Source organism: Sinohyriopsis cumingii, chromosome 7, assembly GCF_028554795.1.
Source record: "Sinohyriopsis cumingii isolate HCF-2022 chromosome 7, ASM2855479v2, whole genome shotgun sequence".
Classification (NCBI taxonomy): domain Eukaryota; kingdom Metazoa; phylum Mollusca; class Bivalvia; order Unionida; family Unionidae; genus Sinohyriopsis; species Sinohyriopsis cumingii.
In genome coordinates this window covers 111,363,961-111,508,139 of record NC_142967.1, presented here as the reverse complement: position 1 = coordinate 111,508,139, position 144,179 = coordinate 111,363,961, and the positions used below count along the sequence as shown (strand labels likewise).

General features: G+C 36.0%; 1 protein-coding gene and 2 long non-coding RNA genes across 8 annotated transcripts; 1 reads left to right on the top strand and 2 right to left on the bottom strand.

The window, feature by feature from the left end:
- Positions 1-34,785: 34,785 nt before the first annotated feature.
- On the bottom strand, positions 34,786-129,024 carry LOC149795933 (uncharacterized). Of its 4 annotated transcripts, none has more exons than XM_089965856.1 (8): positions 128,834-128,933; positions 124,335-124,441; positions 96,042-96,116; positions 93,196-93,501; positions 72,259-72,291; positions 54,743-54,841; positions 43,841-43,881; positions 34,786-40,559 (listed from the first exon to the last, which is right to left on the bottom strand). In XM_089965856.1, the coding sequence occupies exons 2-8, from the start codon at positions 124,432-124,434 to the stop codon at positions 40,383-40,385; spliced, it is 831 nt and encodes a 276-aa protein (XP_089821982.1). In that variant the 5' UTR covers positions 124,435-124,441; positions 128,834-128,933; the 3' UTR covers positions 34,786-40,382. The 4 variants fall into 4 exon arrangements, with proteins under 4 accessions (XP_089821982.1, XP_089821986.1, XP_089821984.1 ...); XM_089965860.1 differs by lacking the exon at positions 124,335-124,441 and adding an exon at positions 97,831-97,999 and having other exon boundaries at positions 128,834-128,865; XM_089965858.1 differs by lacking the exon at positions 128,834-128,933 and adding an exon at positions 128,352-128,417.
- On the bottom strand, positions 107,264-114,731 carry LOC149795934 (uncharacterized). 2 transcript variants are annotated; one of them, XR_016422454.1, is made up of 4 exons: positions 111,685-114,731; positions 109,873-110,001; positions 109,087-109,118; positions 107,264-107,416 (listed from the first exon to the last, which is right to left on the bottom strand). It is a non-coding gene; the product is annotated as an uncharacterized LOC149795934 (long non-coding RNA). The 2 variants fall into 2 exon arrangements; XR_016422453.1 differs by having other exon boundaries at positions 109,087-110,001.
- Positions 129,025-129,270: 246 nt separating the features above from the next.
- Positions 129,271-139,306, top strand: LOC149795932 (uncharacterized). Of its 2 annotated transcripts, XR_016422452.1 has the most exons (5): positions 129,271-131,221; positions 132,264-132,692; positions 136,195-136,298; positions 137,853-137,929; positions 138,173-139,306. It is a non-coding gene; the product is annotated as an uncharacterized LOC149795932 (long non-coding RNA). The 2 variants fall into 2 exon arrangements; XR_016422451.1 differs by lacking the exon at positions 137,853-137,929.
- Positions 139,307-144,179: the final 4,873 nt, after the last annotated feature.

Sequence of the window (144,179 nt, the reverse complement as noted above, 5' to 3'; positions counted from 1 at the left end):
AGTCAAACGTAAAGAACAGTTGCATCCGTTACGTCACCAGATCTTTAACCACTGGTACCTGAATGGTATAAGAGAACTGATTCGTCAGAAATTGTTTCAGTGGTCAGACCTTGTTCAATACTTCCAGACCCCCGATGATCCACGTCTTGATCATTTTGGTTACTTCGAGATTCACCTAGTACAACACATTGAGGAAGACAAGGTAAAGGATTACCGACATATTTTACGTGGAATCTACTTAGCGGAAGAGGAAACTTCTAAACGAAGTCTGACGTTTCGGTTACAGTATGCAACATTTAAATTCCCCACTGGAGAACGAAGATCTCTGGCTAGAAAGTACGTGTATTGTTTCCGAAACAAAGAGACTATAAAAACAGGCTGCCATGCCACGACTTTTATCGCATGTAATCCAACAGATTCCGTGGAAGGAACTCAATGACCATATTCAAACCGTGGATCATTGCCATCGATTATTACAAGAACTGTATCCATTCAATTTGGGTCGACAAGTGGTGTGTGTCTTAGTGACTTGTTTTCTGGGATTTCGTTTACCAGCCCATTCCTTGTGGACTCTTTACGAACAGTATTTACCACCCATTCAACATGAAAGTGGTGCCTTTAAATGTTCACGAGAGACTCCTTTTGCTCAAAGCCTTGCGGTTTCATCTGGATACTTCTCGACCTCTACGGGAAAAAAAGATTCGTCAACTTTTAGCTACCCAAGACGTGTATGACGATGTGTGTGTAGCTTGTGACTTACATCCCCATTGGACAGATGTCCGTGCCTGGAAAGAATGTGATTTTGAGGCTTGGACCCAAGAAGTGGCCCAGTATGCACGAGAGTTGTTCAAGGAAAAAAGTCACTTTTCAACCTGTGTTAGTGACGGTACCAGAAGAACCCGTTACCCAGGACAGGACTGTCGTGGACAGGCCTGAAAGACCCTTTCGGGAGGACACTTGTGTGACCTTACCCCCTATAGAACTGGTCAGAACTTTACCCAAAACATGTTGTACAGACACTTGTTTTTATTCCACGTTAATGGTTATCATGTGCCTTTTATCCTTGTACTTAAGCCTTTGGCTTTTATGTATTTTTGTCTTTCGTATTCATGTTTAAAACATTCAATAAACGTGTTCTGAAAAAAAGTATATAAACTCTCGTCTTGTTTGTTTTCGTGTCACAAGTGACATTCCTGACACTATGGCTACCTCTGCTGTCTCTGCTCCCTCTTCCTCTACTGTCAAAGCCATCCACGAACCAGTTCGTGCCAGTTGGGAGGCTTTGTATCCTCGCCATCCCCTTAACATGCTCATTGCAGGACCTAGCAGTTCAGGCAAAACCGAATTCGTCAAACGTTTGATCGAACATAAACATCATTTGATCGATCGGCCACCTCAACGGATCGTGTGGTGTTACAAAGAGTGGCAATCGACGTACAGCCTCTTGCGAGAAAGTCAAGGCGATTCCATCGTGTTTGTGGAAGGCATTCCTAAAGAAGACGACGGCATCGTCTCTGATTCCCGTCAAACCCATTTGGTCATTTTTGACGACATGTTAGGAGAAGACGAAGAAGAAATTAAACTGTGGTTCACGCGCAAAGGGCATCACCGTAATGCCAGTGTCGTTTACATCGCCCAAAATTTGTTTCAACAAAGTAAAGCCCATCGCACCATCAGTCTCAATGCGCATTACGTGGTCTTGTTTAAAAGCCCTCGAGATAAGTCGCAAGTGTAAGTCTTAGCCAAACAGTTAGGAACGCCTTGGCTGACTCAGGCGTATGACGATGCCACTCAAAAGCCACACGCCTATTTACTCGTCGATTTGAAACCTACGACCCCCGAGGATTTGCGATTTCGTACCCACTTGTTTCACCACTGGTGCCAAGACGGAGGGCCTGTCCTGTACACGTCTCCGTCCTCGACTTAACTTCATTCCACAAAAAAATCTATAAAAACCTCAGACACTTTTCGTCTGTTTCACACACATTTTGAACATGACGTCCCTTCAGTCGCATCTTCCCGTCAAATTGATTCGTGCCTTGTATGGCATCAGTCGAGAAAAAAATCCACAAATACGAGCTCGTGTCTTAGAAGCTAGTCTCAAAGAAGTCTTACGATGGTTCACGGTGACGGCACGTCAATTAATCCAAGGGATCATTCAGATTCCTCATCAAACCAAACGCTTTTTTGATCGAAACAAAGTCGCTTTGACCCAACTGGCCGATCCCCGCATCGACACTCAAACCAAAAAACAAATCATTTTGAAACCTGGAGGGAGCGGTACTCTAGGAGGGGTCATCATTCACTCTCTCTTAAGATGGGATCCTAATGCCCCCAAACTTCTCCCCAAGAGAAAAGTCAAACGAAGCCCCAAGAAGAAGAAAAAGACCAGGTCCCCAAGGAGAACTTCTCCAGTGGCGGGACACTCCTCTGACCAGACACCACCCCGGAAAAGGAAAAGAAGCCCCCGGAAAAGGAAACAGAGAAAAAGTCCCCAGAAAAAGAAAAGTCCACAGAAGAAAACTAGTCGCAAGAGAGGCACTTCTTCTGCCAGGACGCAACCTTACACTCGCAAACCACGACCTGCCACGGCGGTGACTGCGTCTCCGGCAGCCTCACGTTCATCCACTTCTCCGTTGATGACACCAAGAACTGAAGAGTACTTGGAGACGTTGATCACACCAAGAACTTCTCCGTTGATGACCCCAAGAACTTCCCCAGTGGCAGGACCCTCCAATTTAGTGGCAGTGGCTGCTGCTCACAAAGTACCTTCTCCCAAAATCAAAGTCCAAGAAAGATCGGGCATGTTACAAAGTTTACTGGATTTGTCCAAGCAAGAACTGGCTCGATTTAGTCCGTTGCGTACCCCTGCACGACGTGTCATGTCTGTCCTCAAACTGATACGACGTAAAGACAATCAGTGGAGACGCGTTCCAGTATAAAAAAGGCCTGTGACCAAGTCGGGGTATCAGTGTTTTTGGTGCTGAAGACTCAAAGATGTCACCCTCCAGAAAACATCCATCTTCTAAACAGCGCCAAGGAAAGAAAAGAAAAGGACTGCCTCCACGTTTAGTCAAACATGGGGACATGTTATCTGTCCTGTCCAAAGCTTCTCCACCTCTACGAAAAAAACTCATTCAATCAGCCTCCAAAGAGGTCATCGATACCGTGTGCGAATGTTGTTTGAACGTCTTGAAAGGCACGATCCCTTTGTCCAAAGGAAAAGTCACGGTGAAACTCCATTTTCGAAAACGGTTCTCTCACGACTCGTAAGTCATGTATCCAGAGTACCGAGGGGTTGCTCGAAAGCGAGGACACGGTTTAGGAGATATGTTGAAATCGGCCTTTCGTTCGGTGGCTCCGGTGTTGAAACCGATGGTGACACGCGGATTGCTCGCCTTGAAAGATGCGGCACTGACACAAGGCAAAGAATTTCTCCAAAATGTCATCATCGACAAACAAAACCCCAAAGAAGCTTTCATGAGGGCAGGCAAAAATGTCTTGCTGCAAATGGGTAAAGACCTTTGGGCCGACGACAAACACCTATAAATGCCCTGCACGCTACCGAGTCAGGCATTCAGCAAGGACAAGGCAGAAAGAGACGACGAAGAAAACACCCTTTCACCAGACTTCACACGTCTAAAGCTAGAAAGACAAAGAAAAGAAAAACCGTTCGAGACTGAGACGTTTTCGATTATTGAGACACAGAAAAAAATGATGCACCGAGAGTCTTGCGCCTGTTCCAGGTCGGAAGTGGATCTGTTTGCCATGCCACCTACCATGATGACGATGCAAGAATCCCAATGGGTGGAATTTCACCCCGTCTCCTCATTGACAGATTCCGCTCCCATCGAGTTTGAAATCAAAGGACAGCCCGAAGATTACATCGATCTGAATAGCAGTTACTTGTAGTTGAAAGTCAAAGTTCTAGATAAGGATGATGGTGGAATAGAAGACACTGAGAATATAGCTCCCGTCAACAATTTCATGCATTCCTTGTTCAGCTCAGTGGACTTGTACTTGAATAACAAACTGGTCAGCAGCAGCATGGATACTTACCCTTACCGTCCCTACCTGGAAAATCTCTTGACGTACGGAATAGATGCCAAGAATACTCATCTCAATGCCTGTGTGCTATGGGAACCTGACGAAGCGAAGGAGTTTAACACATTAAATAAAAGCAATGACGGCTTTGTGGAAAGACGAAGCAAAATCTTAAATAAGAGGAGTTTAGAACTGATGGATCGTTTGCATTTGGACATGTGGTTGCAAGAGAAATATTTGCTGAACGGGGTAAATGTTCGCTTGAGACTGAATCGTAGCAGTACCGCTTTCCATTTGTTAGCTGATAGTACTGTCAAAAGCAAAATCGAGGAGGACAAACTCTACGTACGACGCGTGGAAGTGTTACCTAAAGTGGGAAACGACGTCAGTCAAACGTTGAGCAGAACGACCGCCAAGTATCCCATCCGACGCGTGGAAGTGAAAACGTTCACCATTCCCCGTAACCATCATTCCATGATCGAAGATCATCTGTTTCAAGGACAGTTACCGAAGCGTTTAATCCTTGGTATGGTCTTGAATTCAGCCTTCAACGGAGCCTTCGCTGAAAATCCTTTCTACTTTCAACACTTCGACGTCAAGAAAATCGAAGTCAGTCGCGATGGCAAGACCTTGTGTACCCGTCCTTTCGAACCTGACTTTGGTGACACAAAGATGAATTACTTGAGATCGTACTTGTCCCTGTACGAAGCCACCGGACAATTAGGGACCTACACCAGTCACGACATTACGTACGACGATTGCGCAGGAGGCTATGCTTTGTGGGCTTACGATTTCACTCCAGACCAAGGCAGCGACGAGGGATATTTCCACCCTATAAAATCTGGCCAGATTCGTGTGGAACTTCAGTTTGCAAAGCCACTGGACGAGACAGTGAACGTCATCCTGTATGCAGAATTCGATAATACCATAGAAATCAACAGTTTGAGAGAAGTCATTCTAGACTATTAGAAGCTATGGAAGACTGTTATCCCTCTTTACCTAGTGAGAAACTTTGGAGATGGAATGTGAGGAGACCGTGGAAAAAGAATCTCAAGACAAAGACGACGAAGTTATGGTGAAGTTTAGATGGTCAGAACAAGAATCACATTTAGTCTCCTGTTTTGCCAAACACTTGGTGGAAAAAATGACGGAATTGATCAAAAAAGAGTGCTATGGATGTCAAAACGATCATCCCAGTCAAATTCAACACGACAAATGCCTGATGCTGAGTCAAGAAGAAAAATTGGACGAGTATCTGGACGAAGCTTGGAGTCTCATCTCGGACGAAGTAGTGTTGCATCAGTGGTATAAAGACTTGCGTGAACATTCTTGTCCACCATTAACCACTCAAGAGATCCATCGTATCGAAGCTCTCCTGAATCAGAGTGAGGAGACGAAACGAAGAAACGGTTATTTGTCAGACATTTTCAAGCAAAAAGTCAGAATCGAATTGATGACTTATTATTACCTGTGAAGAAGAAAAAAACCACACAAAAAATGGAAACTTGGGAACTTTATTACCTTTTGAACCACAGTTCGTATACGGCTTTTTGGAATCCTGTCGTCTGTGCTAAAGATGAACTCCCTCATCGCAAACCTCAAGACCATCTAGCTTATGTGATCAACACGGACGACAGTCATCTCCCAGGAACCCATTGGGTAGCCGTTTACTTTCCTCAAGAAGGATGTGTGGAATATTTCGATTCGTACGGATTGCCCCCTTTGGAAGACGATATCATCGACTTTATGAGAAGAAATGCTCAGACCACCCGATTCAATAATGTGAAATTACAAGGCACAGATTCTTTGGTGTGTGGACAATATTTTGTGTATTTTCTGCATCATCGCAGCCTGGGCTATTCCTTAGAACATTTAGTGACTCATTTTGATCCTCGTTCTTCTTCTAGAAATGATGTGAAAGTAGATCGATGGTTTTGTGACCATTATGCTTATCTTTTGTCTCAAGCTAGGAAACGTAGTGTCCATCAATGGCCTAATGACTTCCAACAGTGGAAATCACAATTTCATTCACAACGTTGTCAGCCCTATTTAAAGTAGAGTATGAATTGAAAAAAATGTTTGTGATTTGAAAAAAATGTTTGATGTTATATTGTTGGATTATTGTTAAAAAATGTTAGAGTTGTTGGTTAGTGTTAAGTGATTTTTGAATAAAAAAATGTTGTGTTTTGAAAAAAATGCCTTTGTCTTTTGTTTGGCTATAAGAATGTTGATTCATGCTCTTTGACTTCTCTCTATATCTCTCATGACACTCATTGAACGTTCCGGCTCGAAAACCGTAGAGGGATGTTTTCCTTCACGTCCGCGCTTTGACTTTAAGAACCGGGGCAGTTTCCAGTCAAACCATCCATTGTCGACTCATCCTCCTACGAAGATGTGCTCCAAACTAGCTAAGCTAAACGAAGCCTACGTGAATTTGCATAGGGTCAGACACAGTCTGATACCGAAAGCTGAAGAGATAGAGAATGTGAGAATGTTAAAAGACCTGATAGAAGAGCTCTTCAGAGAAGAAGTGAACAGGGAGAAAGAAGAATGGACAGAGAAGTACAGACTTCAGAGACAGCAGCAACAGCAACAACAACAGCAGCAGCAGCAGCAGCAACCTGAACCTGACAGAGGCTTTGTCGATTGTCGTATCGATACCAAAGAGTTCTTCTTCTCTTTCCGAAGAAGCAGACCTATCGTCAGAAAGTCTATCCTCAGAGGACGTCGCATTCTTAGAACCTAAAAGATTGCCATACCAGACTAGCAAAACTGCTTGAACTTCATGCACACCTGAAATATGCAGGCGTGTAGTGAATGAGCTGGCTGCAGAGGCCCTAGTAGAAGAGGGAAGGATGAAAGAGGAGGAGAGAAGAAACAAAGAAGAGGGAGAGAGAAGAAACGAAGAGGAGAGAGGAAATTTCAGAATCCCAGAGACAGAAAATTGGGATTCTGAAGCCACTTATCCCGCCTCTGCTCTTCCCCCAAAACGAGTGAAAAGAGACTGGGGAAGAAGATGTGTGTGTGGTGCCAGGCCTGGAAGGTGCCATCATTAACCAGGTGTCATGGAGTTCAAAAACAAACAGCCCTTTTCAGGGCTACCCAATACTCTAGAAAAGAAATAACAATCGATTTGCCAATGTGTGTATGTAGAGTAGTGTGAATATAAACACTGACTCTTTTTTTCTAGTGTGAGGGTATGTGTTTGTGTTTGTGTTTGTAAGCGCTCACGTACGTTTTTGTGAATAGTAGATTATGGATTTCGTTTTAATGATTTGCGTGTGTAAATAGTAGATTTGGGTTTGTTTATTGCTGGTTCACGTATGTGGATAGTAGATCATATGAAATGAGAAAAGTAGGGGATGTTTTCCTTCACGTCCGCGCGTTGTTTGGTCATGATCTAGGTAATATCAATTTTATGTCTTAGGGGGATGTTTTCCATCACGTCCGCGCTTTCACTATAAGAACCCACAGTATTCGTCGTTGAAACCATTCTATAAAGAATAAATAAAGAAGATGGAAGTGTCCCAACTGTTCAATGATTTAAGGCATGTTTATTTTTGGATGGTGGATGGTGAATATGGAGTTGAAAGGATTGAAAGAGATTGGAGGTTAAGAACCAGTGTGCACTATGTGAACGAACTAAAATTAGCCAGGGAGATGATATAAGGATTAATTGAAGAAGAAGTGAAGAGACTGAGAGGGCTAATAAATCCCCCTTATGTCAGAGTGTGAACATTAAAAGAGGCCCTGGAGAAGGTAGAAGAAGTAAGAAGGTTTTTGGAAGAGATAGAAAAAAGGTCAGAGTGGCCCTTTGTCAAAAGGAGTGTTGAAAGATTGAAAAAAGGGGAAGAAAAGATGAGAAAGGTGATACATGAAGAAGTGGAGAAAATAAAGGACAGGTGGGCAAAAGATAGAAAAGAAGAAGAAAATAGAAAGAAAAAGGAAGAACTAGAGAAACTGAACGCTAACTGGATAAAAATCCAACAGAAGTTCCGAGCCATGGGTCATCCGGACTGGATACCGGAAACAGAAAAGAAGAAGAAAGGAATGATGGAAAAAATAAGAGGATGGATAAAGAAGTTGAGGAGTTAGAAGAAGAAGAAGAAGAAGAAACCCAAAGGCCCTTTTCAGGGCCACTCATAGGTCTCGAAAAGAGATTGACTTTCAATTGCAAACCCTCTTTTTAAAAAAAAAAACAAAAAAAAAAAAACATATCCCATGTTAATTTCCCCTTGTACCTGGAATAGATATTTTTTCTCCCATGTTCAATTCCCCTTGTCCCTAGAATGGATATTTTTTCTCCCATGTTCAATTCCACTTGTCCCTAGAATGGATATTTTATTCTCCCATGTTAAATTCCCTTGTCCCCAGAGTGGATATTTTTTCTCCCATGTTAAATTTTCCATAGTCCCCAGAGTGGATATTGCCTTTTTAACATGGAACTCCCCTAGTCCCTAGGGTGTCCCCATTCACTACTTCTATCTATCTATCTATCTATCTATCTATCTATCTATCTATCTATCTATATATATATATATATATATATATATATATATATATATATATATATATATATATATATATATATATATATATATATATATTTATATACCTGCCTTTAGAGACCTTCATAGACCTGACGAAGGCGTTTGACATGGTTAGTCGGAGTGGACTCTTCAGACTTCTGCAGAAGATCGGCTGCCCCCCACGTCTGCTTGCTGTCATTATGTCGTTCCACGAGAACATGCACAGCACAGTGTGCTTCAGTGGCGCAACATCTGAAGCATTCCCAGTCGTTAGCGGAGTCAAACAAGGCTGTGTCCTTGCACCGACGCTCTTTGCCATCTTCTTCTCCATGCTTCTCCAGTACGCATTCAAGGACTGCAGCGAGCGAGTGTACATCCATACCAGGGCTGACGGCAAGCTGTTCAACATCGCCCGTCTCCGTGCTAAGACTAAAGTCACAGAGGTACTCATCCGTGAATTGCTCTTTGCCGACGATGCAGCCTTGACATCACACACGGAAGATGGACTTCAGCAGCTGGTATGCTGCCTCTCCCATGCATGTACGGAATTTGGACTGACCATCAGTTTGAAGAAAACAAATGTCATGGCACAGGACACAGACTCCCCTCCCTCTGTCTCCATCGATGGGTACAATTTGGAAGTTGTCGAGAACTTCACATACCTCGGGTCTAACATCTCCAGCTCACTCTCCATTGATTCTGAGGTGGGCGGCAGGATTGCCAAGGCAGCAGCAGTGATGGCCAGACTTAACCAGATGGTCTGGAACAACCCCAACCTCACAGAGAAGACCAAACTGCGTGTCTACCAAGCGTGCGTGCTCAGCTCACTTCTCTACAGCAGCGAAACATGGACCACCTATGCAAGACACGAGAGGAAACTCAACAGCTTCCACCTGAGATGTCTGCGGCGCATTCTGCACATCCAGTGGTAGGACAAAGTACCCAACACAGAGGTTCTAGAACGCGCCAACATGAACAGCATGTTCTCCATACTCAGCGAGAGGCGCCTTCGCTGGCTCGGCCATGTCAAGAGAATGGACCCAGGTCGCATTCCCAAGGACCTGTTATATGGGGAGTTAGCAGAAGGTGCACGACCAACTGGACGACCACATCTGCGCTACAAAGATGTTTGCAAGAAGGATATGAAGACAGCAAACATCAATGTCAACGACTGGGAGAGCTGTGCAAACAACCGTTCCAGCTGGCGTCTAGCTGTCAGGCAGGGAGTTCAAAACGCAGAGGAAAAGAGAAGAATAAAGCAAGCTGAAAAGAGAGCTAAAAAGAAGGATAAGCAAAAGCGTACTTTGGAGCTATGCCATCGTCTCTCGTAGACGGACGGATGCCAAGAAGAAGAAGAAGATATATATATATATATATATATATATATATATATATATATATATATATATATATATATATATACCAGCAGTTTTCTTTTCTAATGCAGTGCGAACGTTCGACTGCAGTGTCCTTTGCTGATATGGGTTGATTTTTAGAAGAAAGAGAGTGGAGTCGGGGTGGGGGTAATGGCTGAATATCACAACATGTGTCACATGTTTACATTAGTACTTTATGAATAACTAGAAATAAGCCATGTCCTTTTCCATATAGTGTTAGCCAAAATTCTGATGAATTATTTTCTAATAAGCTGCCTAATACTCACAATTACCATTATTATAGAAGTTAATGACTAGGCAAAAGTAATGATAGGAATTATATTCAGTCTATTTCGACCTCTAGACAAACATATTGTTGTCATCCAATTGTGTCTTTCTTCAAATCAGTCAGTGCGAATCATATAATGTTATATTGGCAGTGGTCATACATACATACATGCATAATTACAAGTCAAGCTGTTACGTGGTTGTTATTTGTCGACTATACATTATTCGGATCTCTTGCACTAAAACGTGGAAAGCGTGCAAACGATGCTGAAGAGGATGAAGGGGCTGTGCACATGTTTAGGGAAATAACATCTAGTGTCATTTGATCCAGCTGCAATTAAGTAACGTTAGAAAGCATGAATAAGTCCCTTTAGAGTAGGCATGGACAACTTTCTTCGGGGAACTTGTTGGATAAGGTCTCGGGCAAGATCGGGTCCTCGGGCCCTAATTTGCACCTCCCCTCCCCCTTTGCTTTAGACTAGATGAGCCATAAAATCCTCTTCTAGCGGTCGACGTGTGCATTCATTTTATTGTTTAGTAGGGGCATTAAATAATGCAACTAACGATGGTTCGGCGTGTAAAATGGTAAAGTTCTTATCAGACTTCAGCTCAAGTTCTGGTATTCTATGAGAATATATTAGCATCAAGAAGTGGTGGGTTATGGCGTTGAAAGGCATGACTTATAAGAATAAAAGAAAAGGGGATATGAGGAAGAGCAACATAAAAAGGAGGAGAAAAGATATTAACAATGAGAAAGATGATGATTGTTTTTATACTAATATGGTGATGGTAATAATAAGTATGGTGAAGTGAAAGATTGATTCTAGTGATTTAGAGTAATTAATTATAACTACCGCACAAAGGCAGTAGTTTTACATTCACAAGTATGCACTTGTGTAGTCATGTATCATTTCAATGTAGAAACTAACAGAATTCCAAGTACTCTGCTTATAGTATATCAACGGAAACGGGATGTCCTTTATTATAAGTAAATCCTCTTAAGAGATATTTATTTTGTCACTCTATTGTTATACGTGACCTTGCAAAACTGTTAATTGCATGTAGTTTGTGTCATTGGTAACACATACTCAGTGCATAAATAATAAGAGATTGTTTGTGTTAGGTAAACATGAATTCTAAATTTATTCCAGAAACATAAAATGTATGTTACAGAGAGGTAACAAGCTCACCTAATCAGCCGCAAGATTGCATCCTTGATATGCGTGATTTTCGACCATCGAACCCATTCAAGATCTTGAAGATAGGAGCCTATATGAAAGTTTGAAACAACTGGTTCTGAAATATGGCCTTCGTATTCGCAATTATCTCAGCCAATCAGATGGAAGATCATCTCATTCTGATTATCAAACTGGTTTAAGTTCAACAAATGTTATATAAATTTCATCAGAACTACAGCTTCCAGAGTGGCAACAACCACAGCAAATCGGATACAAGATCACCATATTAGTATAACTGGATTTAGCTCATGTTCGGGATCTTGAGGAAATAAGCATATATTCCAAGTTTCGTTATAATAAGTTCATATTTCAAGTTTGTTCAAAGTTAAGCAGGGACACGGCTTCCAAAGTAGTAACATTTAATCCAATCAGGTTCACAATGATTAGCATGTCAAAATCTCGCTCATTATTGAAATTGTCAATGATTTAATGATAAATGTGTATTGTCCAAGTAAGATCAATATCAGATTAGAATTACAGCCTCTTGAGTGGTCACACGTTCACCCATTCAGGTGCAAGATCACCGTTATGGTATGTTAGTAGCGAAAGGGGACGATATACGGACAATGGGACTTTAATGTTGCAAAGAATGTCTGGAATATACGGACAAGTGAAATTAACATGGGGAGGGGGGGACAAGGGAAACTTAACATGGGTGTAAAGATATGCGGACAAGGGAAATATAACATGGGTGTGACTATATACGAACAATAGGAATTGAACAAGGGTAACGACACGGTACTGGACACCGGGGAAACAATGGCAACAATGTTGCAAGTGGCCGACCTAAATCGGGCGGAACATTGTGGCAAGGGGTTGACCTGAATACGCGCTACACTAGGGACAAATAGAGACATATAATAGACAGGGCTAGAGACAGGTTTAGAGATATAGACATACATAGATTGATGGACATAAATCTATCACACAAACAACTTTAAAAAAAATTAGGCAAGAGAAAATATGCATCTTTTCGAGACAATGGAGGGGTCCTGAAAAAGGTCTTTGGGTTTTATTGCTAACACCATTAAGTTAATATAGAGTGCATCGTACGGATCTTTTACTCTTCTTCAAACCTAGTCTGACCCCTGGACCGTAAATTAAGACTCTCTTCAGACAACCTTGCCTCTCCACATAGATTCTTCGTTTCCAAAGGACTGTATCAGTCATCTTGGTAATTTGACATACATTGGAGAGTCCGGGTGGAACAGCATCGACGATTGGAGGGTAGACCATTCTACGTTAGTCCACATCTTGTGACGAGAACAGGTGAACGGAGTGAGGTGAACCGCGGTTATTTATAGTGGAAGAGTGGATCGAAATGGATTGAATTCTTTCACCAATCCTAACATGCGTTACAAAATTCAGTCCAATCCGAAGAGAGCGACCTGTGAGATTCCCTAAATAGATGCGCTAGTGTCTGTGTGCAGTGCATCAATGCGACAGAGTTAAAACATGACGTAAACTACAAAGACAATGCCTTGGGATGGACCGGTCGTGGAGACGAGGGGTGATTGCATATTAGCGGCTACTAAAACAACCACAGTTCTACTTCCAGAAAAGAGCGATTTTAATTTTAATTGGGATTTAGCGGATTTTCTCTCTTCACAAGAATTTTTTTCCGGTACAAGTACCTTCTCTGTTGTCTTCTTCCTTACCGTACGTCAAAGATTTCAAACAGAGGCAGAAAGAAGAATTGTAGAAAATTGTACAACAGCAGAAAGAAACAGAACAAGCTTTTAAATTCAACATCAATAGAAGAAGAAGAGGCGAGAAGAAAACGACAAGTAGAAGAAGAAGCAGAGGGAAACCAAGGGCTAGGAGAGAAGGAGGACAGTGAAAGTCAAAAGGTGAAGGTGCTCTTAATTTGGCAGAGTTAAGGAATCTGAAACAAATTTATCAGATCTGAAACAAATTTATCAGACTTCTTTAATACGACCCAAGAGTAAAAGACCTTCCCGAGTCAAACAGTCCAACCCCGTCAACACACCTACTAAGCCTGAGATACCAACACTAGTGATTTCTACTACATCATCGACAGTAGCAGGCCCAGAAGTATGCCTTGGCCGTGGCAGGCAAAGGCATAAGGCAGGTAAAGCTCATTGCTTCCCGTTCCTGAGTTTTTATTTTAATAAAAAAATCAAGACACAAAAACACCATCCAACTGTCCTTTTATGCCACGCATATCTCTCGAAAAGAGACTATTCAGTGTTTATCAAAATCAAATAAAACTCAAATACCTTTTTTCCCCATGATGTACGTTTGTGAGTGCGTGAGTGTAGGTCCGTATGATTATGAAATCAAAACCAAGAGACACATTTTTCTTTCTGGTATGTTCTCTGGTACAAACTACAATAAGATTTCACAACACATTACTTTAAAAAGTTAATTTCTCTTCTTCTTTGTTTTTTCACTCTCTCCAATTTTTTTTTCTCACTTCTTCACTTTCAGCTTTTTTCATCTTCTCCCTCACTTTCTTCTCGTCTTCTTTTCTTCTCTTTCTGGACGTGTCTGGGTTGTTCCTTTTCGGAGAGTACCACTTCTTCTTGTTCAGAACCCCTCTCCCCCTGTTCCTGTTGCTTCATAGGGCAGTCGTAAGATCAATGTCCTTTCTCTTGACAATGATAGCAGGTATCTTTACCAATATTTATTTTAATGCCTATCTTAGCTGTGGACATTCAAAAGACCAACGCTCTGTCAGATATAGCAAGTATCTTGACTTTTATCTCGCAGGGGAGGTAGTCCGTCGGCTTCTCTACTGAGAACCTTCGTATGACACCTCGCATAAGCTCTGATTAGACGTTCCATCTGTGTTAGCTCTTCCATTTTTCTGCATGGATTGATAGTGAAATTAATACTTTGAGGGAAGACATTGACTCTTTATGTATGGAAGACACTGACCTTTCATTGATATATACGGGACCATGGCGTTTAAAATGTAGTCATTTCACATTTTGCAATTTAGATGAAAAGATATCCTCATTTCGCGAAGAGAGGAAAAGAAAGTAAGAGGCAGAAACGTGATCTATCACCTCGCACAGTAGCTGAAGTCTTGGCTCAAATCCATGCCAGCAATTTCGAAGATGACATGACTGAACTAGAATCCAGACCTAGATATTCTATATCAAACCAAAGTCCAACAACAGTAACAACTCAAACCTACTACCACAATGGAGAGACGGATAAATGCCCATCTAGAAAATTTATAACCACAGCCAACACGGACACAGTGAAGTTTAAAGATTTCAAGTCAGACGTACCGCTAGCGAAAGCAGAAGAGTCCATCACCAATGTATGGGATTCTTTGTTAAACACACTGAAACGATAATGTGAAGCGAAAGAAGACGATAGCTTGAGACTTTCCATTTATCACAATATTTATCTCCTGTTTGGATCGAGTTTAGCAGTCCAGCAGAACTGACACCTTCCAAACTCATCGACATGAGTCAACTCATTCAGCAATTCAACGACAAGTTTCACATCACCGATCGAAAAGCGACACTGTACATGACCCATGTTTTTCTTCCCAAAGGGACCGGACAACGCATACAAGTGTTATTAGTGGATGACCTTTGCAGCATTGTTCGAATTAACAACCCTAAAGACCAGATATGTTTAGCCTGTGCCATCATGGTGGGACGAATGCATGATGACAAAAACGACACAGCAGTATATAAAAGAGCCTCGCAAACTATTCAAAAATCGAACCGAGCCAAACAACAAAGAGAAGTAGAACTACTGCTACAGCAAGCTAGCCTGTCTAAAGACACACCCTGAAGACGTCTTATCTTCTTGATACACCTTGAAAGTACACCCTTAAGAAGTGCGCGGACATTTTTTAGGCAAAAATTTCAAAAAATAAATTCACATTTATCATCACGACGAACATTTCGATGCCATTACCAGTATCTTCGGATACGGTTATTACTGTGAGAAATGTAACAAGGTTATAGCAATTGAGAGCAAAACAAGCATTGTGGATCGAAATGTGAGTGATGTTTGGCGAAGAAGTGTTAATGTATTTTCGTTCCGATATAAAGATTTTACGGAGATGCTGTAGAAAATTTCGATGATTGTTCATCTTGCACTAAGGGATCAATCCTACGAAAACTTCCTGCACAATTGTCAAAGCTTTTTCCTTTGTGTACCGAATACGATTCATAACCGAGAATACCCTGGCTGTCATACGTCCTCAGACGACGAACTTTGTAAAACGTCAATATTCGGCCAAAGTTCTACGCTAATAAACATTATATGTGCGACAAGGAAGGCAAATGGAATCGACACGCCCGAAACGGAGGAGGTGAAAAGAACTTCGGAACATATACGGTGGATAGTTGGGACATAGAAAACTACAAGATCGTGTACGAGTTTAACGGTTGTTTATTTCACGGATGTCCCATCTGCTACCCTCAACCGTACACTAAAAGTCAAGTTTTACAACGTACCATGGTAGACTTGTACGAGGCCACATGTCAGCTACGCTTAAAGTTAGAAGAGCAAGGATACCAAGTCGTGGAAATATGAGAACACGAGTACGATCACCGTTTGAAGACCGATTAAAGTTACAAGCTGGTAGACTTCTGAACCCGCTGAACAGTTTGTATGGAGTACGAACGAATGCCAACTGTTTACTGTAGTACGCTGACGATGATAAAGGAGTAGAAATCAAAATGTTTGGACGTGCGTTCGCTGTATCCGTACGTGTACAAGTATTGTCACTTTTCCGCAGGGCACCCACAACTGCTGACGGAACACATCGACGTGGACAACATTTGAAAATAAGAAGGATTGATTAAATGTAAAGTCTGGCCTCCCACAGACTTGTAAAAAACTCGTTTTACCTCACCATTGCCAAGACAAAACTGATGTTTCCCTTGTGGCGTACTTGTGCCGAAATGTGCAACCAAGACCAGCCTTTTCAGCACACCCAGGACGAACGCACCTTGACAGGAATATGGGACAGCATGGAACTGTTCAAATCTCTCGATCTGGGATATAAGTTGTTAGAAGTGCACGAAATTTGCCACTTTCCCAAGACAGAACAATACGACAAGAGCGACCAAATCAGAAAGGCATTTCCGCAGACTACGTGGATGCCTTTTTGAAACTGAAATAAAATTTTAGCGACTATCCTTCCTGATGCCACACATCAGAAGACCAAAAGAAATTCAAAATGAAATACTTGAAACAGGAAGCAATCGCTTTAGACCAAATGAAGGTCGATGATCGTTTGCCAAAGTGATTTTGAATTTGTGTGTGGCAAAATGGCACAACAACTGTGTTTACCCTTGACGGAGTATTTGACAGAACCTTCCCGCTACTTCCAGATGATTCACGACAAAACCAAATACATGAAACACGTGGGCGTCCTTCGTGAAGACTTGATCTTAGTCAATTACGAAGAAGAACTGGAGTCTGTACAACCCGACGAGTTTGGAAATGTCATCATTGCAGCCTACATGACAGCCCATGCTCGTTTAACATTGTACGAAACCTTGCAACAGTTAGGAGATCGTGTGCTGTATTTTGACACGGACATCGAAGGAGACCGTTTTGAAACCTGGACGGACGAGCACCCGGACGACAAGATTCTAAGTTTTGCTAGTAGTGGTCCTAACAGGTACAGCTACAAATACCGAGACCCCCCAGGAGAAGTGCACATCGAGTGTAAAGTGAAAGGATTGAGTCTCAATTATCGCACCAGTCTAGTTGTGAACTTTGGGGTCTTGAAAGAAGCCTAGGAGTCTGGAGAGAATCAACATTTTAAAGTGACCACATACGAACCTCACAAGATTATACGTTTAGCCTCACAAAAAATTATCAGTCGTCCTTTGGAAAAACTGTATAAGATCGTGTATCCCAACCGAATGCAGCTTCCTAACCACTTCACGTTACCGTACTGACGCGCTGTTATTGGTCAGCATATAAAAAGGGAAAACGTTCAAGACCGATAGTTCATTGTGACTAAAATTGCCAAGCGCGAAAGATGAATCCTTTTAAACAGACAGAATTCAAGCTCAGTGATTCTCAAGTGGAGTTATATGCTGTGCCTTGCGATTGCAGTGATGTCGTACGTTACCTCAGCAATTCTACACATCATGCGAACTTAGCTATGACAATAAAAAACATGGAAAATGCCGATATACGTGTCAAACTTGCGGATGCGAAAGCCATGCCACTCGTTATCGTTGAATTTTTACTGGTTTTCATGCACAATGTCATCCTCAACCTGAAACCATGCAACTACCACCCTATGGGTGTCATCCATGCCTGAGTAAACTACTGCGAATTTCACCGTACCCTCATCGAAATGAACCTGTGAAAGAAGAATATTCGTTCGCTGTGTGTTTGTCTGAATACTAAGACTTTGAAAGTTGTTTCCAAACCTTCCAAGGAAAGTGGCCTAAATATCTGGGAGGACATATACCCGAAGAATTAGCCAGAGCCAGATGCACCTACTTGGGCGAAGGTGATAAAGTCAAGTGCGTCAGTTGCGGTGTATCACTTCACCAGTGGAAGCAGAAAGATTAAGTTTACCTAGAACACACTCGATGGTCTCCACACTGTCACTACCTACCTTTAGTGGGACGACATCAGTAATATCTTCATGGATATTTTCCAAGAGAGCATTCGTGGTTTGCATGTGAAGTTGAGAGAACACAAAGAACAATTGCATTCGTTACGTCACCAATGTTTATACCACTGGTACCTAAAAGCTATAAGGGGACTGATTTTGATGAAAGCGTTCCGGTGATCAGACATTTGATCAACTACTCGATGACAGAAGGATTGGTTTTCTAATGATTATATTTAATACAAGGTAGACTTAATGCAATGAATTCCAGAGAAAGGGTTAGAGGGAAACCAAAATATTTTACAGTCTAAGCTTGGTTTAAGAGGAAACTTCTGTACTATGTGTGATGTGCAAGTTAGTGTCTAAATAATTTAGATTCGCCACTGGAGTAAGATAAGCTCTGTACAGAAAGTACACTTATTTCCTCTGACAAAAAGAGGTATAAAAACTTGCTACCATGCCACCACGAGCTTTATCATTAGTGATACAACAATTCCGGTGCAAGGAAAGCAACGACACTATGGCGGATTACTAACACCTTTTACTGTGAACTGTGTTTATCAACCGGTTCCTTGTGGGCTCTTTACGTTCGGAATTTCACAGTACCACCAAAAACATTGGGGTGGTATCTATAATTGTACATGAGAAACTCATTCTGTTAAAAGATTTGCGCTTTCATCTCGATAGTTCTCAACCGGTACGGAAAAAAAGTTTCATCAACTATTAGCCACTGATGATGTTTACGAAGATGTGTGTATAGCTTGTGACGCACACCCTCACTGTCAATATGTAAGTGACTGGAAAAGTCTTCATTTTGATTCTTGGACAAATTAAGTGACAAACTATGCTAAAGAATTGTGATCATAAAATCAAGCGACCAGTGAATAAAGTAACCAACAAACCTGTCGTAGCAACAGTGTCAGAAGAAGAAACCGACACCAAGAAAACCACTCCATTCAGGACAGGACCGTCATTGACATGAACACCCCAAAAAGGACATTTTGAGAGAACCCCTGTGTGACTGTGCCCAGTGTAGAGACTCTAAGAACATCTCAAACTGTCCTTTGGACACCACACCTTTGTCCCAAAAAATGTTTTGATGTATATTTTGTCGATGTATTTTTTTGTACTTTGTATTACATGTTCAATTTTATGTTTTTTTAAATAAATGTGTCATGAACTTTTTTTTAAAAAACTATTGTTTGTCTGTCTTTGTTTTAAAAGTGACATTCCCTTCACTATGGCTAGATCTGCTGTCTCTGATCCCTATTCCTCCACTTTCAAAGTCATCGACGAAAACTTAGATTGTGCTAGTTGGGATGGCATTTATCTTCATTATCCCTCTGACATGTTAATTGCTGGACCGAGCGGTTAAAGGAAAACCGAATTTGTGAAAGGTTTGATAGAACATAAAAATCATTTAATCAATCGTTCACCTCAACGTATCGTGTAGTGTTACAAAGAGTGGCAATCGGAGTACAACCTATTGCGAGAAAGTCAAGGCGATCTTATTGTGTTTATGGAAGGCATTTCTGCCGAAGACGACGAGATCATATCTGACCACAGTCAAACCCATTTGGTCAGATTTGCCGACATGTTAGGAGAAGACGAAGAGATTAAACTGTGGTTTACGTGCAAAGGGCATCATCGTAATGCCCGTGTCATTTAGATTACTCAAAACTTGTTTTAACAAAGTAAAGCCCATCACACCTTTAGTCCCAATGCTCATTACGTGGTCTTGTTTAAAAGCCTTAGATATAAATCGCAAGTGCAAGTGTTGACCAAACAGTTAAGAACACCTTGGCTGACTCATGCGTACGACGATGCCACTCAAGCCACACATGCCTTTTTACTCGTGAATTTAAAACCCACCACCCCAGATTATTTGAGATTTCCTACCGATCGGTTTCGCCACTGGTGCCAATACGGAGGGCCTGTCTCAGCAATGGTGACCGCGTATCTAGTAGCCTCGGGTTCATCTACTTCTCCGTTGCTTGTGATGCCAGGCAAACCCAATTTGACACGCACGTGTCTTTCTTAATTTGATGAAAACTAGAAACCCGTGTCTCCAGGAACTTCTCCTAAATCAGTACTGCCCTTCCCTCTTTAGCGGTTGCGGAAGCTGCAAATAATGTACTCTCTCCCAAAATCAAAGTCCAAGAGAGATCAGGAGTGCTACTGAGTTTACTGGATTTATCCAAGCAAGAACTGTCCCGATTTAGTGCGTTGCGAACCCCACAAGATCGAGTGATGCCTGCCATGAAAACTATACGATGGACCGACAATCAGTGGGGATGCATTTCACTATTTTAAAAAAAAATGGGTATACGATGGGTATCAGTGTGTTTGTGTTCCTGAACGCACAAAGATGTCACCTACGATAAGTGCACACCACCGCCATCAATGTTCTCCCGTCCAAACTTGAAAAGGAAAATAAAAAGACAGTCTCGTCGTTTACCCGGCATCCAAGCATCGATGTCTACCTCAACAAGACACCATCGTCCAAAGACAAAGAGGAGCAACCAAAGGGGAGGATTTTCTCTTGATGTCGATGATGCGATAGTCAAAGAAGTCGACAATTGACCGGTCACACACTCTACCAACACTTCCTAAAATACTACTTAAAAATAAGATAAAATGGTGTTTGCCAAGTCATTGACGTCAGTGTGTTTTTTGTGTGTGCTCTGGAACAAACACAGGTGTTACCTCCCAGAAGCCATCTCTTTTCTACCCCGCAGAAAGAAAAGGAAAGTACTTCTTCCTCGATTAGCCAAACATTGGGATATGTTGTCCGTCTTGTCCAAAACCCTTCCACCCATGCGAAAACAACTCATTCAAACCGCCTTAAAAGACGTTGTCGATTGCGTGTGCGAATGTTGCCTGATAGTCCTGAGAGGAACGATACATTTGTCTCAACATCAGAAAGAATACTTAGCCAAGCATGGACACTTTCCTCGCCAAATGGTCCAAAAGAAAACACCCATCCGTCGAAAGAAAAAGATGTTAGAGCAACGCAGTGGATGTTTTCACCTGTTGTTAAAACCCATTGCCAAAAAGAGAATTGGGACCGCTGACCACAGGACTCATGGAAGCTGCTGCTTCACAAGGCATATGTCAAAGACAAAAAAGGATCAAGAAAATAAAATGGTACTCTGGGGTCAAAAGATCTCAGACGTTACCTTTGGAATCTGATGGAAGGAAGAAAACTGACTTTAGAGCCGTACAAAACGATGGATGGAATTCCATCGTTGGTAAGAACAATGCACCCCACATTTCCCTCCCAATCCTCATTTGACCAAGATGCCCCAGTTACAACAAGGATTGCAATCGATGATGGACCGCAGTGATTTGCCAGAAACGGAAAAATCTCCACCGTAATAGCAAGTGTTAAAATGATTTCAACTCTTTCAACAGAAGAAAGCTATAGACGAAACAGCTCGACCGACTCTAAAAGATTTTAAGACCCCGATGAAACGTACAGCATCGCCACCACCAGCACCACTCGCAGTTAACAATACAGACGCAATTCACGGATGTCCAAGGAAGAAGAGTCGCGATAAGTCTTTTAAACACCGTCAACAGCAACCCATCCTAAGTTAGATTGCATTGTCCATGTCGACCCCGTTCCCAACACCCCAACGAGAAGAACTCAAAGATTGGGTTAAATGATGATGTCCATTCCTTCTTCGATAGAAATGAAAAAAGATAGAAGGAAACCAGAAGAGAAAAAAGAAGCTATCCCATTGCAACCGCTACCACCACCACTACTATCAACTTCTACTAATCGGATACGTAAAGCCGTTTCCAAACCACAACCTCACCCCTTCCAGAGTAGCATTAGTGAAGAGTGGATGACTTATTTTTAAAAAAAGTAATGATGGAGAATTTGTTAGCCAGCACTAACTACTATCCAGCCCATCATGCTGGATTCGGAGTTCAGAAATTGTATCGTGCTGCCAAACCGACTCAGAATTGTCCGTTTACCTGAAGTGCAACGATGGTTATACGAACAAGCCACGGACACCTTAACACAAACCCATTCGCCGAAAAAATTCCAGAAATCACACCCAAGTGGAGGGCATCGATCATCAATGGCAAGTTGATTTCTCTCATTTGGCTACCTATAATCGGGGCTACAAATATTTGTTTTGTCTCATCGACGTCTTTTCCAAATTTGCCTGGGTCGTGCCATTGACTTCCAAATCGAGTACGGAGTAAGTGTGAGCCCTAAAACTGATGTTGAAACAAATTGGTCATCACCCTCTTCGAGGGCTAACCGACAGAGGCACCGAATTTCTGAACCTAGCTTTCCAAAAAGAATTAAAGAAACGAGACATTCATTTTGTTTACCACCGAGAATCCCGAAACCATATTCAGCATTGTGGAATGTTTTCAACGCACCTTGAAAGAACGCATGCGGAAATATTTTAAACATTAACACGTTATCAAATACTTGGACATATTACCGCACCTGGTCAAAGTGTACAACCAATCTTACCATTGGAGCATAGGATGTGCCCTCCCCCTCCAAGAAGCGACTCCTAACAACGAAGTGACCGTCTTATAGTGCTTGTTTGGTACATTCCCGGTTGTAACTGTCCCCAAGAAAGGTGAAGTATTGACGACGGGAGATTGGGTGCACACTGGCAAAACCAAACGCACTTTCGACAAAGTTTACTTATCAAAATGGACAACCGATTTGTTTCGTGTCCCTGGACGAGTGCGTGGCCGTCATCCTGTCGTATATAAATTGGAAGCCATGAACTAGAAAGTGTTAAAAGAAACTTTTTTCTTGCTCAAATTACAACGAGTGAGCAAATAAGATGACGAAATGTATGACATCAAAAGTAATCTCGATTAAAGAACACGAAAAGTGGGAAAACGTCGTGTGAAAGAAGTCAATGTACATTGGAAAAGATATCAGCCGAGTTTTGGCTCTTGGAACGACCCTTCGGAAGTCATCAATTATAAAAGGAAGTTAACATCATGCCGTTCAACACAGCCTCAGCCACCACAGTGACAACATCCTTCACCGAGTTCTTCTCTGCAAAATCTACAAAAGCAACTATTTCGGGTGGGGTGTGGAGACTGTGTCCCTAAAATACAAAACGTCTTTTTCTGCCAAATGTTGGTGGTGTATCGTGCCATCGGTGCTGCCGCCAATTTGAGTTTGCAACATGGAGACAAACAATTGTGGACCATTTTACTGAGTAGGTGCATCGATTACCTTCTCCCCAATCCGTCCCTGAAATACTTTAACGGTATAAACTGGAGTATTGCGACCAAAGTCAGTCACTTAACCAGCAATCACAACAACAACAATCCTCTTTTAGACAGTCTTCTGACCTCCATTGACCCCTCGGACAGCAGAACTCTGGAATTAAGAATAATCAATTTTACTTTACCCATTGACAGTTCCATGGATATATTTCCCTACAATACCTTTTACTGTTTTACGGCAAAATTACCTCAGGCCATCCAAAAAGAAACATGACGTCCATTGGAATTTGTTTTGGTCGAAAAGATTCATCCTACACAAATTCGAAAACATCACTGAAAATCAGAACACGTTTGAGTTTGAAGTTCTGAACAACCAAGTGCAACAATACTTGAATGCCTCTTTGAAGCGATTAGTGCCCCCCACCCCTTACTCCACGAAATATATATTTGAGGAATATTCCGCAGACTATTATTTTAGTGGTCGGCATCTGGTGGACACGACTGCTTCCAAATTCAATGCGCTGTTTGGCAAAACCTTGGACAAAACGAAACAGTGTCACCCTCAAGTATCATAAAGTGGGTCGTCGCCTAGTGATTACATTTTTGGATGCCAAAACGTTGTCCACTACATTTTGCCCTGAAGTGTTTTACATTTTGAACGGAGACCTCAAGATGGTCAAGATCCACTCCTCATGTCACCCATCACCAACAACTTGAATTTTGCGAATTTTTTTTTTATATTTTTTTTTTTTTTTTTTGAATTTCTGTAGAACTGAACCAAGAATTCAATTTGATCTTTGTGTATTCTGATGTGGTGAAGTACAGCGTCGTGGGACACGCATCTGCAACGTTACTGCGAGTCATTCCTTTCAAAGCGAATTTCGCCAAGATCAATGACAAGGAAGGTGGAAACACTTTCATCGCAAATTTGTACATGCTCATTATATATCCGTCAATATATTACGTATGTCGACACTGTCAAGATTGATACCATAAGACATCTGGGAGAAAATATTCCATTCACCATAGGGAAAGTCACACTGAAACTCCATTTTCAAGAACGATTCTCTAACGAATTGTGATTCGTGTATGCAGTGTACCGAGGTGTCCCTCAACAGCGAGGATATGGTTTAGGAGATATTTTGAAATCTGCGTTTCGCTCGATGGCCCCCACTTTAAAACCGATGATGACACGAAACCTGATACGGTAGGCAAATTCAAAGACACCGATTTGATTACAAAATAGAGCCAAACGACAGCTACTCACGAAATAAAATCAAGAATGGGCAGAGTTCAGAACTGAGAGATCGTTTGCCTTTGGACATGCGGTTGCAAGAGATGTGTCTGCTGAGCCTAGTGGGTGTCCGATTAAGACTGAACCGAAGCAGTCCCGCTTTCCATTTGATGGATGATGCTGCCAATTATAAAACAGTCATCGAAGAAGCCAGACACGACGTGCAACGCGTGGAAGTGTTACCTACATTGGGAAACGACATCAGTCACACTTTGAGCAGAACGACTGCAAATATCCAATACTATGAGTGGAAGTGACAACTTTCACCATTGCCGCTAGACTCCGATCCAAGAGCGAAGATCATCTGTTCCTAGGACAGTTACCCAAACGTTTGATCACTGATGTAATTAGCAATGTAGCTCTCAACGCTCCGATCAAACTCCTTTCGAGTTTGAGCATTACAATGTGTCCAAAGTTGAATTCAGTTGAGATGGCAAGACATTGTGTACCAGACCCATAGAACCTGACTTTGACAAGAAGAATTACATGAGGTCGTACTTGTCCCTGTACGAAGCTACCTGACAGCTTGGGACCAACAGTAGTCACGGTATTTCGTTCGAAGATTAGGCAGGAGGTTACACTTTGTGGGCTTTTGATTTTACTTCAGACCAAGGCAGCGACGAGGGACATTTCCACATTATAAAATCTGGTCAGCTTCATGTGGAACTTCAGTTTGCTACAGCTCTACCCGAGATGAGGAACTTCATCCTGTATGCCGAATTCGACTATACAATAGAAATCAACAGCTTAAGAGCAGTTACTCTAGACTATTAGAAGCTATGGAAGATTATTATCCCTCTTTAAATGGTGGGGCCTGTTTGGAAATGGAATAGGAGGATATCGTGGAAGCAGAACCAAATGATAGACCAAGAGGTGTTGGTAATTTTCAGATGATCAGAAAAAGAACTAGATTAAATCTCCTGTTTTGCCAAACACCTGGCAGAAAAAATTACTGGGTTGACCAAGACGATCATCTCAGTCAAATTAAACACGATACATGTCTGATGATGAATCAAGAAGAAAAATTGGACAAGTATCTGGATAACACATGGGACCCCATCTCGTAAGAAGCCGTATTGCATCAGTGGTATAAAGACTTGCGTGATCTTTCCTCCTCTCCAATGAATGCTCTAGAGATCCATCGCATTGAATCTCTCTTGGCACAGGGTACGGAGACGAAGCAAAGAGACGCTTACTTGACATAGATTTTCAATAAAATTTAAGGATTGAATTCGTAACTTATCATTACCTGTGAAAAAAGAAAAAGCAAAACAAAATAGATACCTGGGAACTGTATTGTCTTTTGAAAAACAGTTCGTACACCGCTTGTTAGAATCCTATCATGTGCGCTAAGGATGAACTTGCTCATCACAAAATTAAAGACCATCAAGCTTATGTTATCAACACGGACGACAGTCATCTCCCAGAAACCCAATGGGAAGACTTCTACTTTAACGACGATGCCTGTGTGGAATATTTTGATTCGTATGGATTGCCGCCTTTAGAAGACGAAATCATCGCCTTTATGAGAATAAATGACCAGACGCCTCGCTTCTATAATGTTAAATTACAAGGAACAGATTTCCTAGCGTATGGACAATATTGTGTGCATTTCTTGATCAACGCAATCTTGGCTATCCCTTAGAACATTTAGTGACTTAGTTTGATCGTGACTCTTCTAGAAACGATGAAAAACTCGTTAGGCGGTTTTGTGACCATTATGGATATCTCTTGTTTTTACCGAGGAAACGTAGTGTACATCAATTGCCAGATGACCTCCAACCTTGTCAAAGATTTGTTATCTGAAAAAAATGTGTTGATGTTTTTGTTTGCTAATGGTTTGTTGGTTGAATAAAAATGTTATAAAGAAAGGATTGTCGATGGTTTGTTTTAAAAAGTTGTTATCACTATCTTTGCTGCTTGACTTCTTTCTATCCCTCACCATGAGATGAGCTATAGCGTTTCTACCACAAAATTGTAGAGATATTTTCTATCCCGTCCGCGTTTGAGACATATAAAGCGAGGTGGTTTCCAGTCTGACCATCAATTGTTAATGCGTCAACCTGTGAAGATGTCTTCAAGACTAGCAGAGGTTAACGAAGCACATTTAGATTTGCATCATGTCATACAAAACCTGATGCCAAAGCCTGAAGAGATTGAAAATGTCGGGATGTTGAAAGTGGCACAAGGCCTGATAGAAGAGGTTTTTCAAGAAGAAATACAAAAGGATCAAGAAGAATGAACCGAGAAGTACAGACTTCAGAAACAGCAAGAGAATAGCAGCAACAAGAACAGAAACCAGGCACGGACGTTTTAGACTGCCGTGTGGACACTAAAGAATTCTCCTTCTCTTTCCGAAGAAGTATACCCAATCCTGTCGGAAAGGTTGCAGACAGACGGCGTCACAATCTTATACGATAAGAGATTTCCACAACCCCAAACAAAACAGACCTTTTCAGTTCTACCTCAAAAATCTAGAAAAGATATAGTCAAATTGCCAAACATTTGTTTATTTGCGCTTGTCTGTAGGTAAAAAATTGTGCCTATAAACCTTTTGTTTACCCGACTTTGTAAGATAGTCAGTGTCTTTGTTTGTTTTAGGGTTGTGTGTCTCGATGGTAATAAATTGTGTTAGTAAGAAAACAGTGAACATGTTTCTTTTAGGTCCGCGCGTTCCATGTTTTGGATTGTAGTGTGGGTATTGTTTGTATTTGTGTAAAAGGGTGTTTTCCTTCACGTCCGTGCTTCAGGGTTATAAAGTGTAGCGTCCGTCAGTCTGGCTACCCAACGTTGACCTATCAACACGAGTATATTAACAAACGTTTAGAACTCCAAATGCACCTGGGGAATGCCAGGATGCTGCTGAATGAGTTGGCTATCCATGGGGAAGCCGGATTTGAAGAAGAGGCAAGAGAAAGAAGAGATGGAAAAGAAGAAATAAAGGATCCTACCTTACCTCATGATTAGACCTCAGTGTGAGGTAGAGCCTGAAGGCAGAACACTAATACTACCACTAATTCCACTACCACAGCCATTACGTGGTATACTGGCTGGAAAGGCATAATACGTGTCAGATGACACGAGACAAGCTCGCGAAATTTAACCGCAAGTAGGCGAAGTATTATGACCGCGGTACGCGAAGTAAGAAATCTGATGTAGGCGATCTCGTCTTGGTGCTTCTCCCTACAAATAAAAACAAGCTGTTAGTCCAATGGAGAGGACTGTACGAAGTCAAACAGGTTAAGGGCGAAATGGACTACATCATTGCCATGGAAGGTAGGTCCAATACTTTAACGCCAATATGCTGAAACTTTACATAGAAAGACATGTTCAAACAGTTTATAAATGGGTCCTTAATGTAGAATGTACTGCGGTCATATTAGATCAATCGTGTGACGAACCAGAATTTGTGTTTAGTACTGAAATGGCCCTTGAATACCCAATCGACGTACGAAAAGAAGGTCTGGCCAGATTAGCGGTGTTACGAAACACCCAAATCCGCACCAAATCCACACCAAATCGCATTTTGTCTGTCGTCTCATCTCTAAATTGCAACGGTACCTCCCCTCCCCCCATGTTTTAAATTTTTTTTAAAAAAACAAATCTTTTTCCACAAATCGAATTATTTTTTTATTGTGCAGTTTTACATAGTTCTATTGGGTTAGGTCTATTTAGACTGACGAGAAACCTATAAATTGGTATCATATTTGTCAAATTCGGTGGTTGTTTAATATTGATATGACATATTTGCCAGTATGGAAGACGTTCGTATAGGCAGGCATGAAGACGTACTTAATAAGATACATACACATATTATATACTGTTGTATAGTTTTAATTATATGCTTTAATTCTTCACTGTTCTATTTCTATACAAAAATCAGAGCCACATGTTCAACAAAATATCTATTCTAAGGTCACGCTCAACCTTTCAACAACACGGATTGATATTTTGAGATTAAAGTCGAAAGATTGCACTAGGGTGTGGATTTGGGTGGATTTGGTGTGGATTTGGGTGTTTCGTAACACCCCCAGATTAGTGTGTGCCCGGATTTACACGAGGGTCAGCGTACACAGATTATGGCGGTTTTGTCTAAATATCCTAATGTGTTTAGGGACGGACCAGGCCTTACTGGATTAATTCAATACAGGATAAAGTCAAACACATCCGAGTCCATCAGAATTAAAGGATATCCAATACCATTTAATGCGAGGGAGACGATCAACGAAGTGGAGAAAATGTTAGATCAAAGGAGTGATCGCACCTTCCAGTTCCGCATATTCGTTCCCGTTGTATTAGTCGGAAAGAAAGACGGGACAAACCGTTTTTGCATTTACATGGAGAACTTATTCTCGAAACTAGCAGGACACCTATACATTTCGAAATTGGATCTTACAAAAGGATACTGGCAGGAACCAATCGCTGATAATACGTTCATATTAACTGCATTCGCGACTCCTAAAGGTCTATATGAATCTAAAACCATGCCTTTCGGTTTATTCAACGCCGATGCGTTGTGCGTTTGTCTTGTGCGTAAGCTGTGAAATTGTATGGAAAATGTTGACAGCTTCGTAGATTATATCTTCGTCTGTACGTATACATGGCAAGAACATGTTTGAGTATTAATTGATGTTTGATAAGACTTCGCATGGGTAATCTCACAGCTAGTTTTTTGATAACCTCGCTAAAACATGCCCTAAGTTCAAGAATCTTGAAAAGGAATTTGGACCTCATGCTCTTCTCCTACAGTGAAAAGGAGTTGTTCTCTACTAGTACATCGACGGGTGGTCCAGATTCGTTGAAGCCTCATTACCTGCTTTTGATACATCCTGTTCTCGCTTACATCTCTTCCATATCATTGAAGAAGAGTATCAGTATCCGAACAAGATATGGAACGAACAAGGGTGTCACACTCTCAGCGACTATCACGACCTGTACCTGAAAACGGACTTACTTCTACTCATGGATGAAAATTTCAGACACATGTGTCCAAATCATTATCAACTCGATGTACTCTGGTATTTCTCATCACCCGGTCTCTCCTGGGATGTCCTTCCCAAGGAAGTCAAGCGTATAGCTTGAGCTCTTCAAAGATCCAGACATGTTGATGTTCACGGAGTGTATGATTAGAGGAGGCACCTGCACCATCCGCTAAAAACATGCCGTAACCAACAGCAAAGACATGAAAAACTATTATCGCACGCATTCCTCCTCATACATCCTCTATTTTTCTTCAAATAATCTCTATGATTACGCCATGTTACAATCTTTTTCCACAGGTGATTTTCACTGGAGCACCAGAGAACAGTTCCTCCAGGAAAGACAACCAGGATATCAGAATGACTGGGGCCATTTCGTGGAAATTGATCTGAAGCATCCAAATCTCCATGATGATCATAACGATTATCCCTTCTGTGCTGACCCACTTCTCATGGCACTCTCCAAGCTTTCTCCACAACTCCAATAAAAAACCAAATTCAGATCGGAGATGCCAATATATAAAAAACTCATACCCAATATCCATCATAAAACCCACTACAAAATACATCATCGACTGCTTGAACAAGCTCTTCAGCATGGAATCCTTCCTAAACAAGTTCATCGAGCTCTCAAGCTGGAAAAATCCCCATGGATACAATCCTACATCGACTTCAATACCCAATGAGCCAAAGCCACTACGGACTTCGGTGAGAATTTTGTTAAACTCATGAATAAGTCTTCGGAAAAACCATGAAAAACATCAGAAGCACAAAGAAAATCGAAATTGTCAATAACCAACGACGACAAGATAAGCTGGTGGTCAACAATGCCTTCATCAGCATGAAAATCTTTGACGAAGAACTTTTCGCTATTGAATCCAGAAAAACACATCTCTTGCTCAATCAAGCCATCTAAGTCAGTCCAGCCATTCTTGATCTGTCCAAAATGCTCATGCTTGAGTTTCATTACGACTTCATCAAATGACACTATGGAGATAAAACCAGGCTACTCATGATGGATACAGATTCGCTTCTTTTATGAAATTCACTCTGGCAACATCTAAGCATATCTCTATCAACACTGAGATCTATTTGATCTTAGAGATTATCCAGAAACACACCCATTTCACTGCAAATAAAATAAATAGAAACTGGGAATGTTCAAAGATGAAACTTCTGGAATACCTATCACAGAATTCATAGAACTTCGATCCAAAATGTGTTGAATCATGCTTGAAAATAATACTATCAAGAAAAAAGCCAGAGTAAAACAAAACCTGTCATCAGTTGCATTGCCACCATCAATCATTACAGACCTTCACTTTCTGACTACAATGACATCATCTCACCACCATGCTCATCAACAAAAAAGGACTATGCTCCTTCGACGATAAATGCTATTCCAACGATGGTATTCACACACTCGCACATGGACATTATCGCACAAAATAGTTTGCAGGGAACAAGTGAGCCAAAACCACAGAAGAATTGGAACATGCAGTGAGCCAGAAACCACATAACATAGTAGTAGGTTTGAATGGGATACTCACCGACCTAAACCATGCAGTGAGCTAGGTGAGCCAGAACCCCCATTTCATGTACTACTTTCATCAGATTGACCAGTCTCAGAGCCATATTTCCACAATATAGACTAATATCATTAAGAGCTCATACAAGTTTGATGAGTGTTATCCATGTATAATAATGAGGTGATCTTCCACCCGATTCAGCATGTTACCACAACGTATGCAATCTGTATACATGTCATGCAGTTTGACTAAACATGGAATAAAAGCTTTTATCAATGAGAGCTAGATTAAATAGGTGATTATGCTTTGAACTGCATAAGGTTCTAACCACATGAAACTGTATTACTGATTCGATTTTGATCAAACATAGTCATTGGGATTATATAATCGATCTCCACTGAGTGACCTTGCAGAGTTGATTATGACTTGCACAACTGTGTTTCTGATTCAATTGAGATCTGACTTGTTGAATTGTATACTTAAGCCATCAACATGCTATATGACAGTGCTATAAGCAAAACTTCTGCACATCATGCGGTGATCCTACATCTCAATGGCCATGCTTGCGACTGCTCTTAAAACTATTTTTCATGAATTTGTTCAAACTTGGTAATAGGTTTATCTCACCAAGATATGACAGGAGAATTTTGTGAGCAATATTCATGCAAAGTAATTCTCAAATTCTACAGCTGAGTGGCTAACCTTGCAAATACTATATGGACTCTATTGCTGAGGAAAATAATATTTTGATCTAATTTAGCAGAAATGCTTATGTGATCAAAATGTTGAATGTATTTGATAATGAACAAAAACTAATTTTTCATGTGAATTTGAATTTAAACAAATGGTCAATAGTTTCATATCATTAAGATCTTGGAAGAGTTTGATTACATGCAAGAACTTCACATACCAATCATGCTTTATTGGCAGAATTATTTTTGTCAGTAAAATAGGTAAAATCAATATGGACTGGGATGTTTTTCATGGCACAGCAACACCAGTTGATTATTGAATTGGAGTAATGTACCTTGCCCAAGGCAAGGGTAAACTACATTAGCCAACCCAGATTGATCTGACAACAGGATCTGAACACACCATTTTGATCAGAGTCTAGCACATTAACCATTAATCCACTGCAGCTCCTGCATTCATTAGTTGCCTCTTAATACATAGAGGAGACAGCCACAGATGATGAAAAATTAACATAATAACAAAACTATATTAAAAAATAAAAGAAAATTAGTCCAGGAGAAATATGGCATGAAACTGTGACGTAAATGAAATGTAAAAACGCATAAACAAATAGTCAAAATTATTCATTTGGCTTAAAGAACAGTTGGCCATTGCACTATGCAGCATTCATTCTAGTATTGCAAGAACAGAAACTGAAATAATATTCTCCAAACTTTTACAAAATCAATCTCGTACTATGGTTTGGGAATTATTGCACTGGGATTATGCTAATTGTTAAATATGTCTTGACCGTACTAGAACCATGCTTGTAACTACAGCCCTCATATTTGTTCAGTTACTTTTGCTCATTGCAAGTATTAATGGTAGTATAACCCCAACCACACCATCTTACACACATTTATGATTTCTAGTTTTTAAATACTTGTCAGTAACTGGTCACATGTGATGACACTTGAAAGTGAACAAAATACAGCCAATGAGAGCAGACTAAGCACCAACATTAATATAGCACATTGTCAATAAACAGTCTGTCTGCTGCACAGTTAACCTGTCTGCCCATTAACTGATAATACATGAAGCAAACTGGACAATTCTAAAAATCCTTGCATCTAACTTCATTTATCTGTAAAGAAGAACATCAATCGAAAATATTTATGAAAGAGAGGCATGATCGTTGACATCAAACATGATGGACAGTTCTGATTTTTAATGTTAAGCTCCACCCAGTTAATTACTGTTGCTGTGGCTCACAAGCTAAAACGGCAGATCCAGTAGCATCAGCAACAGATTTATTCGAAAATATTTTTGACAATATTTCTGAGACATTCTTACCTGACTGCAAGATTCTTTCAGATCGTGCATTAAAGAAAAGCCTGCATTACTACACACAAAGATATATTGATGAAAATAGTATTTTTGATGGCGAAATTCAAGTCATGAGTTACAACATGTTGGTGGTGATCTATGTGCAAGAAAGATCACCATGATAAACTAGAAGATAAAATTGTTCTAGAATAGGACAAATTATCAAAATGTTTCTGTTCTTGCCAAGTTATGCATACTTATTACTTATCAGATTTTCAAGTATGGCCTTAGTACGTTTAAAAAATTATAATAAAGCTTTTGTTATGTACCCATTACATTTATATCATAATATATAACTCGCATACAAGATGAAAACATGTATTTTGATATCTATAATTAATAATTTAATTATGTTTAGTTAAACAGATAATAAAGTTAAATAAATAAACAAACACTTTATAGCAAGTTGCCTGAATAAATGAAGGAAATGTACTTCTTTACGCCGCGGTAACATGTCTCCTCAGATGCAAAGATGAAACATTCCTAAGGGTATCATTGATAAACCAGTAAATTTAAATTATATCTGATCCATGTACAATGATCATTTATCATAATGTCTTTAAAAAGAAGGAAATAATAAAGACACAAAGAAATAAGTGAAACCATGTTGACGGGATATATTTGCATCTGCTTCGACCTTTGTTCGCTAGTTAGTGTGATTTGTTTAATTTACTACGTTGATGTTATATGTGATGTGATGTGAGTTTTAGACTTTTAATGTCGCTTTAACAATTTTTCAGTCATATTGCTACGATTTCTGCAGTGTGACAGTTTATAGTGATATCTAGCACTGGGGCATCATGCCACAGACATGTAGTATGATGTCCCACCCAGTCACATTATTCTGACACCAGACTGACCAGTCCTAACACTAACCTCTTAATGCTGAGCGCCAAGCTGTTAGTACCACTTTTGTAAGTCATTAGTATGACTTGGCCGAGGATCGAACCTACGACCTCCCACATCTGAGGCGGACGCTCTAACCACTAGGCCACCGGAGCAGTCATTGTCATTGATGTTATAACATATTGCAGGTGTTTATCAGTAATTTGTAAGAGATTAGTGTTATTTAAAGTCAAAAGGACAAACTATATATCAATGAGAGGATATTGTCCCAGCCTATTAAAGAAAAAATACATGTTTTATTGCTATTTCACCTCTTCATAAATTTAAAATATTTCTGGAAAACCTTGCATAATGAAAAAAGTATTCAAAATAATTAAATTTAAATTTTGAGATAACTGATTTCAAAATCCAACTTCATAATTATATATATATACATGTATATGTATATGTATATATATATATATATATATATATATATATATATAGAAAGAGAGAGAGAGAGAGAGAGAGAGAGAGAGAGAGACATACACATATATGAATAGGATTAGGGACAATCCAGAATTTAAAGTTTAGGGTGGTGTTTTGTTGACTTGACACTAGTTACATATCAATGCCCAAGTTTGAAAATTTTAATCAAATCAGCACTAATGAAACATGATGCAGGATTCCAATATTCTAAACAATTGTTAAAAGAAAAATAAACCGAGGCAATAAAAGTACAAACATAAACAACACGTGTACACAAAGCTTCTGTACTGGATGTAATATTATGGATTCAATAAGATATAAAATTTTAATTTAACCATATAATTAGCATAAAATTTTATTCAACATTTTCACAAGTACAACAAATACTATCATTATTTACAAACAGTTTTGTGTATTTATATATTAAACATGATTATAAATAATGCATCACTTCCAACACATATATATTTCATGTTGGTGTTTGGTTTGAGAATTTTTTTTTTTTAAATCCCTCTCGAATCCTTTCATAATAATGACAGTCTGCATCTCATGTGCCCCATGTACAACGGTAAACCATTAATCTGATAAATTTTCAGTGCTCTTCTGTGTAATATTTCACATTCCTTTGCAATGTAATACAAAAGTAATCAAGCGTAGTCTCATGTTTCTGAGCAAATATGGTGGATAGCAACGAGTAAGTACGCAGTGAAATCGATACCTACTTTTGACTGGTCAATGTGCCCAGTTTGACTGACAGGTCGGAACTATCCATTATAACTGCAGGAGTTCTAATATGGATGCTTAACCACACTCTAAGTTCCAAACTGTGCATCCCATCCTTTTTGGCTCTAACTGTAAACTAAGTGTAACTGATGACCCAAGACAGTAACCTCTATAGACCCAAGTAACCAGCAGGGACCAGTAGTGTCAAGATCCAGGACAAAGTGTACGGAGAGAGAGTTTTGGATCTAAACCTTGTTTAAAATGTGGTGTTTGTGCTTAGAGGAAAAACAGTTGTGTGTACAATGTGGTGGTAAAAAATACTGAGAGCTGAAAAGATATGACAAAAAAATTAATACTGATAATAATGACAAGGTCATAAGAAATGCAGATTATATTGCTTGATTTTCAAATAATCATTTAGACAAATAATATTATATATAAATGGAGCAAAAAGAATTTGTGAAACAACCTATCATCAACAATTATGAAGCATCCAATGATAGTGCAATCAGGCACTCTCGACTAAAGAAAACCCAGTCTGCGCTGTCACTAATACTGGGTATCTTATATTCAATACCAGGGGAAATAAAATATATCTTTGTCATAAATTCATGTACGAATGTTTGCAAGGGGTAATCAAAGACAGTCTTGTGATTGATCATATTGATGGACAAAATCTCGATAACTCATTATAGAATTTATAAGTAATTACACAAAGCAAGAATCGTAAATTTCATAAGACTGTCTGAAATGATGAGAGAGCCAAAGCCGTTGTATCTACAAATGTAGAGACAGGCACACAAAAGAAATAGAATTTCACATATGCAGCTGGCAAATATTTTGATATTTACAGGTATTCAATATACCTTGTCGCAAACAATATAACCAAATCAGCATACTCTAAGAAATATAAACAAAAGATACTATTTCGTTATTGTTGAAGTGATATAACTTTGTCAAGCTGATATTTCCGGTAGAGTAATGAAGTAGTTACCTAGCTTGTTGCTACTAATATTGTATTACTATTTAATTTTTGTGTCATTATACTCAATGTTAAAATATTATTGATGGAACAATTATTTATTCATTCTGAGACTTCATTTCGTTGGTGGTGAAAGTACTGGAATTATATATATATATATATATATATATATATATATATATATATATATATATATATATATATATTAGTGCACTTTGCCAGTCATAAATCATGTGAGGTGTTTTTTTATGCTGGGTAAGATGTCATGAATGAATGGTTATTTATCCTTTTTGAGACTTCTATTGTTGAAGGGAATTAACTCTGTCATGCTAAATCTCTCACCGGCAGACTAAGTAGTTACCTTGCTTATTACTAATTTATTTTCTTTTTGTCACAAACTAATTATATACAAATATACAATTTAACCATCTGTGTGATAATTAGCAGAAAATGTTTATCTTGCCTCTGTTCACTCCAGAATGCACTTCCAGACTGACTTAGATAGAGGGATTCAGTGTCTTTTATAGTCATGAATACACCCACACAGAATATTCAAGAAAATCACGTGATTTTCAAAAATAATTATCTATGTGATTTTCTGGAACAGTCGCCGACACAAAATCATGAGGGATTTCCAAATGTATTTTCTATAATGGCTTGGGGATTTCCAAAAATAACACATTTACTATGTATTTCTGTTTGGGATTTCCTACATATTTTCTAGATATTACAGTTATTTCCAAAAGCAACTCATTTACTACACATTTCTGTAGGGAAATTTCCAAACGTATTTTCTAGTATAGCTTTGGGATTGCCAACGTATTTTCTAAAAATGACGATTTCCAAAAATAACTTGTTACTAAGTATTTCTGTTGGGATCTTACGGAATCTCTCTCTCATTCAGTCTGGAAGTATATTCGGTAGTGAACAAAGGTAAGTGAAATATTTATTTAGTAATCTAGAGGTTGTGTTTGCGTAATATTACACAACTGTTATATATATATATATATATATAGAGAGAGAGAGAGAGAGAGAGAGAGAGAATTACAAAATATTAATGATATTATTTATGCAGAACAAGGAATAAAAAAGGTGGCATAAAAATTCACGTGGATCCTGAAAAAATTATTTGTGATTTTGAATTATTACAGGCACGTAAATTTGAAGATAGATATATGATACCAGATTAATATAAATTTATAAAGCCGATCCTACAGTGTACAGTGGAAGCCCGCTATAACACGGTAGTTGGGAGCCATAGAATCCGACCGTGTTATGAACAGAACTGTGTTATATGCAACCAAGTCAGTTAGCTTAAGAAATTCTCCCCCCACCATAAAAAAAAAAAATTGTGTGTGTGTGTGGGGGGGGGGTAATAAATGCGGGTGGTAAAATACGAGCTTCATCGGCACAGTTGCTATCTTGAATTAATGCATATTAAATGAGAAATACACCTGTAGTGAAAAGAGAGAAGACATCATATAATAGTTTACTTTATTTAGAGAACCATGAATCGGTACATATACGTGAATACTGTTTATAAATAAATGTCTAATGTATAGCATGATCGGAGTATCAATGCAGTGTACTCACCTGCAAACCTCATCATATACATTGAATCCACGATACAAGTGATTCCATCGAAAATATGCATACACAGCTTTAAAATATTTATTAATTTTGTAACAGGTCATATTGGTCTGAATTCAGAGGAAAAACATAGCACAATCACATAATGAATGATGAAGCACATTTACTTTGAAGTACGTTCGAAGTCGGTAAAAGTTAGTTTGCGTTTTAAGCCACCGTTGGCATAAACTTTTTCCCTACAAAAAGTAAACTTTCACAGCACAGTTAAAGTGTTCCAGTCACATTGGAAAATGCAAAAATCCATCAGATTTCATCACTTTTATTTAAGTTTGGTACTGACTTCCTTTGAAGAAAACTTCTTTGCTGTTAATGAAAGATTGGAGTCGGCTTTCTTTGATGAAGGGTGCATGTGCTTTTGAAGTCGCCGCTAAAGAACAGCTTTAGAGAACCAAACGAATTCCCATTTCTTATTGTGGTGGCAACATCAAATAACTGTATTGCATGATTGAGACTGTGATTTTTTCCATTTGCTGAGTACATTTTCATAACAGTTGGTGCTTCAAAGGTAATCTGTTTCCTTTGAAATTTCAGCAAACTGTTTTATCTGGATACATTTTTAAAAGGAATTGGCCGTTGTTTAGACTATTCTAGTTACTGCCCCTCCATGCCTACTGAATAAACCAATAAGAATTTTTTGTAAATTTTTTTTTTACATTTGTGGTAGCAGCGTGATGCTTCCTTCTACGCAAGCGTTTGAAAATTAACAAAAGGTCAACAGACGATAGAGACGCAGGTGTTCTGATGACATGGATTATTAAAGAAAACAAGAGTGTTCTGAAGGATTTAATTCTGAGTGAAAAGAAGAGGAATTTTACTTACCATCCACACACAAATGCCAGTCTTTGTAAATATATTAATTACTAGCGAGTGGCCGAAAATCCAATGAAAGACAGATTACAAGAGAATGCCTTGTCCAGTTGATCTCCGTTACCAGAAATGTCAACAACAAAAAAGCGGATATTACACAACATACAGAACTCATGCTAGATGTCAGGATAAGCAGATTATGATAAAACAATGCACTGTTTAAATGGTTTGTCAGTATAGACAAAGAATTTGTTTATGTAACAATAGATAAATTTCAGTGCATTTTATATCTAGTTTGCGGCATCCTTTCAAGGGGAATCTGAATTTCTGCACTCCAAACCAATAGTTGTATAAAAATGAAAAAAGCCACATGGTATGTTTTGCAGCCAATAAGGAAAAACAATCCAAGTTTGCGACTTTGGCGAAGACCTACGTGATCCCAGAATAAACTTTTTATGCGTTTATTTCTTCTTCTTACTTTTAAGAAGAAAAAAAAGTACCTTTTCGTGTATGAGAAAAATACTTTTTTGTGTACGAGAAAAATACATATAAAATTTCAGGAGCCAAGCCAAGATCGTCTTGCATTTTTTATTCATACGCGATCTCTATCCCAAAATGATAAGCAACTTTTTACGTTTTTTTCTTACTTTTTAAGAAATTTTTTGTGCACAAGAAAAATACATGTATATGAAATTTCGGGAGCCATGCCACGACCGCGTTATATCCGAATTTGCATTTTAACAGAGCATGTTATAGCGGGGTCACACTGTATATTGCAATCTTTAGCTACTGTAAAGAAACAGAAGTTAAAAAATTTGTATCTCTCAAGCGTGATTGATTAGATTGATTAATTAGATTAGGATTACCTCAGGAATACGAAACGAAAAAAACTATTAACATGCGTGTGAGGCAGTTGAACAAGTTTACGTCAGATAACAATGACAAAAGTGAAAATGAAAATAGTAAAGGGGATTTTGAAAGTGAAAGTAGTGAAAATGTTACTGATGAAAATGAAAATGATGGTAACTGGGGTCATCGTTAATTATCCTTTGACTTTATTCCACTTGAGAAATAACTCGATAGTTATTTTGCCAAAATAAGTCACGTAACAAGCACGAACGGCAAATAAACCTTGACATTTAACTTTAAAAAACTGTATACATTAGAACAGATAAAGCTGAACCAGTTTTCATATACACAAATGACTCCATCTTACCTGAACTCTTTTTCTTAGCAAATTTGCATCTAGGTAGAAAAGTGTAAACAAATAACACTCAGTTTTTTTCTTTTTTAAAGTTTTCTTTAATAAAATTTATGTTTGAGTGGATTTTCTGACGTAATTTTTGAAAGATTTAAAATGTGTCCCACAACTTACAACTCGAAAAAATGATGTGTCCCAGAACATAGTGCATAAAAAGATTATTTTCAAAATAAATTTATGGTGTTCCAATAAATACGGTGTCCCAACATATACCGTAAAATGATAATCCCATAAATTGCTGGTGTCTTTAACACTATATGATTGTATAAATAATCTTGCTGAAACATCTGCTAACCAAAAAGTTGATCTCCAACAATGGATATTGAATAGTCAAATTCAATATGATTTTCCAGTTCCAGTAGTGTGGATGGTATGATATTTTACAGGTCCCAAATCTAAGCCATAACCTTTACTCTGGAATATTTTTAAAATAGTATTAATGCAAAAGCTACCCAATTTGCATTAAAATGCTCCTTAATTCTAGGCTGTCAGACTGAAAACTTCCTTTGATCTTTATGGAAGAAGTGGTTCTGTTGAACTGGCTGACGATGTCGATGGACAAGGTGACAAATCTTCCTCTTCTGAAAGATCATGTTCTGTCTTTGGACCATCTTTAACTTCTAAATGACATGATTCTGTTGATATAGCTGAGTGTGCCTTTGGACCAGTTGCAGAATTTGTATCTTCTTCCTGAATTTACATAAAATAATAAATACATACATTTGATAAGGCAACTTACTCTGGACATGATATAAATCAACAGCATACAAATATCATTAAGCATCACAGGTGTATGTTGTTGAGAAAAACATACAAAGTACCAGTTTATAAACTACAGTAATGGGCCATCAGTGAGTAGCCTATATGCATGTTATTTTGGAAACATGTATACATTTTAATACTGTTAAATTCCTGGATGCTCTGAAACAGGTTCCATGGAATATAGTCCAAATCTTTGACAATACTGATGATGTTGTATATACATGGACAGATCTTTTCATCAGTATAGTGAACAAGCATGCCCCTTTAAAAACACACATGATAAAGAAAGACCACCAGCCAGGCTGGATCTCCCCCAAAATATTAGAAACAATAAAGCAAAGATACCAACTAAAATCAGTAGGAAATCAATCTGAATATAGAGTTTGCAGGAATAAAGTCAATAAAAAGATACATCAAGCCATACAAGCACACTATAAAAAAGTGCTGGATAAAAACCAAAATAACCCAAAAGCTATCTGGAAATGTTTACAGAGTTTGGCACATGGAAATGTAAGAGTAAAACTGAAATTGTATCCTTCAATCATGTGGGCATTTATACCGATAATCCAACTGACATCTCAAATATATTTAATGACATTTCGTTCAAAATGCTGAAAAACTTAAAGAATCCAGAACTTCATCTCATCATCTGGAACTCAAACCTTTTTTGTGCTAAAAAATTACCAAACAATATAAAGTTTAAAATTCCTGAAATGAGTCCAGAATTTGAGTTGAAATATGTTAATAAACGGATGATTGGAAAGCTACAGGACTTTATATGATTGAACCAAGACTACTAAAGGTAGCTGCACCTGCAATTGTAGAGAGTATAGCTTTCACTTACAATGAAAGTATTAGGTCTAATAAATTTCCACAAACTTGGAAAACTGCCAAGGTTATACCACTGCATAAAGCAGGAACAAAAGATGATGTAAATAGCTACAGACCCATCTCTATCCTTCCTTGCCTCTCCAATTACTAGAGAAAACATGTACATGTTTCTTTTCTCAACTATTTGAACATTGATGATCTTATTCATGATAATCAGTCTGGCTTTCGACAGAATCACTCCTGTGAAATTGCCCTTGTATCTTTGATTGATAAACGATTGAAAACATTAGATCAAGGAAGAATGGTAGGCACTAATATGGTGGATTTTTGTAACACTCTTGATCTTGTAGACCGTGAAATTTTGCTTGAAAAACTAAAAATATATCAATGCAGTGAAAACTCTCTAAACTGGTTTACTTCTTACTTAACCGATAAAGTGCAAAAAGTATATATAAATGGTCAACTTTCTCAAAGTAAAAACATTAATTTTGGAGTACCACATGGCTCTATCCTTGGACCTCTGTTATTCATTCTATTTATCAACGACTTACCTTTTAAAATTGAAACTTCTATTTCTTCTTGACCTTTATGCAGATGATACTACACTGTCTGAGATGGGTAAACCCAAAACGGTACTTGAAATTATCTTACAAGATGCTCTCAACAAACCTCAAGTATGGTGCAAGGAAAACAGTATAACAACACAACAAAAATAAGCAAGGCTTGATAGCGACATATTCCAGGTTCGATTTGACAATGTGAGCCTTAATATGACCCTCTCATCATAAAATTCTTGGTGTATTCGTAGAGAACAATCTTGCTTGGTATATTCACATTAAAAAAAAGGTTAATTCTTATCTTTGACTAATGAAGAAAATCAAACAGTACATTTCTCTTTAGCATAGGGTCATCTTTTATAAAAGTTATATTCAGTCATATCTGGACTATTGTAATGTAATTTCTGGTAATACCTCTAATTCAAACATAACAACACTTTTAAGACTCCAAAAGAGGGCTTGCCATTTAATTCTAGACCAATGTATAGACAATTTCCAGGATGCAATGAATAATATTAAGATTTTTAACAATACGTGAAAGAATATTTCTTAGAAAGGCCAAATGATGTATAAATTATCCAGAAAAGACATTCCTGTCTATCTAAGCAATATCTTTCACCAAAGAAATGCTGATGGTACTCCAAATTTAAGGTTTATATGAAGTAAAAGTTGCATTATACCAAGGCCAAAGAAGGAATTTTTTAAAAAAACGTTTACAATATACTGGTCCACTGGTATGGAACAACACTGCCAGTGACAAAAGGCAGGCTCCTAGTATTTCTTCTTTTCATAATTGATATCTCAAATGGATAAAATCTTTAGACAAATCAACAGTTCTAGTATAATAAATACCTCCTGCTTTTCTGTAAGTTTGCATCATTTTCACAGATGAAGGTTTCAATGCAGGATGATATTTTATATATGTTTATGTGTTCACAGCTGCCTTTGCATATGTCCCAGGCTTGATATTTGATTTTTAAAATCAATTATTTAGCGTCAAGCCAGATTTTTTACATCATGTTGTATATACCGTATATATTGTACAAAACAGATAAAAGGCCTCAAGGTAGACTAGTTCTGTAACTAACTGAGTAACCTTCTCTAAACAAAGTCTTTATTATTATTATTATTTCTGCATAATTGAACAGTTGTAATATGTGTACAAAATGACAGCATACAGGACTGTGAAATTTTCAATGGTAATTTGTTTACATTTACTATTTTAAAATAATGAATATTAATGACACAGGAGTGCTATATATCTCTCTCTGTGCTACATGCAGACTGCAAGCATCAAGTGTAGAAGCATGGCACCACACAACAAAGTGCTATCACATGAGTAGAACTATATTATCTTTACATCTGAATAATTCCACTAGCAGAAATATATATAAAGTAACATACATATATTCAGGTCTATAATTCAGAAAATTATGAAAGGATTTGGTGAACAGAGCCATAGTGAAAATTCAGCTCAAAGTGGAAGGCCAAATATCACTGGTCAGAGAGACAATTATGCGCTTTGTTACCTCAGCTGTGTAAGAAGTGTGGACAGACTTCAGCTGATCTGTGGAATTTCAAAATACAATTCCCACATCTGTTTCTTAGAGTACTGTAAAGAGGAAATTATGATGTTATAAATTTAGAGGATATGCAGTTTAGAGCAGGTCCACAATCTCAAACAAATTTGACATTCTTGAATTCATGGTGCCATGAGCAATGAAACTGATCTGTTGAGAGACACAATGTCAGTTTCAGTGATGAGACCAATGTATACATATAATATACTTTTCCCAGACTGCTTGAACACATCAAGTTTACCTTTTGTACATCATCCTTCTCACTCTTAGTTAAGCATCTACCTGGAATTGCAGAAAAAGTGAATAATTAACAGAGAAAACTGCTAACACTACACAATCAATGTAGAAAGTTTTGGAGGGGGGCATATCTCTACAAAATTTGGTACAAAAACAGTGAAAATCAAATGTAACCTTCAAGTTTTAAATGTATGGACCCATACTCAACTTGGTTCTATTTTGCAAAAGCTTTACTTGTTATGAAGTCAAACTGTTGGAAACAGTCATTCTGTTAGTCTAAATAGCCCCACCCCAAAAAAATACCAGTAACTTAATATCTGGTTACATAATAATGTTCACAATTATATCTTGAAACAAACTGGAAGCCCAAGTGGGCCTGAAATCCCTCACCTTTCTGGCAACTGCCTAAAAAAGAAATATAAGAACAATTGGCCAAGAAATCTGATTGAATAGGATTATAACCTTCTGCTGAAATTTCTCAAATAACATCGATTGTATATATTATGAAAACAGCTACTTCCAGATTTTTCAAGGATTTTAGACATTTTTTTTTACTTCATCCATATTTGTCTAAAAGCCTGTAAAAGTAGTTGAAACTGTACTTTTCAGTACTTTATCTTTTGCATTTGTGTGTGCTATATGTATATCATTAATTACCCAAAAAGGGGACGGGCAGATTATACCGCACATGTGCAAATAAGCAATCATAGTTACTGATAAATCTTAAGATAAAAATTAGTGAATGGAAATTGAATATACATGTCTAGGATGTGCAATTAAGTAAAATGTCCTGTATATGCTTGTTACAGTAAAAAAAATTTTGTACAAATGCAATTTTTAAAAAAAACTCTTAAAATACCAACTTTATAGAGAAGATTAATAAATTCAAAAAGAATTTTGTAATGTTCATTGGCATTAGCATTTTAATGACAGTCACCTCAGAAATAGTGTGACTGCTATTTAATAACATTTCTGACTACAAGGGACTGTGAACTTTTTCATCTCCTGTGGTACCTACAAGACGAACAAGTCAAAATCCACTGCCTTGTGTTGAAAATACCTTGAGGGTACAGAACCAAAACAAAAAGTTTAATCAAGCCTCCAGATGAAGGCTGATCATGAAAGATAAACTAGTAAACTTCCCTGTAACTAGCTCAATTTTGGCATAGAACAAATGCCCTTATATCATTAAATAGCTTATCTAACAGTTGACCATTTCAAACGGCATGCAAATGCAGCAGTATAAGAACACAAGATATGTAAACCATCTCCGAAAATGTATATCAGAGCATACCAGGGTTTGATATGAGGATCAGGTGGGCATATATCACTCACAAACTTACATAACTTAATGGCTGACCATTTCTCTAAGTAGGCATATATAGCAGTGTAAGAACACACACTATTTAAACCATCTTCCACACTTCACACATTCTCCCCTCAATAAATGATTCCCAAATCACATGAAAACCAACTTATAACACAAAGTCAGGCATGATATTTATGATAACTAAAGCATGATGATTTATTAGAAAATGATAAAACTTTATCAGACAATACAGTGAGATTGAATAATTGGACTTTGTACAAGATGACATCAGACAGTGACATTTATAGAACACTGTGAATTTTAAAAAATGTTTACTTAAGTGTTCAACTATATGCTGCATAGAATTTACAAGTTACGGAATATTGTGAATCAGATCATTCTAAACAATATTTATTCTGCCATGTGACCTATAACTGAATTGATGGATTTATCATACAAACGGATTTTAGTGGATTTAATTATAACAATTTTTAAGTTGTCAAATTATCTGTTACATATTCCACTCAATAACACAAGTATATTTTACACAGGTTTCTTTTGTCAAGTTTCCTATCTTCCTTCCTTCCTTATCCATCCATCCATCTGACCGTCCGGTTGCAACTCATTGACATTTTTGAATGCCGTTCATTCCAATGATAACAGCAGTTCCGATCTGTACATATTTAATACAATTTTCTGTTTATCAGGTACCAGGGTAAATGATCCTGAGTATCAACACTGACTGGTATTTTCACAGCTCCATCCAAGAAAGTATTTAAAGTCTGATCAAACTCAGAAAAAATATATGGTTTTCAAAGCAGTAATAAAATCTGCCAATTAGATACATTATCAAATGGCACGCACGTTACCCATTATTGAATCCATCTGAGATTTTCATGACATAAGCTTATCCTTAAGAGAGATAACTTATTCTTACCTATATGTGATATATGCTTGATGGGGCTTATAAGTCATTTATACATTACACAATTAGTGAAGCAAATGATATGTTAATATGTGCGAGTACAAGTGCAGTACATGTAAAAACAATATTGACTGATGCATAAAACATATATTTGACTTACCCGGTACATGTACAGATCATTTATAGGTGTCATAAGCCTTTCTATGTTAGTTTTAATGGGTGTAGCCATATTTTATATGACATTCTGCCATTAACGGAGTGATATTTATAGTGCCAATAATAGTATGGAAGCCATATTCGTACATATTTACTGTAAATATCATTTATCTGTGCAAATATTTAGACAAACAGTGCATAGCTGTAAAACAAAATGTGGTGAACTGATTATCCTAATTTTCATACCTTTACATTTGTTCATCTGTAATTCTGAACACTAATTGTCATAAGTTTGTTCTTTCCTTTCTGACAGTAGGTACATAATAATAATAATAGCAATAATAATAATGACTTTGTATAGCACCTAATCTTTAGAAGCTCTAAGCACTTTACAACATTAGACAACACCTATAAGATAAAAAATATATATATTGATATGATTACAAAAACAAACACCATGAAATTAGAATACATAAAAAAAACATGCTGAGAATATTTAAGGTAGAAAACATTATTAGGTCTTTAAGTTTGTTCTTGCAGTCGAAATAAGTGAGTTCTGAGAACACTCTTCAATGGGATCACTGTGTCTTTGTGTCTAAATTCAGTGGGCAATTCATTCCAAGTTGCTGGGCCCTGGTATGCAAAAGAACGCTGTCCATATGACTTTGTTTTCATAGTGGAAATAATGAGTATACGATTGTCAGAAGAGGAGCATAAGTATCTTGATGGTGTGTACACATCGGTGAGGCCAGATAGGTATGTTGGACAAGAGTCCGACAGTGAAACGTAGCACAGAGAACAAATTTTGTGCTCGATTCTTGATCGAATGGATAGCCAGTATAGGGTACAGAACAGTGGGGAGGTGTGCTCTGATTGTGGTACTCTAAGTATGTTCCGAGCAGCTGGGTTTTGAACTTTTTGAAGTTTCTGGAGCAGATACTGTGACGAAACAGACAGAACTGAGTTACAATCAAAATAAATAATTCCACGTGGATCAATCGTGTATGCAACCCAATGAGTACCAGGACCAAAACTTTTATTAAGATTAATGGTATCAGTTTCAATATTGTTTACTTGTTTTGGTAATTGGTCATGCAAAATAACACCTCTGAAATTTTTTATATTTAATTTTCTAGCAGCATCAAGTAAATCAAACTCTGACATTGAAAAGATTACCGATGTGTTCCTGAAAGTCTCAGACCTTTTCCATATCGATAAGGAGTTCCTGGTAATCTTAGACCCCTTCCCCTTTTTTAAATCCTTGTCCTATTGCTTTATTTAATGCCTTCCCAGCAGCAGTTCCAACAGCAACAAATGCAGCTGCTTTTGCAACAGCTGGAGCTGCAGCGGCTATTAATGCTGGTATAGCTGCAGAAAGTGGAAATATACCACCTGTTTTACTTGAGTCTTTAAGTGCAGCAGCAGAAAGATTGAGTTTAATGCCTGTTTCTGATTGTTTGGTGTCATTGAAACGCCTGAGTTGACATTCTGACAATTATAGTTTTTTTTGACCAACTGTGATCTGATCTTTTTTAGTGATATTTTTATTCCACAGTTCTCTGCTGTATTTGAGTGAAGCTTTTTAATCTGACCAGGAGTCAGACTAACAGTAACATGACAATATGACATTTTTATAAGTAATATGATATTTTCAACTGAAAATGTTACATTTTTTCTATTGGTGTGTCAATAACACACATTTGCCCACCAATGCCTTCAAGTAACATTGCTTTATCGCTGAGTATAACTGCAATTGCTCGGAAATAGCACCACCAACTGGGTTCATGCGAGCTTGAAATTGAATATCAAGAACAGATTGTTTAAATAACTCTATATGCTCCAGCAAAAAGTAATAGATCGGGTACAGATTTCTAAAATGTAAATGATATTCGTAAACCGGTATCTATATTTTAATCATGTCCCATAAACGTCATTAAACAATGATATGCACGCGCTACATGAATTTGGTCAAAATTTAACAATATATCTTCAAACAGTTCTTGATGTCCATTTATCCATAAAGAAACTTCATTAACTACTAGGTTGTCAAATATCATATGGCTATGTGTTTGTGAGTTTAGTCGTTCAGCATTTTGTAAAGTGATAAATATATGTCTTGGTGTATAAACTCCTTGCTGTGATGCAATATGCCATGTAAATAGCCCAACACCATTGCTCTGAATGCTATCTGTGGTCATTGTCAACCATGATAGCAATGATTTTCCACCTAATTCATAACACTAATTAATCTTTCTTCTTCAGCAAATGATGGAGTCATTACTGCCACCCACAGTGAAAGTTTTGTTAATATTACTTTACCATGAAGTGCTGCAGTTGCAACAGGATCAGTTAATACAACATACCAGATTGCATCATCATCAGTAGCTCTTCTTACAAGTACAACTGTACGTTTAGCTCCAAAGATATCTTTTCTGACATTTTTACAAAATCCAAAGATATGAGACAGTGGAATTGCACATGAAAATATTTTATGATCACCTCTTAGCATTGAAATACATGCAGCAAATCCTAGGTTATAACTGCTGTTGATGCTATGTAACATCACAAAATCATTGCTGGGTCTGTCTATCGCTCCAGCTGGTTGTGGATCAGTCGCAGTAGCTTGTGCCACTTGTACTTTTAAATGTGGTTTGGGATCAGAATGATTAGTGTTATCTTTAACAATCATCACTGACGGACCAGCTGATGTTAAATAATCATCTGAATATCTTGAAAGCTTTAATATCGTTGCAGCAACATCAACTTCTTTTTTAATTGTTTCAATATTTCTTCCATCAATCATATACGTAGTGCTGTCAAACAACCCCATTGTTAACAAAACCAACTATGACATTAGCTTCATAAGCAGTATTATCTGTTTTTACAATTTCTCCTTTTACTTCAATAAATGCTTCAGCAGACAAAAAATATCTGCTTGTATCTTGAACTTCTATTTGACCACTTTGATTTGTTACATGTGCATCATAAGAATAATATTGATAATCGCGTATAGATTCATCTTTAAGAACTGGTGTGTCCATATCAAATGCTGGCTCGGAGTTATGCTCAAACATTTTTATTATAATTATTATTGTCGAACACGAAGAACACTTTCTGAAATAAAACTTGTATTTACCAGCATAATTTCATTAGTCAATTTTGTAGGAATGTCTTCAATGACAGTCAACTCTGCTAATTTTTTATTTGCAGCTTTATTATTTAACTGATATTAGCAGGAATAACTTCACTGCTGTGTAATTTTATTAGCTGTGGTTTTCTTCTTACTAATCAAACTAATCTTTCTTTGATTGCTGAAAATGCTTTACCGGCAACATTTTATCGTGAATAGCGTCAATAGCTTTCATTTCTAATTGTTTTGCAATCGGTATTGCTTTTGGAGCCATTCTCTTAAATAAACCTTGAACAACATCACCAAGTCCATCTCTGTAAATCACTTTGTACAGTATGTTGGTAACTGCAAATCTACTACCCTAACTATTACAGGTCCACGTTGAGCATTGTGTAAAAGCATTGCTTAAATTATAAGTTGATTAATTAATTGAGTAAATTTCAATCAATGTAATAATCACGACAATTTCATTAATGTGAGAATGATAAACATTATGATCCATAATATCACCTGTAAATAATCTTCGGCATATATCAGGTATTTCATTAATAATTTCTGGAGAATTATTTCCTGCACGTTTTCTTCCAATCAGAATTTCTAATCATTTAACATCAGCAAGAACACTGTCAGGACAAGTCCCTTAACCGCTTCCTGTTTTGGACCGGAGCTTTGTGTCTCTCTGATCAATTCAGCAATTATTTCTTCTTCTTCTTCTTGTAATTGTTGTTTTCATTCTCTTATATCATCTTTAGCCACATTAAAATATGCTTGAATATCTTCATCTTTATCATGTCTGAAACCAGTTTTAATGAAAACTAGACTGTTAATCCAAACATTTTCTGACAAAGATCTAACAAAATCAGTTTTTAAATATTTCTCTTTCATCATAATTTATCGCAAGATCTATTAATTTTTCGTGAGAGAAATTATATTTAAAATTGTTTAAAGCCTCATGTGTAAATTTACTTCTAACTTCATCTTCAGTTATTTGTTATTGAGATTGTTGAGGTTGTCCTCTTTTTCTTACGTCATCTTTAAATGTTTTGAAAATCAAGGTCATCAGCTTTGACAGAACTTTGTTTAGTTAAGAGGAGTTAAACATCCTTAACCCAATTATCTTTTGTCCAAGATTTAGCATGTTTATTTCTAACATATTTTCCCATTTTATCATATTTTGCAGCAATATCATAAACTTGTTCTGCTCTTGCATCCACGATAGCATTAAAACCCTTAACTGTAAATTTATCTTCAAGAGCAACTTCAGTTTTTGTTTTAGGCGGTTTAGGTTCAGGTGTAGGTTTAGCTTGTCTTTTCAATTTAATATATTGCTGTAACCCTGAACAATACTTATCTATCTCATCTAAATATGCAACATAATCAAGATCACTATTTCTGGCTTGCTTGCATCCTTTTTTTATTTAAGATGTCCATCTGTACCAGGTTTCTTTTGACACCAGCTTATTAGCATATTCAGGTTTTAAATATCTTTCTCTATAACTTTAACTCACTGCGGAAATGTAGCTATTTGAGATCCATTTTGATATCCTTTTATTATATTAATAGCTTCTTGGATAAATTTATCAAACAATAAAAAAAATTTTTTTTTTTTTTTTGGTTTTGCTTTTGGTTCTTTGCAAACAGCCCCTTCAAGCATTTCAACTTCAAGCTGTGGGGCATGCTGAGCAGCAACATTTTTCTCCTGGAAGATCTCTTAAAATCTTTTTTGTCTGTTTAGTTCTTCTAGCTATCTTGTCAGTTTGCTCAGCAGTTTGTTTTAACATTGGAAAAAGACCCTCAGTAGCTTCTGCAACTCTTTCAGTAACCTTTCTAACAGGTTTAAATAATCGTTCTGTACCTTCTGCATATTCAATTCCTGGCATTCTTTTAGTTTTTGTTTAAGAGCATCACAAACAGGAAGGTATCTTCTGATTGCCTACAATCTTTCTCGAGCTAATCTACTAGTGTAAGATTCCATTACTGATATATTAATGATTAAATTACTCACACATTTATATCAGCAGAGAGGGTGCGATCACAAATAAGTGTCATGGTGGGTAAACAATTTTTTTTCAAAACACAAACGATAAAGATGAAGGAACAAAAATACTAACCCAATTAGAGAAACTCTCGATTTTAGTTAAAGGCTTCGGTTTGATGTTATTGACCTTTTATTTTCATTTTTTGTAGAAAGCTTTATTTTTCGAAAATGGACCTTCCAGCAAGTGGTCTGTCTACTCTCTCTGCTACTCTATGTGCCAGTTCAAGAATTCTCTGAAACACTCTTGCCGACAATGGTTCATATCTGTGAAACCATGCTTTTTATTATATGAAGTATTCATTTCACATGGTTGCCTTGCTATCTTTGATGACAGTTATAAAAGAGTCGTTTAATTTAAAGTAGTTTATGTTACATACACAATAATGTTTAAAACTGTGTTCGACTGATCAAATGAATTGAGTTCACCGGACATACGACCGGGGCCACTAGATTTTAAGTTTGTAGGATTTTCATGCCTTTTAACTCTTCTTTTATTCCACCTCTTTTACTTGATTCAAAAGACATAATTAATGTGACAATCCAAAGAAAGCCAGCTTTTAATTCAGTGCAACAATAAAACAAATACTTTTGCAAGTCAGTTATCAAAACACTGGTGGCGCTTAATTAGGTTCTCAAAGAAAGGCAAGCAGACATAGCTCTTATGGTAGATTGATGCATTTACGTTTAATTACAAGGGGACACAATGCATTTATGATGATTACACTTACCAAAACCTAAAAGATTGAACTAGAACACAAATTTCAATTGATAAAAAAATTATTTAATTTGTGTTCATTTATTAAAGTACTGCCTCCACTGGGCATAAGTGACATTTTCATTGATCAAAATTTCCTTACATATCGTTAATTGCGATGTACTAGGAATGTTTGGAAACAAAATGCAAAATTTTTTTTTTTAAATGATATATCATCATGTTCTTTAAACTTTCAGGTTCTATCTACTGTTTTCAACATGAAAACGAGCAATATATAAAAGTTTCCATTACCAATTTTGATCGCAATTTTCTTCATGTTCAACAAATAGGGATCAATTAGGTATTTTCTGGTTTAAAAATGGGATCCATGCCTGACCCCGCGTTATAAGTGGATTTGCGAGTTATCAGGGCATGAGTTATCAAAGGAGTGGTGTATGCATATCTTCAATCTAGGTATTTTTCCAAACAGGCTAAAACTGGTAAAAGAAACTCCAACACAAAAGGGAGATCTTTTAGATATCAATAACCATAGACCTTTATCAGTTTTATCATCACTTTCAATGATAATAGAAAGACACGCTTGTAATGAATTTAGAACCTACCTGGAATCATTTAATTTACTACATTCAATACAATCAGGCTTTCATAAAGGGCATTCATGCCAGACTACACTAACTAAAATGGTGATGATGATAATGGTTTAACAGCAATATTTCAGGGTAACCCTGTAGGCACAGCATTTCATGATCATACAAAGGCTTTGTCCTTATAAATCACACAATCCTGCTGGAGAAGCTCAGCACATATCAACTAAACCATGAAAGTTTAACTTGGTTTCAAACCAATCTTGAAGGCAGACAACCAAAATTTTCTATTTTAAACAAACTTTCAGATAAGAAAGTGATAAAGTCAGGTGTTTCACAAAGATCATTTCTTGGACTATTGCTGTTTCTGTTGTGCATCAATGATTTACCGTATCGCACTGAGCTATCCACCACTAATATGTTCATAGATGACATGAAATTATATAACAGTGGATCAACAGGCCATGAGATTAGCACCAAATTAAATCCAGATTTGGCAAAAGTAAATAACTGGTGTGAACACAATGGTATGAAGATAAATGCAGCCAAACCAAAAGCCATGATCATATAGTCGACCAAATTTGAGTAAAAGCTGAGAAAAATTATTTTAAAATAATGATAAAAGGAGTGAATAAACATCAGTCTGAAAATGAAAAACCTGCTTTTGAACTCACTTGTAGGGGTGTAACCTGACGATGATGGATTCTGTCCGAGATGCATGCATGAAAAAAATATTTTATCTATTACTAGGGGAATCAATTATTTTCAAGGTTATCATCAAATGTAGTGTCTCAAAGAAGCAAGCCAACGTGTTGCAAATCATTTCACACATTGCCCTTTAAATGGAAAATACACAAGGTTTTATAAGATCAGAACTTATACATAATCATTGATATGTATACATTCTATAAAACTGATGACTTTTTTATAGAAGTACACCATTTTTCCTGTTGAGGTGGTATATAGGAGAGGTACAGAACAGCTTTTCTGAATTTAGTGGGAATTTGATATTATCATACATACTACTGTAACAAGAGTCTGACTTACATTTCAACTACAATACAGTATACTTCACTTATAAGTGAAATGCCTAATTCTTTAACATATATATATATATATGTCACAGGCAACCTTTTAAGTGTAGCAAGTGAATGTTTCACATTTCACTTAAAACTTACACCATTAGTATACTTCATTTATATGTAAAATACCTATTTTGCATATACAATCCTAATCAACCTTTAAGTAAAAGAGAATTGTAAATTATAAGTGACCTATAAGTAAAAGAAAATAGTAATGAATATAAGTCAGCTATAAGCAAGATGTTTGTTTTCTGCAAGGGATATTCCAAGAGTTATCAAAATTGGATCAGAAATATGGCCTTACAGTTTTAATAAGCTCAGTCGAACAGATTACCTCATTAATATGCATGGATCTTGCTCTTCATGGAAATCATCAAATTTCTTATGATATCAGCATATATTCCAAGTCTGATCAAAACTGCATAAAAAATATGGCCTCCAGATAGTTTAACATGCTCAGGGAATTAGATGCAAAATCACCTCATTAATATGCAGTAATCTCTCTCATTTTGAAATAAATCTGAAATCTTGATGATATAAGAATTTTTCTAAAAATGTTTGATAAAAATCAAATCAGAAATATGGCCACCAGAGTGGTAACAAGGTCAACCAATCAAGAGTGAGATTACCTCAATAATATGCATAAATCTCCCTCATACATGTATGTACAAGATTCAGATCATATAAACCCATATTCCAAGTGTGACTGAAACCTAAACAGAATTTCTAGGGAATTGATGGATGGACAACACATGACAGATGATGCACAAGAGATGAAAAGTCATACCATATACTTACCCAGCTGTTCAGCCAGGTGAGGTAAAAACAGCACAAAAAAAGTTTAAATTTTGAGACAGATTTCCATGCACCCTCCATAGTTGTATATTGGGTCAATACTGGAATTGTCACTACCTGCTCATATTTATAGATAGCATATAACAAAAGTAAATGACTTGTCAACACTTACCATGGCTCCTTTTCTTGATGCACATTATAAGGATGATCAGTGCAAACACAGCACAAGCCCCAATTCCTGCTACTACGGGAACAATTATTCGTGTGTTATCTGCAGAAAAAGACAGTACATTAACTAGGAAAGCTGTGCTTCTGTTTTGCAAAAGCTTTTAAGTCAGGTATGAAAGGAAAAGAATGGCCCAGCTACCGATAAGATTAGTAGATCTTAAATCTTGGAATCTAACCATTGTCTTGGAGTTGTTCAGATGGCAGTTAATTCTTACCGTTATTGATATTATTTCAAATACAACTGCATTAGTCATCATCAAAATGTAAATTAAGTGAAAGGAATTTGTCTCATCAATATCATGTTGCTTGCTAAAGTTTTTTTTGAAGTCCAATATTAAGTATGAAAGGGTTTGTGCATGCATGTGAACTTCCCTACCAAGAGGGTCTTCCTCCCAAGATGAGGGTTCCCGTTCCTCTATTCACCCACTGAAATCTACTATATATATATTTTTTTTTTTTAACACACCTTGCTTCCAATATAGTATATTATATTTATGGTAAAGATTTACTGTAATCATGTGATTGTGAAATGACACTATAATTGTTAATTCAACAAACAATAACCCAGAAGTGATGTGATGTGATTTTGATTTTTAACATAGCTTTAAATTTTTCAGTCATATCGCTACGATGTCTGCAATGTGGCAGTTTATAGTGATGTCTAGCACTGGGGCATCATGCAGCTGTTAGTACCATTTTTGTAAGTCTTTGGTATGACTCGGCCGGGGATCGAACCCACGACCTCCCGCATCCGAGGCGGACGCTCTAACCACTAGGCCACCGAAGCAATAACCCAGAAGTAATCATTGGATTATGCTATGTCTGAGCAGTAGTAATTTGAAACAGATACAATATTATATACTGGTTGGATTATTACAGAGCTCCAGTATCATAAAACAATTATTATTATTTTCATATTTTCAGCAGGATCAGTTAGGCATTGGTGCTTAAAGTTTCGTGAGATGGCTTATACCATGTGTGATCAATAAAAATTTGAAAAGTATAAAAGATGTTAATGGATTATGGTTGGATTAGTCATTACTAAATAACTTGGGAGGCGTCAATCTAAAGCAGCTCTTGCAGGCAATCAACAACATGATATCTGCCCAGACAGAACATAATTTAATCTTTTTGGTGAACTTGATAGCAATGTTCTAATGTTGTCACACCCATTCCAATGCAGACATTGAAAGGATATTTTCTATAATTCTCAGGTAAAATCAAGCTGACTCCAGAAGACTCTGGATCCAGCAACAACCCATAATCTCCTAAGAGTTGAGACCAACCATAAGAACTGCCATAAATATACACCTGGAAATAATTTAATAAGAAAGGTTAAAAATGATTTAGTTTCATTAAAAAGATGGTATGAAATCAACAGTTTACTTTGAAAGACTTATGTGATGACAAGATGTGCATATATTATTACGGAGAAAAGGACATTTGTTCAATAGTTGTCATTTTTGTCAATTTGCATGCTAAAAATCAGGTCAATGAAAATCACCCTGACTTGGAGTAAAAATTCCTGACTAAATCTGGCAAATCTCCTGATGTGTTTGAAAGCTGACTTTTCTGTTATGTTCATCATGTAGACATGATGTCAGACAATCTGCGGCCATAAATGCAATGTTACCTGATGATGCAATACTGTCTACCAATAGCAATAAAACTGACACAAAAGGAAAACTAAACTCCTTTTCAGAGAATATGCAAAAATGATCAAAACAGAAAAAAATGATAATATATGAAACAACACCAAGATGCAGCATTTCAGATCTATTGGTACATGTACAAAGCTGCCATAGATGGATAGAAATGAATTAAACCTGAAAATTAGACAATAAACTTTTTGAAAATGCTAATGAGAAACTTCTTGATGTTTATACTGACAGTATTTTGAAATTTAGCTTGTTTTGGCAGATACATCTGGGCTGTAGAGAGCCTCAAGGAAAATTTATAGTCATGTACTAATTGAGAAATTGTTATTATTATTATTATTTCAAACTGCACACATAATTATGTTGGAATTTATTTAATTAAGGAATAGTTTACCCACCTCTACAACATTTAAATAGCAGTACCCTTTGCAATAGCATAGCTGAATTTTTCAGTTAGGTGAGTAGGCTGATGTGTTAACACTGATCAGAAATGGATAAAAATAGAATGTGTTCACCACTTTCGGGAAAGATCCACTGTACTGAATGTTGCCAGCCTTTGAAGTCTCTACCTTATTGAGAGTTTGTCAAATTAGGTTAGTTTTTTTGTTACTTTATCTTTGTTGTTTGTGTTTTTTCTAAATCTGTATGTGAGTTTTGTTTACCAGTTGGATGTTTCCTTGAGGTCGCACCCTCTCTGCTGCTATAAATGTATGAATAATTAAATAAATCTCTCAGACCAAATATTTTATCAAGATTTGAACGATATCGTGATCAAGGATCATGTAAATTTATTGTTATAAATCCTTGTGGGGTAGATTGCGCTTTTGAAAAGAAGTTTTTGAACTTAATCATGTCCATGTCCTCACTACACCAAGTCTGATTTGTTGTTGTTGAGTTTAGTTATAGTGGCGTGTGCACAATTGTGTTTGTGCCACTTTTTTCTGACTGCACCGCAGCCTGCTAGTTGTTCCTGGGGAAGGGAATGGTGCCGCCTCCCCCAGGCTTTTATGGATTCAAGGAACCCTGACAGTTTGCCCTCAATCTGTGGGTCCATAAAGGTCATTAGTGGGAAGGAGAGCTTGGGAACAATTATGCTTGCTTTACATCACTGGTTTCTTATTGCATTTGCCTGATGTTTCTTGTGATTTGTTTTTTGATACTTTTTTCTTCTTCAAAATGTTCTAAAAAGGAGGGGGATGTTCTATGCTGTTTATAGAGGTTCTGAGTAGAAATCATGTATGAAGAGAGATTTTCAAGGTATTATGGTATTGCTAGTCAAGATATTTAGGGTGTGCTTCCTACGTTATGTTATTTATAAGTTTTTAGATATTGCCTCTTTAAGTTATTTATTTATTAATGTTTTTATAGATTGAATGTTATTTATACTTTATTTAGCAAGAGACCAGAGTCCTAGCCGATTACACGGTTTGTTAAGGACATCTAGGACCGGAGTCTTAGCTCATTACTCGGTTCATTAAGGACATCTAGGACATCCGATTTTGCTGTTTCCTTAGGTTTTTATAGGTGCTTCATAAGTGAATTATTTATTAATACTTTTATAAACTTGAATATGTTATGGGTTTTTATGTGGTGGCTTCTATTATTCCACCTCTTTTACTTGATTCAAAAGACATAATTAATGTGACAATCCAAAGAAAGCCAGCTTTTAATTCTATTTAGCTAGTTACTGGGTCTTTTGGTTTTGTGGGGATAGTAATTATATTTTGTTCCTAAGTCCTGCTGAGTCTATGAATTGATTTATATTTTTATATGCTGATTGTTTATTTTTATTACAGTCCATAAGTAACTCTGGGTATGTGTGTGGTGATCCAATCTCTTTTTGGTTTTTGATAAATATTTTCCGAGTGGGTTGATATTTTGGGCATATATTGAATATGTGGTGCAGATATTTGGTGGTGTGGCAGTTAAAGCAGTTAATGGTTGCTGGTTTGGGTCCTATAAACCTTCCAAAACTGCTTGCTAGTTTAGTTTTTCCAGTTATTATCATGTTTATGGTTTTCTGTTCTAAATAGGTACCCTTAGGTAGCTGTATGTTCCTACCTACGTTTTTTGGGGTTTCATGGTGCTTTTTACCTTTTGTGGAGGAGTTCCAAAAATCTTGCCATGTTTGGTCTATATATGTTTGTGTGAAGCTTAGTGCTTCTGTAGAGTTATAGTTGAGCTTGATAGAGTTTTGATCTCCTAGTTTGGTTTGTGAAACTTTGTCTGCTGTTTCGTTGCCAGACATTCCAATGTGCGACGGTATCCACATGAGCTTGACTAATTGATGTGCTGTGGTGATATCGTCGATTAATTGGCATGGTCTGTCGAGGAATTGTTCCCTAGAGTGTGTATTGCGATTTTGGATCAATTTGATAATGCTTAGGGAATCGCTTATAATGACTGTTTTAGGTATTTGGTTGTCTTTGATCCATTGTAGTGATTCAAGGAAAGCCCAGAATTCAGTGGTGTAAATGGAGCAATAGTCTGGTAATCTGGATCCTGTTTGTATATTGAATTCAGGGATGACTAATGCTGCTGCTGTTCTTGGTGGGTTGTTTGTTTTTGATCCATCAGTATATATGTTAACATAGTCTGTGTATTTTTGGTTGATTTCGTTTACCAGTACAGGTTTTAGTAAGTTTTCTTGTCCTTCTTTATTGCCTAATTTGGTAGCTTCAATGTTAATCCTTGGTGGTTTTTGTAACCATGGTGATTTGTTCTGGTCTGTATTGTTTGTTAGCAGTTTTTTTAGTAGAGGTATCTTTTCTCTCAGTTCAAGGATTACTTTGCCACTTGGTGTGGTGGGTATGATTTTGGGTTTGAAGACAACTTTACACTTATTTATAGCTATTTTGATGGGATGGTTGTCTGTGTGGGTATCTAATCGAATGGAGTATCGAAGGAGCAGTTCTTGCCTATGTAATTTTAAGGGTAGTTCTCCTGTTAGTGTTTGTAGTTCTTCTAATGATGTTGAGGGGAGTGTTCCTGTACATAATAGTAAGGCTTTCTCTGGATAGTGTCAATTTTTTTTAGTACAGGTTGCTTAGCCGAGTTACATGCTTGGCAACCGTAATCCAGTTTTGATCTAATTAGGTTTTTATATATCGTGAGGAGGGTTTCCTGGTTGGATCCCTAGTCAGTCCCTGTGATGTTCCTGAGTAAATTGAGATCTTTGTTACAATTCTGGGTGAGTTGTTCAATGTGCTGTTTCCATGTGAGGTGGTTGTCAAAGAACATTCCTAGGAATTTTATTACTGTTACGTATTTGATTAATTGATTTTGTATATAGAAGTTTGGATAGACTAGGTTGTTATTTCGTTTGGGGTGAATAAGATTGCCACAGTTGTTTCATGAGATATTTTGAAACCCCATTTGTCCGCCCATCTCCCTATGTTGTCTAGGCTCTGCTGGATTTTTTTAGCTACTGTGTTATTGGCAGGATTTCCATTTCTCCATATACTACTATCATCTACAAATTCTGACAAGTTTATTCTTGCGGAGGCTGCAATGAGTCGAGGTCATTTACCATTAGGTTAAATATTAGGGGGCTACACTGCCTTGCGGTGTTCCATTTTCAAGTGAAAATTCCTCCGAATGGGTGTTGCCTATTCTTGTGGTAATTTTCCGGCCTGTAAGGAAATCGCCAATCCAGTTGAACAAGCTTCCAGTTATTTCAAAGTACCCCCTTACCTAAACATCAATAATAGCATCAAAATAATGTCAGTAATGATAAATATAGGAACCACAAACATTCAAATAATAAATGCATACGAGCCAGGGGGTACCTTCTCCCCTATCAACCTAATTTCACTAAAAGCAATCACTAATAACAACAACAACAATCTAATTATCTGTGGCGACTTCAACGCACACAAGTGAATTATGGGGAGGTAAAAAGAAAGATCAAAGAGGGAAAATGATTGAAAAATGGATATCTGAGAACAATCTGGTTATCTTAAATGACGGGTCGAACACTAGATTAAACCCTGAGGATGGCACTCTCTCAGCCATAGACCTAACCATCACTACCCCAAAATTCACTCAAATCACAAATTGGTGGGTGGATCAAGAAGATACGTTAGGAAGTGACCATTTTCCCATCACAATCAATATTCAAACAAAAACTCAACACATTCCAAACGAAACCCCACCTAAATGGAGGTACCAACAGGCAGACTGGGACCAATTCCAATTATTACTAGGTAGAGTAAATCCAGATAACTTAGAAAGCCCAAATATTGACATGTATTATGATAACATAACAGACACAATTATAGAGGCAGCTAACCGATGCATCCCAAAGACAACTAATATCCAAAATAAAAACCCTGTACCATGGTGGACTAAACAGTGCACTATATCACATAAAGACAAAAAAAGGCCTTAAATAAATATAAATGCACCAAAAATTCTATCTACTTCCAGCAATATAAAGATAAAGAAAAAGCACTAAAACAAACTATAAAAACTGCTAAAATTAATCTATGGCAAACCTTTTGCTCTAAACTGAGTCTTAAATCAATCTCAAAACAAATATGGGACAAGATAAAAGCCATAAAAGGGAAAGCAACTACCTCAGCCCCAAAAATTAAAAATGCCATAACAAATAAAGATAAGACAGACCTTCCAACGAAGCATTTTTCGAACATGAGTAGCAACAATAATCACACCAGAAACTTTCAAGAACACAAAAAACTAATGGAGGAAACCCAACCTCAAATGTTTCAAGACCTAGGAACAAAAGAATCTCACCTAAATAGTGACATCACAGTACATGAATGTGAGATAGCCCTATGATCCAAAAACGAAACATCCCTTGGTAAGGATCAGTTAGGTTACATTATCTACAAAAAAACTACCAATCAATATAACAATAGCCATAATCAAACTCTTTAATAGGATATGAGATAAAGGCCAACTACCCACCAAATGGAAACAGGCCATAGTAATACCAATCCCCAAGCTAGGTAAAGATCCCAACAACATAAATTCGTACCAACCCATCTCCCTTACAAACAAAATTTGCAAAATAATGGAGACAATAATCGCAAATAGGTTAAAACACCACCTAGAAATCAATAGCCTACTCTCCATAAATCAATGTGGCTTTCAGAACAAACAGTCCACCACTGACCAACTTCTCAGATTGGAAACAGACATCAAACTCGCTTTTAACGCACATAGGAAAACCGATCGCAACCTCATAGTGGTTTTTCTAGACCTAGAAAAAGCGTTCGACCAAGTCTGATGAATATTTCAAAGAGTATGTGTATCGACTCCCATTAAACACAACTAAAATATTGCAGCTATCTCTGATCACTTTAGGTATTTGTGTATATTGCAGAGTAATATAAATCACATCTGTGTTTTTATGCCTCCCTCGAGAAAATATTCTTGCTGGATTTGATTGTTTGTCCAGCATTATAACATCATACACTACTAAATTATTAGTAAATTCATCAAAGTGATCTACAGATGGGGCTTCATCAATATCACTGATAAAATCAATATCGTCATTATCATCTTCAACTAACAATCTTGCATTTTCAGTACATCATAACACCTCTGGTCGTCAACTGACGGAGCTACCAAATACAACTTATCCCACTTTCACCATCTCATTATTAAATTAAGTAATAATTGTGTTCTACCAGACCCAGATGGACCTATAATTATCATTCTGATGGAATTCAGTAATGCTGAAATATGTTTCACTGTCTCTTGCTTTCGTGTCGCTGAGAAATCAATGATATCCATGTCATACAAATATAATAAATAATATGGATTTATACTGTGTTCGATGTACAGCATCCACTCCCACAAGTGGATTAATAACAATAATAACAAAAAATAAAAAGCATGCACTTACAGGCAAGTGTGTAAATTGCGGTACAAGTAAATATACATTTACTTTGTCTTGTATGAAGACAGGTGGTAATATCGCTACTTCATTAGGAAAATTACCAGAAACTCCATGGGCTAAATACCCAGGAGAAAAACATCTTCCTGGATATAATCATTGTGGTCCTGGAACCAGACTTGATATCTGACTTGACAAATGAGATCAACCAAGACGTGGAGAGTATCCAATAAATGCTATTGATCAAGCACGTCACTGTCATGATGTACTTATAAAAGTACAGATTTACAACAATGACATATTGCAGAAGTGAAGCTGATTCACTTGTTAAATTCCTAAATAAATAAATCTGAAAGAAAAACTTGCTTTCTTAAAATCTGCGATGAAAGGTCAATTATTATTCAGAGCCGGTAATTAATCAACCGATTACTATAAAATAATGGAATCAATTTTTTATAGCTCAAGAGAATTTTGGAAAGTTAGAGCAGCGATTAGTAAACTCACTGATGCAGCAAATGTTACACATCCTGTTGCTGCAAAGTGGATATCATGACAGGCAATATGGCAAATTTACCTACCACCACATAAAAAAATTCAACATGCACATCTTGATGTCAGCACTTCTAATGAAGTTCATCAGGCAGATATTTTATTTTTACCAAACGATACTAGTACAACTGGTATACGTCAATCACGTACATACAAATACACGTTAACTATCATTTATTTTGCAAGTAGATAAAAGGAAGCAGAACCATTATCAACTAAAACAGCAACTGAAGTTTCTTCTGTTTTTGAACAAATTTATCAACGAGGACCCTTGCAATGGCCACAACTATTACAGGTTGATCCTGTCAAATAATTTCTTGGTGCAGCATCATCTCTGATTAAAAAGCATAATGTCAAAATTAGACGACGACATACTGCAATTCATCGTGATCAGGCAATTGTTGAACGAATTAATCAAAAACTTGCTGAGCGGTTATTTGGATATCAATATGAAAAGGAAATAATTCAGAAAGATACGAGATCTCGTGAATGGGTTGCAAGATTGCCAAGTGTGATAGCTGCATTAAATAATGAAATTACTGATTCAACATACCAATGCGATTACAAAAAAACATATACCAATATAACGACATGACTTTTCAAAACAACCACTATCAGGTAATACTACTGTAAGGTATTTATATGAACCTGGTGAACCTGAAGGCGGTAAAAAAAGAGCTGACTGATCTTATTTGGAGTGTTAGGACACAAACGTTCTAGCATTGTAAGATCAACGGGTCGACCTGCAATCTACAGATTAGATTCAACTGCTCCTCAAAGTGGATTTGTACATGAACAATTAAAAGTAATTCCTGAAGACACACAATTACCACCGCATTCACTTTTGTTAACTAGCACCTAGATGTTGATTACATTCAAAACAGGTCAGTATTACATTTTCGTGTGTATGACCAACATTACTAATAATTCTGTCTGCGGAGAACTGTCTTGGATTGTTATTTGAATAATGACACAACATTACTTGGTTACAGCTCGCGCAATGATTATTTTGTTGTTGTTTCAATGTCATGATAAATTCAGCATCGAGATCAAAGTCGCACTTATTTTTTTTGTCACACTGTTTATAACTAATTTTTATTTTACTATATCATGGTCAATAACATCCCTATTACCAGCAGTTTCTGTAAAGTCTATAGTAACCCTCTGCAGCTGAGATATTCTTCTGAATGAGATACTGCGAGATAAACCAAGTTTGACCATTCGATACAATCACTGACGATCCAAATATCTGTATCAAAAATGGTTAACCTTGTGATCAATAAACTGTCATTGCGTATCCTAGCATCCACTGAGTTTTCTCCATAGTTAAAGCGCTCTCAACAACTTCAACAGCATTGACAGGAACTTAGACAATATCATTTAATACAAGATTTTGTTCTCCAAAAATTCCAAAAATTGTTAACAGAGTTTCTGAAATTATTTCACGTATTACTGCACATTGAATTTTATTCAGTTGTAGTCTGATTGATTTCTTAAATGCTCTTAATTCTGGATCAAGATTCAAGTGCTCTATGATCATCAGTTATTTCCTCATAATAATCTAAAAAATTCTTTAACCATTGGTGTGGAGACAATCCAACAAAAGGCAGAAGTTGACCATGATTGCCGCACATTATCACAGCAGTACTTTTTGTCAATAACCAATCTAGAATCTATAAATATTTCTAACGTTTCTAATGAAACAGTACATATTTCATCCCAAACAATAATCCATGGAATATATTTGTCTCCCATTCATTCAGGAGTCCATTTAACTACCTTCCATTGAAAGAATTTATGATATGTGCATGATTTGATATTTCTTTCTCTCATTTCTCTTGTGATTCTGTGTGTGGGTGTTAATACTATTTCTGAACAACTGTTCAATAATATTGTTAATTACACGAGTTGTTTTACCAGAACCTCAAGGCCCATTGAGGTGAACTTTTACATCTAGCTACAGGATCAAATACAGATGGTGCAGATGACAATTTTGATATCTGATTTTTTTAGGCAATAAATACGCTTAATTTCAACGTCAGCGGATTCAGAATAATTGAGTATATTCTTATACACACAGTAACACAAGAAACAGTGAAAACAACAAGCTTTGAAAAAATACAATAATTTATTTCCCTGGAAAAAGTCTGGAAAAAAATATGAACTTATGGTTTTATAGAATCAAATCCAAAAATAATCCAAGAATAATCCACGAATAAAATTTTGAAGTCCTAATAACAAAATGTTCTACTGATTTCAAGTTTGAATCCCGACGAAGAATCCAAGATGGAAGATGATGACGTATGCTGCAATCTGTATTGTTTAAGTCTACAGTTCCTTGTAGAAACAAGAATTATCACTCATTAAACAAAACTGTACTTGTTCCACAATATTACATGAGCACACATATTTTCCAGAAAAATAACAGAATTGATCCTTTTGAATCCAAGTAATTTGAAATGACTCCAAACCAAGGAATTTGAAATGACTCCAAACAGCACAACATGCAACAGTTTAACAGCCCAGTTACTACTAAACTTAATTCTTCAAAATATCGGTTAAACTGTATTCTAAATGTGAACAAGGGGTCACATGATCATCTTCTAGAAGTTTATAGACAGCAAGTACCTGTTATAGGTCATGTACACCCAGTGTGACCGTGATGAAAACCAATCATTTTACTAAAAATATTGTTAACATCTTAAACCTGAAATCCCATCATAACCTTGACAACCAATCATTTTAAAATAAAATAGAACTTGTTTATGATGATTGCTACAAAATTTTGAAATGAGGTCAGTATTTAGATCAACACCTGGTGTTCGTAAACTAACAGTCAAGGTCAAACTATTTTCTGAAAAAGTATCACCTCTATTGAATAAAGTCACATTACAATATCATGTAATGAAAAATAAAAAAATTAAAAAACTGACAAACAATTAAACTGAAATAAATATATATTAAATCAGATATAACTAAATAAAATATACATAACAATATTTTCTTGTTTTTTTCTCCATTCACCCCATGAAGAATAAGTAGTTGTTCTAGCGATCCTGTATTCTTGTTGATATAAAATGAATCCGTAGCAACTCTTACAGCAAACTCAGAACCTTTATTTATCATCAATAATATGCGAACATTGAAGATCTTAAATGAGTAAACTGCGGTGACTCACAGTCAATATAACTCACTATTGTACCTAATTTTGTTCTGTCTGATAAATATAAACTTATTTCTTTTCGTTGTATCAGCAATTATAAAATCTAGTTCAGCATCATCCATAATCAATCTTGTACAATGTCGTTTATGATCATATGATCCTCCTTGGGTGAATTTACCGATTATTTTTCTGCCAAGATCTTTTGTGATTTTATTTTCAAAATCAGTCATATCAGGATTTTCATCATCAGAATATTTCTTTTTGTTGTGGTAACCAAACTTCTTTCTGCAGACAATATTATATACTTGCTTCACCTACTGTTGACAAAATTTTTAAAGCAAGCATATACCGTAATAATACTGTTCATGCCCACAATTTTTCTGAAAAGTGTTTGCCAAACCAGACATAACAAATCAGATGAAGATCTTCTGCAAACTTAAGTGACTCGATATAAGCGAATCCAGACAAAATCTGGTAATGGTCATTTATCCATAGTCATCTCGTGTGTGTGAAGTCCAAATCGCTCAAATTACATAGAAGACTCTCACATACCAAGAAAACGTCCCTGATAATATGCAACCATATCAACTGAAATAACATCTCTATAGTCATATCTAGTATTCCATAATCCACCGTGTAAGTATTCAACACAACTGTGTTATATTACTTGAAGAAAATCCAATCGTGTTGGTTTCCATAAATTTTTCTCTCAAGCAAAATGTGCAGTAACTGACGGAATGGTAAAACAGTTACTCAGTGAGTAACTGTTCATCATTGTCATGGGTATATTTCAACGCAAGACTTTTCATTTATTCATAGAGAGATTCTGTATGATAATTATCACCATTAAGCTGTACAAACTGATCGTAATTTCCGTTATTGGAACTTTGAAATAACCATACTGATACAGGATTGTTCTTACTGATTTCGTTCATAAAATCAAATATATCTCCTTGGTAAAATTTAACAGTTCGATTCGTGGATATATTTTTACTGTATTAGTCCATGCATGCGCATTATGATCAATAATTTCAATCAAAGCTCCTTTCGATTTATATTTTGATTTGTATAAAATCTCTCCAGTTATTGTTCTTAATGTTACCAGAAATTTTAGTTTCTTTCCTAGCTCAGTGACGTCTCTGACAGACGCTCTGGTATCTTCATCTATTTCTCCCCACTTGTTTATTATTTTATGTCTACTATCCGTTAAACCATTTCCACATATCGTGTTTGTAAAATGTTCTGTTACTTGTTCGGCTACAATTTATTTTTGAAAATTTCATTGGTTTTAGATTATTAATGCTGGGTTTATCATTTATTGGATAAATTCCATAAATAACCACAGTTACAGGATACACTCTTTCATAATACGTTTTGTCAATACCAGTCAACATCCCTGGTTTGGAATTGTTACTTAATATGGCAATTTTTTCATTATGAAGGACAGGGTCACATTTGTCACTGATATCCAAGTATTATTGCTTGTTTCTGCAAATACAATAAACTTTACTCTGAAAAAATATCATTCGATTGTCGACATAATAATCTTTGCCATTTGTTTGTCATTCGTTGTAGCATTGATTGACACCATCGGTGTTGCGCATTTTAAACAATGATCACACATGACATGCGAAATCTTTGTCAAATTCTTCCTTGGTGTCATGAATAGTATTAATCAAGCTTTTATTCGTTGGATCAACCAGAGCTCACATCGGTAAGTCAGGGGATATTCTGTCACGATTAAATTTATCTTTAGAAGGCTTAATTTTAATCATGGGATATATCTTATTCATATTATAATTAAAACAAATATATATTTAAATTGATATATTATATGTATATAATGGTTCAAACAAAGAATAAATGTAGGTGGCTTATGATAGGCTCTACAACTCCTTGTGACAAAGATTGTGTAAACGAATTCTGCGGATATCATTTACAAAGTGTATGGAGAGGGAGTTTAGGACCTAAACCATGCTTGAAATGTGGTGTTGGGGTTAGAGGAAACACATAGTTGTGTGTGCAATGTGGTGGTAAAAAATACAGAGAGCTCAGAAGATATTATGATAAAAAATAACACTGGTAATAATGGTTAGATTATAATGTGAAAGATTATCTAGTTATATTATACATACATGGAGCAAAAAGAATTTGTGAGACATCCTATCATTAAGAATTACAAGGCATCTCATGATGGTGTTATCAGGCACTGTGGACTAAACAAAACAGTTGGAAATGTCACTAATACTGGTTATCTCATGATCAATACTAGGGGGAATAAGCATTATTTCAGTCACAGGTTCTTTTATGAGTGTTTTTGGGGGGTACTCGAAGACGGTCTTGTGATCAATCATATTAATAACCAGAAACTTGATAACTCTTTAGATAATTTGCGAGCCATTACACAAGCCAGAACAGCAGATTTGGAAATACTAGCAAACATTAAAAAATTGCAAGACTTGTTAAGTCTGTAAATACAAAAACTGGTGAAGAAACATTTCAATCAATGAATGCAGTTATTTTGATATTTGCCAGCACTCAGTAAAACATGTTGAAGATAATATTACTAGATCTGCTTTTTCGAAAAATATAAACAAAACACAATTTTTTATTATTGCTCAAGGGAGATAACTGTCGAGCTAAGATATCTCCAGTAGAGGAATTAAGTAGTGTTGCTATTAATATTATATTACCATTTATTTATTTATTTTTTTGTCATCATTCAGTAATTAATTACTTGTAACACAACAGTTTTTTATCATTCTGAGGTCTCTATCATTGGTGGCAAAACTTTTAAAAAATATATAACCCTTTACCTCACGCAAGCGCCTTTGGATGCCTGTCTTCCATTCACACGGTAGCGCCTTTTGACGCCTCTACTCCATTCACATGAAAGCATTTTTTGACGCCTCTACTCCATTGCTGTAAACATCAGCCATCTTAAGGGTGTTTTTGTAGCACCACTTTCAAGGAAAACAACCTTTTAAATACTACATTCATTTATATGACAATAGGGAATGGGATATACTAATCTGATCCACGAACACGAATATCTTTGCTCCACACCAAACACAAGTTCCAGTGATCGCAGCTATATCACTGTTTGTCTAAACTTGAGTTGGTTTTGCCATACATACATACATACACTGCACACAATATGAAGACATGTTCATTTAATAATACTGTATTATTCAATGGCATCACATAAAAGGAAATTCACAGATGCTTTCGGTAAAAACAAATATTTTTCCATTACTGACTTCTCTGCATAGACAACACCTAAACCATCTAAGCATGGTGATGGAACTGTGTTTCCAAACTTTGTGCGATATTCATTGGTCCAGCTGCATCAGCAAAAACTAACCTGTTGCTGAATATGGTTTTATGATGGCTAACATGGTATTGGCTGTATCTGATTGCGCCGCTGGCCACTGGCAAATGACCAACTATTTTGTGATGTTCTGTGTGCATGTGTGAGTGTGATTTGGATTATTAACGTAGCTCTTAACAATGTTTCAGTCATATCACTACGATGTCTGCTGTGTGGCAGTTTATGTCATGTCTAGCACTGGGGCATCATGCTGCAGACATGTGGCATGATGTCCCACCCAGTAACATTATCCTGACACTGGGCCGACCAGTCCTAACACTATCCTCTTAATGCTGCGCGCCAAGCGAGGCAGCTGTTAGTACCATTTTTGTAAGTCTTTGGTATGACCCAGCCGGGGATCGAACCCACGACCTCCTGCATCCGAGGTGGACGCTCTAATCACTAGACCACCAGAGCGGTTTATGATGTTCTGAAAGGCTTTCCAAAAGGGTTAAGTTATAAAAGACAGTTGAGATTATGTGGTAACACTATCATTGATTTCTTTTCCCCCATCAATGAACACTCATGGAATCAGTTTGTCCAGAAACAACACATCTGAAGTCATCAATGAGGCTGCATCAGGTTGTCAGCAGCTGCTCACCTTCAACATCATGAATAGAGACACATATCATGCAATGATGTATGAACTTGTTGATATATCCATGATGTACACAACATGGATAATAAGTTCTGAAACAAATGAGACAGTGTGAGTGTGCTATGCAAAATATATGCTGAGATGCAATAAATTGTAAATACAACCTAGTGTTGCCTCGATGATTGCAATTCAGTCAATGAAATCAGAATTTAGTGTGACCTTTTCTGCATCAGTTCCCACTGAATCATGCATGCTTGAGATCACACTTGCATCACTACAAGTGTATTACAATTGACCTAATAGCTGATCACAACTGTTTGGTGGACTGCCCACAATGTTAGCAGCAGATAGTGGAACAACTTGGGGTATAGAAGAACTTCCTACATGAGCGTACGACATTATCTCAGTCAATGATAAGGACTGATGAAGAATTTCTGGGCTTACTGGCACGGACTCAAAATTTATATACTTGAAGAAGAGCCCATACTCAGCTCTGTTATGGCCATTGAATCTCAACAATATTTATTAACATTGGATAGTCATTGCTGAGAACAGTTCTTGGACGGCTGAACGATACTCGATACAATAAACAAATTTTGAGTGCAGGAATGGGAATGGATATCATATTGCACCTGACAGGATGCAGATCAATTTAAATTATGACGTGGTTAGTGGCAGTTATGAAATCAGGTCTGAAAAGACAGGCATAGTTGTTCAGGGTTATATTCTGTTTGAGTGGAACCAGGTGATTTGATATCTATTATACATGTGTATCTTGTATGTCATAATACTCAGTTGACATATTCATTTTACCCTTATGGATAAATACAGGCATATTGTAGATCTGCAGGGTGAAATATTGACAATGCAACTGTACATCAGAGATTGAATTGTCATTGAGATATAACAATCTCATTCATGGACACGTGAAACCCATGCACACTGCAAATGCGAGGAAACCCATTTACATGACATATTAAGGAACTGGACTTGGTGATGTTCATGGTTGTTCAAAAAAGTTCTCAGGGCTTTGACATCACTCGCTGTACCAATTGCCAAACAAGTTGCATTACAAGTCTTTGATAGTATCAAATGTGCTGCCTTTGTTATGTATATTTAATTTAAGTGTTTGTTAGTTTAAAATTTTCTTTTATTTCATTACATGATATTGTAATTAACATTGTATGCTGGACTTAACCTTGTCCAAAGCTGAGTTTATGTCTGCTTGGTCTGATTGACTCTTTTGCTCTGTTTTTTCATTTATATTTTTTAAATTTTAATTTTAGTTTACATCAACAACTAGTACATAGGTAAATTATTATCTATGTGTAACTTAATATCAAGATTATTATTCAGGTAAACAAGTAGTGGTAAATATGTTTATTTGGGTCAGGTTTTTGAAATTTCCTAAGTGAATTTTACAGGTTATTGTGTTGTAAGCAAATGTAGCACCTAAGATATGTGGTCTGCATTTGCACTGAGCTTTGTTTCAGATGAGATGTGGATTTTCATTGCACTTTATAGCAGGCATGTGCAATCACTGGCCTGTGGCCCACATAAAGTCTGTGACCTGGTTTTATTAACTTAATTACATCACATATCCAGCCTGCACCATGGAGGACATTATAATTTCTCTAAGCACCATATGAAGCTTTAATTTTCTGGGGAGTTGGTTAGTTAGCAGACCTTTAGCCAACTGTCTATACTTATTGGTATGGCTTTGGCAAAGTCAAAGAAGCTGGTGGTTTCCCTGATATAACCAGATTTAGGAATAGCATTTTTATTAAAGACTAAAAGCATTGTATATTTTAGTCAAAAGTCACTCAACACTTTGCCATTGCTGCTGATTAGTGAAAAAAAAACAACAGCTGCATTGTCATCTTTAAAAAAAGAGTACTGTAGATACTCATTTATAAGTCATCCTTTATAACTGAAAATCTGAATCATGCGAAGTAGGATTCTTATACACATGACATAAAAAAATTAAATATTTATGCATAATGTTGGAAATTTTGATGTTAGCAGCACATAAAAAAATGGTCATTTTAAATATGTGTATGTTTTCATGCCACTATTCTCACTGAGAAATGTATACTGTGTTTCCCCACTATAGCATATTATTTACCAAGTTACATGGAATCCTTACAAACACTGCAGGATTTTACTGTATTTACAGGATTATGCAACAAATGGAAGAAAAAGATATACAGAAAGCAAGACTGATCTCAGAGAGGCAACATTTCAAATTCAACAACTTACCTGATGATGGGGCCACTGTGGTAGTTGCAATACCTGTAATAAGAAAGCAAAGGTTTGTTGCAGACAAATTTCCGAATGCAACAGCATCGATTAATATTTTTCCCATTCTAGAACAATATCAGAGTCAAAGTCACATGATACATTTAGCTGTGTCTACATGCAACAAACAACCACAGCAATGACACACACAGAAAATCAAGTTTTATTTAAATTAGTTGACAGATGTAGTCTCTGCTATTCACATTAATATCAACAAATATCATTTACTATAAGCCTGTCTAAGACCTTAATGATGTAAGCTTATCTATAACTGTTTTCTCCAAAATGATAGGGAACCACATCATAATTTTGTATATTTTGTTTTGCAGCAAAGCTAAGCAACTTATATGAACAAACACTGAAATTTGCTCAATCTGGCTGCACTCACAAATAGACCTTAATCCAAACAAAACACTAAGAAATAGATCACATGACAATTCTCTACCCAGGAACATGCCAAGTTCAGAAAACCGATGTGTCTTGTGATAGACTAATATCTCATATTCCTATCTAAACCAATGCAACACTAAGGAAATCAATGTGACATGTCAAAGTTTTATAGGTGATTAACAAAATTTGCTGGGGCAACATTCTCTTGGTATTATCTTTGGGAGAAAACAAATGTCAAGTTTGAATGTGACATATATGTGGTGGCCAATGCAAAACAGATTCAATTCTACTGTATCTACTGTGAATTATTTTGTAAATGTACAATGGCCAGGCTCAAAAATATCCATTCAATGTTGTTTCTCTGATAAATATCAAATCCATTGTCAAATAGCAAAATTGCACAGGTTTAAAGTTTATAATTGTCGAGACTCTTTGCTATGAAGATTCAGCCAAAAATTCAATCAACCTTGATTACTGCAAATATTTCAATGGATTTGTTAAACTGTACAACCATATCTGCTCAAATACCTATTATTCCAATATACAGCAGTTTAGGAAATCTTTTATCAGTCAGTCAAGAAATGGCTACTTTTAAGTGGTTTTGGGTGCATTACATCCTCACTCCTGTATATCACCTGTAAAATGACACTAAAACTTAATTACGCCTAGGTGACGTAGACATTTGGTTACTATGCTGGGAAGATGAACAGTAAACAATGGGGTAAAAAGACTTAGAGAGAATGCCATTCAAGTTTAACTAATAAATAAATAAAAATTGTATTTTAGAATATAAAATAATAAGCAGTAACAACATCACGATAATCTTCATGTTCAACAAATTCTAAAATTCTCAGTCAACATAAAAAAATTAAGTAGAGGAACTGAATTCCACTGATTAGGAATTTCCAATAGGCAATCACAGTAAAGTGTACTTCTCAACCACTGGAGAGGGGGCAGCACTGCTCCAAGTACATTGCCAGAAACCTGACTCTACATATTATCGAAAGACATCGATTGGAAATTAAACACGACATCAAAATATAGTTGTTTAACAATCTCCTAACTAAAAAATGAACTGAAGAAAAAAATGCATGGGTCTCTTGATGAAAGAAAGAACCAGTGGAAAGGTACGTATAGATCCTTTTTAATGTTGAGGTGCTTAGTGTTCAAAACACTGGAATGTGAATCACCTGGTTGTCAATGCAGAAAGTAATTATTTGAATCAGTACATTCAAGATTCTATCTTTAGTATGACTGAAATGGGTTTACATCCATGAAATAGGCTGAAAATGGGCTATTTTGCTTCAGCAACATTCAGAAAATGATATAAGAGGTGGAGTGTCTACAAAATTTCTTTATAACTTAATCGTCTCATTCGACCCATTTTCCAACACAAAAGAAAAGTGTATACATTTTGGATTTCCCACTGTAAAGCTTTATGGAATTATGTATTATCTTTTGAACTATTAAAATCTGTATTTGAAGTTATATTTTAAATCCTTTAATTCAGTGATTATCACTATAGTAAAATATATTTACTCTTTGTTTTTGCGAGTCTCAACCATTCATGACAAGGCTGATCAATGATGAAATCACCAACTAAGCAGGTCAAGAATGTGTGCAAGTATGAATGTGGGTTACATAAGCAAGCATGGAATTCATAGTACACTTGGCCTATAGAAAGCTGTAATGTGTGCTCTGGCATTTGATTGGTTCAATAAGATTTGAAGATCAGAACAGGATTTTTTATTTACAACTGTTTGAGTTATGTTGAAATAATAATTGTTGGAGAAATTATAAGGAATCTAGATTGTTTATTTGAAATGCAAATGAACACTATATAATGACCATATGAATCAAGTATTCCAATCTTGCAGTTATGCTACCATTCACAAGAGTCACTGCCAGAAAGTGATTTATTTGTTTGTATATGTCCAGGGTTTTTCCAAGATGAAATTACTTTTTTCAAGGTTCACATATGACCATTACAGAATGGAAATAAAGAACATTTTAGAGTACAAAACATGAATTTTCTAAATCAAAAGGTGTTTCTCTTTCAAGACTCTTCAAAAACATTGAAGTCAGAAAAGATGATCATGTACAAAACCTTACAAGGCATCACATGAAACAAGTTTGATTCCAATAAATTAGCATGTACAGTAATTCCAATGTACAGAATAAAAATTCTACCTTTACTTTGCTGCATTATGTTGCTAAGTGAGAACAACATAATGAACATAAATTATGTTTTTTTCCTTTCAAACCTTTAATTCTAAAGAATTCTATAGCAATATATATATATGCATCTCATAGAAAGTAACATTTCCTATTACAGTATAAAAAAATAAACACAAATAATTAGAATCTTGCCTTGTAACGAAAAGAGTTTAACCCTGAATTTATTTGTGCCAATAAAAACCCCAACAAGATTTTTTTAACAACCTAATCTCCTGAAGATGATCTGGTTAAAAATACATCATTTAAAAAACATTTTCAAAAGGATTGATTTAAATTATGACAAAAGACCTTAAAAATTATATACTGTTGTACAAACAAGGACGGAATTTTCTGTAAAATCAACTTGTCTTCTTGTAATTACTTAAACCAGTCCCCAAACAGGTATTGACACAGGAGCTTGTATTGTTTTTTAATATATATAATACAATAGACAACAATTTCTCATTTCAGCTCTGAGATTAGACTACAAATTTGGCTTAAAATGACTATCAGTCCGTTTTTTAATCCAAGGTTTCTCTGAATATTCCCACTCCATTTTTCATATTTGGACATTTAGGTAGGGGTGTGGGGTAATTGCAACTGTATATGGTAGTTGCTTACCAGCAGGCATAGAAAATTTAAACTTTTGTTATATCGACTCATGCCTGCATGAAATCGATATGAAAATTATTTATTTTCTCAGAAATGGCAAGCATCAGAATTGTTATGTTGTTAATCAGCAGTCAAACAAGGTGAAACTATGGTGTAGATGAAACCTTACCAGTACTCGCCATTTGCATTACTAGTCACATGACTTTGCAAATCTCAAATGAGGACATCGGAGTCCAATAGTCACGTGATATCAAAAACAAACTCCTTTATAATGTTGTTGTACAGAAATTCAATTACATTAAATGAAAGTCGGATACTTTTTTTAAAAACCAGCAATCTGGCAAGTCTGATTTATCAAGAAGAGATCACACGTCAACATGGTAGTCTTGTGATACAACAATACTCCAAAAGTTGTTCTCAGAATATATAAATATGGAGAATCTTGTGTTCTTTCATTTTTGCATTCTTATTACAACCAGTATACGACTTTTATTTAATATTTTATTTTTTTCTCTACAACATTTGAAAAGGTGGGTTGTTAGATTTTTTTACAGTACTCATGCGACTAGCAATGAAAATCATGAGCACCAGGTCACATTTCATCAATGACGTGGTTTTATCTTGTCTTTCAGCAGATTAAAGAAATAAAAATTTTAATACTCACAATTTCTGAGAAAATAAGTCATTTTCATATCGATGTCATGCATGTATCACTTTATCTAGAAACATTTAAAGTTTGCTAGGCCATCTAGTAAGCGGCTACGCTTTGCCACCACAATGATGGCCTCTTGTGATGCTAGATTGGTTTTAATATCTTCCATGTAAGGAAAGATACGGATACTGAACTGACTTTAAAAATAAAAGTCTACTAGGTGAATCTAATCCACTGGGCATTTGGATTTACATGGTATATATGTTCATTGCAAGCAACCAAATAATCCATATTGTGCCCTCCGAATATTCTGGCTAAAATCGATAAATTTAACTCATGATCAGTTTAGTTACAACTCAATTATGTGATTGTTTCGGGCGTCGAGTCGTGCTGGAAAATTCCTGGCTTTTTCTGACTTTTATCAATATTTGCGAAATTCCAGGGCTTTTCACAGTCGGGAAAAAATTATCATCTATCCCGACCTTTTCCTGATTTTCCAGTAGTGTGGGAACCCTGTTACAATTAGACCTCATGTTGTGGGACAATTTTTGAAGTCCCAAATGACCTGAATGTAAGGTATTCATGAGTGGGAATGAACCCAACACACACTCATGTTAAAATGTAAAAGGTTCCAGTCTGTTCTTAGAGCCAGATGTCAACGAAAGCAGAATGAGACTCCCATCACGATTGGTTGCGACTATGACATCACATTGGGACACCAGAATTCTGATGGGTAGAAATTTTTCCAGATCTCCGTCACGGTACAAATGGCTAGGAGAGGTAAGGAGGGAAGGGACATTGCAGAAGGTGCAAGCACACAGAACCCTGAAATGCCAGCTCATACTTGATCAAATCTAGTCCAGTTATTTATAACGGACAATACTAAGATGCCAATAATGTGTTAGCCACCTGCGCAATTAATCAAATCAAATACAGTATTAAAAAAATCCTATTATCCTATACATAAGATTTTGCATACTAAGGGTACATAAGTATTCCAAAACTATCCTACTCGAATTTAGTCAAAGTGACTATTACGAATTTCCGTCAATATTAGGTTATAGGTTGTAATTTTGAATGGATGCCAAAGGATCAGATTTGCTGATTGGTTTTATCGAATTGGGATTCCAAGCCAAAATGGATTCCCTTAAATAAAAGGCAATTTTGGAGCCCTAAAAATGACTTTTAGGTCAGCAGCCTGAAGGTTTTCCAGCGGTTCTCTTTATCCCATATCTCTGCCGCCGTGTTTGTTTCCTTTGGTATCGCCTCGAACCTGTACATTTGCGCTAACTCATGGGCATACTCTACTGGCATACTCTATCAGGGTGGTGAGAGGATATTCCTGGAAGGCTGTGTAATAATGCTGAGAAAGGATGTTCTGTGAAAAAAACATTGTTGCAAGCTTAATGTTTTCTATTAGTCCTTAAAGGAGACTAGAAATCAAAATTTTCCTTTTACGTATGTAATTCTCTACAGATTTTAATTCGACTACAATGTTTATAAATTAAATATCGTAAGCGGGTAGTGATTATATTGCGTGGAAGATACCACGATTCCGTAAATTGCCGAGTTTTTCCGAGTTTTAATGAGACGACAGATCACGTGGTACCGTGACGCTATACTAGCGAGTCCTCGAATATAAACATAAACATTGGCGAGCGAGGCAGACAGGAGACCACATTGGGTTGCACATTCAAAAGTTGAATCTGCAGTCTGATATAATAGTTTATGTACTGTACTGGTAAGTACTAAAAGAAATGTGTTAGGCACAGGCCCCGGGCTGGTGACTGAAATAAACTAAAGTCCTGAATGAAATTCCACAAGCCCGGACAGTTCATACCTGTCAACTCTCAAGCCGGGAGAAAAACCTCCCGATTTTGGGGGTATTTCCTCATCTACATCCCGATCTCGTAATATCTCTCAATTTTGCGCAGCGAAGTCCCGATTATTACATTATGTCTGTCAATTTTCATTTGTCAGAAGAAAAAACCCAACCCCAAACCATTTTTAAATATAACGTATGCAATCCACAGTCTAAACTGCCACACTGCTGACATCGTAGCGATATGACTGAAAAATTGTTAAAGCTACGTTAAAAATTCAAATCACACGCACACACGTCTAAACCCGGCACTGGACGAAATAATTAATATCATACAACAGTTTTTTTCTTCTTTTTTTCTTCTTCAGTAAATAGAACGTGAAGATTAAACATTATTTGAGGAAATTTCAGATTTTTTAAACAACTACAACAGTACTATAGTAAAAAAAAAATAATTAAAAGAATAAAATTGTCACCAATTAGCTTAAATGAATGATCACGTTGAAATTTTCTCTGCAAACAAAATCGCATCTCCATTTCCGCCAAAGAAACTCTGCCAGTTAACACCTGACATTCCTCTACCGTATATGAAAAGTTTAATTACCATGATTAAATTACAAGGAATAAAACAAAATATACCATGCAGTATATGTGGCCCTAAAGAACTAATTCTGAATAAATATTTTAATCAGCAAACAGTGTTAAATGCATTAAGACTTAAACCTAAGAAAATAAGGTGGGGCATAAAACGTGAGAAAAACAGTTGCCACATGTACGGTAACTTGTGACTGCAGATTTGAACTGTTAAAATTAAGTCCATGGCATCGTAAGTAACAACAAAATAGGCATCGTTTATTTGGTAATCAATTGCTGGTGCTTACACATATACACACTGTCGAACATGGTTTCTTTGAAGTATGTCCGAAGGGCAGTCCTTTTCACAAGATCAATGTAAGGATAAGGATTCTGTTCATTAGTCACACCGGCTTTATTGTTTGCGTACTTAAATCAAAACTTTAGCTATTTTGCAATTTAGCCAGAACTGACCAGAATATGCAAAAGGGGCTTGCCATGGGGGAATAATAAGGCGTATCACAGCGAGAAAAGGCACGTCAAATGGGAGGTCGCACATTGGGGCAAGGGGGGGGGGGGGTCAATAGTCCCTCCCCCGTTCTATTGTCAGACAGTTAATGTGAAACTTTGAACTTTTTTTTAAATCGCTCCTTTTTAAACTGTCCAAGGAATAGTTTTATATCAGTTTCAATTAATACAGATTACCGTTTATGCATACTACATGTATACAATGCATTTTTTTTTAAATTTAATTTTTATAAGATTACTGAAAATTGTGTTTTCTCGAAACACGACAGGTTTAGAATCTTATTTTTAGCAAAGCTTCCATTTGATTAAAATTAAATCTAAATTTCACCTACGACAGTGGTGATTTGATTTAGATTGTGCCGTGTTAAGGCATCTTGAAAATAAATGTACTCATTTCACCAGCGCGATCAAAGTTTCCTCAGGCAAACAATTTTTGTTTCGACAAGCCTGACGGGCACCTCACTTTGAATACAGGATGGGCCGGAACTAAAACCAGAAGGGGCCCAGGGTGTAGGGCTATCTGATTTGTTTTTAGCACTGCTGTTTTAGATAAAAGATATGTGGATTGATTGTTGCATTTTGTGGTCACTTACTCGTCCTTCTGTCTATTTTCGTAACTCACACGTTTAACTCTTTTCCCAGGATTTAAAATGTCCAAAGGTATGTCTGGAACAGCGCCAACTTTTAGTCTAGGCCTAGCATTTGCGTATCTTTGAGCTGCTATTTTTTCATGATCCCTCTCGTAACATTCCTTTGAGAAATGTAACGAGCACATAGTGCTGTATGGTGTTGCTTTGAAATCGACTCGTTTGTAATAATGTACCCATTCTTTCATGATGCCTTTTTCTTTGGGAAAAAAAATTTGTCCACAGGCTTTTCTTAATGTTCTATTACACCCGTAAGCAACGCAAAACGGCATTGTCTTTTACTCTGGCAACTCCAACTTGGGCTGCTGGAGTCGCTACTATGACGTCACATCCCGAAAGTAACCGAATAGGCGCGGAAATTTTGCATACGAGGTCACGGAAATTCAGCTCCAAGAAGAAAGGCCAATATTTAAATATTGGCATTACAGTCGCAGATGATACTTCAGAATAAGGTTTTCTGCTATAGTACTTTTATTATTATTCTATACTTCCACTGGTTTCTGGTCTCCTTTAATGATCGCCAGGCTATATACTGCACTGAGCTAATACAGTTTTTAGCCTTTGTATGACTGGTTAAAGTTTCTTCCATTCCTAGTTTTTCATAGCATTGCACAATTTTTTGGTTTTCATCATCAACATCCTCACCGATCACTTCTTCTTCCTCTATTTCTTAGGTTTGCTCTTCTTCCAAGTCAAGCTGTAATGATGTCTCAGTTTTTGTAGTAACTTCCGAAATGGTAGTGTATGTCTGAGTATCCATGTCCTGTATATTCAGCTGATTCATGGTCTGGGAATATGTTGTTGTACTAAGTATTTGGGAGCCTGTATCTGGTGTAGGTGTCCAGGTATATTGCCAAAATCCCTAGCCAGTGTATGGGAATGGGTAGCCGCCTTGTCTTAAGCAGGTTTCCTTCTGATATGTTTCCTATTGCTATTCTTTTTAGCTATACCATAGTTTCCCAATCCCTCAATATTCAGATCCTCACCCTCAGTATTAGTGTCCCAGGTCAATATAATAGCTATTCTCTGGGCTCCAGCTCGCAGACTACAATTTGAAACCTTTTTTTTCTCCAAGTACCTTAATGGCTCTTAGGGCTGGTGCCAGAATAACTGCCATGGCTGGCAGCCATCTTGGTGCCACGCTATGTGCTGCAGTATTTAATTCCATCATGATGTGCTGTTCTGCCTGGTTTCAACTTGACTATTGATGTGCTCTCCCTGTACTATGTTTGACTTGGCTTATAAACAATTCTAGTAGACTTCAGAGAGAGCATTCCCTGAAGACCTTTTCTAGAACTAAACTTCTTGACTGATTGTGTTAGGTGCAGACCCTTTATCTAACTCTAATCTGCATATCAAATTGCACAAAATATAATGATATAATCCCAAATAAAGTCATATATCTACTCTCCACACATACTCTTTTCCCACTGATTCTGTTGGAATTTCCAAATATATTATATTAAGTAGGAAATTAATTGTAAACTTTATCCTTATGAGCAAACTAATTCCAAATTAAACTATAGCTACCCAACTCTATTTTAAGCATTTTACATCTACTAAGAGAGATTCAAATTTCCCCACAACTGGTAAATAATTTTAATGTTTAAGCATTAAGGCAAACTTGCTATAATTGATTTTAATTAGCTTTACAAACACATACTTTAACTGTCATACTCCCTTGTTTGTTTCAATTTCTCAGCTAGCACTGTAACTGGACACCACTGCATTTGAATAGCTGCTGATACTGACCCAGAATCTCAACCTCTAAATTTAAGTGACCAAAGAGGTACTCCTCTATCATAGACATAATGGCCTTATTTAAAGAGGGTAACACAATTAGCTAAAAACTAATCTACCTTGAGACCCTCATACAAAGGAATTAATTTATTTAAGCTGCATCTCTGAAAACAACGGGATATATTGGGTTTGGAAGAAAGAAACAGAGTGGGCATTTCTAATCTCAACTGGATTACTATTCCACAGTAGAGTTCCAGAGTATTGGAAGCTTTTTTTTTAAATAACTCCTTATTTGGTTTGGGAATTTTATACTGTTTGGTAGACATGGATCGCAGGTGGGGAGAATTACCAGGTAGCCTATACTGGAATGGTGATTGCAAATATTCAGGAGCACTATTCTGAGATATCCTGTACATTAATTTAGCTTTTCTCAAACAGATTCGGTCTTTAATAGGTAATATTTTTAACCTACCAGCTAAACTTTCCTTGCTTTCTTTCTGGATTGATATTAGCCCAAATAGTCTTTGCTGTGTTTTTATCATTTGAATTACCCTATACTGTACAACAGTAGTCCAAATAGGGTTGTATGCAACTGTTATAAAATAGTTTTCTGTGCCTTTCAGGGAGAAAATGTCTTATCCTACTGAGAAGCCATAAACTTGAATTGACTTTTTTACTGGTATGTTTGGTATGTTCAGTCCATGATAGGTTATTATCTACCAGAACACCAATTAGTCTATCGTGACAGACCATTTGCAAATTTTTATCCTTCCTTGTCAGACACAGTTCATCACTATCAAGATTTGTCCTTCTTTGCCGTGTTGAGATAAGTAATATTTTAGTTTTACCACCATGCCATTGCATGTACACCAGTTTTCCAGTTTGTTAAGTGCATTCTGTAAAGAAATTCTGAGTTCATGCTTTGTGTTTTGGATGTCTGACAACATTGTGTCATCTGCATAGAGATCTGTAGATGATATTGAGTCTCTTAGCAAAAGTGGTAGGTCATTAATAAATAAAATGAATAGTAGTGGACCTAGAATTAAGCCTTGTGGTACTCCATATCTAATTGTTCCAGGTTCAGACAGAACATTATTTATGTAAATATGCTGTGTTTTCTCATTTAAGTACGAAGTAAACCATCTAATTGTTCTTTCATCACACTGGTAGATTTTCAGTTTCTTCAAAAGGATTTCATGATCCACCATGTCAAAAGCTTTCCTGAAATCTACAAATACAGTTCTATTATTCTACCTTGGTCAAGTGCTTGAAGCCATTTATCAGTTAGGGAGATCAAGGCAGTCTCACAAGAAAGGTTCTGTCTAAAGCCTGATTGATTAGGGTGTAACAGCAAGTGTTTGGTTAAATATGACATGAATGAGTCATGGACATGTTTTTCAATCAATTTTGACAAGTTTGGTAGTATTGAGATTGGTCGGTAGTTATCAGCATCATCCTTAGAACCAGATTTGTGAATAGGAGTTACTTCTGCAGTTTTCCATATTTTGGGGACAGATGAGGTTGCAATACTTAAATTAATTATGAATGTTATGCTATCTACAATAGCAAAGGCAGAAGATTTAATGAGTCATGGACCAATCTGTTCAAGTCCTGTAGCTTTCTCGGTATCAAGTACACTGAGACATTTTTTAACAAAGATTTTTGACACTGGTAGGGTAGAGAAACATACCTCCTTGAATATTTTGCTGCTGCAGAACTTTTTCAGTTCATTAAAGTTGTTTTCTATCACTGGCTCTTTTAACTTTGTGGTAATGTTGATGATAAAATCATTGAAAACATTTGCAATGTCAGTTTCATCAGTGACTATGGTGTCATTTACCAGAAGTGAGTGAATTTATTTGTCTGTTTTTTGTGTGTTCCTCCAGTGAGTTCATTGAAGACTTTCCAAATGGAGTTTGTGTTGCTCTTTTTGTTTTCAAGCAATGATTGATAATAAGATTTTTGATGCTTTTTTAATCATACCTGTTATTTTATTTCTCCATACTTTATATTGTGCATGGTTTTCCATAGCCTTGAATTTGTCTCGTGTTTTCATAGCATCTAGGATTTCAGTAGTAAGCCAATTAGGTTTAATATCAGTCTTTACTCAATGTACTTTCAGTGGTGCATGCTTAGATACTACATCCATAAATAAGTCAATCCACACCCTCATGGCTTCATCTGTGTCATCCAAATTTAGGATCATACTCCATGGAACTTTATATAGGTCATTGAGAAATTGCCAAGCCTGTGGGAAGGCTCCTGGAAGCGACGGCATTCCGCCTGAAGTCCTCAAGAGCGGAAAACCAGCACTGCTCCAGCCCCTACACACACTCCTCTGCCTTTGCTGGGAACAGGGATACATCCCACAGGACATGCATGACGCCAACATCGTCACTTTGTACAAAAACAAACGAGACCGTAGCGACTGCAACAACTATCGGGGCATCTCCCTCCTCAGCATCGTCGGAAAGGCCTTCACCCGTGTTGCCTTGGCACGCTTGCAGATCCTAGCCTCCCGCGTCTACCCAGAATCCCAGTGTGGATTTCGAGCCGGCAGGTCAACTGTAGACATGATCTTCTCACTACGTCAGCTGCAGGAGAAGTGTCGCGAGCAGCGGATGCCCCTCTACATTGCCTTCATAGACCTGACGAAGGCGTTTGACATGGTTAGTCGGAGCGGACTCTTCAGACTCCTGCAGAAGATCGGCTGCCCCCCACGTCTGCTTGCTGTCATTATGTCGTTCCACGAGAACATGCACAGCACAGTGTGCTTCAATGGCGCAACATCTGAAGCATTCCCAGTCGTTAGCGGAGTCAAACAAGGCTGTGTCCTTGCACCGACGCTCTTTGCCATCTTCTTCTCCATGCTTCTCCAGTACGCATTCAAGGACTGCAGCGAGGGAGTGTACATCCATACCAGGGCTGACGGCAAGCTGTTCAACATCGCCCGTCTCCATGCTAAGACTAAAGTCACAGAGGTACTCATCCGTGAATTGCTCTTTGCCGACGATGCAGCCTTGACATCACACACGGAAGATGGACTTCAGCAGCTGGTATGCTGCCTCTCCCATGCATGTAAGGAATTTGGACTGACCATCAGTTTGAAGAAAACAAATGTCATGGCACAGGACACAGACTCCCCTCCCTCTGTCTCCATCGATGGGTACAATTTGGAAGTTGTCGAGAACTTCACATACCTCGGGTCTAACATCTCCAGCTCACTCTCCATTGATTCTGAGGTGGGCGGCAGGATTGCCAAGGCAGCAGCAGTGATGGCCAGACTTAACCAGAGGGTCTGGAACAACCCCAACCTCACAGAGAAGACCAAACTGCGTGTCTACCAAGCGTGCGTGCTCAGCTCACTTCTCTACAGCAGCGAAACATGGACCACCTATGCAAGACACGAGAGGAAACTCAACAGCTTCCACCTGAGATGTCTGCGGCGCATTCTGCACATCCAGTGGCAGGACAAAGTACCCAACACAGAGGTTCTAGAACGCGCCAACATGAACAGCATGTTCTCCATACTCAGCGAGAGGCGCCTTCGCTGGCTCGGCCATGTCAAGAGAATGGACCCAGGTCGCATTCCCAAGGACCTGTTATATGGGGAGTTAGCAGAAGGTGCACGACCAACTGGACGACCACATCTGCGCTACAAAGATGTTTGCAAGAAGGATATGAAGACAGCAAACATCAATGTCAACGACTGGGAGAGCTGTGCAAACAACCGTTCCAGCTGGCGTCTAGCTGTCAGGCAGGGAGTTCAAAACGCAGAGGAAAAGAGAAGAATAAAGCAAGCTGAAAAGAGAGCTAAAAAGAAGGATAAGCAAAAGCGTACTTTGGAGCTATGCCATCGTCTCTCGTAGATGGATGGATGCCAAGACAGTCTTTACTCAATGTACTTTCAGTGGTGCATGCTTAGATACTACATCCATAAATAAGTCAATCCACACCCTCATGGCTTCATCTATGTCATCCAAATTTTGGATCATACTCCATGGAACTTTATATAGGTCATTGAGAAATTGTTCTTCATCAAAAATTTTGAACGATCTGTAAGTGATTGTTTTATGTGCATTTTTCTTATTTTTCTTGCATTTAACCTTTCTTGTCAAAAAAGTAGGATAGTGGTCACTAAGACCAACATTCGGTACATTAACACAAGCAACACTGTCTGGTAGGTTGGTATAAATGTGATCAATAAGAGTGCTCAATTTTTATGTTACCCTTGTAGGCTCATTTACCACCTGGTCTAGGCCTAATGATTCAATAAATTCCATCCAGTTGTTCCTTATTTGAGTATTGAGAAGGTCCTTATTTATATCGCCGAGTATATATGTTTCTTTCTCCTGTGCTAGAACATTTTCCATTTGTTTAAAAAAGTTATCATTCCAAAATGCCTTGGAGGATGTGATGTGATGTGATTTGGATTTTTAACGTAGCTTTAGCAATTTTTCAGTCATATTGTTACGATGTCTGCAATGTGGCAGTTTATAGTGATGTCTATCTCTGAGGCATCATGCCGCAGACATGTAGCATGATGTCCCACCCAGTCACATTATCCTGACACCGGGCCAACCAGTCCTAACACTAACCTCTTAATGCTGAGCGCCAAGCGAGGTAGCTGTAAGTACCGTTTTTGTAAGTCTTTGGTATGACTCGGCAAAGGATTGAACCCACAACCTCCTGCATCCGATGCAGATGCTCTAACCACTAGGCCACCAGAGCGGTTGCTTTGGAGGAAGGTGGTCTATAAATGAAACCAGCTAGGAAAGATTTTGCATTATTTTGAAAAATTTCCACCCAGATACTCTCAATTTCATGTGACTCCCAAGTCAAGTCGCCTTTTTACATTTACATCTTCCCTAATGTATACAACAAGATCACCCCCCCCCCCCGCTGTCTCTCTGTCCCTACGCAATGGTTTACTGTAGCCTTGACAGTGAAATAGATCATCATTGTGGTTAGCATTTAATTTGGTTTTAGTGAGTCCTAAAACATGTATATTATTTTCATTGGAAGACAACATTAACTTAATCTGGTCTCTCTTTCCGACTATACCTTGTACATTTAAGTGACCTATGTTAAAACCTTTTGTATTTAGTTTCATATCAATTACATGTATGTCATCATGCAATGGGGTACTCACTGAGATTGTCTCCATACTACTTTTATCATTGTGACATCCTATTTCTATATTTAAATGTTCATATACATTAGCATCTTCAAAGTCACATACAAACCCTGAAAATCCATTTACATTTGCATCTACAATAGTGTCCATTGAATAGTTAGAGTCAAGAGTCCCACTGGGTACATTTAGAGTTTTTTGTAAATGAAGCGTTGGCATTCTCCTCTTTGCCAGCTTCCTAATATGTATACATTGACGGACAAAGTCTTTGTTTGTGTCCATATTTATGGCACCTAAAACACTCGATCTGTTTGCCATGATGGCATACCTGTGTCATGTGCCCAGTTTCTCCACAGTTGAGACACACTCTTCATTAAAGTGCTTGAAAATGGGGGCATACGTGTTAATATTTCTCAGTAGCTGAGAGGTTCCTTTTCTGCTTATATGAATTTTGTCTCTGTGGTAGAGCCTAAGGTTGACATCCTGATTCTGAAGAAAGAAAGATTTGTATTATGGAATGTACTTGTAGGTTGAAATCTTCACATAAGTCAATTATCAGATCATTTATTTCTTTAGCCTTGGTGTCCACATGAGGAGGTAGTCCCGATATCATTAATTTACATGTATTTGGGCTGCAATACCTAGCAGCATACAATAAACTTTCAAAATCTCTTTCGTGTTGATTTAGTGACCTTCCCACACAGGCATCATTTCCACCTACTAAAATAATAATTTGTTTGTATTTGGTTAGGTCACTGTTCATTATTCTGTCTGTGATGTTGTTGATTTTTGTACCTCTTAAAGTCTGTACATCTGTTTTAAAAAGTCTCCTTGGTATTATACTTTTCAAAATTGAGGAGCCAATTATTATTAGAGTCCTATCTTTTCTGGCTTGTGATGTCGTGTGTTGGACTCTGGATTGTATTTCAAACACATATCTTGGAGGAAGGGGTGCTGAAATTGGTGTTTCAGTTGTGTGAATTACTCGTGTTGATTTTGACACATTTGTCTGAGCACTGGGAAATGCAGTTGTTGGTGAAGGTAACAGACTTGTCTGAACTGCGGGCCAGGGATGTACACTTATTGCTGTTGCAGGTGTGACACATGACTGAGAGGGGGATACTGTTGTTTGCAATGCAGGATTACTTTGGGCATCAGTTTTTATTTGCATGGTTATTTTACATTTTCTTTTGGCTGGTATTGGAATTGTCTGTGTCTGAGCATCTGATACTGTTGATATTTGGGAGTCTGTCTGAATTGCTGTTTCACATGAGGTTACTTGCTCATTAACCCTTCCCTGTGCTGACTTAATATCATGTAACTGTAGTTTTAATTCTTGATTTGGGTCTCCAATTTCCTAATTGTTTTTTTATGTACACACATGAATAAATCATTAAGGCTTAAGCAATCACTGCTGTAGTCATGATTTATGGAGCGTGTAATTGCCTGACACTCTGGAGGGGTGTTAATTTTATTGCCCGAGTCATTTAGGTCAAAGACTTTAGGAGCTGTTTCATGTCATCTAGTTATTGGTGTAGATGTCAGCGTATAACTGCCTTTAGCATGGGTATTCTCATCCTGTCTACATTTACAGATAATATGATCTTACCATGTGAGACTGTTCAGCCCCTGTATATGTATGACACATGTTGTTTTATAAAATGTAGCTGTCACAGTGTTTTTCTCTTGTGTTCTGTAGATAATACCATTTTGTACACTTGAACTGCATGAAGTCATGCAAGGTTCTGAATCCAATATCTGTTTTACAAACTCAAATTTTTGTGGATCTATATTCACAGTGATACTGCATTTATTAAGTTTGACCCTCAAGAATTCTGGATAAATGTCAGACAGACAATTATTACATTTTTAGAGAGAATTTAGAAATTTTTTATACAAATTTATCTTCTCTTCTAACACTTATATAAATATCATAGCACCTTAAATAACTAGATTTAGCCCTGTTGCCAGCAGCTGCAGACATTATAGAGATATGACTGAAAAGTTTCTTAAAGCTACATCAACAATCCAAATCATACACACACACACACACACGCATCAGTTTCTTTTTAGGATCTCTGCACTTGGTGACAAGATTTATATAAGTCGAAGTGTAATGCCAAAATGAACAAAGATGTTCTATACACTAAAGACATTCTTTTAAACAGTATGGGTGGGTGGGTGAAGAATTAAAGAATCCCAGTGTGAATGTGAAGAATAGATGGGACCACATGCCCACTGTAAACATATACACACTGTCTTGTATGCAGCAGTGATGTTTGGGGAAAAACTCATGGTAAGCACAGAGGAGTTGTGTGCCCAAAATTTAAAAAAAAATTTGTAAGTGTCAAGAATTCAGGGGCAGTCCCAGCAAGACTTGTGACATGAACATACCTGATGTGGATGAATGGACCAATATTGATTTTGATATAAGGACCACTCAGTTTCATAACAACCAAGGGTATAAGACTTTTTCAGCAAAATATGCTTACATTTTCCAAGTATCTCTGCTTTATTAATCTTTCAGACTTTTAAGTCTGCATATAACTATGCTGTTTCCAGGTTCAGATCAAAGACATCAGGAGTGAGCAAGGCACAGAATACCAATTACAGTTCAAGGCTTGTGTCATGTGACTATTGGCTTTGTATTTATCCATCATTAGACCTTTTATTTCCTTATTTCCTATTTGTAACAGTTCCAAGAATATAAACAGGTTTTTTGAATGTGGAACCACGTGTCACAAACTCATATTTTGATACACACATACGTAGCAGACCAGTCTAAACTGAAAAAAGACGCTAGATATTAAGAAAAACAGGCTTTATCGATGTGACTCATGGATGTTATATGACTGAAAAAATGCCAGAGGAGAGGGATTTTGTTAAACTTAAAAACACTTTGCATCAGGAAAAGGAAAAATCAATTTGAAAGAAGAATTTTAGTGATGTAATACAACATTCATCATTTGTGGACTTCACAGTCATTCAGCGAAAGTCAGATGTTTCGAATAGTTAAAGTGAGTGTTATGCATAAATAATTGATCAATTTATTTTGTCTCTATGCTCTCACACTAACTGCTAATCCACATGGATTTAACCAATTTGTGTCAAGAATTTTAACTGCAGATCCAGGTAAGTAGCAAAAATAAATGTGTTTATCATACAGTTTTCTGTAACCATGGCATGTAATATATAGACAACTCTTTCATGCTCAGATTATGCTTTTTTGTCACTTATATTGGTAATAATTATGCTTATACTTATCTTGGGAGTAGGCTTGTATTAACCTTCATCAAAGCAGTTCAGGTTCACATTTAATACAATTTCCCTTTCATCGGGTAGCAAGGTAACCAATTGTTAGGATCGAAAGGTACCAGGTAGATGTTTCATAATTTTTACAGCTTTAGTGCTTATGGAAAGATGACGGAGAACAGGCCATTCCAAAAGCTCTTTTGATCTATGCCTAATAAAGCTATTTAAAAAAGGAATTTAAAAAAATCTGGCAAAAGCAATTTTAAATTTATTTTATTTGTTTATTACATTTCAATTTTGTATATTTCAATTTATTTTATGTTAAGCAGTGAATTACTTGATTTTCTAATTAAAATAATATTGATATTTCACTGTAGTGAAAAAATAACAATATTTTTTCACTACAGGAACTACTTTTTGGGGTCAGAACATACTTACCTCCCTTTGATTTTCTGTTGGTGAACTACTTTTTCCTTATGTACATGGCATTGTCTTATTAATAATCCCTGTCTGTTATCCTTGAAACTTGTAGTTTGTTATTCTGGAAATTTCAGTTAATTTTTATCAATCTGATGTAGAACTCATTTTGTGCGCAGGTACACATAGCACAGCAAAACATGTATGGCAAACAGCTGATATTACCGCAAGAAATCTGCCAATTCACTGTCACAAACTTTAGGTAGCCAACGTTTGTGAGCATAAAATAAAAAGAATATTCGCCACTCGTGAAAATATTAAGTTTTTTATCCACTCGATGAAATGTATCCATTATTCACTCGTTTCAAGCAAATATCCTCTATTTAATAAAGCAAGATAAACTTTCTGCTTGGAATATTGGTTGTTTTAATGAGTAGAAAGCTCCCTTAATTTTACACCAATCTGCATTCAACATTAATTTAAAGCATAGATTGTCAAAGTGTTTTACGTTTAAAAACCAAAATGTAGCGTCTTATATAACAGTGATTGATTCATGACAAAATGCGTTGCCACATGTTGTTGGTCACTGGACCCAGAAAGCCCCAAAATGGATTATGGCTCATTTTCAGCAACATATTGGGTCAATATTAGCCCTTACAGCATTTATTTGAAAATGGGAGCTATTGTGGCACAGTGGTTAGCATCTTGCATGTTGGACATGCATCCCAAAGGTTGTGGTTTCAAATCTTGCATATAGGTCAGCTGCTGATGTCTCCGTGAAAGTCATTTTGCTCCCAATATTTTGGTACCATATATCTGTGCTGCTGTTGGTGTACCTGAGAGGTGTGTCAATCCTATACGTGTATGTATAATACATGGAACACCATATTCACATATACTTGTCACAGACCTACAACTCAGGAAAGTTATTATGTTTATTTAATCTATATCATGTGCTTAATATTTGTCCAAAATTATTTGTTGTACTTCAGATTATGGTCACCTGTAAACAAAATGTTTACTCAGCATTTGAGTTCAAAGCCAGGCTTATTTACAATCAGCCTGGTTTTTTCTCTTGGATTGCTTCACATCCTACTATGATATAGGTCAAGTGAAAATGTGAATATATAGGGATTAGATAAACAAATAAATGCTGAATGAGGTAAAGGCATAATTATCACTAAGTTAAGTGGCAAAAGGGTGAAATCTGGGCATAAAAAGTGCAATGTATATATTACATGCCACAATTAAATAAACAGTATGAAAACTGTATGTTTAGTCTTGCTACAAACCTAGATTTGCAGTTGGTTAAAATTCTTGGCAAAAATGGGCAAAATCCATGTGGGTTAGTATCAGAATACAAACACAAAACATGCTGTCAAATTCTTTCACTTGCTTTACCTAGTCTACATGTCTAAACTTTCACTAAATTATCATAAAGTCAAGTCCACAAATTCTGCAATGAAAAGAACGATGTGCTAGACCAGCAAGTAGTTCTACACCATTGTTTTTTTTTTACATTACCAGTGGCAGAGACTAATGGAGTTTTGAAGTAATTGTTATGTACATTTTAGAATCCTGCTCAGTCAAACTATCAGTCCCTCGCTAGTAACTAAAAAATGTATTAATGACATTTGTATGTGGATGGTAAGTAAAATCCCTTTTCTTTTGACCCATGGCATCAAATCCTTGAAAACACTCGCTCTTTTAGTTTTAACTACTCTCAGAACAGAACACCTGTGTATCCATCAGTTAATTACCTCAAATCTTAAATTGCTGATGCATGTGTGGAAACGGCATTACCCCAAGGTAACAGTAATGCATGGAGACTGTCTAGCAAGGACTATATCAACAGGAATATAGACAATCTCCATGTGCTATTTCCAAACTGTTTTCTTTAAACTGTGTCATAGTCATATGCACTGCTATAAATAGAAAATTAGGGAAGCACATGCAGGTCAAGGATGGGCAAATATACTTGTCTGATAGTCTTAAGCAGCAGTCTTCTTTTGTGAATATTATCAAATTTTATATAATGAGTGCGATTAAAGAGACCATAATATAAAATGAAAACCCATCTTTTTATTGCTTTATTTTTAATTTATTTTTTAATGTACCCCAAAAGCGCAATCAATATACAAGTAGGCATAACATGTAATTATGTAGAAGCAAGCATGATTAAATCCAAAAGCATAATCGTTGGTATGTATGTATTTGTGATCAGAGTTTACAGCTGTGTTGTTCAAAAGAAATATAATTTGAGAGGAATTATTTACTTGGAATTACTAATTAAAAGTGCACATCCACTTTTAGATTAATATCTTACTTTGGATTCTGGTGAACCCATTTAAAGATTTTCTGGATTGCATCACTGTGTGCAGGGGCCCCGAGTGGCCAAGTGGTCTAAAGCGCTCACCATTCCAGATCACTGCCATCTCACCTCTGTCTGCGGCTCGGCTAGCGTGGGTACATGGGAAAGCCTGCCAGTAGCTTCTCGTGGGTCGGTGATTCTTCCCCGAGTTTTCCAGGGTTCTTCCTGCACCATTTATACTGGCCGCCATGTATAGCCTATCTTGTGCTGAAAAATGGCGTTAAACGCTACAACAACAACAACAACAACAGCATCACTGTGTTATATCAGGACATTAAAGACATTGCAATTCATTTGGATCATTCTATATTTCTTGACTTGTGACAGGACATTTATGATTATTTTAAATTTAATTCACAATATTGTAAGTGTCACTTGTATTTTCAGTCTGTATTGTTGGTAAATAAACTGCTTGTTGATTTTTGTTAAATTGCTGGGTTTCCCATTCTTTCTGTTAGATATTTTAAGGCCTAGAGTTGCAACACTATCAGGTACTGCACCCGATGGAATATGAACTAGGAGGGTTATATAAGAAATACTTACTGTCACATTTCAGAGTTAAATTAACTGTCTGGGAGTAATACTGGCATTTCCATGGGAAAGAATCACTCAATTTGTCCACACCAGATATGACCACAAAAATTGAAGTTGATGTGGCACCAAAGGTATACCTGTCAACTTTCTTTGGTGCACAACTTTCAGTCTTTGATATGCAGTTTGTAAGAAGTACAGTTGAGTCATCTCTTATAAAAGATGCTACACCATCGAACGATGGTATGCTGCAAGTTATTGTTACATTCTGTTCACATGAAGGTGAAGGTGGAGCTGCTTGTATTGTAAGCTCTGCATCTGTAAACAAACAAAATAAAATAATGATAACCAGGATGAGATATGTTGCAGGATATCATTATAATACCTTCATGTAGCAAGCTGTAAAGACCTATCAATCTGACAGAAAATGAACTATATTGGTATTGTATATAGGATACAATACATTCAATATATAAAGGATAATGCTCTATCTGTCAAAAGTACTGGAAAGGAGGAGAATAATGTTCAATAATAACAATAATTCTGTATTAAATAATGGTACACTTATTTCATGGCGAGGTGGATAGAGAACTTTACAGAGTCTATTAGACTTTTTGGCAACTCAAAATTTTAATCAGGAATTCTCAAATAAATGGGATTGTTCTTTTTTGGTATCAACTGCAAATGCTGCAAACATAGATATGAATTTATCTGCAAGCCGGACTAAGTTAAATTCCATGCTACTATTACCACAAAGTAACTCAAATGATCCATCACTTAGTATTGTGCAAACTCAAGTATAACCAGACTTTGTATGTTTATATGCAATAACATCAACTGTCTTGGAGCATTGGTAAATTTCCTCAATAGCTTTTGCCTCGTTGCTTTTATTAATAACCTTCCAAAATTGTTTTCACTGCTTACATTGCTCCTCTTCTGCATCGTTATAAGATATTTAATAGCTATACTGAAGGCTGGTGAGCTAGGATTCCATTCTTATATTATACCCCCAAAACATCTGCTTAATTGATTTGCTCTTGGATATTTTCACCCATACAGCTAGAACATTTGCTTAAATAATCACATTATTCAGACACTGTTTCAGATGCTTTGAGTGATTTAGTCATCATCAGAGACTTCATTTTTTCTTGCACAATACTGTGTAAATTTTGTATCTTGTTTTATTCATAGGCCTCGTTTTTTCCATTATATTTCAAAGGTCACTGCTAAGTTAATCAATTTATCAATGTGTTCTGAACATGTCCCTGAAAATGAATAATATCCCAGCACTTCTCAAATAAATCTGTATGGCACAGAGATTCAAGCTGTTCTGCCCTATGCTTTATATTCCAATCATTTGGTAAATTATTGTCATTTTTTGAGACCTTTCAATAAACTCCTTCAAATTATTGTGAGAATCAACCAGATTTTTGCAATAATATATCAAAGTAACTAATTAATATAAAAGGAGATTTCTCCATTCAAGCTGTGCTTTTGAATCAGTTCTTTGAAATTACTGGCACATGGCTAATTTTAAGCTGTTTCATGTGATGTTTTACCATCAAACTAATACATCAGTTTCAGATACAACTCAAAGACTATGTGCTCCATGAATCAATCACTGATGTCTACATTACAAACTGACTTTCACTTTTCACATTTCACCGACTCAGACTTGTTAATCTCCTACTTATTAAAGATTTTTTTTGGCTGAAACTTAGACTCAGTTAAAGCCAGCAACGTTGTGTTTGATAGAATGTCGATTTAGCTTTCGTGGCCATCGTCTGTCTCAAGATAGTAAATGAAAACTGTGTATTTCATGTTAAGAAATTTTTTGGAAAACATGGAAGTAAACTACTCCTGTTGTCAGCTAATATAAAAAGATATGCCATTTTAAAATTACATGCCATAAAAGCTGGAGAAAATTGTGAAGACACCAGATATTCTTCTTTCAGATGTAAACTGGAGACATTTTTCATGTGAAAAGTAATTGCATAAATTACAGACATATTTGAAATGTCAAAATGTATCAATAAAGCTGCCAAGACTTGAAAATACTATTGACCCGATGTGAGACAAGATGAAAAGTGACAAAATCGTTAAACTTACTGACTCTAACTCCTACATACACAATTCATTATAATGTGCTGTAGCTCATTCAAAAGGAAAACCTCTACACACAAAAACAGTTCACTGATTACTGAAGTGTCACTGTAAATGCTAAAATGGCCAAGAAATTGAGGAATATGTGTGAGACTGCAATTTCTTGAGCTACTAACCTTGACTTGCATTATATATTCATCTAAATGGCCATGTATTAGAAGGGTTTTATAATCACGGTCTTTACTCTAAACATCATATTATCATTGCTGGGTATATGGGGACTTTAGTTAAGTAAAGATCAATGGATATGTGTTCTGTATTGAGTGAAGTGAAGACAGCCCTCTTGAATGTGATCAGCGTGCTGCAATTTACTTGCCCAATGAAAACCACATGAAAAATATTTTCACAAACTATGCTGTAAATAACAACTTTGGTTAAAATACATCAATTTCTTGTTACGATATTTTACCAAAAACATTTGTTGGTAGATAGACAAGTGGACAAGATTAACATATAAGACTTTGCCGACATCATCTTATGGGGTCCAAGGGAAGGAAAAGGGTACACGTTTCATGCAGAATACATTACAGACATGATAAGAAGCATTCTATGTTCACTGCCGTAAGTGAATAATGATAAAAGAATGTTGTAGAATGTAACTAAACAAACATTTCATACATGCAGTTATGATGTTGTACAGGGCAAGAGTTCATTGATTTTATAAGTGTAACATTTTAAAACTGACTTGAACTTACCCGATTTCATTGCATGACACATATATATTATCATGACCAAACAGTGTTTTCTAGCAACCCTCTTAAGAAAGTAATCTGAAATAAGAAAACAGCAATTACAAATAATGACGGCTTTATGCATCTTCATGACCATGTGTCTGAATTTTTGAAAGTCTACATTTTTATTTTTAATACCGATACTGTTTTGTAATGATTATTAATTTAAACTAAAGGATCTTCTGGTGGCTTGCCATTCCAAATTCCAATGTTTTTCTGTATATTTCAACCCACTCTCTCTCTCTACTTTAATAATACACACACACACACAGACACTACTTCACAAATATGATGCACATTCCTGCTGTTATTCAAATATGACATGAGGTAAAAACAAAATTATTTGAAAATAATTCATGTATATTTAACCATTTATCCCATTTCTTGGAACTCTTTGGTGTGGAGCCAAGAATAACAACCCTCTCACAGAATATTACATGGGCAACATTGCTTCACAGTTTTGTGAAACGGTTTCCGCCTTGCAGCTTACCAGTAGAATGGGAAGTTGTGTGGATGGACAGCAGAAAAATGATACGTATTACAAGATCTCCATCTTTGCTGTTCCATGAGGATACAAATATTACAAATCAAATTAGGATACAATCAGGTTTGTTTTTTTACTTTTGTGAGATTAACACAATGTTCACCACGTGATAGGTTGGTTATATACAGCAGTCAATGTATTTTTTGAAGGAAGTGCATGTGATGAACCAACAACTCATGATAAGCAACTAAAAAAAATTCTCAAACAACGGAAGCACCCTAGACCACCCAGGGCCCTTATATTTTGTTACAACATTAAGAATAACAGAACATATGTAGGCTAAACAAAATATATATATATATATATATATATATATATATATATATATATATATATATATATATATACCCAAGCATGCAACTCCTGTATGTATACATGCGTGTTTTTCTTGTGCTTTAGCAACACATCAACACCAATGGGACTATATGCTGCCAATTAAAAGTAAAGTTCTAAACTGTAAATATAAATACAAAAACCAATGAATTAATACCAGATAATATATAACGGACGAAGATGATTGAACTATGTAAAGAGTAAAAAAAAATAAAAGATATGGGTAAAACTATTAAAAAAGGAAATAATACTGGGTCAAAAATTTGCAATATAAACTATATTCCCTAAAAACGTCCAACAAATTTTCTGGCAGTGCTTCATCATAACTTTCTTTATTGAGTTCACATAATGAAACATCTGTCTCGGAGGAGAGGAAATCAATACACTCGACAACAGGAATGTGTTCCACTTCTACAGTAACAACCAGCTGCACAGAGAGAGAGAGAGAGAGAGAGAGAGAGAAACAAATATTAAAAAAATCTGAATGACAAATTGAACCTTAGATACAGACAATTGATCATAAGTATAATGGTATCATCTTTAACGTTACATACATCAAATAGTATACAGACCTACAAAGTTACTATGACCCTTTACAATTCCACAGACACTGTATTTACTGAAGGACACCAATTATAAAGACTGGACTTAAAATTGATTTCAGCTCTTTGCTCAAGAAATTTATTTTAAAACCAGTGATAAAAGTAGTGATAGCCATGACAGCAATCAAAGTATACTTCAGGCCTGTAGCACCCCAAACATGTCTCCCACATGATCAAGTGAAGATATGCAGATACATGTAACTAGAGATCAAATAATTTTTTTCCTGATTGGGAATTCAGATATGGAAGTTCAAGTGGTCCTGCACAAACCAACCTGGGAAAATTATTCAGAAATCCAACCAGGCAGTCCATTGAGTTCAGGCCCCCTTCATTATCTGCAATCTCAATCAGGCAGCGTCAGGAGATGACAGCCCTAACAAAGGATAATGTTAACACTCAGCTGGAAGCTCCATCGATAATCACTTCTCTGCTGACAGGGATTGCTGCCGAAGTGATAAGAAGGTAATTGCCTTAATGAGGGAAAATAAATCATTGCATCAGGAAGTTGCAAAACTGAAGGTCCAACAAACTAAAGTATCAAACAAACATGAATGTTTGAAAATGAAATACCAGTCAGCAAAAAACAGACATGACAAGCTTGCTGAACTATTTTCAAATATGAAGGTGAAAGCTGAATCGCTGAAAAAAAACCACAGTAAAATGTCACCTTAGTCTATCAATGAGTCGCTGTCTTATCCTTAAAGAGGAAAACAGTGAGCTTAAGAGTAAAATGAATCTTTTTTTAATGAAGACAAAGATAATCCACTGTCTGAAATAACCAAAATAAAATATGGTTCTACTGCTATGGATCCTGAAATTCTCTAGCCAATAATGGAAGACATTAGAAACTTGAAAACTTAAATTGTAAGTGTGGTAAAAGAAGAACCTGAAAAGTACAGGGATAATATCACCAAGGTAATGAAAACCAATGAAACAGTCACAGCTGTTGATGACCTACTTAAGTTTATCATAGCAGAAAATGAAAAGATCAGTAGTACTATGGACAAAATTGTGAAGAACAACACCATGTTGAAAGCTATTAACTCAACCATAGCAAATAAAACTTACTCTCAAAGTGTTCTATAAATGAAGATCATACAAGTGATTCTGTGAAGAATGGAATCATGCTGAAAACTGAACTCTACTACAGGACATACAATCATGTCCTCACTCTCCAAGTGTTCTGAAAATAAAAACTTCACTCTCACAGCATTCTGTCAATCAAGATCATAAAAATGATTCTATGAAGATAAGCTCAGGTCCCCAAAAGATGTAATTAAAATGTCAGCATCACTGTTGTAATATTAACAATGAAACTCGTGACTTTTCCAATACCAGTACCTGGGAATCTTCTCATCAAAGAAGATCATGCATCCCAAAACATCAGAAAGTTTCCATGAAACAAACACTGCTGATTAATTAAATATGTCATTGAAAGAGGTCTTAAACCTTGGGTCAAAGTCTTGCATTACCTGGGGTGGGAACTTGTCATATACTTCACGGGCCTTTCTGAATTTGATAACAACTACTTGGACAACCCAGATTGGAAGGTATTCAATGCCCGGTTTCTCCAAGAAAATTGGCACTGATCTTCAAAATGTGAATGCTTTAATAGAGTATCTATACAATGAATGGGACCACAATCTGACTGACACTGAAAATGCCCCTGTTACAAAGTGTGGCTTGGTGCCTGAACACGTCATGGCTATGAAGAGAACCCATTTAAAAAGGGGCTTTCACACTTTCTGCAGGCAATAAATGAACATGTTCCAGTACTCAAAGGCAATCCAGTAATCTAATATATGATGGGGCAAAAACAGCACTTTCAGAAAACCAGAGAAACTAATGATGTGTTATAATTGCTTGAACCAGTGGGCATGGCTTTGATGCATGCAGACATGCCACGAAAATTCAATGACAGGACTGTTTGAAATATGGACTTAAGGCCAAACACTGAGAAATGTTTCCTTCAGCAGAAATTGTTAGGCTTATGGCTATGAATATAGTGACCTGTTGATGAGATATATCTTCTCAACTGCTTCATGACAAACATTGGGAACTTTACTGGGTCATGATGCCCATGTGGTTTCCTTTGGGGAACTCAGCTGAACATGTTATCTCTCAAACTGACAACTGTAATGGATGTTTTGAAAGTGGAAGTATATTATGTTTGTAAATGTTTTAACAAATACTTGCATCCTACAAAAAAAAGCAAAAATGTCATGGCGGAAAACTCCTTGTCTGAAACTCTAGTAATATTTATTTTAAGGACATTTAAGATCTAATAATTAAATAAAGAGGTCTACACATCGTGCATATAAATATACAAGGTACGAATAACAAATTAGGCCAAATGAATTTATTATCATCTAAGGTTAATAATGTCTATATTCGAGGTTTAACAGAAACAAAGTTAAATGATAATCATGCAAATGACTTGTTTATTGATGTTATGGCACACCAATAATAATACTAATAATAATAAAAATGCTTTATTTATAGAGGGTGACTCATTAGTCAAGGACTATTCTCCCTTGAGGCCCTTTAAAGGAGAGTAAAACACTGCACATTACATGAAGATAGCAATAATTACTGTTTATTTTAACATGTTTAGTATTAAAATACTAAATTCCATTATCTATTAGAAACATACACATGCTCATGATATCTCTTCTTAAATACTCTAATACTTTCAGCAGATTTTACATGCAGTGGAAGCTTATTCCACAGAACTGTACCAGAGTATTGAAAACTCTTTTTAAATTGCTCTGTTCTTGGTTTTGGTATTAGAATGTTTCCATGTGATATTAATCTCAACTGTATTGTGTTGAAAAAGACCTGAATAAGTCCTGAAGATCAATCAGGCGTGACAGAGGTTCAAGGGGTGAAAGTGTTGTTTATTTTGGTAATGGATTATCAGTTGAAAGGCCAAATGATCTAGAATCAGATGATACTGAAGAAATATGGATCCAGGTAAATCAATAAAATACAAAGCCATTAATATTGAGCTTTGTCTATAGACTCCCTTCAGCGAAGGTTAAATGGAATAAGCATTTCGGTAGGCAACTAAAGTGACTGATGACCAAAATGAATTATAGGTGACTTCAACAGAGATCTTATGAATATCAGATTAACAAACTGGCCGAATTTCACAGAAACAATTGGTCTAACCCAGTTAGTGGACAAACATGAAAAACTGACTTTTAGATCATATCATTACAAATATGAAAGAGAATGTGATAAAAATACATATCCCAAGGGCAGGTCTTAGCGATCACTACCCTATTTTCCTAATCTGGCTTGAAAACAGCTGTAAAATTCAAAACTCATAAAACTATAACATATAGGTGTGGGGTTTTCAGACCCTACACAATGCATTTTGGATAGTCCATATGAGTGCTAGATGGTAGAGGTGATGTGATTGATAGTATGTTTGTGACATTTCATCTCTTCTTTTATACCCTATGCTGAAATAAGGCATTTTGGATAGTGTTCAATTGCAAGAACAGACCTAATAATGTTTCCTTACCTTAAATATTTTCAGCATGTTCTCTGTTTTCTAATTTCATGGTGTTTGTTTTCTGTAATTATGTCCTTATGTGTTGTCCAATGTTGTAGAGCGCTTAGAGCTTCTAAAGATTAGGTGCTATACAAAGTCCTCATTGTTATTATTATTATTATAGTGTGTATGGGGTGTTGGATGGAAGATATGATGTTCTGGAGAGTATTTTATGAGATTTCATTTTCTTTCTTTTAAACCCTACCCCTTTCTTTTGATAGCAAGTGGGGGGGGCATCATACTGGGCGTTTTGGACAGTGTATGCGGTACTGAATGGCTGAAGTGATGTGATGGATAATGTTTTTGAGAGTTAGTCCCTTTGTTTACACATATGCATTTCTTCTGATAGTTGCTGTGGGAATTTAGACACTATAAAAGATGTTTTTGGAGTGTATGTATTGGGCTTTGGATGGTATAGGTATATCTGGATAGTATATTTGTGAGATTTTGTCCCTTGGTTTATACACTGCATTTCTTCTTCTATTAGATGTGGGATTTAAGATACTACACAAGGCATTTTTGAATTGTCTGTTTGGGATGTTACATGGTAAAAGTGATGTGTTGAATTGTAATTAAAAGGAGGTACTGGATAGTATACAAGTGTCTGAATTGTATTTAATCATTTTAATGTACTGTTTTCAGTAAGTTTCCATAGAATATAAAAATGGCCTACAATAATTAGAGAGTTACTAATACATTTTCCCTTGTCTCTATACATTCTTTTGCCCCATACACCGTTTTGCTCCATCAATCCTTCTGCCCCACAAACCTTTCTGCTCCATTAACCCATTCCCTTGTTAAACCTATGGACCCATTTAAAGCAGGATTTCCCATACTTGCCATTAGTGGTGTCCATTGAGATCAATTCGAATCCTGTTACTATGTCACGCCTACTGAGGTCAGTCAATTGTAATGGTTATCATTTGACCTTATAAACCCTTCTGCCCTACAGTACCTTTCCCCTAAACAATATCTGATAATGTTCAGACTAAAAATGATCGAGAGGTTGTGTTAAGTACTAACATGTATTAATTATGCATGTATGTATGCTTATACGTATGTCTGTTATTCAATAATACCAAATGTAGATATTATTAAATATCACTGAAAATACTGCTTTTGATAACAATAATATATTCTTATTATCATTATTATTATTTAGCATATTTTCACAGCTCATAAGTTTTGATTTGTAAAATTGTATTTGTCATCTTCTCCATTTCGAAATTTCCAGCATGACCTCTCTCTCTCTCTCTCAAAATTCGGCCATGACGGTTCGAGCTAACTGCGGGTCTGCCTCAAGTATTAGTCAGTTCCTATTAATATAGTCCTCATTAGAAGGTTTACAGACTTTGTTCTTGCCTTAAGGTGATGTTGCTTTGCATGCATGCAACAACAATTTAAAAAAAAAAAGTAATGGATGTATACATAGTTGTTCTGTAAAAAAAAGTGAATGTTCTAAAGGATTTAATGCCATAGGTCACAAGAAGAGGGATTTTACTTACTATCCGTATACCAAGGTCAGTCGAAATAATTTATTAATTACTAGTGAACGTCCAATAGTCCGAAATTATCAGAAGGTGAAAACTTCAGTATTAAATATGGCCTGACCCGTTTGGTTTCCGCTACCAGTAATGTTAATCCGAGTTTCCTCTGACTCTTGACAACGTATTTTCGATATTCTGACATTTATGTTTGGGGTGTAGGGTCAGAGTCCATTGACTAAGGAAAAGTTGAAATTCACTGACACCATTTGCTGTTGGGATAAGGTAGCCACTTATCAGCCAGCCAAGCAAATTTGAAAGACCTTTCATCTATACATGCCCACAGGGGCTCGTATCACTGCTTACAATTTACCTGTCATACATGTACTATATAATAACTACAAGGGATGACACTTCTCTCATTTCTTATGTGACCTATTTAAAAATAAACACATTTCATGCTATATTTCGCATAGCAAAATGATGATGGTACTGGTGTTTCGGTCAGGCATTCGACTTTGTATGCGTATCGAAAGTTTGGCTAACTATCATACCTTTAAGGAATGCCGGGCCATTTTTCGACACTACTGCTCAACATGGCCATGATTATGACCGCTTAATATGCAAGAACAATGCTCTGAATGGAATGCTGCCTCCTCATTGGCCAACCAAAATTAAGTTATAAAGAAATGCAGGACATCATTTTCTTTTAACCAGTATTCCATTCAGCGGGATTTTGCTTGCATATTAAGCAGGACAAGCATGGCCATGTCAAGTAGTAGCAAAAATGGTCTGGCATTCCTTAATGGTATGATAATAAGCCAAACTTCAGATGCGCATACAAAGTGAAATGCATGACCTAAACATCGGTACCAAATTTATTGCTTTAACATGAAATGTTGCTTGAAATATCAACATTTATTCTCAAATAGGCCGTGCGAGAAAGGAGAGAAGTGTCCTCCCTTGTAGATATTGTATAGTGTATGTATGACAGGTAAACTTTAAGAATTGTGACATAAAAACAACACAAACGCCCTAGAGTAATGACGTCTTTGAAATATCAAATATTGAAACTATCTGAAAAACAAATGAAAAGCAGCCTCCACAGCAGTGTCTTGAACAAATGTGTTGAGGGGATCGTTCCATCAGGTTTACGACTGAAACTGAAGATATACATAGGAAGCGGAAATGAAGATTTCCAAGATTCTATCGACAGACTGTTACATAAAGTCTTGCTAAATATAGTTGAGAGATTAGCAGAAGAACAACAAAAAATATCACAAAACGTCGGAAAACAGATGGAAAATGTTAGGAATGAACTGACGAAGAAAATAGATGGGCAAAGACTTTTCAGTTTCGACCAAGAAATATATCAAAAAATAGAATCATTGAAAAATTATATACTTCTGAAGCAAAATGAAAAACTGAACAATTTACGAAAGACTAGAGAAGAGAAATATAAACAAGTAAAAAAAAATGGAGAAAAGCATATAATCCATCAACAACCGAAAAAACAGCAGCAGAAAACAACAAAGTATCATGACAGAAAAATAAACAGCAGCATAAAAGCAACACATTAACACACCAACAGAGTAATAAACAGCAAGAAGAGAAGTATTCTAAACCCATAGAAACTACTGCAAGGAAGAGTAATACTCCTATAGCACCTCCCAAAACTTCAGTAACCGAAAGAGTCAATATAAGTAGAAATTTTGAAAATTCAAATAAGAACCAACAGGATGAACAACAGCGAAAAAACTTGACTCCCCAGGGCACAACAAAGAAGACATACGCAGAAGCCGTAAAACGGGGGGAATCAGAAACAGTGACCATGAGAAAGACACTGACAAACCTGGTAAAGATTTTACAAGGTCTAATAGAGACGACATCACAAGACAAAATAATAGGAGGTTCCACAGATTCAAAAGTAGAAAAGAGTGGAAAAAAGAAACAAAGCAAAGAAAACAAATCAAGAGAGGTAAAGAAACAGTCTTAAACCTCTCACATAGAATATTAACTGATAATGACTACATATTGTTAGGCAAAGGGCTAATATTTTGTCCTAAACCAAAATGTCACAATAAAATTAAATTAGCAGAAGAAATTTTTAATTTCTCTAGACGCTTAAAATTAAAAAAAAAAATTTATGATAAAGCATGCAAGAATTCAGAGAGTAAATCGTTTTCTTTTCATTCTAAAAAAAAAATGGGTTATTTTAACACAATTAAATCATCTTTTACACCAGCTAGTGGACGTGATTCATATTTAAATTTTTATATTGATGCGATCACAAAAGAGATATTAACTGATAATTATAAAAAGCAATATCATAGTAATATTTCTAAGAATGAATTTAAGTCTTTATGTAATCTAATGAATGACGACAGTATAGTTATTAAAAAGGCTGATAAATCAAACAGTTATTATTATGAATCAAGATGATTATGTTAAAGAAGTTGAACATCAATTAAATGATGAAAAATACTACAAACATATTGAAAAAAACCATCAATAGAAATTAAATCAAATATTTCAACATGCATTAATGAGATTGCTAAAAATAATAATTCCGTAATTGAGGAATTTGATACTTTCCCTCTTAACATACGTACACCTCAATTCTACATAATACCCAAAACTCATAAAAATCCTGACCATAATTTACCTTTACATTATCCAGGACGACCAATTATATCAGGTTATAATTCATATACTGAAAACCTATCCAAATTTATTGATAGTGTTTTACAACCTTTAATGAAATCCCTTCCTTCATTCATTAAAGATACCACTGATTTCATTAAAAAGTTGGAGTCTATTCCACAGCTATCTGATAATTCAATCCTAATAACATTAGACGTAACATCACTATATACCAACATTCCGCATGCAGATGGTATTTTAGCATGTTAATATTTTATTGATAACAATCTTAATAATAGCACACTATCTAGTGAAGATATATGTAAAATAATAAAACTTATCTTGGAAAACAATTATTTTCAATTCAATAATATGAATTACATACAAATAATGGGTACAGCAATGGGTAGTCCCATGGCTCCTTCATAGGCTTCCCTTTTCATGGGTAAATTAGAAAAAAGATTTTCTTCAAAACGAAAAGTGTAATCCATCTGTTTGGTTTAGATTTTTAGATGACATATTTATGATCTGGAACCATTCAACTGAAGAACTGAAAAAAATGTATTGATCGCCTGAATCATTTTCATCCGACAATTAAATTTACTTATACTGTATCAAGTACACAATTCATTTTTAGATGTAAATGTAATAAAAAAGATTGATAACACTATCTCTACAAATATTCATATCAAAGAAACTAATATCCACCAATATGTAGAATATTCTTCATGTCATCCCATGTCATGTAAAAACGGTATACCATATAGCCAGGCCAAAAGATACTGATGCATTATTTCAGATGATTGTCAATTACAAAATTCTTTGAATAAATTACGAACTTATTTCCAAAATAGAAATTATCCTACATACATAATTGATTCTGCACTGAACAAAGTCCTTAATCTTACTCAACATGAGGCTTTAAACACAGTAGAATGTAAAATAGAGAGAGATGTAATTCCTTTCACAATACAATATAATCCTTCATTACCTAATATAGGTCATATAATTAATAATTATTATAGTCTCCTAAATTTATCCAATAAAACTAGCGTCACTTTTCAAAATTAAACCAGTCTCGCTTATAGAAGACCCAAGAATTTGCAAGATTTTTTAATCAGAACTAAACAGACAGAAAATAAAAAAAAATACACTTTCTGTCATCTAAATGTAACAGACACCGGTGTTCTCAATGTTCAAACATAAGATAAAGTACTTCTTTCAGTAGTGCTAATACAAAAGAGGTATTTTCTCTAAGCGATAACACTAACTGCATATCAACTGATGTTATTTATTTAATAACCTGTAAAAAATGTAGCATGCAATATGTTGGACAAACACTACAAGTTTCTAATAGAATGAATAATCATCGCTTTCATATAAAAAATTATAGAGATCCTCAGTTTTCCTCTAATGTTTCAACACACTTTAACACCAATAATCACTTTCTACTTGATTTTTCTTTCATGCCGATAGATATTGTGCATGGTGACATGAATAGACTCATAAAAGAAACTTATTGGATTCATAAGTTAGATACTCTGTATCCTAATGGACTTAATGCTAATGCACTATATAAAATTGTATAATTTACACTGATATGTTGTATATCCTTTATAACAATATAATTATATGTATGACTGTTTGTCTCTAGTTTATTTCATCATTTTACTAGGTAAACTTTAAGCAACGATACAAGCCCCTGTGGACATACCTGCATGAAATTAATATGCATATGATTTACTCAGAAATTATGAGCATAGCACTCGCTATATCTTTAATCCACTGACAGACGAGGTGAAACTACAGCGTTGATGTTGACCAGAAATCTGTAAATGTTGCAGCAACTTGAAGAAAACCAGATTCATTAAGCATAGAGCACGTGCTCCAGCTAGGATTTCAAATGACGGGTGGTGACCAGGGCACTCTGAGTGCAGTCAGACAATGTTTGAAAATCAGGGCACTTCATGTGTGAAAGGATGTCACACAGTAACCAATAAAAAAGAGAAAAAATACGTAACTTCGGCTCAACATCATTTATTTTTCAAACTATACTCTATTTCAAATAATATGCAACTAAAGGCTAGGATTCTTCTTTATCATAGGTAATATGTTTTGGGTCTGTTTCCATTTCATCTGTCCTGGTTCCCTTGGTAGTTTCATTTTGAGAGAATCTAAAACAAATGCAAATGGTCATTTTACTCTCAAACTTTCAAATTTGTGATGAAAATAACAATAATAATATTAATAATACAATTAATATTAATAAAATAACAATAATAAATGTCCTTATGGTTCACACAATATATGATAATTAGAAAATTAATATCGTAAAATTTAAAACCATGAAACTTAAAGTATCATTTCTTTCTCTCTGCATAATGTAAAGAACATTTTTTTTTTAATTAATTACTTTTTTGCCGAAACACCATTCTCATAATTGTCAGATGCTAATTTCATTATCAAGGCAAATCAACATTCGTATTCCATTTCATCATTGTACTGACGTTTAGAAAGAAATATGACAGTACACATTATGTGTTCTGAATAAGTCAATTGTACAAATACTCGACGACCAGTGTAAATGAAAAAAGAATAAATTAAATTAAACTGAGGGTTACTGCTCACCAATAATTATTTCTTGAAACACACATAAGTAAGAGTATATGGACAAATAAGGCTGCGGTTTTCTGTTTTCATATGTTTTAAAGCAACACATACCCAACAGAAATGGTTTTAGTTAACCAAGAGAAGTCTTGACGATGGAGCAATGATAGGGGTATCAAATAGGAATAAAATAAACATTTCAACCCCACGAATAAATGGAAAATAAAATGCAATTAACGAAGTTATTGTCCCTTTCCTCTTTTGTCCACAGGTGCTCGATGCGAGCTTGATGTTAAGAAAAAAAAACATCATCTAAAGGAAAAAATCATACTGAGTGACAAAAATACCTTAGATTACCCCCATGACCCGTTCTGACATAGGACCCTCTCTATCATAATATATATGAGATAAGGTACGGAACATCCAAATACTTCGCTCCACCCATGACCCTCGATTTCCTTCTGATATTTCCACCTTTAAAGGCACATGACCATACTATATGGCTTGTTTTACTTCTGAGATATTTTTCTATCCATCAAGCCATCATTAACTTTTCTGTATTGTACCAAACTGAAGTTACTAGCTCCGAAACGTGCAATCTTTGCGACGTTTTATATTGTGGACACTTCCGTGCTCATGGGAAAACCGGTGACAAGAGCAATATGGACAATGTTTTCAACTCTAAGGTGCATCCCTTCTTGAATTACAGAACAGCGGTAGATGCAAAAGTAAGTTTTTTACTTACCTTTAGCTCGATTCGACTTTAGGAATCCTGTTCCATACAATTACTAGACATTGTCTTCTTCACTGTACATACATTGTATACATCCGACTCTATATTCAAAATAGGTCAATGCTGAAATTTGATTGGCTCAAAAGGTTATACTTATTATCATAGAAGCACAGAAGTGTCCACAATGAAAAACTTCGCAAAAATCGCACGTTTCGGAGCTCGTAACTTTATCTGCATTTTTTTCATGGTTGCCAACAAAAGGTAAAAGTGGTTTTGTTACAATGATCCAAAGACATCAACAATTTTTTTGTTTTTCATGCAAAATCTGCCAGTAGATATGGACAATTTTTGGTAAGATTTCTGTCCTAGTTTTTGAAAAGATAAATGTATGAATTTGCCCTTGCATAATGATATATTATTTTCTTAATGAAAAACAAGTTACATTTCATAATCCTTATATTCTGATTTCTGTTCGTATATATTTTATTCATGTTTATACATTACCTAATCTTGTTGGTCAATGAGAAATAATCTACCTGAAATGTAAGAGTAATGTGGAATACTGAAATAACATTTCTCTAATACTGAATGAAAAGTGATTATGGGTTCGAATGACGATATTTGTCACACAATTAAAGAAAATAATATTCTCTTTCACACAGGTATCATCGATGCCATAACAAGAAAAGTGGCAGAGGGTTTGTCTTTCTTTGCAAGTAGAATAACACACACCCACATGAAGAAATTTGTACAGAAAGGCCTTATCTTTCTACTTTTATGAGATGGACAAGAAAACTCAAGCAGGAGGATCCTAGTTGAATTAGTAGAAACCTCAAGAACTGCCATCTTTTGTGAAGAGCTTTTGATTCTGACATTAGCTACATCCAGTATGAAATTGTCTCCTCTGTGGCAGGTTATACTTTACATAATATTCTGTAAATAACAACAGTTAAAGTACAACAGTATCTGTATTCACTGAAAACTTTATATATTATAACTTTATATATGTTTTACTTTGCTGCCCACATTGTTTACAGGACAGAATAGACTACTGTTTTGGAAAATATGAATGAAAGCATTATGGTATGATGCAATAAAGACGTAACATAATGTGCAGTTACAACAAAACAAGCAAATGTCAAATGTATTCATTTATATACAAATTCTTTAACACAAGAAAGTGTCGATGTTCATTTGAGCTACAGAGGAAGAAGCCAGTGTACAAAAAATCACAAATCTGCCAGGTACAGCGTGAAGGAATTACAAGTCTCTGCTGAGAACCCATCCTACCATACTATGAGACGTCTACAGGAAGCATGTCTATTGGCACTCATCAGATCAAGCGCATCAACAAGGACTGGAATATCCCATCTATACACAATGGCTATGGCAAGGACAACCCCAATCCAAGATTAGAACCTGAAAAAAGTATTCATACACTATTCCTAAAATGTAAAACAATATAAATAAAAACAAAAAGAGAAATATACACTTATTTAAATTTTATACATTTTTAGTCACCAGCTTACGCTTTAAAATAAACATGCATCAATATGGGATTCAAATTGCAAAAGTTTATATTTTGATATGAACAATGAGAGTTCCGTCAAAATGAAATAAAATTAAGTATGGTTGATTTCAAATGACCAGCTCCAAGTACTGTTATGTATGCCCATATTATGCATTATTTTTTATGAATACAGATTGTAGGGGTCATTGAGTAGACAACAGCTAATTCTGTCTAATGGTGAAATAAACTTTGTCATGAGATAATTTCATTGGAGTAAGCATGTTTTTGTGGCCTTTCAACTGAAAATTTAATCTTGTTCATGACTTTGTTGGGATCTGAGTTCAGGTCATGGGTTTTCTCTTAGGAAATTTTGGCTCACCAGATTTCTGATTAGCTGGCCATTAATGAACCCGAACTTAGTGACAAGTGGAATGTTCCCGAAATGAATATTTCACCTTCATCCTCATTTTGAAGTTGTTGTGCATTAGTCTTTTAAATAAGGCAGTGAATAAAGGAAGTATTTTTACTATCTGTAATGGAGAAAGTCTCTTAGCTGTGTTCAATTATTGTGTCAGTCTGATTAAAATCAGATCTCCACTGTCCTGGTTCAAGATCTGATACCAACTGCTTAAGCGTGATGTTCCGGTGACCTTCGAGTTACCAAATGGAAATACAGCTATCAAAATATATGAAAGTGAATCAAATCGATAGGCAAACACTGATGCTATTCAGCTAAACTGAGCAGTCTCACAAATGCGAAGATATAAGGCTTCATATGATTGGCTGATAAGATTCGCGAGCCTGGTAATAACATGGTCATCAGAACATGACCCCTATGTGGTCGCAATCAGATCTTCACATAGGACAGTGGAGATCTGATTTTAATCAGGCTGAGTATTGTGTTCAAGTGAAAAGATTTATTTATTTCAAGTTTTCATTGGAATTACAAGGTGGTCATACACTTTAGGACTAAATAACTATTTTGGAATTACTGTGAATTCATTTTAAGACATACACGGCTGGGGTGTAATTACAAAATGTGTAGGAAAAGATCTCTGAGTGTCTCCACATTTTTTTATGATCTAGAATTTGTTTTAGATATTAAACATACAAAATTCCCGTATGTATGTGGTACAAAAAGACCTAATGCTAAAACTATACTATCATGGAAATTTCAACATTTAAAACATCGTGTAGATACACCAGGTATCAACTTTGCAACTCCACCTTGGAAATAGATGCCCAAGCGGTTGTAAATATTGTTCACAATACTCCATACGGCATGCATCAAGTTTAATACAGAAGAATAAAAGTGTAATTACTTTGCAAGACTTCAACAGATATACAAACTTTGCACAGGTGTAAATTTTGTTCTTATTCTGAATGCAGTCTACATAGCATTGTCTAATCTCTTGACTCCAATGTACAGCTTTATTTGTTACCACTGAATATATTTTTTTATAAATATTATAAATTATTTACTTAAATTACAAAAGGGTACTTGTGTAAAACACTTCTTTCCTACATATGTTTAGCAAGTTTATATTTAGATGGTCACATTAATTATAATTCCAGTGCAAGAATTTACTTACATCATTGTATATAATTTGATAAATATGGTTGCTTGGCTTGCTAAACCAATATCCCTACATCATTATATACATCAGTTCCCAGCTGAAAAGAAAACCATTTTTGTACCTTATAAAAGAGTATCCTTTCATGATGAAGAAAAATAGATGATGGCATGTATATATAGAGGTACATAAGAATCACTTACATTATTCAAAGCATGTTGCTATCCACACACCGCATAAATTCTGACTAGTACAGTAGGATATTGATCTCGCTTCCAGTGACAAGTCTTAAAGTACTGTATTATTTTACATATGCTACATCATGTTTGATTACTATTGCATGAAATTCACAAATGTAACTCATGGCAGTCATTAACCTTCAAGATTGTCCAAGCATTACAAAATCGGCTATAATTAGTCAAGCATCATTAACTCATGATATCTGTATTGTCCTAACAAACAAAGGAAGTTATTTCATATAACCCTATAAAATCCTACACATATGAACATTTGGATTGCATGCAATCAATTCTACCATTGAGCTAATAACTGTAAAATTAAAAAGGTAAATGGCATAACAATTCTAGCATCAACACTTTCCATGAAATTGAATGAAAAAATTGCATAAAAAGACTCTCATCAACACATTTCCATGAAACTGAATAAAATAAATTGCATAATAACTCTAGCATCAATATATTTCCATGAATTAACAATACAAAATATGGAAACCTAGTCATAGTAAATGCGTTTGCATAAAACAAACAATCAAATAATAGAATATTACGTGAAAGTAAAATTGCATACCTTATTTCTGTTATCTTTCAGAAGTGGTGTGTCCTAGCACTAAACATGTCTTTCTTTTTACAAGCCGACCACCTGGTCCCTTCCTTATTTCGCGAGGAAAACACTAATCTCTTTATGCTTCCCACGGAGTCGAGACTAAGTTTCCTCTTCTAGGAAATTTTCAGACTAAAGAATTTTGACTCAGGACGTATCTTTGAAGTCTGATGGCTCTGAAGTGCACACCCTAATTTATTCTGCCCAATCGTAGGCAATGGTCCCTAATTTGTACCAAAGAAATAATTCCTTTCAACAGGTTTAGACAGCTCAGAATCTGTGAACGACAGTGCATGACAATTTCCCTTTGAAAAAATGATAAGTGGACATAGGTTCCTACCAAGCGGTTAGGGTTGGTAGCACAAATGTTTACTTTCTAAGGACCGTGTTAAGATACCCTGGTAAATTTCACTGAGCCGGAATTCTGTCCCTTCAAAGTTTACACTCACATGGAGGGAGATGAACGAAGAGAGGTGGAAGTGACCCTTCACAAAGTCTATTCTGGTTTAAATGCGATAAATTTGTAATGCTCAATGCATTAAACTTAAAAAAAATTCTGTAATTCAAAATTCGACACTTCATACCCCCTCTGGTTCTTTCTCCATAACTGGGTCCTTCCACTCCCTCTTAACGGTCACTCTGGACTTTAGCTTGAAATCATGCTGATTTCTTCAGTCTGGGTAGCACATGTAACAAAGTTTCTATATCTGAGTTTAATATAGGGTGTGTTTCCTCTATATTACATATTATAATTCCTAATGTGGGCCAGTTATCTCAGTAATGAATTTTCAATTTCAAAGTATTTCATAAAAGTATAATTGGCATATTCATGAGTACTTTCAAACTTTCATGAATAAAGTGTTGATGGACAGTCTCAAATTAACATGCCTGAGGTTGTGATATGATGGAAATTTTGCACGTTTAATTATTATTCCCTACTCCTGTCACAAATTTTAATAACTCAACTGCACATATATATTTACAGGGCCGGCGCTACCATATAGGCACACTAGGCAGCCGCCTAGGGCGCTGATTTCAGGGAGTGCCTTTTTTTTAAAAAAAAAGTATTAAAAGTATTTTTTAGAAATTTTGAAATTGATATTTTCGGGGGGGGGGGGCCAGAATCTAACCTTGCCTAGGGCGCCAGATAGTCTGGCCGGGTCTGGCGCTGGCCCTGTGTGTATATATATAACCCGTTTTAAATTAAAGTCGCCATAGCTGTAAAATCACTGGTGCATGGATATCTCCATCTTACTCTTCATTAGTCGGTAAAAAGCAACCTGTTCTGAATTTTTTAACAAAATGTATAAATTCACTTAATGTAGCTGAAATATCACTTTCTAAGTCTACAACTTATAGTTTAAGAAATCATGTAATCAGTGGATTTGTTGTAATGCTTTATAAAACAGATCAATTTAAATCATTCTTATACAAGGAAAATGCCTTAAATATCAACTATGAAAGTAGTTATAAATAAATTTCAAATGCTTCCTCTCAAAATAGAATGTAGATATGAAAGGGATCAAAAACATCGTTGTTGAGATGTTGCACGCTTTGTTAGCATGGTTGTTTTCTCTGTCATCAACTTTGGTGTACACAATTTATAGCATATAATTATGTAAATATAGGTCACCTTAATTCTTTCTAGTCTGGTTCCCTGCATCGTATAGTCCTGGCTGTAACAGTGTGGTTAGGGTCCATAGAACCCGGCTGTATTTTAGACCAAACCATATTATAACCAACCATATTATAACCAACCAAGTCCACTTGCTGAAAATCATGCAATTACCTTAAATATAGGCCTGGGGTAATAAAAGTGGGTGCAAAAGTAAGAGGTTTTGATTAAATGAAGATAAACTGGACTGAAAAAACACTTGCATATTCAAAACAACTGACATTTGTGTAGTGTTATCCATATTCCGTTGATTACTGTATGTGTATATAAGAACTACATTCATCTGAGTATAGATCACATTATAAAATTCATGTACGACTCAAAATCCCATAAGAAAACACCAATAATGCATATCTAAAAACAATCTGAAGTCCCCATTTTTATCTCTATCCGACTGTCCCTAAACAGAACTGTTGCAAATAGCATGTGGCTGTACTTGTTTACATGTTAAACTGGCCTGTTAATCTTGCCAAGGCTACCCAGGGGATGAGGCTTTTGATAGGGAAATGAAAACATGAACAAATTAAATGTATATGTGAGTGTATGTATGTATGTATGTGTGTATCAAATCACATATATATGTATGCACGTATATATATGCATGTGTACATACATGCATATGTATGTGTGTGTGTGTATGTATATATCTGTGTGTATATATATGGGTATATATGTATATGCGTGCATGTATGTATGTATGCATATATATATATATATATATATATATATATATATATATATAATAAAATAAACAACACATAGAGAATTTCCCATACTCTGAAGTCCCCGTTTTCATCTCTATCCGACTGTCACTAAAATTTCCATACTTTGCAAGATTTCTCCTTCCAACCTATTGTTAAACCTGATTATGAGATGGAACGTTTGCTAAAGGAAACCTATTGGATTCACTGTCTTAATAAGGTATATCCAAATGGTCTAAATTCAAAAACACTATATGGCATTCATTAATCCTGTTCTTGTTTTTGTTTTTTGTTTTTTTTAATTATGTCCCCTGTTTCCAATTAGTTAAGAATATTTTTATATTCTACTCAGCAGAATAATTTAATTTGTGAAAGTATACACTTAATATCATAAAAATAAGTTTACTACTTCTTTAAAAACGAAAGTGCATTTTCAAATTAATTCCATATATATTATGATTATTTATAAAATACTTGATAGTAAGTACTATGCATACCATAATTATGTATTATATAAATTGAGTTCTGATGAACTATTGAACATTCGTCAATAATATATCAAGATATAATACATTATTATTATTATTATTTATTTATTTATTTTCTATATTTTTAATAAGTGTTCATTATACTATCTGGCAAAGGAATTGCAGGGCCCTATCCAGAAACCTACCTTAACTAATACACAAAATCATTAATGCAATCAATCAACATGACATAATCTGCCTCCAGGAAACACACTTACCGGAGAATCTGAAACATATACCCAAAATCTCCGAATACTCACCAGGCATATTCAAAAGTCGTAGCAATGGGAAAAAGGGAGGAGGACTTGCAATATTTCTAAAGAACTGCCCTACTCTGAAACATTAACGATCCCAATGCCAATAGACATAAATAACAAAATTGACATTCAAACTGTATTAGTCAACATTCGATCAAATAATATAATAATAACTAATATATATGACCCGGGGGCAATGTCAACCCAATCAACTTAGAATCTTAACGACAAAGCTCCAATAACCAGTCTGGAAACCAAATCATTTGTGGCAACTTCAATGCTCACAATGAACTATGGAGATAAAGTAGAAGGGATAAAAGAGGCAAACTGATTGACGAATGCATTGCTGAATCAAACCTAACCATACTCAAAGATGGATCTAAAAATCGACTTAATCCTAAGGATGGCTCCCTCTCAGCAATTGATCTACTATATGTGCACCCAAACTAGCCCAACTTACTCCCTCACTAATAACATATGTAAAATGATGGAAACAATCAAAGCCAACAGATTAAAACACCACTAAGAAAGTAACAAACTCCTATCAGAAAAATAATGTGGCTTCAGTAACAGGCACTCCACCACAGATCAACTTTTAAGACTAGAAGCAGATATCAAACTAGCTTTCAACTCCAAAAGAAAATCAGACAGACAATTTATACCAGTCTTCCTTGACCTTGAAAAAAGCGTTTGATCTTGTATGGACCAAAGGATTGATTGCAAAACTCAACAACTTTGGAATTACTGGATGCATGTTGAACTGGATCGAAAACTTCCTAACCGATCGCAGAATAATCACTAGAGTAGGTAACACCACCTCAAAAGAATACCCACCCCCCCGAAAACGTTACCTCACAAGGGAGTGTACTCAGTCCTACGCTATTCATGATCATGATTAACGACCTTGACCTCAACCTAGCGACAAAACAGGTTAACATTTCCCAATTCGTTGATGACAGCGGTATCTGAAGGGCAGAAAACCCTGCTAGCAATCAAGTAGTCAAATAAATCCTGAAAAGCCTAGATAACATAGTAAGATGGGCAGATAAATGGGGTTTTAAGATCTCACATGAAAAAATGATAGCAATAATCTTCTCCCCTAAACGCAATAACCAGATAATTTACCCCAACGTCTATATTCAAAACCAGTTAATCAAATATGCTGAAGTAGTAAATTTCCTAGGTATGTTCTTCAATAACCATCTAACCTGGAAACACCAGACTGTGCAACTAATTCAAAATTGCAATAAAGATATTATTCTCTTAAGAAATCTTAAAGGGACTGCATGGGTATTCAATCAAGAAACCTTATTAACCATCTATAGATCACTTATAAGGTCGAAACTAGATTATGGATGCCATAGTTTACAACTCAGCAAAACAAACATTACTTAACAAACTGGATAGCATCCAAAGGCAAGCATTATCTGTTTGCACGTGCACTCTATAATTGACATCCTTGGACGAACTTCAAGTCCTCACTGGTGAACTGCCATTAAAAAAAAAGATATGAAATGCTCCTCCAATACTCCAATCAATTAACAAATCACCCCGACTCACATGCTACTAACAATTAGCAAATGCAACAAACCGTTTAGCCGCAAACTAGTTCCTAACCTACCAGGTGGCAAACAAATCCTAAAACTCAAGGAAAATATGCCAACACTTGCTCGACAAAAAGAGTACACTCACTCTATTGACCCCGCCCCTTGGACAAACCCTATCCCTAGGATTAACACTAGAGTCACGAATTATGGAAGCAAATTGGAACAAGAATCTAAACTCAAAACCATCGTAGGAATGGAAATAAAAGACACCTACTCTGGCTTCGTAAAAATATTCACTGATGGATCCAAAACAACCGAACCTTCCAGAACAGCAGCTGCAGTGGTTATTCCCGAATTCAACATACAAATGGGACCCAGATTACCAGCCCACTGCTCTACTTTTACCATAGAGTTCTGGGCAATAAAAGAATCATTAAAATGGATTAAAGACCAAAAAGTTCCAAAAGCAGTTATCATCAGTGACTCACTTAGTGTAATAGAATCCATCAAATCTCACAGCACCAAACCAAGAGAACAATTCTTGGCTAGAGCTTTTTATATGCTTAGGGAATTATCCACAGCGGATCAGATAGTTGAATTCATGTGGATACCCTCGCATATAGGAATCCCTGGTAATAAGCTAGCCAACAAAGTCGCAAAAACATGTTAGGGAACCCTAACCCTGCACCACTCAGATATAGCATAACATAAGCCCAAAGCATAACAAGAAACTACATTAACCAGAACTGGCAGGAGCACTGGAATCCCACTACCAAAGGCAGGATACTCTACTCCATTATAAAGGAAACCAAAATGCCCATCAAACCACCCAAAGTGAACAGCCTGGACCACAAAATTATCAATCGCATCGTAACCGGAAAAACAAAATTAGAAGGAAGTTTTGGCAAACATCTAATAATAATAATAATAATAATAATAATATAATAATGCTTTATTTATAGAGGGTGACTCATTAGTCAAGGACTATTCTCCCTTGAGGCCCTCTTAAGGAGAGTATAACAATGCACATTATATGAAGATGGCAATAATTACTGTTTATTTTAACATGTTTAGTATTAAAATACTAAATTCCATTATCTGTTAGAAACACATGCATGCTCATGATATCTTTTCTTAAATACTCTAATATTTTCAGCAGATTTTACATGTAGTGGAAGCTTATTCCACAGAACTGTACCAGAGTATTGAAAACTCTTTTTAAATTGCTCTGTTCTTGGTTTTGGTATTAGAAGGTTTCCATGTGATATTGATCTCAACTGGTATTGTGCTGAAAAAGGCCTGAATAAGTCTTGAAGATACTCTGGCGCAGTTCCATGTAGACATTTATATAAAAGAACTGCCTTGTGAAAATCTATCCTGTCATATATTGTGAACTATTTGAGTTCTGTAAATAATGTTTTTGAGGGATGATCAACAGATGCATCTAAAATTACATGTGCTGCTCGTTTCTGAAGTTTATAAATCCTGTCAAGCTCAGATTTGGCACGGTTTCCCCATACATTAGAACAATAATCCATTGTTGGAAGAATATATGACTTGTAGTATAGACTGCGAGTTTCCATAGGTAAATATTTCTTGATTCTGCTGAGAAGGGCAATTTTGGATGACAGTGTTTTACAAAGCTTATCAATATGGTCATTCCATAATAAATTATTATCTACAGACACACCTACAAGCCTTTCATGTTTGACATTTTCTAATGGATGATTATTTATTGCAAGAGACAGTTTTGGGTTCCCTGACTTGGTAGTTTTTGTGATGTCCCCAAAATCATACATTTTGTTTTACCTTCATTAATTACCATCCTATTTTGTTGTGCCCAGTTTTGGACTCTGATAAGGTCTGAGTTTAATTTCATTTGGATAAATTCAGTATCAGAACTAGATGTATACAAAGTTGCATCATCTGCAAACAAATCTGTGTTTGTGGATTCATTATTTAATGGTAGATCATTGATATAGATAAGGAAGAGGAGAGGGCCCAAAACTGAGCCTTGAGGGACTCCTGAATGAATAGTGTGAGTCTGAGAGCTAATATTGCCAATGCTTACTTGTTGAGACCTTTGGTTTAGGTATGATCTAAACCAGTTTAAAGAAGGATTGTCAAATCTGTAACAGTTCAACTTTTGCAGCAGAATTTCATGATCAACAAGATCAAAGGCTTTCTTGAAGTCAAGGAAAACAATCCCAGTCATATGTCCATTATCCATTTCCTTCAGCCAAAGATCAATTAATTTGGTAAGTTCTGTTTGGCACGAGTGGTACTTTCTAAATCCTGACTGAGCTTTATCAAATAGAGAGTATGTTTCGAAAAATGTATAGACCTGAATGGCTACATGCTTTTCAAATAGTTTTGACAATACAGGTAGAATTGATATTGGTCTGTAATTTCCTGGATCCTCCTTTTCTCCTTTCTTAAAGATAGGTGTAACCTTTGCACATTTCAGTGTTTCTGGAAAATTACCACTCATTATACTTAAATTTATAATATGCGTTAGTGACTTTGTTATTACTGGTGCAGCAATTTTAAGAATTCGTGGACCAATACCATCCAATCCAGAGGATTTATTAATATTAACCTTAATTAGCATATCAAAAACATCAGCTTCACTAACATTAGCTACTGAAAAATAATTATCATCAGGAATTTTAGCTTTTATAAATAATAGAAGAGCATCAAGTTCAATTGGGATATTAGTCTGGTTCTGAATAATCTTACTGGAGATGCTTATGAAGAAATTGTTGAACATTTCCACAATGTCTTGTACAGATGTTGCTATATCATCATTTTGCTTAAGTCTAGGGGGAAGACAACTGTTCTTGCGTGGGTTCAGCTCTTTTAGATGCTTCCACAATGTTTTGGTACTCTTACTTTCATTAATAGCCTGTTTATAGTAGTTCTCTTTTGCCTTATCTATCAGGTGCTTAGTTTTATTTTTCCACTTTCTATAGCTTTTCATGTCTTTTTTCTTGTGGAAATTATCTCTTAGGTGCCTAGCCTCACTGATCTCAGGGGTAATCCACTTGGGTGTAATTTGGTGTTTAACCCTTTTTGTTTTAATTGGGGCATGCTTGTCTAAGGCTGCATTGAACATCTGATACCATTTGTCCAAGGCAGTGTTGACATCAGCTATAGTGCAGACTGATTGGAAAGGTTTGCAAACTAAATCATTTAAGAACATTTCCTCATCAAACTGTTTGAAGTCCCTGTATTGAATTTCAATGTGTTGGCCATTTTTAGATGATTTCGGAACATGTCTAGTTATACAGACTGGGAAGTGGTCACTCAGTGCATACACTGGTACCTTAATTTCACTTACGTTTTCAGGTTTATTAGTATAGACATGATCAATGATAGTAGCACTTTTATCCGTTACTCTAGTTGGGGTGTTAATTAATTGAGTAAAGTTGTAAGTTTCAAAGCTACTTATCCATGTTAATGGTGGAGTTTTCATATAGTCAATGTTAAAATTACCTAATACGATAATTTCTAAATCTTCCTTAAGTAATGCTTTTTGAATTTGAACCTCAAATCTATCAATCCAATCAGCTGTGGAACTAGGTGGCCTGTAAACCGAACATAAGAGTATTGGCTTTGATTGGGCAAGGGTTACTTCGATCCAGATACTCTCTACCCCAATAGTCTCTAGATCAACACGTCTGTTATAACTAATGGAACTGTCTACATAGAGAAGAATACCCCCACCCCCCATGGATTCCCTATCTTTTCTTTCAAAGCTGAACCCCTGTATTTGGAGAGCCAAATCATCAGTATCGTCGGAAAGAAAGGTTTCACATAGACCTAGAATATTGACTGATCTAGTTTGCTGTAATATTGACTTTATCTCATTCAGTTTAGGGATGATGTGTTGAATATACATGACAATTTTGATCAGAGGATTGATCTTCAGACAAGGCACTAGGCAATGTATTGTTTTTAGACTTGACAGATTTCTTTACATTGCCTTGATTATTTACATAAACATATGAAGAAGATAACATACAAGATCCATCTGTTGTACCATGACCACATGTAGTGGATATTTGAGAATGTTCAATATGAGACTGATTTACATACATACAAGAAGACATTGACATATTAGACACTTGGGGGGCCTCAGAGGGAGAAGTAACTTGAACAGTATCACACAGTTGTTTACATGTTAACAAGTTGCACTTTGTACACAAATCAGATAGTGCCTGAAACCTGTTTATAGAATTATAATTATTGCATTGAAAAGTATACACATATTCTAATGCATTTTGTTGCTGGATATGTGTTGCATAGGCCTGTACATCATAGCCTTCTACCTATTGGTATGTGCACAACTTTTGCTTATGTCCTAGTTCGTTACAAAGATGGCAGCGAATCTGTTTTCCATGCAGACACCGCTGTGTTACATGACCGTGCTCTCCACAATACAAGCAGTTGTCTGACTCATGCCTAACCCCTTTTATAAGTCTTATGTACTGGTCTATATTCCTAAGGAGCATGGCAGTACCTCTGTTGGTCAAGTGGATTTGGTCTCGCTGGTACAATTGTTGGTTCACTCGATTGTCTTTGAAGAAGGTCCAGTATTGCGGAACAAAGAGTATTTGGAAATTTTCACACAACATACTTAGGGTGTCATTTAGTTGAGTCATAAGTGCATCCCTTCTTGGCGGTAGACCTGAGATGATTATTTTACACTCTGCGTTTTTGGACCTGATGGCATACAACAAACTTTCATAATCATCCTCAATGCCCTTCAAAGATTGGCCATTACTGTAATTATTGCCACCAATGAGAAGAATTACAATATGATATGGTGACATATCCATTTCCAATATTTTTACTGTAATAGTGTTAATAGTAGCACCTCTATGAGTTTTTACATCAGTTTTATATAACCCTCTTGTTCTTACTCCTTTGATTATTGATGATCCTATGAGAAGAGATCTGTCTTTAACTATGTTGTTGATTTTGACCAGTGGGGGGTTCAGATGCATTGTTCGAACTTCTTGATTTCCATGACTAGACTGAATGAAAGTTTGGTGACTGCTGTATTTAGCATTTGTATTTAATTTAGCTCCTTGCTGTGGGTAATTGGAGGTTGTCTTTAGAACAGTTTCTTCAGTACCTGGATTTGATGTCGAATGAGACACATGATGGTCAGTGTTTACAGCATGTGCTTTAGCTAACTTTTGGCTCTGCCCATCTAATACCTGTAGAAGAGACTCATCTTGTTTAATTGGTGTGGTTGCATCTGTTTGTGTGCATAATGAGTTTTTTCTAATAGCTGGTTTTGGTATGGTCTGAGTGCCCTGACATGCTTTCTGGTCCTTTGACATGTTTGTGTATTGTGTTGTCTGGGTTTTCTGGCACACTTTTTTGGCACCTGGTTTATCCATTTGAACACTGTGTAGACTCTTTGATTTTAGTGCAGAGAGTTCCTGTTCTAACCTTTCTAATTGGGCCTGGAGAATACCTATCACTACTAAGCACTGTATGGAGGTACAAGGCTGGTTATGGGTTCCATGGAACTCAGAGGAATTTGTTGTACCTGTCATAAACTGGGGTCCTGGAGTTTCCTCCACATTGATAGCAATCTGGCTTATTTCATGTAAAGCTGTGTTACTGTTGACTGGATTTGGAAATCTGTGGGCTTCAGGGATGGGTGTTGAAGCCCTTGGCTGAGAGGTAATTGATTTCAATCTGGTGATGTCTACCATTTGCTGCCAAGTGCTGATAAAATAATTTACCCATTCTGTATAGCCTGGCCCTTGTACATGAATTTTACCAGTTGTTATGTATAGAGTTACTGTGGCAGAATCTGTATCCATGGATTTATAGATCAGTCCATTGTGTGAGTGTCCCTGCTGGAAGTGTAGATTCTCATCCAAGAATTTCTTGATTGTTGGAATATTGTTGGAGTCAGCTGTGATTGTTATACTCTGCATATTATGTTGGATTTTAAGAAAGCTTGGAACTGAAGAGGAGTCAGAGGAGTCAGCCATGTTGGATTTTGGTGTTACACAATCTTGGTAGGTTGAATCTATTTCAAGTGAATATTTCTCTGCAGTATTGAGTGTGTCTATATCCTTTGTATCATTTAAGAGATCATCTTGGGTAAATCCTGAAAATGAATCTGATGAATCTGATTTGAAATATGAGTAGATCCACTGAGACAGTGAAGAAGTGGCCATATTTGTTTTACTGTTCTTTTGTCTGAATATGCAAAAATGCAAATCTGTACTTATATCCACAGACTGAGTTTACTAAGTTACCCTGACACTTTTTGCACTGCCTAAATTAGTTGCTGGTAGCACTTATAACTAGTATATTTTCTTCTGTACAGCTGTATTTCCGAATGTTTCAGGAGCTGGTTAAGAGTCTCATACCATGGCGGCCATTTTTTGATAATGAAGCCAAGCCAGTGTAAATATCAATTGCTATCACTGCAAAACCATTGAAGACCTGCCACATATATTCAATAGCTGCTCAAGATATCAGGAAGCTAGAATGGAATTTTAAAAAGCTGCCCCCCCCCCCGCCCCAAATTGGATCCCCTACCACTTACCTAGATTTCCTCCTTAATAATAAACCCACCATAAATATGACCTACCAAAACATATTTAAATTCCTAGACACATCCAAGCTAAAGGAAACAATGTAAAACACCCTAAAAGCATAAAATAAACAAACCAACCTCACTTAAAAATAAATTTCCATTAGCAGACGGGCACCCTTGACAGGTCATGGGGGAAATGAGGACTCAGCAAGGGTGTCCCTCTAGCTTAAAAAAAAGAACCTGTAAAACATACATAACCCACCCAAATACTCTCTAAAACCAGCAAAGGTTCCCGTCTTAAATCCCAAATATATCCTTAAAAATTTACAAAAATAATATTTCAAAAAAATCTTCTTCTCTGCTCTCTTCTTACCTCTAACATGAAAGACAGCCATGGTAATAATGCGGCCTACTTCTTGATACAAATCATACTAACACTAAAACAGCAAAGAGTTTTCCATCCAATGCAACCTAGCTCATCTTTAGAACAATTTCAGACACAAGAACCAAAACTCAAAATTCATGCAAGTACATCCATTTAGACCAGTACCCTGGAATGAGCAGACTCCTGCCTGCAGATGGTCGCCTGCCTTCCTGGTCACTACCTCCCATGCCTCAGTCTGACACAAGTAAGCGTCCAACACACGCATGAAACATCTAACATAAATAAAAGCAAAAACAAATGAATAACGAGTGTCACTACGGTGTCAGAATCCTTATACAATTCTATCAAGAGGCCTCTAAGAACTATCCAGTCCAGCAGCTAGTAGAAGCAGCTAACTACATTTTTACGCTATAGAGCTACCATTTCCCTGAAATTACCGGAGAGGATAAAGGACTGCAGAAAAATGTAAAGAAGCAGAATAAAAAAGGGAGACCACTGCTTAAAAAATCCTTCTAAGGGCTACCAATACTGCCTCTTATCTAGGAAACCATTTTGGCTTGGTATCCCATTTCGATAAAACTTTTACATACACTAACTTGATCCTTCAATCCACCGGTTCAAAATTCAAACCTTTTATGACCTAACAGTGATCAAACTTTTTATATTTCGCTCAAACATATTAGTTATTAAAAATTTGTAGGGCATCTACAACATACACTATGTACTAGAATTTTTACAATTGTTAGGACATAGGAAAATTTTACAACTTGTTTTGAACTGACCCAACTGCACAGGTGGCTAACACATTATTGGCATTTTTTTCCATTAGTACAGCTAGACTAAATTTGACTAAGTACAGGCTGGCGTTCTTGGGAGTGCATGATATCCATGGCTAGCTTGCCAAGTTCTTTGCCATCTTGCCTTTCTTGGACATCATATAACAGCGAAGATGTGGAACAATTTCCATCCATCCACCTAAAGCTAAGTGTCCCGATGTGACGTCATCGTTGCAACCACTCACAACAAGCGTTACATACTGCTTTCATCGTTGCGACCACTCACAACGGGCATTACATACTGCTTGGGTCGACACCTAGTACAGTCAATAACGGACTGAAATCAACTCCTTGTTAACATGAATGTGTTGTGTCCATTCCCACTGATGAAAGCCCTTTATTTAGGTTGTAAGAGCATATAGTCCTACAACCTAATGGCTAAATTAGCAGTGCTCCTTGAGCACATAAACGCTTGGGGGATGTGGCACTAATTCCTTCCCCCAGGAACATTTAGCATCCTACTGTGCAGAAATAAACCCGTCGCTCATGCCCTTCTGCGCACATGCAACATAAATCCAAGTAATCAATCAATCAATTATCATAATAAAAATATTAATAAAATTGTTCATCTCTATTTAGTCATAATTATATATATAGAGAGAGAGAGATTGATTGGCTTTAAGGCAAATAATTTCCCCAACATTTATTTTGTATGTGTATAGGTTACAAAAGTCTCTATTGTAACTCATACTCACCTTGTTTTATTGTTATATGTGTATATATGTTTGTATCCAACACTAAAGTGTATGATAAGTTGATGATCATACATACTGAGATTCTCACCTCTCAATCAATCATAGCAAATCGTTACACTTCTTTAGGTTTACTTTATGGTGTATTTGTGTGTGCGAGAGAGAGTGTGTGTGTGTGTGTGTGATTGAATATTGTAGTCATTACCGGTCTAGAGAGAGTTCTAGGTGGACATTTTCCTGGCATCTACAAATCACTGATGTTTGTTTGTAATTTAGATGTAATGTTTCTTAATCTATATGCATTATTTTACACCAAGTTTCCTATCGATCACAGAACATTGTGCATTTCTAATATTATGGATTTTTACTTTTATAGTGAAAATGGATAGCACAAACATAAAAATACTATCTGGGGACTTGGAGACTTTGAAACATGTAAAGATGTTTTTGATTATCTTAGAAAAAGATCTGTGTAATATATTGCTTACAAGATACAGAGTTTACAGAGGATAAAGTTTCATGTATCAGAGCACAATGGGGTTATGAATTTATGGTAAATTGTTACAGATCCAACTCGAGAGGAGTTTGTATTCTATTTAATAACAACTCTGAGTATGGTATAAAAGAATGCAAAAGGGATAGTAATTTGATTGCATTAGATATTCAAATTGGGGAAAGGAATTTCACTTTAATTAATGTATATGGGCCAAAGAATTATTGCAAAGAATTGTACAATAATATAAATGATATTATATATGAATACGAAAATAAGCCTGTGATAGTATGTGGGGACTTTAACTTGGTTCAAGATCCAGAATTTGATTCAAATAAGACCGACTATATCAGATTCATTATTTCTAGATACAGTGCTGATGAAAATCCGTGGAAAACTATTCATATGCTTCATATAAAAAGAAATGTAAACTAAAACAGGAAATAAAACTTGTTCGGCAAATACAATCCATACAGATTGGTTCCATTGGATCTTATGATTCAGAAATACTGAAGTCTAAAAAGAAGGAGCTTGAAAATTTGAGAACAGAAAAGCTTCTGGGAAGTATTATTTGATCCAGAGTAAAATGGATAGAAGAGGGTGAGAAACCAACCAAGTAACTTCTGCCACCTAGAAAACAGAAACTATGCAAATAAAACAATCACAAAATTAATTACTGATGACAATGAAATTATTAGTGGTCAATTTGATATTCATGGGGAAGTTTGATTATTATAATAACCTGTATAATGAGGAAAATGAGGTAGGGAATAGAGACTTAGAGGACCTTCTAATAAACTATTAAATTCCTAGACTTAACTAAGAGCAATCTCAAAGATTAGAAGGCAAAGCTACCAAAACAGAAGTAATGGATTGTTTAAAAAGTATGAAAATTAGCAAAAGCCTGGGATCGGATGGTTACACAGCTGAATTTTTAAAAATCTTCTGGATTAACATTAGGGTATTTATAGTTAGAACAATTAATGAAACCCATGAAACTGGATCATTTTCAAATGTTTTTACACAAGGTATTAAAACCTGCATACCCAATGAGGATAAACCTAAGCAGTACCTGAGGAAATGGCATCCAATTCCTCTCTTAATGTTGAATACAAAACTAGCATCAGGATGTATTGCCAAAAGGATTAGGTCAGTACTGAATAAAATAATATCTGAGGATAAAACTGGTTTTGTAAAAGGAAGATACATTGATGAAAATGCAAGTAATGTATACGAGATAACGCACATTACAGAATAGGTACAAATTCCGGGTGTATTTGCAACTATTAACTTTTTTTAAAAAAATCATTTGATTCTATTTCATGGAAATTTATTCGTAATGTTCTTACTTTTTTAATTTTGGACCTTGGACCAAAGTATAAGGCACTGGGCTAAAATTTATTATTGCACAATTTCATCAAAATGGCTTTCTTTCCGAATTTTTCAAAGTTTCCAGAGGTTGTTGGCATGGTGATCCAATATCCCTTTATCTCTTCTTATCATGTATAGAAATATTGTCTATACTATTAAAAATTAATTAAAAAAATTACATGCATCAAGTTAAGGGAAACAGAATATTTGCTTTCACAGCTTGTAGGTGACTACGTTAATTCTTAATGGCTCTTTTAAATCCTTAAAGTATTGAACTTCTTTGCAAGGTTTCAGGACTGAAACTGAACATTGCCAAAACAAAGTAAGTGTGGATTGGAAACAAAAAGTACTTCCAGTTCAGTACCATAAATGTAGTTCTAGTCTATTTTTTATAACATTTTTTTTTCCTCTCGGAATTTGGTGGTGATAGAAGATTTATATTTATGAATTTTTGGTAGGTTTTGAAAGGTAAGTGTTTATTCTTGAGAATATGAGCTCAGGGTGTGGTGTTCCATGTGTATTTCGGCGACAGTGCACAGTGACTAATAAGGCCTTTGTGATGATCCGGAAGTGAAATATGTGTTCTGTTTACATGCGGCTCTGTTGACAGTCCATTCTCTAACAAAAATGCAGGTCAACCTTTGACAAGAACTTCGCCGTGAATTTATTTTTGAAGGTATTTTAGATTAACACATGATTTGTATTGACTGTCACACAGTGGAAAGGTCAGTATTGAGATACAAATGTAGAGAACACGTAGTAAAATTAATTGTGTTATATGTCCTCCTACCTCGTGGACACAACAAATAAAGTTGATGCTGTCCCCCAAGCAAATATGGCGTACTAGTTATATTGGACCACGTGACTAGATGACGTCAGTAAGACAGCCAGGACTGGCGACAAAAGTTCGGTAAGTGTTGATACACACCTAGGATTTACTGGTTGGCAGAGATTGGATTTGGTGAAGATGTGGGATATACGGATCGTTAATATACCCCTAAAACTGATCGTAAAACAAAGGCCACAAAAATATCACATTAAGTGTCAAAAATTGTTCGATAATTGGCGTAATGCGGACATAAGTCAACAATGTTTTTATCAACAAGCTAAAAATTCAATTCAACCCCAACACCACTCATCAATAACAACACAGGTTTTGAGCCAGTACTAATATTAGTACTCGTACGTCGTAGACGGACTACGTCAACACTTTAACATCGTAGCTAATTTGGGCTTGATATATCGGGCTACATTAAAATTAAACCAAATTACCTGAAACATGTACCGTTCTTACAAGGTGGCCCATTTTCCCTCGCAACAGTTACTCCGCAGTAATGTGTCGCACATCTATTTTGCAAGGTCCTAAAATTTGTATTTGGCTATGTACGATCATTATATTTATTTTGCAGAATTTTGCTCGTATTGTTGTAGCATATACAAAACTACAATTATTTGCTAATAACATATTTTGCAATGAATTTCCTTCTTTACGTCACCGACACATTTTCTTGGAATTGAACCTAACTACTTTCGATATGTCCACAAATAGATCATCAAGCGATAACAACGTAACTAGTGGTCGCTTCAGTCGGGCCGAGTGCTACCATCTTACTAGTTTTGTACAGTTGTTGTGGGGTTTAACGCCATTTTTCAGGAGTGGGGATAATGGAGAAATCCTACTAGTCATTAAATATTCATATATTGAGATATGCAAATCTACCGCTAAAACAATGGCTTTGATTGGTTGTACAATACATTCTCTCAGAAACAATCCCATAAACCACCAATTCTACTTCCTGCTTCCGCTTGAACCAAAATTCGTGTGGATACCATTCAGATTTGAGCAATAACAATTATTAATTGCTGCATCTTAGCTACAATTTTCTTCGTTTATATATATTTAAAAATTATCAGACATGCAGGTAATTATAACTGCTGACGCTTTCATTTATTTGACAGTTTATGTTAGTGCGCAAATTTAACTAGTTTGTATTGACCATAATCACGTTGCCAACTGCTAGACCAATTTGAATTTTCGTTTCATTCTTTTATCAATTTGACTTTATTTTGTCTTTTTGTGAATATTGTTTTAATTTATTTGATATTGTACTTACATTGCTAAGTTTTTTGTTCATTTATATGTCTTATCGTTTGATTGCTTCGTAAGAAGTTTAGCTTGCTTAGTTATTCACATACTACTATAGTCTTGACTCTGCATCCCTATTTGTTTGTACCCCCCTACCGATTTAAAAAACTTGAACGTTTAATGTGATAAAAAGTGCATAGAACTTAGTCAATTGAATCAATGATTTATAATTTATAACCTGACTGTGACCAGAATGGCCCTAATACTGGCATCCCCTGCACCATTTCATGCTTAACGGATTTCCCATACTAACACGGCACTAGGCTAGTTTATTTCCATCAGACAACATAATGACGTAGTTCATCCTGTTCAGTAACTGCTGAATAATTGCGTAAGTTACATAACATTGAGAATTTGGAATTATATCCCTCTGCATATTTGAACATAGAAATTAAACTGCTTGTTAAATCCACATGAAAAGCAAATTTGTAGTTGTCATTATTTTCCTTTGCTTCATTTGATACTGTAAATATTGGAAGCAGACAACTTATGTATGTACATCTGTAGTCGTGATACACCCCTTTGCTGAAAATGGACTTGTCCAGAAACTGGAAATGGATCCGAGCATGTCCGTCTATTACACGGAAAACTTCTGTTCAGCATGAGACGTGCATATGATGACGAAGTTATTTCCACTCTACTCCGAGTCAGGTTAGAAACAATAAATCAATGAATGAATTGACTAAGTTCCTTGCATTTTTTATCACATTAAAAGTTTCCCATTATTTAAATCGGTCTGGGGGTACAAACAAATGGGTTTGTATTATCAGACTATAGTTAAGGTATTATTAGAACTGCTAGCATTAAAAATATACTAGAAAGTATTTTATTAGTTATATTAATTTGATAAGTGTTCACGCGTTTCTACCCCAAGATAGTAGTTTGTTTTCTGAAGTGTTTATGATTAACTTCATTTTGATTACACTTGATATAGGTTGAAAAATTCATATAATTTCATGTTTATGTCATTGCTATTTTCTTTTTAAAAAGACAGTTACTTCTTTTAAAGGGGCCGAGTGGTCTAAAGTGCTCTTTGTTACTGATCACTGCCATCTCACCTCTGTCTGCGTGGCTTTGAGACTAGGATTCGGCTAACGTGGGTATGTGAGAAAGCTTGCCAGTAGCTTCTCATGGGTTGGTGGTTTTTCCAGGGATTTTCCGTTTTTTTCCTGCACTATTAATACTGGCTGCCATGCATAGCCTGTCATGTGCTGAAATATGGCGTTAAACGCCACAACAGCAACAACAACTTCTTTTAAATAGTTGATATTCATTTCATATTCATTGTATATTTTACATAGCTGCTGCATACTTGCCAGAGTGTCAATCATTTTCATTGCATGTGATTCAAAGTTGAAGCAACTCTGTGGTATTCTGAATCATCCCAGCTTATTCCTGTTGTGTATTCCTGGTGCAAAATTGGTTGTAGATATCACCAGTTTTAAATCCAAAGTGTTAGACATTGTCTGTGCCCAAAATCCTGATGTTGGAAAAGATGTGAACATATTTACAAGGTATTTTTAATTGTCAGTTTTACTTTTGAAACATTTGTAATTATTTGTGCCCAATATTTGCAGCAGAACTATTATAAATTTGTACTGTATATTTAATTTATTATATTGATCTTACAGAGTAGAACTGGCAGCGGCTAGTGACGAATTCCAAACAATCTCTCTAATTAGAATAAGACCATCATAATTTTCACGAATATTTTTGCATGTTTAGCATCCATATTGTCTAGTCATCCTACAGTCTAAGACATGGACCCTAATTGTTATGTTTTGGGGTCGAGGTCTTACTGTCGAATTAATGTCACCTAGCATCATAATGAGAAGTCAGATTTCAGAAATATCTCATTTTTACAGCCCATATCAACACTTTTCTACAAATTAAAGTCATAATGTTTTAGCGAGATTGTTCTTACTCTGATGCTCTTTTTCTAATAAATTCAAATTCTCCCACAATCATGTGGACCTGTTTTCAAGTTATGTTGGCCTACATTTCATTTGCCTGGAATGTTATTTATGGCGGGAACGACGTAATTGGATTAAGTTGAAGTATGTTTCTTTAACAAAATGAATAAAACATACAAATATAGAAGAAAGTGTTTCAATAGCTTTATTTCATTCAAGATTCTTGTCATCATTTTAACCAATTTTGGTATTCTCGGTTTCCAACAAGCTACGTTTATTAACTAACAACCCACCAAATACCACAAATAAACAGGCTTAACATCACGAGGAGGGTAACATTAATTAGGTAATATATACATGACTTTATGAGAAAATTTGCACCATTGCAAATGATTTTTACATTGCTGCAACAAAATTTAAGTGCATTGTTCCTAAATCTTGCCATATGATGTCAAAATGGGATAGTTATTTATGCTTAGAGCTTGAGAGTTGAACAAATTAACCCTGGTAGCAGATGTTTCTGTTTGGATCATTTTGTTTATATTTCCAAATAACAGCAGTTACCATGGTGATTTTCTGAAATTTTCACAGATTTATTAGTCACATTTTAGTTTAGTTAATTCTTTTGGTGCATTTCTTTCAGTTGTTAGAGAGACTTTATTCATCAGCTGCTGGAAACGAATCCCATGTTGTTGGTCAATGTTTGGAATTCTGCCTCGAACCACCATTAAATTTAAATCATAGCATTGAAACTCAACTGTTTTACCAGACTTACAGAGAGGATGTGCTGCACTAAATGATGGCATTTTTAAGCCGAGAATGTGATAAGTGCCATTTTATTGACTATAACCCATTGTTTGATCGAAGTGTGCATTTGGCACTTGATGGACTCCATGTAAAAAGAAATGGTGCATATGTATTGAAAACAGTATTGGAGTCATTTGTTATGGTGCAGATAAATAGCGCTGAATTTTTTTATCCTCGGACCTGTGCCACCCGTATGACTTATGCAGATGTAGTAAAGCAGTTTCCATCCAGAGAGAAACTTAATTCGATGGATTACAAGGATAAGGTGATTAACATAAATTATAGTTTTTACTTAAAACTTGCTTTTAACATGAATAAGGTCACATAGTCATATCAGTCTATATTCTTTAAAGTTCTTTGGTAATTATTTCATTTTAAATTTTTCTTTGAATGGCATCTCCATTACGGCAATAGGTCCATGTTAAATCATAATATTGTGCCCCTACTTGTTTTTTAAAAAGTCCAAACTCATGTTTGTCTTTTTAAAGAGACGGGTAAAATTATTAATGTACTTATTATTTACTTAAGAGTAATTGGACTGACCAAAGTACAGATAATTTGTTTACGTATATTGATAATGTTTTATAATTATGATATCCATGTTCCACTTTATGGTTGATAGTCATAGGTTAGGTTAGGCCTACCACAGGCTTGTCCAGGCTCCGACTTTTGAATGATGTCTGGGTTTTCACAAAGATTTCATGGAATTATTCATATGAAATATGATTTATATGATCATGTCATATCTGCACCCATCCAGAAATTGTGAAAGTCATTGACACATCTTTTGTTCATAGATCAAAATTATTATACTCTAGCTTTATCTGTGCAGTAACATTCTTTGCTATAGCTATCTAATGCCTAATAGTTGTGCACTAAAATAATATGTCTTTGGCATGTGTTAGACATCACTATAGACCATGGGTGCACAACCCCTGGCCAGATGGCCGAATCTGGCCCATAAACTTGTTCTGTCCGGCCTTCAGGACAAATTAAAACAACACAGAAATCTGGCCTGTGAACAGTAATAGTATTAAAGAAATGTGTCTGTGGCCCTCAAGTGGTCTTAGAAAATGCAATCTGGCCCTTGGCCAAAAATGGTTGTGCACCCCTGCTATAGACTATGACAAGGAAACCTTATAGTTATGTAATTGATACATTGGTAAAGCTTCATTAAAAATCAAATAAAACAAATAAACATCTTTCTCTGATGACTCGAATTGCTATCAGTTACAATACAAATGATGATATAAATCATGCCACTTTTTAATGTAAATGTAATCTCAGAATGTGCATGTTAATTTACAGTAAAATTATACTTGTCAGAATGTGTATCTTAATTTACCATTAAACTATCCTTTCATCAGCATATAATAAAATCATTAAGTGTGGCATATCTTTATTCACAGTACAAAAGCTCAGTATGTTCACTACCTTCTATAATGGTATTATTTCTAAAATTACTATTTATTATTCAGTCATAACAAAATGTGTTCATTATGCACCAGATTGGTTTCTTTTTTATTTCAATTCATTTTAAGAATGTACACACGTTAGAAAGGAAATTTGTTATATTGTTACTACTGACAATATTTTTTGTAATTAAAAAAACATTTGCCTGGCCTGCAAAAGTCTAAAACAACTAAAAAGAATATAAACAACATTCATGCAATGGGAATTTTCTATTTCTAATTAAGGTATACAAATCGTATTGGGGTTCCTGTGGGTATTTATGAAAGCCAGTGGGTTTCAAAATTTTGTGAGTACTTAACTTACTTTTGCTTCATTTGTACATATGATATTCAAACAATGTTGTTTACTGCTCTAATAATTGATTTATATTTTGCCCAAAATTTACATGAAACCTAAAAATTACAATATTTGGCCATCTTAGAAATTAAGGTTTGGTACTGTACATCTAATCCATTATGCAAGGCCATGCCTGCTATATTTTCCATTTATAGAGTATATAATCAATCTTGCAGCTTAGTTAAAACATATATTAACTTATTCTGTAGATGACAAAACTGAATCTGTTCACTCATACAAAAACAAAATGTGCCCACTGATTATGTATTTGATTCAAATTTATCCAATGTGCATGTGTTCATTAATACATACATTATGTGTGTGTGTGTGTGTGTGTGTGTGTGTTATTACAGACTATTGGAACCTAGGTAAATGCAACTTAAGTTTGCATACTTAAAGCTGTTACTGTTTAATATTGTTATTTTTCTTGTCTTTTCCCTTTTTCCATGTGATATTTTTACATGAGCGGAAAAATAATCATCAGTGATTCTATTGTTGGCAAATAGTAATTTACTGACATCTGTATAGCTACTTTGCTACGTTATGATTACTAAGTCATCTGAGAATTGTTAACTGTTAGCGATTATTTACTGAACATAGACTGAAAATGTCCTATTCATTTCTGTATGTGAAAAACTGACATTGCCAGCAATATGAATCTATCTTACACTTTTTACATAAACTGCATATTTGCAAAATGTTAATAATAATGGAAATTACATTTTTATGCATCTTTATTTCACAATAATTGTTTGATATTAGAGTGAATATTCTTCACCAGATTCCACCCCTTTCAGCCCATGTGTGCAGCCGTCATTATAATATTGTTCTCATATTCTACATTTTTTCTTTCCCGTGAAAGGCATGCACTTAATTTTACAGTTATAATTCCAGTGACACGTTTACATGGTCTTTTATATAACTGTAGCAGGTTTCCTTTTCTTATGTGTCAAGAGTTAATGCTGATACTTTGAGAAATTTATTTCTATTAAAAAATAATTCTCAGGAAGATAACCATTTAAATGTTTTTGCAGATATGTACTTTGTTATGCAGGTTAGAGCAGCATGAGATATTAGTGAATGTCAGTGAGGATGTTGCTGTAATTTTGTTGATTTTTAAGAAGCATTTTTAAGGTTTTTGTATTTGTCTACATTGAAAAGTGCGACTCAATTACTGTCAGATATTTCTTTTCTCATTCATGTATCTTTGAGCATAATAATAGTGCACTGAAACTTTAGAAAATGTGAATCACATGCTACTGTCAGCACAAATTGGTGAAATCACAAAAAAAAAATTAAACAAGTTAGGCTATGAAAATATTTTGTCTAGAAAAATCTACTGTGGCAGATAACAGTATTTTGGTCCTTAAGACCTTAATCATGATTATAGTAACTTTGTAATGACAATAATAACTGATTCGTTATTACAATTGTACTTATTACAGTTGCACTTATTTGGCTGAAATATATTATTCACTGGGTAACATATTCAAGTAATCTTGTGCATAGTAACAGTGACAACAAGTTATGTTTGTTGGTTGCTAACCACTATTGAAGAAATGTATTTCAGCAGTGGCATGTGAAACTGGAAGAAGAACTCTCAAAACCACCTACTGCATTAGTCATAAATAAAAAACAATTATTTCTGGTAACCTAACCATGTTAATGGTTACTTACCATGAATTTCTTTATGTTTAAGTTGTGAAAACCTGACCATTGGTGAATGATAACCCAACCCCTCTATTATATACCCAGTTTTCTGTATTCACTGTCACATTTTTAAGGCCATCTTGATTATCATATGAGTAATTCGTGGAGAACAATTGAATGTTCAGAATATTTTTTGTTTTCCACTTCTTTATTTACTGTTCTCTGGAACATACATGATATTTAAGGTAGCAATGAAAATAATTACTTATTTAAACATTTTAATTTTTTATATTTTATCACTTTTGCAGGAACAGTTTTCTTTCCATTTTATTGAAGAATGGGAACAAGCTTTACCTCTAGGACAGTTATGAAAAATAACTACTGATCTGCATTTTTATGTCCAGTTCCATTGGTGAGATATTACAATAATTATCATTAGAAATGCACCTTGAAATTAACAGATACATGTTTTTGGTTCACTGATAGTTCTATCTATGGCCTAACTTCCATGATCCATATTTTATGGTATAGTTAAACTTATGATTTTCTTATTTTTCTGTGATTTAGTTTTACCTTTATTAAACACGATATTTTCCATTGGTACACCAGCCTTGAATCACACGTCTGGACTTTTAAAATGCATATTTTCCAGATTGACAATAGCAGAACATTATTTTTTATTACATCTTACTGAAAACTGACCAAACTTATGGAAAAAATCAACTATGATACTGACACCTTGTTAGGGTTGGCAGGTCTTCTTCCTCGATGTATCCATTTTACTTCCCCACCATTAAGACTGTCTGCCATATACGACCATTTAAGTGTCAACATTGGTATTAAAACCTCAATTCCACCACCATTACATGATTGCCTTGGTACCTAGGAAAAGTTTTTAATATTGTCAATACTAACATTAACTCAGTTTATGTATTTTTAAAAAAAAAAATTGGTCCAAAGCCATGGCCAGCGAAAGTCCCTGTGATTTTACTTGAGTAGGAAAATAATGAAAACTTATGCCAATGTTGGCTGATAGTAATTTACTAATGGCTGTGAAGCTGCTTTGTTACAACATGATTACTAAGTCATTGAGAACCGTTAAGGCTTATTGATTATATACTGAATATAGATACCAACATACATTGATAATGGTTTATTCATTTCTGCTAGGAGAAAACTCAAAGTGCCAGTAATATCAGTGTATATTATAGTTTGTTCATAAACTGCATATATATTTGCAAAATGTTTATAATAATGGAAAGTACATTTGTATGCATATTTGTTAAAAATTAATTTCTTTTATAGATCAACATAAATATTCTCCAGATTCCACCCATTACAGCCCATGGGTGTATCCTTATCATATTGTTAGCATTTTCTTAGTTTTCAATTGTTTTTTCTTTCTTGAAAGACATGTTCATTTTGACATTTATAATTCCACCAGAGACACGTTTATATGGTCTCTTTTTAACAGGTGTCTTTTTCTTTTGTATCAGGTTTGCTGATACTTTGAGTAATTTCATTCTGTTCGGTTTTTTTGTAAGGAAGATATCTTTTTAAATGTGTGCACTGATGTATACCTTTTTATGCTGATTCGATCAATATGAGATAATAGTGAATATTGGTGTTTATTCCTGTAATATCACAAACAGCTATTCATAACATATACAAGGGAATTGTTCAATGTCAGTGTATGATTGTATCAGTCAGAAAGTTATTTTTTGAACCAATAATTTAAGAAAAGACTTGATTATAATTGGGGTATTATAGTTTATTGTTGCAACTACTGTGAAAGTAATGTCTGCTCCGAAAATGAAATTAAGGATAATGTGCTAATTAAAATGGTAGTTAATAAAAAAATTATTTGGATGTATTAAACTTTTACATCTGACCATATTAATGTTGACATTATTTTTTGTTGTTACCGGTTGCCATCATTTCTTGCCATCATATAATTTTTTTTAAGGATAAACACATTCATGCTGCCTTTACAAACCAGTAGCCAAAAATGAAAGATTATTCCAGAGAATTGCCCCTGCAAAGGTACATAGAAAATATAAAGTTTGATCTGTATTTCCATATCCTATATTGTTTTGTGACTACTTCTTTTACAGTTGACCAGTAAAAGTAAACTCTTATCTTTAGATGTGATCAATTTTTCAGTCACTATTCTAGAAATATAGTAAATAATAAACTATTATTTAAAATAATGCAGCTTGGTTATCATTTATGTCCTTTTCCTTTTGCAGTAACATTATAACTGTTGAAACTGTTCTTTCATTGTAGGTATTCAGCTGTTCTGAGTGTCCTGTGAAATTCACTAAGGAAGACTTCTTTTGAACCATTACCTGTGCAGACATGTTCCTCATATAAGGGAAATGGAGAAGATTATGTGCATGTTTCTTAAGCATTTATGCCAAACTCTGAAATACCTGTTCAGAATTTAACCCAGTTAATTTTCTTATTGGCAACATAAATGCATTAAAATTTATGTATTATATATTTGGTGTTTTTAACTTGGAAATATGTGATATGAAGTTGTATTGGTTGCATTTTCCAGTATAGGTTCACAGGTATTGTTTTTTCCTAGAGTACTATATTAGCTCTTTTTTGTCCTTAGGTTATGGCAGTCATCACCACTTTTGAATGAGAAAAACTTCTACTTTTTTTCCCCTTGAACATAACTACATCACATTGTACATTTTTAAAATTAAGTTATAAGACATGTGCTGGTTACAGACACAATTCACATTATTTCTCTGTCTATAGTGATCCAAACTGTATTTGCATTTATGAGATGAAATTTCAAAATGCCACCAGTGTCCATACATTACTTATGAATGCTATACAAATGCAGTGCTCAGGATTTTGAGTAGCAAACTGCAGAATTTATTTCAAAGATACAGCTTCTATGAGAAAACTGGATACAAGATGACAACACAGAAGTTATATCTCCCATGTCCAATTCTTTACTGCAGGAAACCTCATTACATCCACCAGTTGTTAACAATACAATTGTGAAAGAAAATGTGATTTATCAGAAGTTACCATTGCAAAAACTGTGTTTACAGCCAATTTGGAAAAATCACATAAAGCCATTTGCATTGAACATGACATGATCACTCACTTGATAGAGTGCCATTTCATGGATTCAAAAAAAAAAAGCAGCTTCAACTGTTTGACGATGCTGCTATCAATGTATTCACTTTTCCAAATTGTTTAGTGTAGAGGGGGACTTTTCATATTTACATTACTTAAAATAGAAGTGGACAGCAGTGAAGTACCTATTTATTATATATGAAATAACAATTGGAATTTGAAGAAAATGCGTCTAATTTTGTTTTTTGGAATTTTAGTTTTTTCAACATTTTTAAACTTTGATAATCATGTATACAGTGTACATTAAATACCTTCTTATCATCCTATTTTTGAAATTGTATTTGTGCACATATACGGATCCCTTGATAAAGTTATTATGTTAACCAAAAATTTCTGGATTTAGATAAGATTTATTTGTGATTGTGATAATATCTTCCTTATGTGTATAGTATACAAGTTTTTTTGGTTTTAACACTGTAGCCCAGGGGTGGGCAAACTACGGCCTGAGGCCCACCAAGGGTTTTCGTGCGGCCTGGGAACAAGTCATCATTCGCACTGACTCTGTTTGTGTTACTCTGTTTATGAAAAAAATGTGCTTGTTTTGAAGTTTAAGTTTTCAAATATTAACAACATATTAACAACTGAAAATTAATTGTCATATTCACCCCGACCCAGAGTAGCCCAGTTGAAACATGTATAATCAAAGTAATTCTGACAGGCCATTGTTTGATGTCGAACATTGCCGAAGGCTAGCACTAATCCATTACGTAAGATTGTTGTGGCTAGAAGTGAAGAACCGGACATCGGAGTTGCGAAGTCACAGACAGCCAATTGTCACCTAGGTGTCGAAATGTTTCCAAGATCAAAAGAAATTGCCTGAAGAAGTGGGAGTGTCTTAACTTCTTTCCCTGCAAACAGACAGACAGGTTGAACTGGCCGCTAAGACGATTGGACAGGGGCACAGCGCCACCCAATCAAAATCGAGATGGGGGGAGACCTTGATTTGGGTAGAATGATATCCCCACGTTTTCCGGCAAAAGTTAGTTCCCTGAGAGAAATTACCCAGAGAAGAGGTTAGCGTAACTCCAAATAGCCATTCGTTATTGGCGGGAAAATCTTAAAGCGGGAAATTCTAAGTACAGAAAGCTTCAAATAAGGAAGCTTTGAGGGACGGACCAGTTTCAGTTTGGTCCCGTAGTCTCAGATAGAGAGACGGAGGAAAGGAGAAGAAGTTGAAGTCTGGGAGCGAAATTGGAGGAGGAGATAATAGAGAGGGAAAGGAGAAGAAAGGAGAATTTGAAGTCTGGGAGTGAAATTGGAGGAGGAGATAGTAGAGAGGGAAACGGAGACAAAGGAGGAGTTAGAGGAACGGAAAGAAGGAAGGAATCAGCGGGAAAGAAATAGATGAGTAGATGCAAAGACGGGGAAAATCGAACTCACACTGTAAATCACGGGATGAATTAGGCTGTCACTTGGTCGAGGGAAAGACGAGTGATTGGTAGTTATCGTTTTTTTTAAATCATCACATTTATTAAATTGTTATTGATTGAATTTCATCTTCGTGTTCTCTATAATTTAACCGTCGGCATTGCTGACTGGGGGCTCAGAGCTGTAAAACTATCTTGTCACTAATTTAACTTTCTAACCTAACGAGCCAGGGTGGAACTTTCATCATAATTTAATTAAATTATATTGGAAGAACCCCACCCCAATACGTCAAACGTCACATTAATTATGATGTTATTTAGAAAAACCTTTTGTTTTTGGTATTTCAAATATTAATTATTTTACTTAATGAACTATGCGGCCCGCGACAGGGTGTAAATTTGTGTATGTGGCACTTGCACTGGAATGTTTGCCCACCTCTGCTCTAGCCATATTGAAGAGTAGAATACTCTTGTCACTGTTTAATTATAATACATCACATTTCCTTGTATGCCCATTTGATAGTTTTATTAATATTTGTTTTCTTTATTATTATTTTCCATACAAAGGTAGCCATAGTTATGGGATCCATCCCACAATCTAGTAGTTCAACAATAGTACATAGTATTATATTGTATTTCTAAATACAGTAGCAAAATAGTATGGCACAGAGAGAGAACAGGGGTGCAGAACTTTTGTCAAAAACACGTTGACTATGGGCAAGTAAATTAAAAAGTTGACTTGTCTGTATAAATGACCATCTTTTCTTTGTTTTAATAGTGGAAGGCAGGACTGTTAAAAAGTTTACTTTTATTAAGCTGCACCATATAAATGCATGCACTTGAGATCTGTGACAGCTGAAACACACCGGATATTTCATTTTCTCTTAGTTTTCTACTTTTATTATTAGGGTCTACAACTTTAACAAGAATGCATTCCCAGTCTCTAACTGATGCAGAATCGATAGTAGCATCTGAAAGGACAAATAAGAATTTTGCTTTATATATCCTCGACTTTTGTCAGTAGGTCATCAGATTTACAGGTTTTTTATTTGTACCTCACCAGAATTTTATCATCTGCAAAAGATTTTCTCAGCCTTGCTATAGTATATGCTGTGTTAAACAGATTCTTGTAAAGCTCAGTTTGGCTTACATTGTATTTATTGATCACTCTATCTAAATCACCCTCATCTTCTTTATCAGATTTGACCTTTTCACTAAAACATTTTAATTGACATGTATTGTGCTTGGCACTTTTTGGTTTGTTAATAGTGCATCTTTCCTTGTGATAACCTGTTCTGCAAACAATCTGCTGGTTTTCGTTGGTATCAGGGCCATCTCTTACATGCATTGCAAGCTGCAATTGTTCGATCTTTGTGGGTATCGTGCCACAGAAACTTCTGCAGCCAAAAATCGTTGAAGTTCCATTTCTTAATTTATCATATTCCATGCTATATTCCGGTTTAGTTTTAAGCTTCTTTTAATTGTAGCAATTTATTCAACTTTTCTTCATCTTGCACATGCTTTATAAGAAAACAATCCATCCAGATGCATTCTGTGGAAAAGCTATCATAGTCGCACATAAAATGGTTTCAAGGACTCAATTGAATGGTTCAAAATAGCAGATTCCTTGGTGGAAACTCTATATTCCAGTCAGTGAAATTTGTTCTTGTGTAAAACAGCACTGTCTGTTTCAATTGTTTGTATCTACAAAACTTGTGGCTGCTTTCAGCCCTAATCAATACAGATCAGTAAATAGACAATGCACTGGTATTGTACATGCTGGTAAGAATGAATGACATTTGACTGAGTCATATCAGAGACTTATTAAAATGGTAATAGCAGCTGCCTCACTTGGAACTTAGTATTAAGAGGTTAGTGTTAGGACTGATTGACCTGGTGACAGAATAATGTGACTAGGTAGGGCATGATGCTACATATCTTCAGCATGATGCCCCAGTGATTGACATCACTGCAAACTGTCACACTGAAGATATAGTGATGTGACTGAAAAATTGTTAATGATGTGTTAAAAATCTAAAACACATACACACATACACTTAATGTCTTTTCATTTATTTTCATGATTGTTAACTGACACAACATTTGTGGTATTAGTCAATATAAAACTTAGTAGAGAGTCAGAAATCTTTTCATTTCTTTGATGTAATAAATTTGATAGCTGTTCCAATTAAGAATATTTCCATATATTGGACAGTTTGTTTTCCTTTTATTTATTATTTTCTCACACCAGTACTAATTGTAGAGTGACTGCAAGTCAATTCATACTGGACATGATGACATAGTTAATGGTTCTCACTGCTCGGCTCCTTAAAATGCAGTTAGTCTAAACAGTATTAAAAAATTTTTCTCCCTCCTTTCATCATGGTATATAGTCAGTAATTATTTTGTTAACCCCAAACTATTATTTACATTTCTATCACATCAATAAATGGGTCTTGATTTTGCTCTGGATTTCACCATTGACCGAAAGGTAAGATCCGAACAAACTTACCTTTCGGTCAATGATGAAATCCAAGATTGTCCGAATGCAAAATTGCACTGTGAGTAGGGTTGATGTCCAGAGATCAAGATCGGCGAACAATTATTGCAATTTTTCCATTATATCACAAATTGAACAAAGTGTGTCGCGCTGTTTTGAAAATTGAACTATTCTTGATTACGACTGGCCTAAGTTGGAAATTAGCAGATGCAATTAGGATAAACTAGCAGTGTTGGAACTGCTGAGGGGCGCGGACCGGTGTCTTCCCTTGTGTTATGTTATTACAGGTTAGAAGCCTCCATCCCTTGATTTTCTTTGTAACGAGCCCCTGTGATTTATACGATATTTATGTTGTCCAAATATCAAAAATGGGGAGGCAAGGGTCAGAGGAAACTCGGACTAATGTACTATATAATAACTACAATATAGCACATGTATGACAGGTCCATTGTAAACAACGATACGAGCCCCTGTGGGTTTTTCAATGATTTTTTTTACCAGTCCTCGAAAATTAATAACGGTAATAAACTTTGAAGTGTTTTAATGGGAAAGAAATGTAATTGCCAGTACCCAAATAAAATGTAACTTATTTCTTAGTAACGCTGTCAGTATACATACTACTACGAGTTCTGCCGTGCAGATAAAATAATGCGATCTTATTACTAAACCACGAAGACTGATAACGGTCATAAATGGGTATGAGGCGTACTGTTTCGTTTAATTTCAGGTCTAATTTAAAAACGAGTCTATTGAAAAATATAAACGTACAAAGAATTCATAGATACGGTTATAATAATAATACTAATAATAATAATAATCATAAATAATAATAATAATAATAAAACTAAAACTACTAGCGAAATAACCATGCAATTCAACCAATCCACGAAAATTGATAACGCCACCAATAGTGGTCTAATTTCAAAAAGTACTTAAAAAATTGTAATAGTAAACAAAATAAAATGCAATTACCAGCTCTGAAATGAAACGTACAATGAATTATTAGTAACGGTTAAAGTATATACACTACCGATCTGATAACGTAATACTAAATTTCTAGCAGCACAAGTCTCAACGTCAATGTTATTTTCTAACAACCACAATGTCCAATGAAAACCATCATTTCAACAAAGTCATTTGCATATTTGCATAAATGAATATTTAATGACTGGTAGGAATTCTCCATCATCCCAAGTGTTCAGCACACGATAGGCTATACATGGCGGCCAGTATTAATGGTGGAGAAAGAACCCGGGAAAACCCCGGA

Coding starts and splice junctions, on each gene's coding strand:
- LOC149795933 (XM_089965856.1), bottom strand. CDS start 124,434: ATGCGTGTGTTGGACGCTTACTTGTGTCAGACTGAGGCATGGGAGGTA. Junction 96,117..124,334: donor AGGAGTCTGCTCATTCCAGG/GTACTGGTCTAA, acceptor TTCTTATTTCAG/ATTACTTTCTTAAGAGGGTT. Junction 40,560..43,840: donor AGAAGGATGATGTACAAAAG/GTAAACTTGATG, acceptor ATGTAAATTCAG/GAAGAAGATACAAATTCTGC.